General features: G+C 49.9%; 2 protein-coding genes and 1 long non-coding RNA gene across 8 annotated transcripts; all 3 read right to left on the bottom strand.

Moving 5' to 3' along the window:
- Positions 1–68,204: 68,204 nt before the first annotated feature.
- On the bottom strand, positions 68,205–88,000 carry MRPL23 (mitochondrial ribosomal protein L23). Its single transcript, XM_038764867.1, has 5 exons — positions 87,927–88,000; positions 82,090–82,212; positions 79,452–79,534; positions 79,238–79,311; positions 68,205–68,556 (listed from the first exon to the last, which is right to left on the bottom strand). The coding sequence occupies exons 1-5, from the start codon at positions 87,941–87,943 to the stop codon at positions 68,392–68,394; spliced, it is 462 nt and encodes a 153-aa protein (XP_038620795.1). The 5' UTR covers positions 87,944–88,000; the 3' UTR covers positions 68,205–68,391.
- A 4,011-nt stretch (positions 88,001–92,011) lies between these two features.
- On the bottom strand, positions 92,012–124,890 carry TNNT3 (troponin T3, fast skeletal type). 6 transcript variants are annotated; one of them, XM_038764307.1, is made up of 12 exons: positions 124,809–124,890; positions 120,747–120,758; positions 117,306–117,338; positions 111,801–111,819; positions 109,240–109,285; positions 108,222–108,338; positions 107,282–107,359; positions 105,197–105,310; positions 104,898–105,007; positions 101,618–101,708; positions 95,552–95,592; positions 92,012–92,293 (listed from the first exon to the last, which is right to left on the bottom strand). In XM_038764307.1, the coding sequence occupies exons 6-12, from the start codon at positions 108,303–108,305 to the stop codon at positions 92,245–92,247; spliced, it is 567 nt and encodes a 188-aa protein (XP_038620235.1). In that variant the 5' UTR covers positions 108,306–108,338; positions 109,240–109,285; positions 111,801–111,819; positions 117,306–117,338; positions 120,747–120,758; positions 124,809–124,890; the 3' UTR covers positions 92,012–92,244. The 6 variants fall into 6 exon arrangements, with proteins under 6 accessions (XP_038620235.1, XP_038620236.1, XP_038620237.1 ...); XM_038764308.1 differs by having other exon boundaries at positions 117,306–117,335; positions 124,809–124,886; XM_038764309.1 differs by lacking the exon at positions 117,306–117,338 and having other exon boundaries at positions 124,809–124,886.
- A 1,532-nt stretch (positions 124,891–126,422) lies between these two features.
- On the bottom strand, positions 126,423–142,653 carry LOC119943369. The gene is made up of 5 exons (XR_005455668.1): positions 142,640–142,653; positions 134,445–134,480; positions 133,190–133,203; positions 128,876–128,893; positions 126,423–126,437 (listed from the first exon to the last, which is right to left on the bottom strand). It is a non-coding gene; the product is annotated as an uncharacterized LOC119943369 (long non-coding RNA).
- Positions 142,654–143,422: the final 769 nt, after the last annotated feature.

Genomic DNA, 143,422 nt, shown 5'->3' with positions numbered 1-143,422 from the left:
GCCTCAGTCACCTCATCTGTAAAATAGGGATTAAGATTGTGAACCCTGCATGGGACAACCTGATCACCTTGTATCCTCCCCCGCGCTTAGAACAGTGCTTTGCACATAGTAAGTGCTTAATAAATGCCATTATTATTATTATTATTAGACTTTCTCCAAATCCCCTGCCACCTCAACCTCCCCAGCCTGCCAGGCTAGCAAGAAGAACTGGATTCAAGGGAGGTTGACCCACGTCCCCCAGGCAGCCCGGCCTCGTGGCTAGAGCCAGGGCCTGGAAATCAGAAGGACCTGGGTTCTAATCCCAGCTCCTCCGCTTGTCTGCTGTGTGACCTAGGACAAGTCACTTCACTTCTCTGGGCCTCAGTTTCCTCATCTGCAAAATGGGGATTGAGACCATGAGCCCGCGGATTGGGTCCAACCCGATTACCCCAGTGTTTAGAACAATGCCTGGCATATTGTAAGTGCTTGCATGGCTCAGTGGGTAAGAGCCCGGGCTTTGGAGGCAGAGGTCATGGGTTCAAATCCTGGCTCCGCCACTTGTCAGCTGTGTGACTTTGGGCAAGTCACTTCACTTCTCTGGGCCTCAGTTACCTCCTCTGGAAAATGGGGATGAAGACTGTGAGCCCCCCGTGGGACAACCTCATGACCTTGTATCCCCCCAGAGCTTAGAACAGTGCTTTGCACATAGTAAGCGCTTAATAAATGCCATCATTATTATTATTATTAACAATTACCTCAGTGATGATGATGATAGCATTTGTTAATTGATATTTATCTCCCCCAATCTAAACTACTGAGCTCATTGTGGGCAGGGAATGTCAGTCACTCTTTATTGCTGTATTGCAGCGTGGCTCAGAGGAAAGAGCCCGGGCTTTGGAGTCAGAGGTCATGGGTTCAAGCCCCGGCTCTGCCACTTGTCAACTGTGTGACTTTGGACAAGTCACTTAACTTCCCTGTACCTCAGTTCCCTCATCTGTAAAATGGGGATTAAGACTGTGAGCCCCCCGTGGGACAACCTGATCACCTTGTAACCTCCCCAGAGCTTAGAACAGTGCTTTGCACATAGTAATTGCTTAATATATGCCATCATTATTATTATTATTGAATTTTCCCAAGCACTTAGTACAGTGCTCTGCACACAGTAAGCACTCAGTAAATACGACTGACTGAATGAATAATACATGGCTCCCTAGAGGAAGCATATGGGGCTGACAGAGAAAACTATAAAAATAATAATAATGATGGTATTTGTTAAGCACTTCCTCTGTTTCAGGCACTGTACTAAGCACGCGTTGTGGTAGATACAAGCAAATCAGGTTGGACACAGTCTCTGTCCTACGTGGGAAACAGTGTGGCTCAGTGGAAAAGAGCACGGGCTTTGGAGTCAGAGGTCATGGGTTCAAATCCCGGCTCTGCCAATTGTCAGCTGTGTGACTTTGGGCAAGTCACTTAACTTCTCTGTGCCTCAGTTACCTCATCTGTAAAATGGGGATCAAGACTGTGAGCCCCCAGTGGGACAACCAATCACCTTGTAACCTCACCAGCGCTTAGAACAGTGCTTTGCACATAGTAAGTGCTTAATAAATGCCATCATTACTATTACGTGGGGCTCACAGTCTCAATCCCCATTTGACAGATAAGGTAACTGAGGCCCTATTCTCCCTTCTCTGTGAGCTCCTTTTGGGACAGACAGGAGGCTGGGCCAGGACGATTCTCCCCACTGTAAAGCTGGAAAGCGGAGAGGACCAGAGAGGTCCGGCAGCTTTCCTCAGGCCGCACAGCAGAACCAGAGGCGCCCCCTCCTCCCCCAGCCCCTCCTGACTCTGCCTCTGAGTCCCCCAAGCCCCCCATCCCACCCCCGGGACCCTCCTGTGGAAGAGAATCATCCTGAGGTGTCCAGTCCCAGCATCACGTCAGGACCCCCGGCCGGCCGGGGTGGACCACCGCATCAGGACCCCCCGGCTGACCAGGGGTGGCCCACCACGGGCTCTTGGCTGCTGGCCCTGCCCTTCCTGGCAGGGAATCCTGGCAGCCTGGTACACCCCCTTCCTAGGCAGCCCATCCCCGATTTCCAGGCCGGGCCAAACCCCCGCCTTCAAATCCGGGAAGGCCAACGGACACTTCCAAGACAGCCCACCTCCCGGCCTTCCCAGACCACCCAGCCCCCATTTCCAGGGCAGCCCATGCCCGATCTCTCCCAGGTAGCCCAACCCCCACTTCCAGGTGGCCCAGCACCCATCTCCAGGGCAGCCCACCCCCATCTTTCCCAAGTAGCCCAACCCCCAATTCCAGAGTGACCCAGCCCCCATCTCCAGGGTAGCCCACCCCCCATCTTTCCCAGGTAGTCCAACCCCACTTCCAGGGTGGCCCAGCCCCCATCTTTCCCAAGTAGCCCAACCCCCACTTCCAGGGTGGCCACCCCCCCATCTTTCCCAGATAGCCCAACTCCCACTTCCAGGGTGGCCCAGCCCCCATCTCCAGGGCAGCCCACCCCCAAGAAGCAGTGTGGCTCAGTGGAAAGAGCCCGGGCTTTGGAGTCAGGGGTCATGGGTTCAAATCCAAGCTCTGCCGATTGTCAGCTGTGTGACTTTGGGCGAGTCACTTCACTTCTCTGGGCCTCAGTTCCCTCACCTGTAAAATGGTGATGAAGACTGTGAGCCCCCCGTGGGACAACCTGGTCACCTTGTAACCTCCCCACTGCTTGGAACAGTGTTTTGCACATAGTAAGCGCTTAATAAATGCCAATCATTATTATTATTTATTGATCTGCACTGGGGCAGATTAACTTCTCTGTGCCTCAGTTACCTCATCTGTAAAATGGGGATTAAGACTGGGATAGCACAGGCACTGTGTCCAACCTGATTACCTTGTATCTACCCAGCGTGGCTCAGTGGAAAGAGCCCGGGCTTTGGAGTCAGAGGTCAGGGGTTCAAATCCAAGCTCTGCCGATTGTCAACTGTGTGACTTTGGGTGAGTCACTTAACTTCTCTGGGCCTCAGTTCCCTCATCTGGAAAATGGGGATGAAGACTGTGACCCTCCCGTGGGACAGCCTGATCACCTTGTAACCTCCCCAGAGTTTAGAACAGTGCTTTGCACATAGTAAGTGCTTAACAAATGTCATTATCATCTTTCCCAGGTAGCCCAACCCGCACTTCCAGAGTGGCCCAACCCCCATTCATTCATTCATTCAATCGTATTTATTGATCGCTTACTGTGTGCAGAGCACTGTACTAAGCGCTTGGGAAGTACAAGTTGGCAATTTAGGTAGCCCAACCCCCACTTCCAGGACGGCCCAGCCTTCATCTCCAGGGCAGCCCACCCCCCAGAAGCAGCGTGGTTCAGTGGAAAGAGCATGGGCTTTGTAGTCAGAGGTCGTGGGTTCAAATCGCAGCTCTGCTGATTGTCAGTTGTGTGACTTTGGAGGAATCACTTAACTTCTCTGGGCCTCAGTTCCCTCATCTGTAAAATGGGGATGAAAACTGTGAGCCCCCTTTGGAACAGCCTGATCACCTTGCAACCTCCCCAGAGCTTATAACAGTGCTTGGCACATAGTAAGCGCTTAACAAATGTCATCATCATCATCATCTTTCCCAGGTAGCCCAACCTGCACTTCCAGAGTGGCCCAGCCCCCATTCATTCATTCAATCGTATTTATTGCGCACTTACTGTGTGCAGAGCACTGTACTAAGCGCTTGGGAAGTACAAGTTGGCATCATATAGAGACAGACCCTACCCAACAACGGGCTCACAGTCTAAAAGACGGGCTCACAGTCTAGAACTTCTCTGGGCCTCAGTTCCCTCATCTGGAAAATGGAGATGAATTCATTCATTCATTCATTCAATCGTATTTATTGAGCGCTTACTGTGTGCAGAGCACTGTTCTAAGCGCTTGGGAAGTACAAGCTGGCAACATATAGAGACAGACTCTACCCAACAACGGGCTCACAGTCTAAAAGATGGGCTCACTGTCTAGAACTTCTCTGGGCTTCAGTTCCCTCATCTGGAAAATGGGGATGAATTCATTCATTCATTCATTCATTCAATCGTATTTATTGAGCGCTTACTGTGTGCAGAGCACTGTACTAAGCGCTTGGGAAGTACAAGTTGGAAACATATAGAGACGGTCCCTACCCAACAACGGGCTCACAGTCTAGAAGACGGGCTCACAGTCTAGAACTTCTCTGGGCTTCAGTTCCCTCATCTGGAAAATGGGGATGAATTCATTCATTCATTCATTCATTCAATCGTATTTATTGAGCGCTTGCTGTGTGCAGAGCACTGTACTAAGCGCTTGGGAAGTACAAGTTGGCAACATATAGAGACGGTCACTACCCAACAACGGGCTCACAGTCTAGAAGATGGGCTCACAGTCTAGAACTTCTCTGGGCTTCAGTTCCCTCATCTGGAAAATGGGGATGAATTCATTCATTCATTCATTCATTCAATCGTATTTATTGAGCGCTTGCTGTGTGCAGAGCACTTTTCTAAGCGCTTGGGAAGTCCAAGTTGGCAACATATAGAGACGGTCCCTACCCAACAGTGGGCTCACAGTCTAGAAGAAGACTTTAAACACCCCTTGAGACAGCCTGATCACCTTGTAACCCCCCACCCCCAGGAGCTTAGAACAGTGCTTGGCACATAGTAAGCGCTTAACGAATGTCATCATCATCTTTTCCAGGTAGCCTAACCCACACTTCCAGAGTGGCCCAGCGCCCATTTCCAGGGCAGCCCAGCCCCTCATCTGTCCTAGGTAGCCCAACCCCAACTTCCAGGACAGGGCGGAGCAGGGCAGCCCTTCTTTCTTTCCTTTCCTTTCCTTTCTTTTCCCTTCCCTTCCTTTGGCGGGCAGCGTCCTGTGCCCGGCGCCGGGGTCACCGCCTCTGGTCTGACTCACACTTCCAGGCAGGGGTGGGATCAGGAAATCTAACGGGCCCGGAAAGGCCCCCTCCCTTTTCCCCCATTCCCCGGCCTCGGGGCCTCCGGGCCGGTCCTGCTTGAGTAATGGGGGAAGAGGAGGGGTGAAGAGAGTCTAATAATAATAATAATAGCATTTATTAAGCGCTTACTATGTGCAAAACACTGTTCTAAGCGCTGGGGAGGATACAAGGTGATCACGTTGTCCCACGTGGGGCTCACCGTCTTCGTCCCCATTTTAACAGATGAGGTAACTGAGGCCCAGAGAAGTGACTTGCCCAAAGTCACCCAGCTGACAAGCGGCAGGGTCAGGATTAGAACCCATGACCTCTGATTCCCGTGCTCTTTCCACTGAGCCACGCTGCTTCCCATCGTCTATCCTAAATCCCTCCTGCTGCAGTGGAAGTCCCCCCGGAGAACAGACCCTGAAGGCGTGAATGCAGAGTCAGAGTAAAATGGGGATTAAGACTGTAAGCACCATGTGGGACAACCTGATCACCTTGTAACCTCCCCAACGCTTAGAACAGTGCTTTGCACATAGTAAGCGCTTAATAAATGCCATTATTATGATTATTATTATTATTATTATTCAAGCAGTGCTTGGCACATAGTAAGCACTTAACAAATACCATCATTATTAAAAACCAATATTATGATTATTGTTTCAGCAAGAACCGGCTGTCTCTGACGCCCCTTCGGAAACTGTGTGGCCTAGTGGCATAGAGCCCGGGCTTGGGAGTTAGAAGACATGGGTTCTAATCCCTGCTTTCCAACTTGTCTGCTGTATGACCTTGGGCAAGCTACTTAACTTCTCCGCGCCTCAGTTACCTCATCTGTAAAATGGGGATGAAGACTGTGAGCCTCACGTGGGGCAACCTGATGACCTTATATCTACCCCAGTGCTTAGAACAGTGCTTGGCATGTAGTAAGCATTTAACAAATATCATAATTTAGTATAAGCACTTAGTACAGTGCTCTGCACACAGTAAGTGCTCTCCCCCTTGTCCCCCTCTCCATCCCCCCATCTTACCTCCTTCCCTTCCCCACAGCACCTGTATATATGTATATATGTTTGTACAGATTTATTACTCTATTTATTTATTTTACTTGTACATATCTATTCTATTTATTTTATTTTGTTAGTATGTTTGGTTTTGTTCTCTGTCTCCCTCTTTTAGACTGTGAGCCCAATGTTGGGTAGGGACTGTCTCTATATGTTGCCAATTTGTACTTCCCAAGTGCTTAGTACAGTGCTCTGCACATAGTAAGCGCTCAATAAATACGATTGATCATGATGATGAAGTGCTCAATTCATTCATTCATTCATTCAATCGTATTTATTGAGCACTTACTGTGTGCAGAGCACTGTACTAAGCACTTGGGAAGTACAATTTGGCAACATATAGAGACGGTCCCTACCCAACAGTGGGGTCACAGTCTAGAAAATCAAGAATCAATAAATATGATTGAACGAAAGAAAGAGGAGGGAGGGTGGGTGGGAGAGGGATGACCCTTCTCTCCTTCTCCATCCCAGCCCGCATCCTCCGCTCCTCCACCGCCGCTCCCCTCCTCACTGGGCCTCGTTCTCTCCTATCCCGCCGTCGACCCCCGGCCCACGTCCTCCCCCTGGCCTGGAATGCCCTCCCTCCGCACATCATCATCATCATCAATCGTATTTATTGAGCGCTTACTATGTGCAGAGCACTGTACTAAGCGCTTGGGAAGTACAAATAGGCAACATATAGAGACAGTCCCTACCCAACAATGGGCTCACAGTCTAAAAGGGGGAGACAGAGAACAAAACCAAACATACTAGCAAAATAAAATAAATAGATTTATTTTAACACATCCGCCAAACTAGCTCTTTTCCTCCCTTCAAAGCCCTACTGAGAGCTCCCCTCCTCCAGGAGGCCTTCCCAGACTGAGCCCCCCTTTTCCTCTGCTCCTCCTCCCCTCCTCATCTCCCCGACTCCCTCCCTCTGTTGTGCCCCCTTCCCCGCCCCACTTGTGTATATTTGTACATATTTATTATTCTATTTATTTTATTAATGATGTGCATATATCTATAATTCTATTTATCTCCATTGATGCTATTGACACCTGCCTACTTGCTTTGCTTTGTTGTCTGTCTCCCCCCTTCTAGACTGTGAGCCCGTTGTAGGGGTTGTCTCTGTGTGTTGCTGAACTGTACTTTCCAAGGGCTTAGTCCAGTGCTCCGCACACAGTAAGCGCTCAATAAATACGATTGAATGAATGAATGAATGACGACCCCCGAGGAAGTCACACCGGTTGTGTTTCCGTTTATTAATTAGTTGGGCCTCCCAGGGTCATTAAAGGGAATTATCAGATCCGGCCCCCCAGGACTTGCCCAACTCAGCAGGGCTTTGCCGATGATTGACAGCTCCAGGGAAGGGGGGGTGCTATGGGAGGGAGGGGAAGCCCCCTCCTCCAGCCCACCCTGGTGGGCTCCAGGGTGGGGTGGGGGGAGAGGAAACTCTGATCTTCTAGACTATGAGCCCATTGTTGGGTAGGGACCATCTCTATATGTTGCCAACTTCTACTCTCCAAGCGCTTAGAACAGTGCTCTGCACACAGTGAGCGCTCAATAAATATGACTGAATGAATGAATGGCTGGGCATTACTGGATGAAGAGCGCTGCAGTATGGCCTAGTAGATCAGAGCTTAGAACAGTGCTTGGCACGTAGTAAGTGCTTAACAAATACCATTATCATCATCGAGCCCAGGCCTGGGAATCAGCGGGTTATGGATTCTAATCCCATCTATAAAATGGGGATTAAGACTGTGAGCCCCATGTGGGACAATCTGATTACCTTGTATCTATCCCAGTGTTTAGAACAGTGCTGGGCACATAGTAAGTGCTTAGAAATACCATAATTATAATAATAATAACAACGGCATTTATTTAGGCTTACTATGTGCAAAGGCACTGTTCTAAGCGTTGGGGAGGTTACAAGGTGATCAGGTTGTCCCACGTGGTGCTCACAGTCTTAATCCCCATTTTACAGATGAGGTAACTGAGGCACAGAGAAGTTGTGACTTTCATTCATTCATTCAGTGGTATTTATTGAGCCCTTACTGTGTGCAGAGCACTGTACTAAGCGCTTGGGAAGTACAAGCTGGCAACATATAGAGACGGTCCCTACCCAACAGTGGGCACACGGTCTAGAAGGGGGAGGCAGAGAACAAAACAAAACATATTAACAAAATAAAATAAATAGAATAAATATGTACAAGTAAAATAAATAAATAGAGTAATAAATCCGTACAAACATATATTCATATATACAGGTGCTGTGGGGAGGGGAAGGAGGTAAGTTGGGGGGGATGGAGAGGGGGGATAGGGGGAGAGGAAGGAGGGGGCTCAGTGTGGGAAGGCCTCCTGGAGGAGGTGAGCTCTCAGTAAGGCTTGGAAGGGAGGAAGAGAGCTAGCTTGGCGGATGTGCGGTGAGAGGGCATTCCGGGCCAGGAGGACGACGTGGGCCGGGGGTCGATGGCGGGACGGGAGAGAAGGAGGCCCAGTGAGGAGGTGAGCGACGGCAGAGGAGCGGAGGGTGCGGGCTGGGCTGGAGAAGGACAGAAGGGAGGGGAGGTAGGAGGGGGCCAGGGAATGGACAACCTTGAAGCTGAGTTGCCCAAAGTCACCCAGCTGACAAGCAGCAGAGCCGGGATTTGAACCCATGACCTCTGACTCCAAAGCCCGTGCTCTTTCCACTAAGTTATGCTGCTTATTATCCCGGCTCCGCCATGTCTGCGCTGTGACCTTGGGCCAGTCACTTCACTTCTCTGGGCTTCAGTGACCTCATCTGGAAAATGGGGATTGAGACTGTGAGCCCCACACGGGACAACCTGATCACCTTGTATCTTCCCTAGTGCTTGGAACAGTGCTTGGCACACAGTAAGCACTTAACAAGTACCACAATTCATTCATTGATTGATTCTGCTGGGTATCTACTATGTGCAGAATGCTTTGCTGGGTATCTACTGTATGTAAAGCACTGTGCTGGTTATCTACTGTGCCCAGAGCAATGTGCTGGGCATCTACTGTGTGCAGAGTGCTGTGCTGGGCTCCTACTGGGGACAGAGCACTGTGCTGGACGTCCACTTTGTGCAGAGCACTAGCATGGAATAGTGGAACAGCACAGTGCTCTGCACACAGTAAGCGCTCAATAAATACAATTGATTGATTGATTGATTGAATACAGCACAGGCCTGAGAGTCAGAAGTTCATGATTCTAGTCCTATCTCCACCACTTGTCTGCTGTGTGACCTTGGGCAAGTCACTTTACTTCTCTGTGCCTCAGTTACCTCATCTGGAAAATGGGGATGGAGACTGTGGGCCCCACGTGGGATGGGGACTGTGTCCAACCCGACTTGCATGTATCCACCCCAGTGCTTAGTATAGTGTGCTTTAACAAATACCATACTAATAATGGTTTTAATAATAAGAAGAATGATGATGGCATTCGTTAAGCGCTTACTCTATGCCAAGCACTGTTCTAAGCACTGGGGGGGATACAAGGTAATGAGGTTGTCCCACGGGGGGCTCACAGTCTTAATCACCATTTTCCAGATGAGGTAACTGAGGCCCAGAGAAGTTAAGTGACTTGCCCAAAGTCACACAGCAGACAAGTGGCAGAATTGGGATTAGAGCCCATGATCTCTCACTCCAAAGCCCATGCTCTGTCCACTGAGCCATGCTGTATTATTATGGCAATACCATATATGTTATATACCAAATATATATCAAATGCAATAATAATATATTATAATATTAATAATAACAATATATTATAAACCAATCATATTAATTTATTATTATTATTACTTTGCTTTAAAGCCAATAGTGAGGAGTTTTTGTTAGGTGCAGAGGTGGGTGGGCAACCGCTGAAGTTTCTTAAGGAGTGGGGAAACATGTCCTGAATGTTTTTGTAAAAATTGATCTGGGCAGCAGAGTGAAGTATGGACTGGAGTGGGGAGAAATGGGAGGCAGGGAGGTCAGCAAGGAGGCTGACAGAGGAATCAAGGCACAGTAGGATGAGTGATTGTATTAATGTCGTAGCAGTTTGGATGGAGAGGAATGGACAGCGTGGCTCAGGGGACAGGGCCCAGGCTTGGGAGTCGGAGGTCACAGGTTCGAATCCCGCCTCTGCCACTTGTCAGCTGGGGGTCTTTGGGCAAGTCACTTCGCTTCTCTGGGCCTCAATGACCTCATCTGGAAAATGGGAATTAAAAGTGTGAGCCCCATGTGGGACAATCTCATCACCTTGTATCCCCCGGCACTTAGAACAGTGCTTTCCCCTTCCTTCCTCTCCCCCTCGTCCCCCTCTCCATCCCCCCACCTTACCTCCTTCCCTTCCCCACAGCACCTGTATACATGTATACATGTTTGTACATATTTATTACTCTATTTATTTATTTTACTTGTACATATCTATTCTATTTATTTTATTTTGTTAGTATGTTTGGTTTTGTTCTCTGTCTCCCCCTTTTAGACGGTGAGCCCACTGTTGGGTAGGGACTGTCTCTATATGTTGCCAATTTGTACTTCCCAAGCGCTTAGTACAGTGCTCTGCACATAGTAAGCACTCAATAAATATGATTGATGATAATGATGATGACAGATTTTAGCGATGCTTTGAATGTGCAACCCACAGGATCTGGTGATGGACTGGCTATTCAATCATATCTATTGAGCACTTACTGTGTGCAGAACACTGTACTAAGCGCTCGGGAAGTACCAATCGGCAACATCTAGAGATGTTCCCTACCCAACTACACAGTCTAGAATATGTGAGTTGAATGAGAGAGAGGAGTCAAGGTTACGGGTTTGTGAGACATGAAGGAGGGTGGTACCATCTACAGCGATGGGAAAGTCAGTGGGAGGACAAGGTTTGGGTGGGAAACCTTTTAGACTGTGAGCCCACTGTTGGGTAGGGACTGTCTCTATATGTTGCCAATTTGTACTTCCCAAGCTTAGTACAGTGCTCTGCACACAGTAAGAGCTCAATAAATATGATTGATTGATTGATTGATTGATTGATTGGGAATAATAATAATAATAATAATAATGGCATTTATTAAGCGCTTACTATGTGGGAACATAAGGAGTTCTGTTTTGGACATGTTAAGCTGGAGGTGACAGGAGAATAAGAAGTAGAGTTTACAGTCTAGAAGGGGGGACAGACATTAAGCAGCGTGGCTCAGTGGAAAGAGCATGGGCTTTGGAGTCAGAGGTCAGGGGTTCAAATCCCGGCTCCGCCAATTGTCAGCTGTGTGACTTTGGGCAAGTCACTTAACTTTTCTGTGCCTCAGTTACCTCATCTGTAAAATGGGGATTAAGAGTGTGAGCCCCCCGTGGGACAACCTGATCACCTTGTAACCTCCCCAGTGCTTAGAACAGTGCTTTGCACATAGTAAGCACTTAATAAATGCCATCATCATCATCATCATCGTCAAATAAATAACGGATGCGGACATAAGTGATTTGGGGCTGAGGCTGGGGGTGAATAAAGGGAGCAAATCGGAGTAAAGCAGAAGGGAGTGGAAGAAGAGGAATAATAATAATAATGTTGGTATTTGTTAAGCACTTACTATGTGCCAAGTACTGTTCTAAGCACTGGGGTAGATACAAACTAATCATGTTGTCCCATGTGGGGCTTACAGTCTTCATCCCCATTTGACAGATGAGATAGCTGAGGCACAGTGAAGTTAAATGATTTCCCCAAGGTCCCACAGCAGACAAGTGGTGGAGCTGGGATTAGAACCCACAACCTCTGACTCCCAAGGAAATGAGGGCTTAATCAGGGAAGGCCTCTTGGAGGAGATTTGCCTGAAGCAGCATGGCTCAGTGGAAAGAGCCCGGGCTTTGGAGTCAGAGGTATGGGTTCAAATCCCGGCTCTGTCACCTATCAGCTGTGTGACCTTGGGCAAGTCACTTAACTTCTCTGGGCCTCAGTTCCCTCATCTGTAAAATGAGGATGAAGACTGTGAGCCCTACGTGGGACAACCTAATTACCTTGTAAACTCCCCAGCGCTTAGAACAGTGCTTTGCACATAGTAAGCGCTTAATAAATGCCATCATCATCATCATCATCATTAAGGCTTCAAAGATGGAGAGAGTAATTGCCGCCAGTTATGAAGAGGAAGGATGTTCCAAGCCAGAGGCAGGTCATAGGTGAGAGGTCGGAGGTGAGATAGACGAGATGGAGACACAGTGAGAAATTTGGCATTATAGGAGCGAAATGTGGAGGCTGGGTTGTAAACGGAGAGCAGTGAGATGAGGTAGGAGGGACAAAGACGATTGAGGGCTTTAAAGCCAACGGTGAGGAATTTTAGTTTGATGTGGAGGTGGATGGGCCACCACCGGAGTTTCTTGAGGAGTAGGGAGCTGTGTCCTGAACGTTTTTGTAGAAAAATGATCCGGGCAGCTAAGTAAAGTATGGACTAGGGTGGGGAGACAGGAGGCAGGGAGGTCAGCAAGGAGGCTGATACAGTAATCAAGGTGAGATAGGATAAATGCTTCGATCAACACGGTAGCAGTTCGGATAGAGAGGAAAGGGCGGATTTTAAGTTGTTGTGAAGGTTGAAAGGACAGGATTTTGTGATGGACTGAATATGTGGGTTGAACTAGGGAGATGTCAAGGATAATATATATATGTTGCTGATTTGTACTTCCCAAGCGCTCAGTACAGTGCTCTGCACACAGTAAGCGCTCAATAAATACGATTGAATGAATGAATGAATGATAATGCCAAGTTCACAGCTTTGTGAGACAGGGAGGTATCTATCCCTTTGCTCTTCCCCCTTCCCAGCCCCAAAGCACTTATGTACAAATCTGTGATTAATAATAATAAGAAGAATGGCATTTATTAAGTGCTTACTATGTGCAAAGCACTGTTCTAAGCAGTGGGGAGGTTACAAGGTGATCAGGTTGTCCCACGAGTGGATCACAATCTTAATCCCCATTTTACAGATGAGGTAACTGAGGCACAGAGAAGTTAAGTGACTTGCCCAAAGTCACACAGATGACAATTGGCAGAGCTGGAATTCGAGCCCATGAACTCTGAATCTAAAGCCCATGCTCCTTCCACTGAGCCACGCTGTTGTATTGATGTCTGCCTCCCCAGCTCTAGACTGTGAGCTCACTGAGGGCAGGGAATGTCACTGTTTATTGTGCTTTTCCGGAGTGTTTAGTACAGTGCTCTGCACAGAGTAAGCGCTCAAAAAATATGATTGAATAAATGAATACAGTGATGGGAAAGTCGTGGGAGGACACGGACCGAGTGGGAAGATAAGGAGTTCAGTTTTGGACATGTTAAATTTGAGGTGTTGACAGGCCATCCAAGTGAAGATGTCCTGAAAGCTGGAAGAAATACGAGACGGCAGAGGAGAGCGATCAGGGCTGGAGATTTGGGAATCATCTGCATAAAAATGGGAGTTGAAGCTATGGGAGTGAATGAGTTCTCCAAGGGAATAGTTGTAGATGAAGAATAGAAGCGGGGGGCCAGAACTGAGCCTTGAGGGACCCCCTCGGTTAGGGGGTGAGAGGCAGAGGAGGAGCCCATGAAAAAGACTGAGAATGAGGGAGAGCAAAGGGAGCAAGTCAGGGCGACACAGAAGGGAGTGGGAGATGGAGAAAAGTGGGGTTTAGTAAAGTGTCCTGCACACAGAGACACTAAGATCTTTCAAAGTAGGAGCCATGTCTGTTACCTCTCGTTTCTCCCAAGCGCTCAGTACAGTCCTCTGCACACAGGAGACTGTAAGCTCCTTGAGAGCAGAGATCGTGTCTGCGATGTCTATTGTCCTCTCCTAAGTGCTCAGTGCAGTCTTCTACACACGGAAGATTGCCGATCAATCAGTGGTTTGTATTGAGTGCTTATTGTGTGCAGAGCACTGTACTAAGCATTTGGGAGTACTATAGGAGCAGAGTTGGGTGACATGCATGACTGTTGGTGTGGTTTGATATTTTATTTTTTTTCTTCTGGACTGTGAGCCCGCTGTTGGGTAGGGACCGTCTCTATATGTTGCCAACTTGTACTTCCCAAGCGCTTAGTACAGTGCTCTGCACACAGTAAGCGCTCAATAAATACGATTGAATGAATGAATGAATGATTGTAGTTTCCCAAGTGCCCAGTACAGTGCTCTGTACCCAACTGATCGGAAGATTTGACCTTCCCTGACTGCGCCCTCCTTTCCTCTTCTCCCTCTCCCTTCTGCATTGCCCTGACTCGCTTCTTTTATTCATCCCCCCCCATCTCAGCCCCACGCCACTTATGTCCCCATATCTGTCAGCCCCTTCTAGACTGTGAACCCACTGTTGGGTAGGGACCGTCTCTATATGTTGCCAACTTGTACTTCCCAAGCACTTAGTACAGTGCTCTGCACACAGTAAGCGCTCAATAAATACGATTGAATGAATGAATGAATGAGTGGCCAGAGAGATAAGAGGAGAACCAGGAGAGGACAGAGTCAGCGAAGTTGAGGTTGGATAAGGTTTCCAGGAGAAGGGGGTGGTCCACAGTGTTGGAGGCAGCTGAGAGGCGGAGGAGGATGAGGATGGAGTAGAGGCCGTTGGATTTGGCAAGAAGTAGATCATCGGTGACCTTTGAGAGGGCGGTTTCTGTGGAGTGAAGGGGGCGGAAGCCAGATCGGAGGGGGTCAAGGAGAGAATTGGAGGAGAGGAACTTGAGACAGCGGGTGTAGAATAATAATAATAGCATTTATTAAGCGCTTACTATGTGCAAAGCACTGTTCTAAGCGCTGGGGAGGATACAAGGTGATCAGGTTGTCCCACGTGGGGCTCACAATCTTCATCCCCATTTGACAGATGAGGGAACTGAGGCCCAGAGAATCAATCAATCAATCAATCAATCATAATTATTGAGCGCTTACTATGTGCAGAGCACTGTACTAAGCGCTTGGGAAGTACAAATTGGCAACATATAGAGACAGTCCCTACCCAACATTGGGCTCTAAAAGGGGGAGACAGAGAAAAAAAAACAACCAAACATACTAACAAAATAAAATAAATAGAATAGATATGTACAAGTAAAATAAATAAATAAATAGAGTAATAAATATGTACAAACATATATACATATATACAGGTGCTGTGGGGAAGGGAAGGAGGTAAGATGGGGGGATGGAGAGGGGGACGAGGGGGAGAGGAAGGAAGGGGCTCAGAGAAGTGAAGTGACTTGCCCAGAGTCACTAAGCTGACAACTGGTGGAGCTGGGAGCTGAGTGTAGACGACTCGCTCAAGGATTTTGGAGAGGAACGATAGGAGTGAGATGGGGCGATCACTGGAGGAAGCTGTGGGGTCAAGGGAGGGTTTAGCACAGTGCTTTGCACACAGTAAGACCTTAATAAATACCACTGCCATTGTTTCTCTGTTTTTGTGTCTCTCCATGTCTCTGACTCTTTCTGTATATTTCTCCCTACTGTCTCTTGGTCTCTGCCTCAGTGTCTCTGTCCCTGTAATAAAAGTTATGGGAATTGTTAAGTGCTTGCTCTATGCCAAACACTGTACACTGAGGTAAATACAAGATAATCAAATTACGCAAGGGTCTTAGAACAGCGCTCAGCATTTAGAACAGTGCTTGGCACACAGTAAGTGCTTAACAAAAGCCATTATTATTATTATTAAATAGAGAAGCAGCATGGCTCAGTGGAAAGAGCACAGGCTTTGGAGTCAGAGGTCATGGGTTCTAATATCCCTCTACCACTTGTCAGCTGTGTGACTTTGGGCAAGTCACTTAACTTCTCTGGGCCTCAGTTACCTCATCTATAAAATGGGGATTAAAATTGTGAGTCCCATGTGGGACAACCTGATCACCTTGTATCCTCCCTAGCACTTAGAACAGTGCTTTGCACATAGTAAGCACTTAACAAATACCATTATTATTATTATTATCATTACAGCGCTCTGCATACAGTAGGTGACCAGAACAGCTCTCTCCACACAGTATGTGCTCAGTACAGCACTCCACACACAGCCGCACCAATATCAGGCGACCCTATAGTGTGCAGGGTACTGTACTCGATGCCTACTGTGTGGTTAATGGAAATGGTGATTAATGGCTCCCGGCTCCCTCTCCCTTGGGCGGCGTCCATGCACTTGAATCTGTAGTCTTTGGGCATTTGCTATTTGCCCCACCCTCAAACTCGCAGCACTTAAAAATGCATCATTAAATTCTATATTATAAATGTATTTATATTCATGTCTGCTGCCTGGATTATCTCTGTACAGAAACGCTCTGGGCAGTGGAAAGAGCCCGGGTTGTGGAGTCAGTGGTCAGGGGTTCAAATCCCAGATGTGTGACTTTGGGCAAGTCACTTCACTTCTCTGGGCCTCAGTTCCCTCATCTGTAAAATGGGGATTGACTGTGAGCCCCTTGTGGGACAACCTGATCACCTTGTAACCTCCCCAGCGCTTAGAACAGTGCTTTGCACTTAGTAATCGCCTAATAAATGCCATCGTCATCATCATCATCAAAGCATATTTCCCTCACGAACCCAACCGAGGGACCCATCCGAGGTCAAAACTGGCCGCCGTTCCCGCTTCTTCACAAACAGCACCTGTATATATGTATATATGTTTGTATGTATTTATTACTCTATTTTATATGTACATATTTATTCTATTTATTTTATTTTGTTAATATGTTTTGTTCTCTGTCTCCCCCTTCTAGACTGTGAGCCCACTGTTGGGTAGGGACCGGCTCTATATGTTGCCAACTTGTACTTCCCAAGCACTTAGTACAGTGCTCTGCACACAGTAAGCGCTCAATAAATACGATTGAATGAATGAATGAATGTCACTCCCCTCCTCAAAAATCTCCAGTGGTTGCCTATCAACTTTCGAATCAAACAAAAACTCCTCACTATCGGCTTCAAAGCTGTCCATCCCCTTGCCCCCTCCTACCTCACCTCCCTCCTCTCCTTCTCCGGCCCAGCCCGCACCCTCCGCTCCTCTGCCACCGCTCACCTCCTCACTGGGCCTCGTTCTCACCTGTCCCGCCATCAACCCCCCAGCCCACATCCCACCTCAGGCCTGGAATGCCCTCCCTCCACACATCTGCCGAACTAGCTCTCTTCCCTCCTTCAAAGCCCTACTGAAAGCTCCCCTCCTCCAGGAGGCCTTCCCAGACTGAGCCCCCTTTTCCTCTGCTCCCTTTCCCCTCCCCATCACCCCGACTCCCTCCCTTTGCTCTACCCTCCCCCCCACTCCACAGCACTTGTGCATAGCTATAATTCTATTTATTTATATTAATGCCTGTTTACTTGTTTTGATATCTGTCTCCCCGCTTCTAGACTGTAAGCCCATTGTGAGCAGGGATTGTCCCCATTGTTGGGTAGGGACCGTCTCTATATGTTGCCGACTTGTACTTCCCAAGTGTTTATTTAGTACAGTGCTCTGCACACAGTAAGTGCTTAGTAAATACGATTGAATGAATTGAATAATAATAATAATAATTGGCATTTGTTAATCGCTTACTATGTGCAAAGCACTGTTCTAAGCACTGGGGAGGATACAGGCTGATCAGGTTGTCCCACGTGGGGCTCACAGTCTTAATCCCCATTTTACAGATGGGGTAACTGAGGCCCAGAGAAGTTAAGTGACTTGCCCAAGATCATACGGCAGACATGTGGCGGAGCCGGGATTCGAACCCCTGACCTCTAACTCCAAAGCCTGTGCTCTTTCCACTGAGCCATGCTGCTTCTCTAATGAATGAATAATGAATTGTCTTTATTGCTGAATTGTGCTTTCCAACTGCTTAGTACAGTGCTCTGCATACAGTAAGCGCTCAATAAATGCAACTGAATGAATGAATGAATATCTCTCTGTGTCTCCCTGTGTCTGTCTGTCCATCTATGTCTATCTGTCTCTGTTTTCTCCTTGGGTGTCTGTCTCCCTATTGCCCCTCTTTCTGTCTCTGTCTCTCTCCCTGTGTCTCTGCCTCTCTCTGCTTGTCTCTGCCATTCTCCCTGTGTCTCTGCCTTTGTCTCTCTCTGTCTCACTCCATTTCCATTGCTGCCTCTCTGCCTATCTCTCTGTTTCTCTCCCTCTGTCTTTCTCCCTGTGTCTCTGCCTCTCCGCCTCTCTCCCTGTGTCTCTCTCTGCCTCTGCCTCTCTCAGTCTATCTCCCTGTGTCTCTGCCTCTCTGTCTCTCTCTGTCTCTCTCCCTGTGACTCTTCCCCTCTCTCTGCATCTATCATCCTGGAGAAGTAGCGTGCCTTATTCATTCAGTTGTATTTACTGAGCATTTACTGTGTGCAGAGCACTGTACTAAGCGCTTGGCTTAGTAGATAGAGCACGGGCCTAGGAGTCAGAAGGTGATGGGTTCTAATCCTGGCTCTGCCACTTATCTGATGTGTGACCTTGGGCAAGTCACTTCACTTCTCTGTGTCTCATTTGTATCTCTAAAATGGGGATTGAGATTGTGAGCCCCATGTGGGACAGGGACTGTGTCCAACCCGAGTTGCCTGTATCCATCCCAGTGCTTAGTACAGTGCATGACACATAGTAAGCAGCATGGCTCAATGGAAAGAGCACGGGCTTTGGAGTCAGAGGTCAGGGGTTCAAATCCCAGCTCTGCCATTTGTCAGCTGCGTGACTTTGGGCAAGTCACTTAACTTCTCTGGGCCTCAGTTACCTCATCTGTAGAATGGGGATTAAGACTGTGAGCCCCTTGGGACAACATGATCACCTTGTAACCTCCCCAGCACTTAGAACAGTGCTTTGCACATAGTAAGTGCTTAATAAATGCCATTATTATTATTATTAGTATTAAGCGTTAACAAATACCATTATTATTATTATTACTTTACTTCTCTGGGCCTGTTACCTCTTCTGCAAAATGGGGAATAAGAGTGTGAGCCCCACGTGGGACAGTGTCCAATCTGACTAATTTGAATCTACCCTGTGCTTTGAACAGTGCTTGGCACATAGTAAGCACTTAACAAGTACCATACTTATTAAGTAGAGAAGCAGCGTGGCTCAGTGGAAAGAGCACGGGCTTTGGAGTCAGAGGTCATGGGTTCAAACCCCAGCTCCACCAACTGTCAGCTGTGTGATTTTGGGCAAGTCACTTAACTTCTCTGTGCCTGTTACCTCATTCCTTAAATGGGGATTAAGACTGTGAGCCACCAGAGGAACAACTTGATCACCTTATATCCTCCCCAGCACTTAGAACAGTGCTTTGCACATAATAAGCGCTTAATAAATGCCATTATTATTATTATTATTATTATGTACCATGCTTACCTGTCTCTGCTGTTCTCTGTCTTTCTCCCTGTGTCTCTGCCTCTCTCTCCACCTCTCTCTGTCTCCCTCCCTGTGTCTCTACCTCTCTCTCTGCATCTGCCTCTGTCCTCCCTGGGTCAGTCACTTTGTAGCCACAGGAGAGGGGAAGGATGGGGGGGGGTCCCTCCTTCCCATTCCCCCCCCCCCCCCCCCAGACCCTCATCTGGAGGCTATTTTGGGGAAAGGGCTTCAAAGGGTGACCCCAGATTCAAGAGGGCAAGGGTCAAGGGGCACCCTTCTGGCCTCTCTCTAACCTCAGGCCCCTGAAAAAAAAAGAGGAAAAGGGCTGGAGGAGGAAGGTGGGTCTTCCTCTACTTTTGGTTTACGCCTGCACCCCCCAACCCCACATTCCCCCTCTTAGAGAAGCAGCGTGGCTCAGTGAAAAGAGCCTGGGATTAGGAGTCACAGGTCAGAAGCAGCGTGGCTCAGTGGAAAAGAGCACGGGCTTTGGAGTCAGAGGTCATGGGTTCAAATCCTGGCTCCACCAATTGTCAGTTGTGTGACTCTGGGCAAGTCACTTAACTTCTCTGTGCCTCAGTTACCTCATCTGTAAAATGGGAATCAAGACTGTGAGCCCCCTGTGGGACAACCTGATCACCTTGTAACCTCCCCAGCGCTTAGAGCGGTGCTTTGCACATAGTAAGCGCTTTAAAAAAAAAAGAAAAAAAAAATCCCGGCTCCACCACTTGTCAGCTGTGTGACTTTGGGCAAGTCACTTAACTTCTCTGTGCCTCAGTTACCTCATCTGTAAAATGGGGATTAAAACTGTTAGCCCCACGTGTGACAACCTGATCACCTTGTATGCCCCCAACGCTTAGAATAGTGCTTTGCACATAGCAAGCACTTAACAAGTACCATCATTATAACTATTATTTTCTGGCTCAGGGTCCCGGCAACCCCACAGTCTCCTCCCTTCTAAGAAACAAAGGCCCCCTCTTCCTCCCCACGCCCCAAATAAATACATAAATAAAATCTGCACCCCCCCCCACCCGAGTTGAAATGTGAAAAATGTATTCGTTTTTTGGGGGGCAGGGAAGAACTTGGAAAACAAAACGCAGACTGCCCCCCCCCCACACACACACACACATTCTGGGCTTTGTTCCCCTGCGGGTCTGGCCGGAGGGACGGAGCCCCGCCACCCTACCCCAGGCGCTTAGAACAGTGCTTTACACATAGTAAGCACTTAATAAATGCCAATATTATTACTGACAAAACTCGGAGGAAACAGTTTGGACCCCGGGGATCGGGGGAGACAAGGGGTCGGGGAATTGGAGAACTTATTATGGGGGCCCTGGGGGAGGTGGGAGGGGAGAACGGGAAAATGGGAAGGGGGAGAGGGGGACTGGAGGGCAGAGAGGGGAAAGGGGGAGGCTGGCTGGGGGAAGGAGGTTCCAGGGGGTGTGGAGATTTTGTCGGGGGTCCGGTGGGCGAGGCCAGAGGCCAGAGGCGGGGGGGGGGGGTGGGGGGGCGGGAGAGGAGGGGAGGCAGATGAAATTTAAACTGGCCGGCGGCCTAGCCACTGCCTTCAAACAATCCCCGGCCCAGGGGCCAACGGGGAAGGAAAACAGAGGGGCGGAGCGGCAAGGGGCAGCCGGGGACGGGCAGGGGGCCGGGACAGCGGGGGAGGGGGCCGCCAGGGAGGGGCCAGGGGAGTAGGGGGAAGAGGGGAAAGGGACTGGGCCAGGGGAGGGGGAAAGGGGGAGAGAGGAGAGGGAAGGCGGGAGAGGAGAGGGAAGGGGGCGAGAGGAGAGGGAAGGCGGGAGAGGAGAGGGAAGGGGGCGAGGGGAGAGGGAAGGGGGTGAGAGGAGAGGGAAGGGGTGAGGGGAGAGGGAAGGGGTTGAGGGAAGGGAGAGAGAGGAGAGGGAGTGGGGTGAGGGACGAGAGAAGGGCTGAAGGGAGAGGGAAGGGGGAGAAGGGAGAGGGAAGGGGGAGAAGGGAGAGGGAAGGGGGCGAGGAGAGAGGGAAGGGGGTGAGGGGAGAGGGAAGGGGGTGAGGGGAGAGGGAAGGGGGTGAGGGGAGAGGGAAGGGGGTGAGGGAAGAGAGAAGGGCTAAGGGGAGAGGGAAGGGGCGAAGGGAGAGGGAAGGGAGTGAGGGGAGAGGGAAGAGGGAAAGGGAAGGGGGAGAGGGGAGAAGGAAGGTGGAGAGGGGAGAAGGAAGGGGAGAGGGGAGAAGGAAGGGGTTGGGGGAAGGGGGAGAGAGGAGAGGGAAGGGGGTGAGGGGAGAGAGAAGGGGTGAGGGGAGGGGAAGGGGGAGAGGGAAGGGGTGAGGGGAGAGAGAAGGGCTGAGGGGAGAGGGAAGGGGTCGAGGGGAGAGGGAAGGGGGCGAGAGGAGAGGGAAGGGGTGAGGGGAGAGGGAGGGGGGTGTGGGGAGAGGGAAGGGGGTGTGGGGAGAGGGAAGAAGGCGAGGGGAGAGGGAAGGGGTCAGGGGAGAGGGAAGGGGGAGAGGGGAGAGGGAAGGGGAAAGGGGAGAGGGAAGGGGGAGAGAGGAGAGGGAAGGGGTGAGGGGAGAGAGAAGGGGTGAGGGGAGGGGGAGAGGGGAGAGGGAAGGGGTCGAGAGGAGAGGGAAGGGGTGAGGGGAGAGGGAAGGGGGCGAGAGGAGAGGGAAGGGGGTGAAGGAAGAGGGAAGGGGGAGAGGGGAGAAGGAAGGGGTCGAGGGGAGAGGGAAGGGGGCGAGAGGAGAGGGAAGGGGTGAGGGAAGAGAGAAGGACTGAGGGGAGAGGGAGGGGGTGAGAGGAGAGGGAGAAGAGGCATCATTCAAATAAAGCAAAGTGAAGGGAGCATTTCCCAAGAGCGGGGAGTCCTAGCCAGTGTCAGGGCCACCCAAGCAGCGCTCCCCGCTGGCTGTGCGTGTGGTGGGGGGAGAAGATGCCGGGGAAGCTGTGGGGCACGACCCCCACATTTCTGCCCGGGGTGGGGGCTTAGGGAGTTGGGGGCCGAGATCAGGAGAACCGGCGTTTCCCCAGCAGACTGAAGGGGTCGAGTGTCCCCTCTGGGGTTGCCTGTGGAAGGGGAGTTCTGCAGGGGGGTCGCTATCTGGGTAGGGGGCAAAGGAGGTGGGGGCAGGACGCGGGACCCTCCGGGAGCAAGGACTTGGGAGTCAGAGGACCTGGGTTCTAATCCCGGCTCCACCACTTGTCTGCTGCTGTGTGACCTTGGGCAAGACACTTCACTTCTCTGTGCCTCTGTTACCTCATCTGTTAAATGGGGATTAGGATTGCGAGCCCCATATGGGATGAGGATTGTGTCCAACCAGACTAGTATGTATCTACCTCAGTGCTTAGAACAGCGCTTGGTACATAGTAAGCGCTTAATAAATCCCATAATTATTATTCCTGTGGGTGAGGCCAGGCCTTTGCTGGGACAGTGGCCAGGGATCACAACTAGACTGGAAACTCGTCATGGGCAATCTTAATCCCCATTTTACAGATGAGGTCACTGAGGCGCAAAGCACTGAAGTGACTTGCCCAAGGCCACACAGCATATAAGTGGTGAAGCGGGGATTAGAACCCATTACCACTGTTGGGTAGGGACTGTCTCTATATGTTGCCAACTTGTACTTCCCAAGCGCTTAGTACAGTGCTCTGCACACAGTAAGTGCTCAATAAATATGATTGATTGATTGATTGATTGATTACCTCATCTCCTCTCACCCCTGCCCTCTCCCCTTGCTCCTGAAATCTGGAAACTCATCATGGGCAGGGAAATTGTCTGTTTATTGTTGTAGCGTACTCTCCCAAGCGCTTCATATAGTGCTGTACACACAGTAAGCGCTCAATAAATACGATTGAATGAATCGGCGTGGGGGGGGGGGGCACAGCACCCCACCACTGACCAGGTTTAGTCAGGGGCCGAGAGCTGGGGGGGCAACATCTAAGAAACCCCAGAAGGTAGAAACAAACCACAGGGCTGATCTTGGGGGCCCCCCCAGCCTGTCCTTAGTCACCCCTGGCATCCTAACTCCCTAGTCACCATGCAGAAATTCCCTCATTCATTCAGTCAATCATATTTATTGAGTGCTTACTGTGTGCAGAGCACTGTACTAAGCGCTCAATCATTCAATTGATTAATGATATTTATCGAGCACTTACTAAGTGCAGGTAATCGCCACCTCCAGGGTTTGTCACCACTCTCTCTACAAAGATGATTCCCAAATCTCCCTCTCCAGCCCAACTTCTCTCCTCTCCTGGAGTCTCACACCTCCTCCCGCCTCTGTGATATCTCCATTAATAATAATAATAATAACAATGATGGAATTTATTAAGCGCTTACTATGTGCAAAGCACTGTTCTAAGCACTGGGGAGGTTACAAGGTGATCAGGTTGTCCCATGGGAGGCTTGCAATCCTAATCCCCATTTAACGGATGAGGTAACAGAGGCACAGAGAAGTGAAGTGTCTTGCCCAAAGTCGCACAGCTGACAAGTGGTGGAGCCGGCATTTGAACCCATGACCTCTGACTCCAAAGCCCGGGCTCTTTCCACTGAACCACACTGCTTCTCCCATCCATTCAGAAGTCATTCGTCCAAACAGGAGAAGCAGCAGGGTGTTGTGGATAGTGGGAGTCAGAGGTCGTGGGTTCTAATTCCCTCTTAGCCACTTATCTGCTGTGTGGCCTTGGGTAACTCACTTCCCTGCTCTGAACCTCAGTGACCTCATCTGTAAAATGGGGATTAAGACTGTGAGCCCCACGTGGGACACGGCCAGAGGCCTGATTGCCTTGTATCTGCCCCAGGGTTTAGAACAGTGCTTGGCACATAGTAAGTGCTTAATAAATGCCATTATTATTATTATTCATTCACTCATTCAATTGTACTGACTGGGTGCTTACTGTGTGCAGAGCACTGTACTAAACACTTGGGAGAGCACAATGTAACAATAAACAGACACATTCCCTGCCGTGTCCTGCTGACACCTAAAGCTCGTGTCCAAAACAAAACTCCTCATCTTCTCTCCGAAACCCAGCCCTTCTGACAAAGTAGAGAAGCAGTGTAGCATAGTGGCTAGAGCCCGGGTTTGGGAGTCAGAAGGATCTGGGTTCTAATTCTGGCCCCACCACTTGTCCGCCGAGTGGCCTTGGGCAAGTCACTTTATTTCTCTGGGCCTCAGTTACCTCATCTGAAAAGTGGGGATTAAAACGGGGAGCCCCATGTGGGACACGGATTGGGTCCAACCTGTTTATCTCATATTTACCCCAGTGCTTAGTACAGTGCCTGGCACATAGTAAATCATATTTACTGAGCACTTACTGCATGCAGAGCACTGCACTAATTGCTTCGGAGAGTACAATATAGCAATATATATCCAGTTAGATTGTTTCCCTGCTTCCAGATTTTCCCGCCTGTTTTCACTCTCTGGGAGTCATTTGTGCCTGTCTCCCCCCATTCAACTGGAAGCCCTCTGAAGGCAGGAAATATGTGTCTTAATAATAATAATTATTAATATTATTATTATGGTATTTGTTAAGTGCTTACTGTGTGCTAAGCACTGTCCTAAGCACTGGGGTAGATATAAGTTAATCAGGTTAGACACAGTCCCTGTCCCACGTGGGGCTCACAGTCTTAATCCCCATTTTACAGATGAGGGAACATAGGCACAGAGAAGTGAAGTGACTTACCCAAGGTCACACAGCGGACATGTGGAGGAGCTGGGATTAGACACCAGGTCCTTCTGACTCTCAGGCCCGTGCTCTATCCACTAGGCCAGGCTGCTTCTGTCTTGCTTCTGGGTTCCCTGCCCGAGCGCTTAGTACAGTATTCCACATTTAGTAGATGCTCCATCAACTACTACTACTGCGTAAGAGACATTAACCCAATAGCAAAATCTCAGCTCTGTGGAAAGCCAGAAGCTGATTAGAGCTGATTAGTATTATTAATTAGTAGTTAGTAGTATTGTTAATAATTAGTAGCATTATTAAGATACATATTTCCTGCCTTCAAAGGGCTTCCAGTTGAATGGGTGGAGACAGGCACAAAGATTCCCAGAGAGTGAAAACAGCCAGGAAAATCTGGAAGCTGGGAGACAATCTATGAGCCCACTGTTGGGTAGGGATCATCTCTATATGTTGCCAACTTGTACTTCCCAAGCGCTTAGTACAGTGCTCTGCACATAGTAAGCGCTCAACAAATACAATTGAATGAACGAATGAATATATATTGCTTTATTGTACTCTCCGAAGCGCTTAGTACAGTGCTCTGTACACAGTAAGCGCTCAACAAATACGACTGAATGAATATATATTGCTATATTGTACTCTCCGAAGCACTTAGTACAGTGCTCTGCACGCAGAAAGTGCTCAATAAATACAATTTACAATATGCCAGGTATTGTACTAATCAGCTGATTAGAACAGTGCTTGGCACATAGTAAATGCTTAACAAATACCACAATTAGTATTAGATACCATTTAATCATCATCATCATCATTCCGGTGTTTAAGTGCTTATTATGTGCAAAAACAAACAAAAAATTGTTAAGCACTTAGTACAATGCTCTGCACACAGTAAGCGCTCAATAAATATGATCGAATGAATGAAAAACACCGTACTAAGCGCTGAGGTAGATACAAAATAATCAGGTTAGACCCAATCCCTGTCTCACATGGGCCTCACAGTCTCAGTACGAAGGAGACAAGGTATTTAATCCCCATTTTACTGGAGAGGAAACTGAGGCATGGAGGAGTTAAGTGACTGGCCCAGCAGACAAGTAGAGGAGCAGGGATAAGAACCCAGGTCCATTGATTCCCAGGTTACTGGTAAAAAGTGGATTGCAGGATGGAAATGAGATAACCAGAGAAGTAGTGTGGCTCAGTGGAAAGAGCCCGGGCTTTGGAGTCAGAGGTCATGGGTTCAAACCCCAGCTCCGCCAATTGTCAGCTGTGTGACTTTGGGCAAGTCACTTCACTTCTCTGTGCCTCAGTTATTTCATCTGTAAAATGGGGATTAAGACTGCGAGCCCCCCGTGGGACAACCTGATCACCTTGGAACCTCCCCAGCGCAGAGAACAGTGCTTTGCACATAGTAAGCCTTTAATAAATGCCATCATCATTATTATTATTATAGCCCATCAGAAATCTTCCCACATCAAAAATGTTTTTATTTTTGTTTACGGTTGCCGGATTACACTGTGGCGGACAGATCAGTGGAAGCAGATCAAAATGTGAAACCTTACAGGATGTTTTCACCGAATTGACCAACTCGGAGTAAACAGATCACCGCTTAAATGTTGTTTGGAATTTCACTGTTATTGTTCTGTGGGTCTGTTTACCCTCTGGGGGGGTCAGAGACCAGATTTAGTTTGTTTACCTTGCAATTAGACAGTCCTTCGCATAGTGCTTTGCGCAGAGTGAGCACTGAATCTATTCAAATTTTAAAACTGGGGCCAAATAGCTCCCACCTGCTCCTCGAAGCCAAAGAGGGATTCAGGGAGCGGGGGAGGCTGTGTGACTTTTTGTTAGAAATGGCCACTGTCCCCGGGTCCTGGTAGATGGTTAAATTCCAGGCGTGATCCTGGGAATGAATATCCACATTGGGTCACTGGAGAGAGGCAGGGATGGAGAGGGGAGAGCCGGGGGGGGGGGGGGGGGGGGGGGGGGGATGGTCTGTGCTGGGTCACTGGGGGACAGTCAGGGATGGAGAAGGGAGAGTCAGGAATGTGGGATGGTCCGTGCTGAATCACTAGGGAGAGACAGGGATGGAGAGGGAATATAAAAATAATAATAATAATAGCATTTATTAAGCGCTTACTATGTGCAAAGCACTGTTCTAAGCGCTGGGGAGGTTACAAGGAAATCAGGTTGTCCCATGGGGGGCTCGCAGTTGAGGTAACTGAGGGACAGAGAAGTTAAGTGACTAGCCCAAAGTCACACAGCTGGCAATTGGCAGGGCCGGGATTCGAACCCATGACTCCTGACTCCAAAGCCCGTGTTCTTTCACTGAGCCACGCTGCTTCTCAAGAGTCAAGGGGGTGGGAAGGTCCATGCTGGATCACTGGGGGACAGTCAGGGATGGAGAGGAGAGAGGGGAGAGCCAGGGGTGAATGTAGAGACCAGGACTATTCCCCCTCCTCCCCATTCATTCATTCATTCAATCGTATTTATTGAGCGCTTACTGTGTGCAGAGCACTGTACTAAGCGCTTGGGAAGTACAAGTTGGAAACTTATAGAGACAGTCCCTACCCAACAGCGGGCTCACAGGCTAGAAGGGGGAGACAGAGAACAAAACGAAACATATTAACAAAATAAAATAAATAGAATAAATAAATAGAATAAGGACACATTCCCTATCCACAATGAGCTCACAGTCCAGAGGGGGAGACAGACATTAATATACATTAATAAGTAAATTACACATTCATTCATTCACTCAATCGTATTTATTGAGCGCTTACTGTGTGCAGAGCACTGTACTAAGCACCTGGGAAGTCCAAGTTGGCAACATCTAGAGACAGTCAAGTGCTTATTATCATTACCTGGACAGACAAAGCTCCTGGTCAGCAGCAAATGTCTGCCAACTCTGTTACAGTGTACTCTCCCAAGGGCTTATTACAGTGCTCTGTACACATTAAATGTCTAGACTGTAAGCTCATTGTGGGCAGGGAATATAATAATCATAATGATGGCATTTGTTAAGCGCTTACTATGTGTGAAGCACTGTTCTAAGCGCTGGGGGGGATACAAGGCGATCAGGTTGCCCTACGTGGGGCTCACAGTCTTAATCCCCATTTTCCAGATGAGGTCACTGAGGCCCAGAGAAGTTAAGTTCATTCATTCAGTCGTATTTATTGAGCGCTTACTGTGGGCAGAGCACTGTACTAAGCGCTTGGGAAGTACAAGTTGGCGACATATAGAGACGGTCCCTACCCAAGTGACTTGCCCAAAGTCACCCAGCTGACAAGTGGCCGAGCCGGGATTAGAACCCACGACCTCTGACTCCCAAGCCGGGCTCTTTCCACTGAGCCACGCTGCTTCTGTGTTTATTATTGTATTGTCCTCTCCCAAGCGCTCAGTGCTCTGCCCACAGTAAGTGCTCAATAAGTACAATTGAATAATTGAATGAATGAATCCAGCCTCCGGGTCGGAGGATGGATCCGGGGAGGGTCAGGAGGGGTGATCAGAGTCTCCCCTCTACGGAGAGGGGAGAGGGGGAGAGACTGTGAGCTCACTGTTGGGTAGGGACTGTCTCTATATGTTGCCAACTTGTACTTCCCGAGCGCTTAGTACAGTGCTCTGCACACAGTAGGCGCTCAATAAATACGATTGATTGATTGATTGAGAGCCAGGGGTGAATGTAGAGTGGTCATCATCATCATCATCATCATCAATCGTATTTATTGAGCGCTTACTATGTGCAGAGCACTGTACTAAGCGCTTGGGAAGTACAAATTGGCAACATACAGAGACAGTCCCTACCCAACAGTGGGCTCACAGTCTAAAAGGGGGAGACAGAGAACAAAACCAAACATACTAACAAAATAAAATAAATAGAATAGATATGTACAAATAAAATAAATAAATAATCAGATCCCAAGAGGAGGAGAGGGGTCCGTCAGAAGGGAGCCGGGCCATGGCGGGGACTGCCTGCTGGAGGCCGGAGCACGGGTCAGTCAGTCTGTCAGTCAGTCAACTGCATTTATTGAGCACTTACTGTGTGTCGAACACTGTACTAAACGCTTGGGAGAGTACAATACAATCCCTGCCCACAACAACCACCAGCCTCCGGTCAGCTGCCTCCCTCCCAGCAATGGGGTCATTCTCACCTGTCCCGCCGTTGACCCCCGGCCCACATCCTTCCCCTGGCCTGGAATGCCCTCCCTCCACACGTCCACCAAGCTCGCTCTCTTCCTCCCTTCAAAGCCCTCCTGAGAGCTCACCTCCTCCAGGAGGCCTTCCCAGACTGAGCCCCCTTTTTCCTCTCCTCCTCCCCATCCCCCCGCCCTACCTCCTTCCCCTCCCCCCAGCACTTGTATATATCTGTGCAGATTTATTACTCTATTTATTTTACTTGTACAAATTTACTATTCTATTTATTTTGTTAATGATGCGCATATAGCTTTAATTCTATTTGTTCTGACAACTTGACACCTGTCCACCTGTTTTGTTTTGTTGTCTGTCTCCCCCTTCTAGACTGTGAGCCCGTTATTGGGTAGGGACCGGCTCTATATGTTGCCGACTTGGACTTCCCAAGCGCTTAGTACAGTGCTCTGCACACAGTAAGCGCTCAATAAATACGATTGAATGAAGGGGGTCGGCCTCCTTGATGACTTCCTTTCCTCCTGACTCTCCCCACTCAAGTCCAAACTTAATGCTCCTGCCCGGATCATTTTGCTACAGAAACATTCATTCATTCATTCAATCGTATTTATTGAGCGCTTACTGTGTGCAAAGCACTGTACTAAGTGCTTGGGAAATACAAGTCGGCAACATATAGAGACAGTCCCTACCCAACAGTGGGCTCACGGTCTAGAAGGGGGAGACGGACAACAAAACAAAACATGCCAACAGGTGTCAAAACAGTCAGAGCAAATAGAATTATAGCTATAGTCACATCATTAACAAAATTAATAGAATAGTAAATATGTACAAGTAAAATAAATACAGTAATAAATCTGTACAAATATATACAAGTGCTGTGGGGAGGGGAAGTGGGTTCGGTCCCAGTCTCCCCATTCCTCGAGAAACTCCAGTGGTTTCCCACCCATCATCATCAATCGTCATCATCAGTCGCATTCATTGAGCGCTTACTATGTGTAGAGCACTGTACTAAGCGCTTGGGAAGTACAAATTGGCAACATATAGAGACAGTCCCTACCCAACAGTGGGCTCACAGTCTAAAAGGGGGAGACCCACCGCAGAATCAGACAGAAACTCGTCATCATCTGCTTTAAAGCCGTCAATCCCCTCGCCCCTTCCTTCCTCACTGCTCTCGCACTTCAACCCAACCTGCACACTTTGCTCCACTAAAGTCAGTTCACCTACAGTCCCTCGATCTCGTCTCTCTCGCCGCCGACCTCTCGCCCACGTCCTGCCTCTGGCCTGGACTGCCCACCCTCCTCATATCTGGCAATCACTCTGCCCACCTTCAAAGTCCTCCTAAAATCACATTTCCTCCAAGAGGCCTTCCCCAACTAAGCCCTCATCGCCTCTTGATGATGATGGTATTTGTTAAGCGATAACTATGTGCCAGGCATTGTTCTAAGAGCTGGGGTAATAATAATAATAATAATAGTGGCATTTATTAAGCGCTTACTATGTGCAAGGCACTGTTCTAAGCGCTGGGGTAATAATAATAATAATAATAATAATAATGGCATTTATTAAGTGCTTACTATGTGCAAGGCACTGTTCTAAGCGCTGGGGGTATACAAGGTGATCAGTTTGTCCCACAGGGGGCTCACAGTCTTCATCCCCATTTTACAGATGAGGTAACTGAGGCCCAGAGAAGTTAAGCTCCGCCACACGTCTGCTGTGTGACCTTGGGCAAGTCACTTAACTTCTCTGAGCCTCAGTTACCTCATCTGTAAAATGGGAATGAAGACTGTGAGCCCCACGTGGGGACAACCTGATCACTTTGTATCCCCCCAAGCGCTTAGAACAGTGCTTTGCACATAGTAAGCGCTTAATAAATGCCAACATTATTATAAGTGACTTGCCCAAAGTCACACAGCTGACAAGTGGCAAAGCCAGGATTTGAACCCATGACCTCTGACTCCAAAGTCCGTGCTCTTTCCACTGAGCCACGCTGCTTCTGTGTGTAGATACAAGGTCATCAGGTTGTCCCACATGGGGCTCACAGTCTTAATCCCCATTTTACAGATGAGGTAACTGAGGCCCAGAGAAGTGAAGTGACTTGCCCAAAGTCACACGGCAGACAAGTGGCGGAGCCGGGTTTAGAACCCAGGTCCTTCTGACTCCCAGGATGATGGTTTTTGTTAAGCAATAACTTTGTACCAAGCACTAAGCTCTGGGGTAGATACATGGTAATCAGGCTGTCCCACGTGGGGCTCACAGTCTTAATCCTCATTTTGCAGATGAGGGAACCGAGGCCCAGAGAAGTGAAGTGACTTGCCCAAAGTCACATGGCAGACAAGTGGCGGAGCCGGGATTAGAACCCAGGTCCTTCTGACTCCCAGGATGATGGTTTTTGTTAAGCGCTTACTATGTGCCAAGCACTGTTCTAAACGCTGGCGTAGATACAAGTGAATCAGGTTGTCCCACGTGGGGCTCACAGTCGTAATCCCCATTTTACAGATGAGGGAACTGAGGCCCAGAGAAGTGAAGTGACTTGCACGAGGTCACACAGCAGACAAGCGGCGGAGCCAGGATTAGAACCCAGGTCCTTCTGACTCCCAGGGTGATGGTTTTTGTTAAGTGACAACTATGTGCCAAGCACTGTTCTAAGCACTGGCGTAGATACAAGGGAATCAGGTTGTCCCACGTGGGGCTCACAGTCGTAATCCCCATTTTACAGATGAGGCCACTGAGGCCCAGAGAAGTGAAGTGACTTGCACGAGGTCACACAGCAGACAAGCGGCGGAGCCAGGATTAGAACCCAGGTCCTTCTGACTCCCAGGATGATGGTTTTTGTTAAGCGCTTACTATGTGCCAAGCACTGTTCTAAGCACTGGCGTAGATACAAGGGAATCAGGTTGTCCCACGTGGGGCTCACAGTCGTAATCCCCATTTTACAGATGAGGTCACTGAGGCCCAGAGAAGTGAAGTGACTTGCACGAGGTCACACAGCAGACAAGTGGCGGAGCCAGGATTAGAACCCAGGTCCTTCTGACTCCCAGGATGATGGCTTTTGTTAAGCGCTTACTATGTGCCAAGCACTGTTCTAAGCACTGGCGTAGATGCAAGGGAATCAGGTTGTCCCACGTGGGGCTCACAGTTGTCATTCTCATTTTCCAGATGAGACAACTGAGGCCCAGAGATGTGAAGTGACTTGCCCAAAGTCACGGAGAAGACAAGTGGCGGAGCCAGGATTAGAACCCAGGTCCTTCTGACTCCCAGGATGATGGTTTTTGTTAAGCGCTTACTATGTGCCAAGCACTAAGCGCTGGGGTAGATACAAGGTAATCAGGCTGTCCCACGTGGGGTTCACAGTCGTAATCCCCATTTTACAGATGAGGCCACTGAGGCCCAGAGAAGTGAAGTGACAGCAGACAAGTGGCAGAGGTGGGATTAGAACCCAGGTCCCTCTGACTCCTAGGCCTGGGCTGTAGCCACTAGGCCACGCTGCTTCCCCGAGGCCACGGCTGACTCACCGGGCCACGTAACCACCCCGGGACCACCCCCCATCTGGCCCCCAGGACCGGCCCCACCCCCTGCGGTCGTGGTTGACTCCCGCTGGCCATTGGGCCACCCCGTGCCCACCCCCATCCCTGTGCGCCCACTGACTCCCAGCCCCCCACGCTGACTCCGGCCCCACTCGCTGAGCCCAGGACTGACTCACGCTGACCACTGGACCACGTCACCCTCCTGGACCGCCCCCCGCCCGGCCCTGGGGCGGCCCAGCTGGCTGCCAGATGAGCACTCTGGGGCCCAGTGCGGAGTCCAGCTGGAGGGACAGCATGGTCTAGTGGATAGAGCAGCGTGGCTCATTGGAAAGAGCCAGAACCCAGAGGTCATGGGTTCGAATCCCAGCTCCGCCACATGTCTGCTGTGTGACCTTGGACAAGTCCCTTAACTTCTCTGAACCTCAGTTCCCTCATCTGTAAAATGGGGATTAAGACTGTGAGCCCCACGTGGGACAACTTGATCACCTTGTATCCCCCCCAGCGCTTAGAACAGTGCTCTGCACATAGTACACGCTTAACAAATGCCATCATCATTATTATTATTATTATAGAGCCCGGGCCTGGGAATCAGAAGGTCAGGGCTTCTAAACCCGGCTCTGCCCCTTATTATTATTATTATTATGGCATTTGTTAACTGCTTACTATGTTCCAAGCACTGTTCTAAGCGCTGGGGTAGATACAACGTGATCAGGTTGTCCCCCAGGGGGCTCACAGTCTTAACCCCCATTTTACAGATGAGGGAACTGAGGCACAGAGAAGCAGCGTGGCTCAGTGGAAAGAGCCCGGGCTTTGGAGTCAGAGGTCATGGGTTTGAATCCCGGCTCCACCAATTGTCAGCTGTGTGACTTTGGGCAAGTCACTTTGCTTCTCCGTGCCTCAGTGACCTTATCTGTAAAATGGGGATTAAGACCGTGAGCCCCCCGTGGGACAACCTGATCACCTTGTAACCTCCCCAGTGCTTAGAACAGTGGACTTCCCAAGCACTTAGTACAGTGCTCTGCACACAGTAAGCGCTCAATAAATATGATTGAATTAATGAGGACTGTCTCTATATGTTGCCAGCTTGTACTTCCTGAGCGCTTAGTCCAGTGCTCTGCACACAGTAAGCACTCAATAAATACGATTGAATTAATGAGGACCGTCTCTTTGTGTCACCAATTTGTACTTCCCAAGCGCTTAATACAGTGCTCTGCACACAGTAAGCGCTCAATAAATATGATTGATTGATTGATTGATTAAATGAATGAACAGTGCTTTGCACATACTAAGCACTTAATAAATGCCATCATTATTATTAAATGACTTGCCCAAAGTCACACAGCTGACAAGTGGCAGAGCCGGGATTAGAACTCACAATCTCTGGCTATTATTAGTAATAATAATAATGATGGTATTTGTTAAACGCTTACTATGTGCAAAGCACTGTTCTAAGTGCTGTTATTATTATTATTATTATGGTATTTGTTAAGCACTTACTATGTGCCAAGCACTGTTCTAAGTGCTGGGGTAGATACAAGGTAGGTTGTCTCAGATGGTTCACAGTCTTAATCCCCATTTTACAGATGAGGGAACTGACGCACAGAGAAGTTAAGTAACTTGCCCCAGGTCACACAGCAGACAAGTGGTGGAGCTGGGATTAGAACCCACGTCCTCTGACTCCCAAGCCTGGGCATGACTCAGTGGCAAGAGCCCGGGCTTGGGAGTCAGAGGTCATGGGTTCAAATTCCGGCTCCGCCAACTGTCAGCTGTGTGACTTTGGGCAAGTCACTTCACTTCTCTCTGCCTCAGTTACCTCATCTGTAAAATAGGGACTAAAACTGTGAGCCCCACCATGGGACAACCTGATCACCTTGTAACCTCCCCAGAGCTTAGAACAGTGCTTTGCACATAGTAAGCACTTAATAAATGCCATTATTATTATTATGATTAAGCCACGCTGCTTCCCTTGTCTGCTATGTGACCCTGGGCAAGTCACTTCACTTCTCTGGGCCTCAGTTACCTCATCTGGAAAATGGGGATTGAAACTGTGAGCTCCACGTGGGACAGGGACTGTGTCCAACCTCATTTCCTTGTATCCATCCCAGAGCTTAGAACAGTGCCTGGCACATAGTAAGGGTTTAACAAATACCACAGTTCATTCCCTCAATCGCATTTTTTAAGCACTTACTGTGTGCAGAGCACTGTATTAAGCGCTTGGGAAAGTACAATACAATGATAAACAATTATTTTTATTATTATGAGGTCATGGAATCCATCCCCCTGCCTCTTGGCCAGCAAAGCACCAACACACCCACTCTGATAGTACAAATCCAACCATTTCTGAGACTCTCCTGGGGACAGGGGATCAGTCAGGAAGTCAGTCACTAATATTTACTGAGCGCTTACTGTGGGCAGAGCACTGTACTAAGCGCTTGGGAGAGTACACTATAACAATATAACACGCACATTCCCTGCCTACGGTGAATTTACAATCTAGAAGGGGAGACCGACATTAATAAAATAAATAAAATTGCAGACACGTACTTATAGAGAAGCAGCATAACTCAGTGGAAAGAGCACAGGCTTTGGAGTCAGAGGTCATGGGTTCAAATCCCAGCTCCGCCAACTGTCAGCTGTCACTTAAGTGTCACTTGGGCAAGTCACTTAACTTCTCTGGGCCTCAGTTACCTCATCTGGAAAATGGAGATGAAGACTGTGAGCCCCACGTGGGACAAACTGATTGCCTAATAATAATAGTAATAATAATAATAATAATAATAATAATAATAATAGCATTTGCTCAGCACTTACTATGTGCCAAGCACTGTTCTAAGCACTGAGATACATGGTAATCAGGTTGTCCCACGTGGGGCTCACAGTCATCCTCATTTTACAGATGAGGGAACCGAGGCCCAGAGAAGTGAAGTGACTTGCCCAAAGTCACACAGCTAAGTGGCAGAGCCGGCATTAGAACCCACAACCACTGACTCCCGAGCCCGGGCTCTTTCCACTGAGCCACGCTGCTTCTTGTAACCTCCCCAGCGCTTAGAACAGTGCTTTGCACCTAGTAAGCGCTTAATAAATGCCATCATTATTATTATAAGTGCTGCGGGGCTGGGAAGGGGGATGAATAAAGGGAGCAAGTCAGGGTGACGCAGAAGGGAGCGGGAGATGAGGAAAAGTGGGGCTTAGGGAAGGCCTCTTGGAGGAGATGGGCCTTCAGTAAGGCTTTGGAGAGAGGGAGAGTCATTTTTTGTCGGATTTGAGGAGGAAGGGCGTTCCAGGCCAGAGGAGGGATGTGGGCAAGGGGTCTGCAGAGAGATAGACGAGATGGAGGCCCAGTGAGAAGGTTGGCATTAGAGGAGTCAAGTGTGCGGGCTGGTTTGGAGTAGGAGAGCAGTGAGGTGAGGTAGGAGGGGATGAGGGGATTCAGTGCTTTGAAGCCATCCTAACCCCTACCCTGCTCGTTCAAGCTCTCATCCTATCCCGTCTGGACTACTATATCAGCCTTCTCTCTGATCTCCCATCCTCGTGTCTCTCCCCACTTCAATCCATACTCCATGCTGCTGCCCGGATTGTCTTTGTCCAGAAACGCTCTGGGCATGTTACTCCCCTCCTCAAAAATCTCCAGTGGCTACCAATCAATCTGCGCATCAGGCAGAAACTCCTCACCCTCAGCTTCAAGGCTGTCCATCACCTCGCGCCCTCCTACCTCACCTCCCTTCTCTCCTTCTACAGCCCATCCCACACCCTCTGCTCCTCTGCCGCTAATCTCCTCCCCGTGCCTCGTTCTCACCTGTCCCAACATCGACCCCCGGCCCACGTCATCCCCCGGGCCTGGGATGCCCTCCCTCTGCCAATCCGCCAAGCTAGCTCTCTTCCTCCCTTCAAGGCCCTGCTGAGAGCTCACCTCCTCCAGGAGGCCTTCCCAGACTGAGCCCCTTCCTTCCTCTCCCCCCTCGTCCCCCCTCTCCATCCCCCCATCTTACCTCCTTCCCTTCCCCACAGCACCTGTATATATGTATATATGTTTGTACATATTTATTACTCTATTTATTTATTTATTTTACTTGTACATATCTATTCTATTTATTTTATTTTGTTAGTATGTTTGGTTTTGTTCTCTGTCTCTCCCCTTTAGACTGTGAGCCCACAGTTGGGTAGGAACTGTCTCTATATGTTGCCAACTTGGACTTCCCAAGCGCTTAGTACAGTGCTCTGCACACAGTAAGCGCTCAATAAATATGATTGATTGATTGATTGATTGATTGATTGATTGATTGTGAGGAGCTTCTGTTTGAAACTCCTTAAGGGAGGTCACAACCTCTGGTTGACGACCCTCAGGCCCCGTCAGACCTTCAGGTCACGCCTGGGTCAGCCCAGGCCAACCGGCCCCGCACCCTGACCCAAGATTCTTCTGGTCTTGGGGATGGCAGGGTCCGGCGGAGCCCCCGGGACTGAACAGTGCTTGGCACATAGTAAGCGCTTAACAAAAACCATCATTATTATTATTATTATTCTGCCTCCCCTTTCTGAAGGTTACAGCCATGACCCAGTTCCGGGACTGGTCATGGTTCTGGTCCCAGTAACAATCCCGGGCTGGTCCCAGTATAGACAAGGACCCAGTTCTGGGCCTGGTCCAGACACTTCATTCATTCAGTTGTATTAACTGAGCGCTCACTGTGTGCAGAGCACTGGACTAAGAGCTTGGAGAGTACAATTCAGCAACAGATAGAGACAATCCCTACCCAACAACGGGCTCACAGTCTAGAAGGGGGGAGACAGACAACAAAACAAAACAAATAGACAGGCATAAATACCATCAAAATAGATAAATAGAATTGTAGATATATACACATCATTAATAAAATAGAGAAATAAATATGTACAAATATACATAAGTGCTGTGGGGAGGGGAAGGGGGTAGGGCAGAGGGAGTGAGTCAGGGCGATGGGGAGAGGAGGAGGAGCAGAGGAAAAGGGGGGCTCAGTCTGGGAAGGCCTCCTGGAGGGGGTGAGCTCTCAGTAGGGCTCTGAAGGGAGGAAGAGAGCTAGTTTGGCGGATGTGCAGAGGGAGAGCATTCCAGGCCAGGGGGAGGACATGGGCTAGGGGTCAACAGAAATCTACATCTCTGTCCCTGCTCTCTCTCCCTCCCTCCAGGCTCGCATCTCCTCCTGCCTTCAGGACATCTCCTTCTGGATGTCTGCCCGCCATCTAAAACTCAACATGTCCAAGACTGAACTCCTTGTCTTCCTTCCCAAACCCTGCCCTCTCCCTGACTTTCCCATCACTGTAGACGGCACTACCATTCTTCCCGTCTCACAAGCCCGCAACCTTGGTGTCATCCTCGACTCTGCTCTCTCGTTCACCCCTCACATCCGATCTATCACCAAAACCTGCCAGTCTTACCTCCGCAACATTGCCAAGATCCGCCCTTTCCTCTCCATCCAAACCGCTACCCTGCTCATTCAAGCTCTCATCCTATCCCGTCTGGATTACTTCATCAGCCTCCTCTCCGATCTCCCATCCTCCTGTCTCTCCCCACTTCAATCCATACTTCACGCTGCTGCCCGGATCATCTTTGTGCAGAAACGCTCTGGGCATGTTACTCCCCTCCTCAAAAATCTCCAGTGGCTACCAATCAATCTGCGCATCAGGCAGAAACTCCTCACCCTGGGCTTCAAGGCTGTCCATCACCTCGCCCTCTCCTACCTCACCTCCCTTCTCTCCTTCTACTGCCCAGCCCGCAACCTCCGCTCCTCCACCGCTAATCTCCTCACCGTACCTCGTTCTCGCCTGTCCCGCCGTCGACCCCCGGCCCACGTCCTCCCCCTGGCCTGGAATGCCCTCCTTCTGCCCATCCGCCAAGCTAGCTCTCTTCCTCCCTTCGAAGCCCTACTGAGAGCTCACCTCCTCCAGGAGGCCTTCCCACACTGAGCCCCCTCCTTCTTCTCCCCCTTCTCCCCCTCTCCATCCCCCCCTTACCTCCTTCCCCTCCTCACAGCACCTGTATATATGTATATATGTTTGTAAGTATTTACTACTCTATTTATTTATTTATTTTATTCGTACATGTTTATTCTATTTATTTTATTTTGTTAATATGTTTTGTTTTGTTCTCTGTCTCCCCCTTCTAGACTGTGAGACCACTGTTGGGTAGGGACCGTGTCTATATGTTGCCAACTTGTACTTCCCAAGCGCTTAGTACAGTGCTCTGCACACTGTATGCGCTCAATAAATACGATTGAATGAATGAATGAATGACAGAGGGACAAGCGAGAACGAGGTACAGTGAGGAGGTTAGTGGCAGCAGAGAAGCGGAGTGTGCGGGTTGGGCTGGAGAAGAAGGGAAGGGAGGTGAGGTAGGAGGGGGCGAGGGGTTGGATGGCTTGGAAACCAAAAGTAAGGAGATCTATAGTGTATAGATCTATACACATCATTAACTGAAATTAATAGAATAATAAATATGTACACAAGTGCTGTGGGTGGGGGAGGGGATAGAGCAGAGGGAGGGAGTCGGGGCGATGGGGAGGGGAGGAGGAGCAGAGGACAATCCCAGACTGAGCCCCTTCCTTCCTCTCCCCCTCGTCCCCATCTCCATCCCCCCCATCTTACCTCCTTCCCTTCCCCACAGCACCTGTATATATGTTTGAACATATTTATTACTCTATTTAGTTATTTATCTTACTTGTACATATCCATTCTATTTATTTTATTTTGTTAGTATGCTTGGTTTTGTTGTCTGTCTCCCCCTTCTAGACTGTGAGCCCGCTGTTGGGTAGGGAATGTCTCTATATGGGGCCAACTTGTGCTTCCCAAGCGCTTAGTACAGTGCTCTGCACACAGTAAGTGCTCAATAAATTTGATTGATTGATTGATTGATTGACAAGGGGGGCTCAGTCTGGGAAGGCCTCTTGGAGGAGGTGAGCTCTCAGGTCCTGGATGAGGTCCTGATGATCCAGCTGTAGTGTCATCCCAGGTCATTACACAGTCAGATCCTGGTTCCGGCCAAGACCCGGCCTGATCCAAGCCCAGACTATGGCCCAGCGCTGCTGCCAGTCCAGAGCAATAATAATAATAATAATAATAATAATAATAATAATAATAATAACAACAACAACAATGGCATTTGTCAAGCACTTATGATGTACCAGGCACTGTACGAAGCACTGGGTTGGATCCAAGCAAATCGGGTTGGACACGGTCCCTGTCCCACATGGGGCTCACTGTCTCAATCCCCACTTTACAGATGAGGAAACTGAGGTCCAGAGAATAATAATAATAATAATAATGGCATTTATTAAGTGCTTACTATGGCAAAGCACTGTTCTAAGTGCTGGGGAGGTTACAATCAATCAATCGTATTTATTGAGCGCTTACTGTGTGCAGAGCACTGAACTAAGCGGTTAAAAGGCAATCAGGTTGCCCCACAGGGGGTTCACAGTCTTCATCCCCATTTTACAGATGAGGAAACTGAGGCCCCGAGAAGTGAGGTGACTTGCCCAAGGTCACACAGCAGACAAGTGGTGGAGTCGGGATTTGAACCCATGACCTTCTGACTCTGAGGCCCGGGCTCTAGCCACTACGACATTAAGACTGTGAGCCCCATGTGGGGTAGGGACTGAGTCCAAACTTGTGACCTTATACCTACCCCAGTGCTTAGAACTGTGCTTGGTACATAGTAAGCGCTTGACAAATATCACAATTAAGTAATTAGTCTTCTGGGAGTTCTCTAATAATAACAATAATAATAATGGTATTTGTTAAGCGCTTACCTATGCTCCAAGCACCGTTCTAAGCGCTGGGGTAGAGACAAGGCAATCAAGTTGTCCCACGTGGGACTCACAGTCTTCATCCCCATTTTACAGATTCATTCATTCATTCAATCATATTTATTGAGCGCTCACTGTATGCAGAGCACTGTACTAAGCGCTTAGGAAGTACAGATCGGCAACATATAGAGATGGTCCCTAACCAACAACAGGCTCACAGTCTAGAAGAGGGAGACAGACAATAAAACAAAATAAGTAGACAGGTGTCAGTACCATCAGAATAAATAGAATTATAGCTGTATACACATCATTAATAAAATAGACTAATAAATATGTATAAACAAAATAAATATAGTAATAAATATGTACAAATATATATGAGTGCCATGAGGAGGGGAAGGGGGTGGGGCAGAGGGAGGGAGGGGGGCGATGAGGATGGGAGGAGGAGGAGGAGAGGAAAAAGGGGTGGCTCAGTCTGAGAAGGCCTCCTGTAGGAGGTGAGCTCTCAGTAGGGCTTTGAAGGAAGGAAGAGAGCTACAGAGAGCTACAGATGAGGTCACTGAGGCCCGGAGAAGTGAAGTGACTTGCCCAAAGTCACAAAGTGCTTAGTACAGTGCTCTGCACGCAGTAAGCGCTCAATAAATACGACTGAATGAACGAATAGCTGATAAGTGGAGGAGCCGGGAATAGAACCCACGACCTCTGATTCCCAAGCCCAGGCTCTTTCCACTAAGCTACGCTGTTTCTCTTGAGCTTCTCTTGAGCTGCCAGTGGTGTTCCCTGGTGAACACACTTCCCCACACCAGGGTCTGCCCCTATCCAGGAAAAGGGGGGATTGTACCCCATAGGAAAGAGCCGTGGGATTGGTGGGTGGGTGGGGGGAGGGCGAGGGGAGCCCTGGACCCCCATCAACCATGATGGTATTTGTTAAGCGCTTACTATATGCCAAGCGCTGTTCTAAGCACTGGGGGAGATACAAGATTACCAGGTTGTCCCAGGTAGGGCTCACAGTCTTCATCCCCATTTTACAGATGAGGCAACAGTCAGAGGTCATGGGTTCAAATCCCTGCTCCGCCAATTGTCAGCTGTGTGGCTTTGGGCAAGTCACTTCACTTCTCTGGGCCTCAGTTACCTCGTCTGTAAAATGGGGATGAAGACTGTGAGCCCCCCGTGGGACAACCTGATCACCTTGTAACCTCTCCAGCGCTTAGAACAGTGCTTTGCACATAGTAAGCGCTTAATAAATGCCATTATTATTATTATAACTGAGGCCCAGAGAAGTTAAGTGATTTGCCCAAAGTCACCCAGCTGACAAGTGGCGGAGCCGGGATTAGAACCCACGACCTCTGACTCCCAAGCCCGGGCTCTTTCCACTGAGCCAGGTTGCTTCTCTTGAGCGCTTTCTGTGTGCAAAGTATCACGTTAAGCCCTTGGGGAGGACAATGCAATAGAGTTAGCAGAATGTCTTCCCTGCCCACAGAGAGCTTACAATCTAGAGGAGGAGACAGACATTAAAAGAGCGCTTAACAAATACCCCAACTATTAAGTCATTTATAATATAAAATTTAAAGGTATGGACTCTAAGTGCTGTGGGGTGAGGGCTCTACTTTCCCAATCCCTTAGCACAGTGCTGTGTAAACAGTAGGCGCTCAATAAATACCATTTAGTTATTGATTGACTCCCCCTCTAGACTGCAATCCCCCTCTAAACTGTACGCTACTTGCGGGCAGGGAATGTGTCTGTTCTATTGTACTCTCCCAAGCGCTTAGGAGAGGGCTCTGCACACAGTAAGCCCTCAATAAATACATTGATTTACTGATTGATTCCTCCTCTAGACCGCAGTCCCCCTCTAAACTGTAAGCTCTTTGTGGGAAATACATGGATTTATTGATAGATTCCTCTTCTAGACTGCAGTCCCCCTCTAAACAGTAAGCTATTTGCGGGCAGGGAACGTGTCTGTTCTATTGTACTCTCCCAAGTGCTTAGCAGAGTGCTCTGCACCCATTAAGCCCTCAATAAATACACTGATTTACTGATTGATTCCTCCTCTAGACCGCAGTCCCCCTCTAAACTGTAAGCTCTTTGCGGGAAATACATGGATTTATTGATAGATTCCTCTTCTAGACCGCAGTCCCCCTCCAAACTGTAAGCTGTTTGCGGGCAGGGAATGTATCTGTTCTGTTGTACTGTCCCAAGCGCTTAGCAGAGTGCTCTGCACACAGTAAGGCAAGCACTCAATAAATACCATTTATTGATTGATTGACTCCCCGTCTAGACTGCAATCCCCCTCTAAACAGTAAGCTATTTGCGGGCAGGGAACGTGTCTGTTCTGTTGTACTCTCCCAAGCGCTTAGCAGAGTGCTCTGCACACAGTAAGGCAAGCACTCAATAAATACCATTTATTGATTGATTGACTCCCCCTCTAGACCGCAATCCCCTTCTAAACAGACAGCTATTTGCGGGCAGGGAACGTGTCTGTTCTGCTGTACTCTCCCAAGTGCTTAGCAGAGTGCTCTGCACACAGTAAGCCCTCAATAAATACACTGATTTACTGATTGATTCCTCCTCTAGACCGCAGTCCCCCTCTAAACTGTAAGCTCTTTGCGGGAAATACATGGATTTATTGATAGATTCCTCTTCTAGACCACAGTCCCCCTCTAAACTGTAAGCTGTTTGCGGGCAGGGAATGTATCTGTTCTGTTGTACTGTCCCAAGTGCTTAGCAGAGTGCTCTGCACACAGTAAGGCAAGCACTCAATAAATACCATTTATTTGAGAAGCAGCATGGCTCAGTGGAAAGAGCACGGGCTTTGGAGTCAGAAGTCATGGGTTCGAATCCTGGCTCAGTCACATGTCTGCTGTGTGACCTTGGGCAAGTCACTTAACTTCTCGGAGCCTCCGTTACCTCATCTGTAAAATGGGGATGCTGACTGTGAGCCCCACGCGGGACAGCCTGATCACCTTGTATCCCCCCGCAGTGCTTAGAAAAGTGCTTTGCACATAGTAAGTGCTTAACAAATGCTATTATTATTATTATTATTACTATTATTACCCCTCTAGACCGCAATCCCCCTCTAAACAGTAAGCTGTATGCGGGCAGGGAACATGTCTGTTCTGTTGTACTCTCCCAAGCGCTTAGCAGAGGGCTCTGCACACAGTAAGTGCTCAATAAATACTATTGAGTGACAGTAAGCGCTCAATAAATATGATTGAATGAATGAATGAATGTTGGGTAGGGACTGTCTCTATATGTTGCCAACTTGGATTTCCCAAGCGCTTAGTCCAGTGCTCTGCACACAGTAAGCGCTCAATAAATACGATTGATTGATTGATTGATTGATGTGAATATTACTCCATTTATTTATTTTATTGGTACATATTTATTCTATTTCTTTTATTTTGTTCATTTGTTTTGTTCTCCGTCTCCCCCTTCTAGACTGTGAGCCCACTGTTGGGTAGGGGCTGTCTCTCTATGTTGTCGCCTTGTACTTCCTAAGCGCTTAGTCCAGTGCTCTGCACACAGTAAGCGCTCAATAAATACGATTGATTGATTGATTGATTCACACACACACACGCACGCACGCTCACAGGCAGACTGGAGAGACCCAGGCCTTTTCTGTTTACCAGGGGCTTGTTCTCATTAGGGGCGGCCCCGCCCCATCCTGCCCTTCCCCCTCGTCCCCCCCAGCCCAGGACCCCCCCCAATCCTGCCCCCCTCCCCGGCCGCCCCGGCTGCCAATTTCTCCCTAATAAAAACCAAATTCCCGCCTGGAAGCCAGAAACATGTTGTTCCAAGATGGCTAGCCACGCCACCTCCGGGGCGAGGGAGCCCCGCCGCCGCTGCCCAGACGCCCCCCTCCCCTCCTCCTTCATCCCCCCCCCCAGTCACGACCCCCCACGAGGGCAGCGGGCACGGACAGCGGGGCCGAGTCCTGCCCTGGCGGCGGTGGCGGCTACCAGGGAAGGCCCGGCCTCTGGCCTGCCGCGTCTTTGACCAGAAGGCCAAAGTTCCTCAATCAATCAATCAATCGTATCTATTGAGCGCTTACTGTGTGCTCAATAAATACGCTAAGCGCTTGGGAAGCACAGTCTAGAAGTCCTCCCACCCCTGGACCCCCTCCCCAAATCCGGGTCTTCCCCGACATGATGGATTTCGAAGATGGGACGCTCCTCAGTCAGTCAGTAGCATTGATCAATCAATCAATCAATCAATCGTATTTATTGAGCGCTTACTGGGTGCGGAGCACTGTACTAAGCGCTTGGGAAGTCCAAGTTGGCACCACAGAGAGACGGTCCCTACGCAACAGCGGGCTCACAGTCTAGAAGGGGGAGACAGACAACAAAAGATATTAACAAAATAAAATAAACAGAATAGATATGTGCAAGTAAAATAAATAAATAGGGTGATAAATACGTACAAACACATATACATATATACGGGTGCTGTGGGGAAGGGAAGGAGGTAAGGCGGGGGGGATGGAGAGGGAGAGGAAGGAAGGGGCTCAGTGTGGGAAGGCCTCCTGGAGGAGGTGAGCTCTCAGTAGGGCCCCTTGGGCAAGTCACTTAACTTCTCTGTGCCTCAGTTCCCTCAACTGTAAAATGGGGATTAAGACTGTGAGCCCCACGTGGGACAACCTGATCACCTTGTATCCCCCCCAGCGCTTAGAACAGTGCTTTGCACATAGTAAGCGCTTAACAAATGCCATCATTATTATTATTATTATTATTATTGAAGGGAGGAAGAGAGCTAGCTTGGCGGATGTTGGGAGGGAGTACAGCGTTGTGCGCACAGTAAGCGCTCAATAAGTACGATTGAATGAATGAATGGATTCCTAGAAATAAATAAATGAGAGATGTGGCCATAAATGATGTGGGGCTGGGAAGGGGGGATGGATAAAGGGAGTGAGACAGGGCGACGCAGAAGGGAATGGGGGAAGAGGAAAGGAGGGGGCAGTCCGGGAAGGCTTCTTGGAGGAGGTGGGCCTTCAATAAGGTTTTGAAAGGGGGGAGAGTCATTTTCTGTCGGATCTGAGGAGGGAGGGTGATCCAGGCCAGAGGCAGGACATGGGCGAGGGGTCGACGGGGAAATAGAGGAGATCGGGGCCCGGGAGAGGGAGACCGGGGCCGCAAGGACGTCTACCGTTTGCTCCCAAGGTCTCAATCCAGTGTTCTGTGAATAGTTGGTTCCCCACGAAGCATTCTGCACACAGTAGGTGCTCAGTACAGTGATCTGTTCCCAATAGGAGCCCAGCACAGCACTTTGCACAGGGCGCAAACAGTGGAAAGAGCCCGGGCTCTGGAGTCAGAGGTCATGGGTTCGAATCCCAGCTCCGCCAATTGTCGGCTGTGTGACTTTGGGTAAGTCACTTAGCTTCTCTGGGCCTCAGTGACCTCATCTGTAAAATGGGGATGAAGACTGTGAGCCCCCCCGTGGGACAACCTGATCACCTTGTAACCTCCCCAGCACTTAGAACAGTGCTTTGCACATAGTAAGTGCATAATAAATACCATCGTTATTATTATCTATCCCAACACTTAGTTCAGTGCTTGCCACATTGTACATGCTTAACAAATAATAATAATAATGGCACTTGTTAAGCTCTTCCTATGTGCGAAGCACTGTTCTAAGTGCAGTGGAGGTTACAAGGTGATCAGGTTGTCCCACGGGGGGCTCACAGTCTTCATCCCCATTTTATTCATTCATTCATTCAATCAATCATATTTATTGAGCGCTTACTGTGTGCAGAGCACTGTACTAAGCGCTGGGAAGCACAAGTTGGCAACATATAGAGACGGTCCCTACCCAACAGTGGGCTCACAGTCTGGAAGGGGTAGACAGAGAACAAAACAAAACATATTAGCAAAATAATATAAGTAGAATAAATATGTACAAGTAAAATAAATAGAGTAATAAATACGTACAATCATATATACATATATACAGGTGCTGTGGGGAAGGGAAGGAGGTAAGGCGGGGGGATGAAGAGGCAGAGGAGGGGGAGAGGAAGGAGGGGGCTCAGAAGATGAGGTCACTGAGGCACAGAGAAGTGAAGTGACTTGCCCAAAGTCACACAGCTGACGTGAGCCCACTGTTGGGTAGGGACCGTCTCTATATGTTGCCAACTTGTACTTCCCAAGTGCTTAGTACAGTGCTCTGCACACAGTAAGCGCTCAATAAATACAATTGAATGAATGAATGAATATATACAGGTGCTGTGGGGAAGGGAAGGAGGTAAGGCGGGGGGATGAAGAGGCAGAGGAGGGGGAGAGGAAGGAGGGGGCTCAGAAGATGAGGTCACTGAGGCACAGAGAAGTGAAGTGACTTGCCCAAAGTCACACAGCTGACGTGAGCCCACTGTTGGGTAGGGACCGTCTCTATATGTTGCCAACTTGTACTTCCCAAGCGCTTAGTACAGTGCTCTGCACACAGTAAGCGCTCAATAAATACAATTGATTGATTGACAAGTGGCAGAGCCGGGATTAGAACCCATGACCTCTGATTCCCAAGCCCGTGCTCTTTCTACTGAGCCACGCTGCTTCTCTTACCATGATTATTATCATTAGCATCGTAATCAATCACTATCGTCACTAGCAGATGCCCAGAGCAGTGCTCTGCACACAGTAGGAGCATTTTATCTCATTTTATCAGGTTTATCTTAATCATTTCCTCTCCCCCTCATCCCCCTCTCCATCCTCCCCATCTTACCTCCTTCTCTTCCCCACAGCACCTGTATATATGTATATATGTTTGTACATATTTATTACTCTATTTATTTTACTTGTACATATCTATTCTATTTATTTTATTTTGTTAGTATGTTTGATCCTGTTCTCTGTCTCCCCCTTTTAGACTGTGAGCCCGCTGTTGGGTAGGGACTGTCTCTAGATGTTGCCAACTTGTACTTCCCAAGCGCTTAGTACAGTGCTCTGCACACAGTAAGCGCTCAATAAATACGATTGATTGATTGATTGATTATCATTTTACCTCATTTTACAGATGAGGGAACTGAGGCCCAGAGAAGTGAAGCGACTTGTCCGAGTTGACACAGCAGGCAAGTGGCGGAGCAGAATGAGAACCTAGGTCCGTCCAACTCCCAGGCCCGGACTCCATCTACTAAGCTATGCTTTTCACTCTGGGCTTCAAGGCTGTCCATCCATCCCCTCGCCCCCTCCTCCCTCACCTCCCTTCTCTCCTTCTCCAGCCCAGCCCGCACCCTCCGCTCCCCTGCCGCCGCTCACCTCCTCACTGGGCCTCCTTCTCGCCAACTTGTACTTCCCAAGCGCTTAGTACAGTGCTCTGCACACAGTAAGCGCTCAATAAATACGATTGATTGATTGATTGATCCCGCCGTCGACCCCGGGCCTGGAATGCCCTGCCTCCGCACAGCCGCCAAGCTAGCTCTCTTCCTCCCTTCCAAGCCCTACTGAGAGCTCACCTCCCCCAGGAGGCCTTCCCAGACTGAGCCCCCTTTTTCCTCTCCTCCTCTCCATCCCCCCCGCCCTACCTCCTTCCCCTCCCCACAGCACTTGTATATATTTGTACAGATTTATTACTCTATTTATTTTACTTGTACATATTGACTGTTCTATTTATTTTGTTAATGATGTGCATCTAGCTCTATTTCTATTTGTTCTGACGACCTGACACCTGTCCACATGTTTCCTTTTGTTGCCTGTCTCCCCCTTCTCGACTGTGAGCCCGTTGTTTGGGTAGGGACCGTCTCTAGATGTTGCCTACTTGTACTTCCCAAGCGCTTAGTACAGTGCTCTGCTCACAGTAAGCGCTCAATAAATACGATGGAATGAATGAGTGAATGAAATGCTTCTCCTGCAGCACTCTGGACACGGTCCTCCGGGCAATAAATCTGTCTGAGGCAGTGACAGATAAAGGCCAAGCGGAATCTGAGCCTGGCTGCCACCTTGTAAATCTGGCTTTATGGGGTAATTGGATTTTAAGACTCGAGTAGTTTAAGGATTAACTATAAAGAGGCATTTCACGAGCCTTGAGAGACGCCCCTCTAGGCCCTAGCGAGCGCCCTCCGTCCACAGGCCACCCCCTCGGCCAGATGGGCCGGGGTACGCAGGGATAATCATAATAACTGAGAAGCAGTGTGGCTCTGTGGAAAGAGCATGGGCTTTGGCGTCAGAGGTCATGGGTTCAAATCCCAGCTCCGCCAATTGTCATCTGTGTGACTTTGGGCAAGTCACTTCACTTCTCTGTGCCTAGTTACCTCATCTGTAAAATGGGGATGAAGACTGTGAGCCCCCGTGGGACAACCTGATCACCTTGTAACCTCCCCAGCGCTTAGAACAGTGCTTTGCACATAGTAAGCACTTAATAAATGCCATTATAAGTAACTGTGGCATTTGTAAGCACTTACTATGTACCAGGTACTGTACTAAGCGCTGGGGTGAATAATAATAAAAATGGCATTTGTTAAGCGCTTACTATGTGCCAAGCACTGTTCTAAGCGCTGGGGGGGATACCAGGTTGTCCCACGTGGGGCTCACAGTCTTAATCCCCATTTTACAGATGAGGGAACTGAGGCTCAGAGAAGTTAAGTGACTTGCCCAAGGTCACACAGCTGACATGGGGCAGAGCCGGGATTAGAACTCACGACTTCTGACTCCCAAGCCTGGGCTCTTTCCACTGAGCCACACTGCTTCTCTAAGGGTGAATGAGGCAAATCGGGTTGGACACGGTCCCTGTCTCACACGGGGCTCGATCCCCATTTTACAGATGAGGGAACTGAGGCCTGGAGAAGTGAAGTGACTTGCCCAAAGTCACACAGCTGATAAGTGGCAGTGGCGATAAGGGGCGAGGGGATGGACGGCTTTGAAGCCGATAGCGAGGAGTTTTTGTTTGATGCAAAAGTTGGTAGGCAACCACTGGAGATTTTTGAGGAGGGGAGTGACATGCCCAGAGCGTTTCTGTACAGAGATAATCCGGGCAGCAGACATGAATATAAATACATTTATAATATATAATTTAATGATGCATTTTTAAGTGCTGTCAGTTTGAGGGTGGGGCAAATAGCAAATGCCCAGAGATTACAGATTCAAGTGCATGAACATCGCCCAAGGGAGAAGGAGCCAGGAGCCATTAATCACCATTTTCATTAACCACACAATAGGCATCCAGTACAGTACCCTCCCTGCGCACTATAGAGTCACCTGATAGTGGTGTGGCTGTGTGCGGGGTGCTGTACTGAGCACATACTGTGTGGAGAGAGCTGTTCTGGTAACCTACTGTATGCAGAGTGCTGTAATGATAATAATAATAATAATGGTATTTTTTAAGTGCTTACTATGTGCAAAGCACTGTTCTAAGTGCTGGGGGGATACAAGGTGATCAGGTTGTCCCACGTGGGGCTCACAATCTTAATCCCCATTTTACAGATGAGGTAACTAGGCACAGAGAAGTGAAGTGACTTGCCCAAAGTCACACAGCTGACAATAATAGCTAATAGAATTAGCTTTAATACTATTTGTTTATCCTTTCCTGCCTTAACTCTGCCCTCTCCTCTGCCAGACAAAACTATTTCTCCTCCCTTATTGACACCCATGCCCATCATCCCTGTCAGCTCTTCCGTACGTTTAACTCCCTTCTCAGGCCCCCGGTTCCTCCCCCTCCTCCATCCCTCACCCCCAACGATCTGGCCTCCTACTTCATTAGTAAAATTAACACCATCAGGTCTGAGCTCCCCCAAAGTCACTCCTCCCCATTCTCCAACCCCCCCGGCTCTCAACCCTCTCCACTACTCTCCCATCCTTCCCAGAAGTATCCTCAGATGAGATCTCCTCCCTCCTCTCAAGTGCTACTCCAGCCACCTGTGCTTCTGACCCCATTCCCTCTCATCTTATGAAATCTCTTGCTCCATCTCTCCTCCCCTCTTTACCTTCCATCTTCAACCGCTCACTCTCCACTGGTTCCTTCCCCTCTGCCTTCAAACATGCCCACGTCTCCCCCATCCTAAAAAGACCCTCTCTTGATCCCACCTTCCCTTCTAGTTATCGCCCTACCTCCCTCCTACCCTTCCTTTTCAAACTCCTTGAACGAGTTGTCTACACCCGCTGCCTCGACTTCCTCAATGCCAACTCTCTCCTTGACCTTCCTCCAATCTGGCTTCCGTCCCCTACATTCCACCGAAACTGCTCTCTCAAAGGTCACCAATGACCTCCTGCTTGCCAAATCCAACGGCTCCTACTCTATCCTAATCCTCCTCAACCTCTCACCTGCCTTCAACACTGTGGACCACCCCCTTCTCCTAAACATGCTATCCAACCTTGGCTTCACAGACCTCCGTCCTCTCCTGGTTCTCCTCTTATCTCTCTGGCCATTCATTCTCAGTCTCTTTTGCGGGCTCCTCCTCCCCCTCCCATCCCCTTACTGTAGGGGTTCCTCAAGGGTTAGCTCTTGGTCCCCTTCTGTTCTCAATCTACACTCACTCCCTTGGTGAACTCATTCACTCCCACGGCTTTAACTATCATCTCTACGCTGTTGACACCCAAATCTACATCTCTGCCCTGGCGCTCTCTCCTTCCCTTAAGGCTCGTGTCTTCTCCTGCCTTCAAGACATCTCCATCTGGATGTCTGCCTGCCATCTAAAACTCAATACGTCCAAGACTGAACTCCTTATCTTCCCTCCCAAACCCTGCCCTCTCCCTGACTTTCCCATCACTGTTGATGGTACTACCATCCTTCCCGTCTCACAAGCCCGCAACCTTGGTGTCATCCTCGACTCCGCTCTCTCGTTCACCCCTCACATCCAATCCATCACCAAAACCTGCCGGTCTCACCTCTGCTACATCGCCAAGATCCACCCTTTCCTCTCCATCCAAACCGCTACCCTGCTGGTTCAATCTCTCATCCTATCCCGACTGGATTACTGCATCAGCCTCCTTTCGGATCTCCCATCCTCCTGTTTCTCCCCACTTCAGTCTATACTTCACGCTGCTGCCCGGATCATCTTTGTGCAGAAACGCTCTGGGCATGTTATTCCCCTCCTCAAAAATCTCCAGTGGCTGCCTGTAAACCTAGGCATCAAGCAAAAACTCCTCACTCTCGGCTTCAAGGCTGTCCTTCCATCCCCTCGTCCCCTCCTACCTCACCTCCCTTCTCTCCTTCTCCAGCCCATCCCGCACCCTCCGTTCCTCTGCCACCACTCACCTCCTCACTGGACCTCATTCTCACCTGTCCCACCGTCGACCCCCGGCCCACGTCCTCCCCCTGGCTCAGAATGCCCTCCCTCCACACATCCACCAAACTAGCCCTCTTCCTCCCTTCAAAGTCCTAGTGAGAGCTCACCTCCTCCAGGAGGCCTTCCCACACTGAGCCGCCTTCTTCCTTTCGCCCTCCCCATCCCCCCGCCTTACCTCCTTCCCTTCCCCACAGCACCTGTATATATGTATATATGTTTGTACATATTTATTACTCTATTTTACCTGTACGTATTTATTCTATTCATTTTATTTTGTTAACATGTTTTGTTTTGTTGTCTGTCTCCCCCTTCTAGGCTGTGAGCCCGCTGTTGGGTAGGGGCCGTCTCTATATGTTGCCAACTTGTACTTCCCAAGCACTTAGTACGGTGCTCTGCACACAGTAAGTGCTCAATAAATACAATTGAATGAATGAATGAATAAATACGATTGAATGAATGAATGAATGAATTTGTTCTGACGACTTGACACCTGTCTACATGATTTGTTTTGTTGTCTGTCTCCCCCTTCTAGACTGTGAGCTCGTTGTTGGGTAGGGACCGTCTCTATCTGTTGCCAACTTGGACTTCCCAAGCGTTTAGTTCAGTGTTCTGCACACAGTAAGGGCTCAATAAATACGATTAATTGATTGATTGATTGAGTGATCAGACACCAGGGAGAGTGACCAGCAGACAGGCGGATGACCAGACACCAGGGAAATCAATCAATCAATCAATCGTATTTATTGAGCGCTCACTGTGTGCAGAGCACTGTACTAAGCGCTTGGGAAGTACAAGTCGGCAACATATAGAGACAGTACCTACCCAACAGTGGGCTCAGGGATTGGAAGAGGAGCGACTGGACACCGGAGGTGACCAGAAGACAGAGGAGTAATCAGCCATGGGGAGTGGGACCAGAAGACAGGGGTGTGACAACACTGGGGAGGATAATATGTTGCCGACTTGTACTTCCCAAGCATTTAGTACAGTGCTCTGCACACAGTAAGCGCTCAATAAATACAATTGAATAATAATAATGGCATTTGTTAATAATGACAATAATGATGATGGCATTTATTAAGTGCTTACTATGTGCAAAGCACTGTTCTAAGTGCTGGGGAGGTTACAAGGTGATCAATCAATCAGTCAATCAATCGTATTTATTGAGCACTTGCTGTGTGCAGAGCACTGTACTAAGCGCTTGGGAAGTACAAGTTGGCAATATATAGAGACAGTCAATCAATCAATCAATCAATTAATCATATTTATTGAGTGCTTACTGTGTGCAGAGCACTGTACTAAGCACTTGGGAAGTACAAGTTGGCAACATATAGAGACAGTCCCTACCCAACAGTGGGCTCACAGTCTAGAAGGGGGAGACAGAGAACAAAACCAAACATATTAACAAAATAAATAGAATAGATATGTACAAGTAAAATAAATAAACAGAGTAATAAATATGTACAAACATATATACATGTGCTGTGGGGAAGGAAAGGAGGTAAGATGGGGCGGGGGGGATGGAAAGGGGGAGGTGACCAGGTTGTCCCACGTGGGGCTCACAGTCTTCATCCCCATTTTCCAGATGAGGTCACTGAGGCCCAGAGAAGTGAAGTGACTTGCCCAAAGTCACACAGCTGACAAGCAGCGGACCCGGGTTTTGAACCCATGACCTCTGACTCCCAAGCCCGGGCTCTTACCACTGAGCCACGCTGTTTCTCTATAGTTAGAGCCCAGTCCTGGGAGTCATGGGTTCTGATCCCAGCTTCGCCACTTGTCTGCTGTGTGACTTTGGGCAAGTTCTTCACTTCTCTGGGCCTCGGTTACTTCATCTGGAAAATGGGGATGAAGACTGTGGGCCCCATATGGGACAGGGACTTTGTCCAATCCCGGCTCTGCCGCTTGTCTGCTGTGTGAACTTGGGGTAAGTCACTTCACTTCTCTGTGCCTCAGTTACCTCATCTGGAAAATGAGGATTGAGACTGTGAGCCCCACGTGGGGCAGGGGCTGTGTCCAACCCAGCCCCCACTAGACTCTAAGCCAGTGGTGGGCAGGGATTATCTCTCTTTATTGCTGTATTGTATGTTTCAAGCGCTTAGTACAGTGCTCTGCACACAGTAAGCTCTCAATAAATACGATCGAGTGAATGAATGAATGATTTACAGGTAGTCACCTGAGCACTTAATACAGTGCCTGTCATTGTAAACACTTAACGAACATAATAATAATAATAATAACCTGATTAGCTTGTATCTACCCCAGCACTTAGTACAGTGCCTGGCACATAGTAAGCACTTAACAAATACAACAATAATAATAACCTGGTTAGCTTGTATCAACCCCAGCACTTAGTACAGTGCCTGGCACATAGTAGGCTCTTAACAAATACAACAATAATAATAATAACCTGACTAGCTTTTATCTACCCCAGTGCTTAGTTCAGTGCCTGGCACATAGTAAGCGCTTAACAAATACAATAATAATAATAATAATAATAATGGCATATATTAAGCGCTTACTATGTGCAAGCACTGTTCTAAGCGCTGGGGAAGTGATCAGGTTGTCCCATGGGGGGCTCACAGTCTTAATCCCCATTTTACAGATGAGGTAACTGAGGCCCAGAGAAGTTAAGTGGCTTGCCCAAAGTCACACAGATGACAATTGGCGGAGTTAGGATTTGAACCCATGACCTCTGACTCCAAAGCCCAGGTTCCTTCCACTGAGCCACGCAATAATAATGACCTGACTAGCTTGTATGTACCTCAGCGCTGAGAACAGCGCTTGGCACACAGTAAGCACTTAACAAATACAATTATACTACTACTAATAATAAGCGTGGCTCAGTGGAAAGAGCACAGGCTTTGGAGTCAGAGGTCATGGGTTCAAATCCCAGCTCCGCCAACTGTCAGCTGTGTGACTTTGGGCAAGTCACTTCACTTCTCTGTGCCTCAGTTACCTCATCTGTAAAATGGGGATGAAAACTATGAGCCCCCCGTGGGACAACCTGATCACCTTGTAACCTCCCCAGCACATAGAACAGTGCTTTGCACATAGTAAGCGCTTAACAAATGCCATAAAAAAGTGCTTAGTACAGTGCTCTGCACACAGTAAGTGCTCAATACAATTGAATGAATAACATGATTAGCTTGTATCTACTCCAGAGCTTAGTACAGTGCTTCTAGATTGTGAGCCCACTGTTGGGTAGGGACCTTCTCTGTATGTTGCTAACTTGTACTTCCCAAGCGCTTAGTACAGTGCTCTGCACACAGTAAGTGCTCAATAAATACGATTGAATGAATGAATAAATGCTTGGCACATACAAATACAATAATAAAAATAATAACCCAATTAGCTTTTCTCTATCCCAGCAGTAAGTACAGTGCCTGGCACATAGAAAGCACTTAACAAATACAATAATAATAAAACTAATAACCTGACTAGCTTCTATCTACCCCAGTGCTGCGAACAGTGCTCGGCACATAGTAAGAGCTTGACAAATTTCACAGTTATTATTATTTACTATGTGCCAAGCCCTGGACTAAGCGCTGAGCAGTTACCATGCACAGAGGACTTTCATTCAGTCATATTTATTGAGTGCTTACTGGGTGCAGAGCTTAGAACAGTGCTTTGTACATAGTAAGTCCTTAATAAATGCCATCATTATTATTACTAAGCGCTTGGAAAGTGCAATTTGGCATCAATTCAGTTAATTTAAATTAAGCTTCCACTGTCCCGCCCGCCTCCCTACCCCGGGGATTGAGACTGTGGATTTTGAACACAGTAAGTGGTCAAGAAATACAACCAACTTATTGACCGACCGGCTGCTTGGGGTGGTCTAGTTACGGACCAGTGTGGCCTAATGGTTAGAGCCCGGGCCGGGAGTCAGAAGGTCGTGGGTTCTAATCCTGGCTCCTTTGGGAACTTGGGGACCAAGAGGGCCAGGGAGATAAATCTGTTGGAGGAAGAAGATGGAGGAGAGAGCAGGACCCATGGTGGGGGAAATGCGGACAGAGTGGACGCCAGCCTAGAGGCCTTGTTTTCAATTTCCCGGGGCCGGTGGGGAGGAGAGCATGTGTTTCCTTTGATTTTTTTTCTTTTTCTTTTTCCTTTTTTCACCGGCCTGTTTTTGTTTTCAAGTTTGAAGACCCGGACAGGAGCCAGATGGGATCAGTCAGAGGCCCTTCGCTTGGAAAGCCTGGCAAGAGAAGCCAGACTGCTCCCTGACTGAGCCCCTGGCCCTCTGGGGGGTTTGGGTTGGCCGGGTGGGGAGAGAGAGGAGGAGGAGGAGGAGGAGGGGAGAGGGGAAGGAGGAAAATGAGAAGAGGAGGAGGAGGAAGGGGAGAGGGTGGGGAAGGAGAGAGGAGGAGGAGGAGGAGAGGAAGAGGGGAAAGAGAAGGAAGAGGAGGGGAAAGGAGGAGGAGAAAAGGGAGGAGAAAGAGGGGAAGAGGTGGAAGGGGAGAGAGGAGAAGGGGAGGGGGAGAGAAAGGGAAAAGAGGAAAAGGAGGAAGCTGGGAAGAGGAGGAAGGACAGAGTGGGGGAGTGTGGAGGAGGAGGGGAGGGGAGAGGAGGAGGAGGGAAAAGGAGGAGGAAGAGGGAGGAAGCTGGGAAGAGGAGGAGGAAGGGGAGAGGATGGGGAAGAAGAGCGAAAGAGGGGAAAGAGAAGAAAGAGGAGGGGAAAGGAGGAGGGAGGGGAGAAAGTGGGGAAGGAGAGAGAAGGGGAGGGGGAAAGAAAGGGAAAAGAGGAGGAGGAGAAAGCTGGGAAGAGGGGAAGGAGGAGAGGGTGGGGAAGGAGAGAGGGGGAAGGGAGGAGGAGGAAGGGGAGAGGATGGGGAAGGAGACTGAAGGGGAGGGAGAGAGTAAGGGAAAAGAGGAGGAAGCAGGGAAGAGAGGAAGGGGAGAGGGTGGGAAAGGGGAAAGGAGGGGAGGAGAGGAAGAGGGGAAAGAAGGAAGAGGAGGGGAAAGGAGGTGGAGAAAAGGGAGGAGGAAGAGGGGAAGAGTGGGGAAAGAGAAAGAAGAAGGGGAAGGGGAGAGAAAGGGAAAAGAGGAGGAAGCTGGGAAGAGGAGGAAGGAGAATGGGGGAGGAAAGAGGAGGGGAGGGGAGGGGAGAATAGAGCGAAAATAAGAGAAAGGAGGAGGAGGGGAGGGAGGGAGGAACCTGGGAAGAGGAGGAAGAGGAAGGGGAGGAGGTGAGAGGAGGGAGGCGTAAGAGAGAAAAGGAGGAGGAGTGGGGAGGAAGCTGGGAAGGGGGAGGAAGGAGAGAGTGGGGAAGGAGAGAGAGGTGAGCTCCCAGTAGGGCTTTGAAGGGAGGAAGAGAGCTCGTTAGGCGAACAGAGCTAGTTAGGCGGTACTTGGTACTTGTTAAGCGCTTACTATGTGCCAAGCACTGTTCTAAGCGCGGGGGTAGATACAAGCTGTGTGACCTTGGGTAAGTCACTTCATTTCTCTGTGCCTCAGTGACCTCACCTGTAAAACGGGGATGAAGACTGTGAGGCCCCCCTTGGGCAACCTGATCTCCTTGTAACCTCCCCAGCACTTAGAACAGCGCTTTGCACATAGTCAGCGCTTAATAAATGCCACTATTATTATTATTATTATTAAAATGGGGATAAAGACTGTGAGCCCCACTGGGGACAACCTGATCACCTTGTATCTACCCCAGCACTTAGAACAGTGCCCGGCACATAGTAAGTGCTTAATAAATACCATAATTACTATTATAATTAATATATGCTCAGAGTTTGTACCAGGGAACAGCAGTCTTGGAGGGGGGACATGGATGGGGGGGGGGGCATCGGTCAGGAAGCCTGCTGAGTGACCTTGGGCAAGTCGCTTCACTTCTCTGTGCCTCAGTTACCCCAACTGAACAATGGGGATTAAGACTGTGAGCCCCGCGCGGGACAGGGCCTGTGTCACGAGCCCAGGAAATGTGTTGCAATGTCAAGGACCCAGGAATGTCTTGGAATGCCGTGAGCCCAGGAATGCGTTGGAATATCATGAACCCAGAACTGCGTTGGAATGTCGGGACCCCAGGAAATGCGCTGGAATGTTGTGAACCCGGGAAAGCTCCGGAATGTCATGAACCCGGGAAGGAGCCGGAATGTTGGGAACCCAGGAATGTGTTGGAATTGGAATACTGTGAGCCTAGGAATGTGTCGGAATGCCGTGAACCCAGGAACGTCTGGGAACGTCTTGAAGCCTGGAACGCGTTGACAGACGGCAGGGCCAAGGCCTTCTTCCGATGGCAGGGCAGCAGGCTCCCCACCCTCAAGGAGCTTACAATCTAACAAAGATGGGGAGGGGGCATTGGTGGAGGGGGAGACGATCCCCACAAGGAACTCCAGACGGGAACAAAATGGAAAAATGGGAATGGACGTGTGGGTCGGCGCTTACGTGATAAGGCGAGAAGCGCGAGCGCAGGCTTGAGAGTCCGAAGGACCTGGGTTCTAATCCTGCTCCACCACATGTCTCCCCCGGGCCTGGAATGCCCTCCCTCTGCCCATCCGCCAAGCTCGCTCTCTTCCTCCATTCAAGGCCCTGCTGAGAGCTCACCTCCTCCAGGAGGCCTTCCCACACTCAGCCCCTTCCTTCCTCTCCCCCTCGTCCCCCTCTCCGTCCCCCCCCATCTTACCTCCTTCCCTTCCCCACAGCACCTGTATATATGTATATATGTTTGTACATATTTATTACTCTATTTATTTATTTTATTTGTACATATCTAGTCTATTTTATTTTGTTAGTATGTTTGGTTTTGTTCTCTGTCTCCCCCTTTTAGACTGTGAGCCCACTGTTGGGTAGGGACTGTCTCTATATGTTGTCAATTTGTACTTCCCAAGCGCTTAGTACAGTGTTCTGCACATAGTAAGCACTCAATAAATACGATTGATGATGATGATGTCTGCTGTTGCCAACTTGTACTTCCCAAGCGCTTAGTACAGTGCTCTGCACACAGTAAGCGCTCAGTAAATATGATTGAATGAATGAATGCTGTGTGACCTTGGGCAAGGCTCTTCACTTCTCTGGGCCTCAGTCATCTCATCTGCAAATTGGAGATTGAGACTTGAGCCCCACATGGGACAGGGACTGTCCAACTCAATTTGCTTGTATCCACCCCAGCGCTTAGTACAGTGCCTGGCACATGGTGATGATGACGATGATGGCATTTTTTTTAATGGCATTTATTAAGCGCTTACTATGTGCAAAGCACTGTTCTAAGCGCTGGGGAGGTTACAGGGTCATCAGGTTGTCCCACCGGGGGCTCACAGTCTTCATCCCCATTTTTACAGATGAGGTAACTGAGGCCCAGAGAAGCGAAGTGACTTGCCCAAAGTCACACAGCTGACAATTGGCGGAGCCGGGATTTGAACCCATGACCTCTGACTCCAAAGCCCAGGCTCTTTCCACTGAGCCACGCTGCTTCTCTAAGCATAGTAAGCATTTAAACGCTTACTATGTGCCAAGCACTGTTCTAAGCACTGGGGAGGTTATAAGGTGATCAAGTTGTCCCACGGGGGGCTCACAGTCTTAATCCCCATTTTACAGATGAGGGAACTGAGAGAAGTGAAGTGACTTGTGCAAAGTCACACAGCTGACAATTGGTGGAGTCAGGATTTGAACCCATGACATCCGACTCCAAAGCCCGTGCTCTTTCCACTGGGCCACACTGCTTCTCTAGAACATAGTGAGCACTTAACAAATACCATTATTACTATAATAATAATAATAATGTTGGCATTTGTTAAGCGCTTACTATGTGCCAAGCACTGTTCTAAGCCCTGGGGTAGATACAAAGTAATCAGATTGTCCCACGTGGGGCTCACAGTCTTCATCCCCATTTTACAGATGAGGGAACTGGGGCTCAGAGAAGTTAAATGACTTGCCCAAGGTCACACAGCTGATAAGTGGAGGAGCCAGGATTTGAACCCATGACCTCTGACTCCAAAGCCCGGGGCTCTTTCCACTGAGCCACGCTGCTACTATTATTATTATTATTATCTACCCCAGCATTTAGATTAGTGCTTGGCACATAGCAAGTGCTTAACAAGTACCAAAATTACAGTGCCTGGCACATAGTAAGCGCTTAACAAATATCATCCATCACCATTATTATTATTATTATTAAGTTTTAAAACATTTCCCTTCAGCAGAGAAGCAGAAGCAGCGTGGCTCAGTGGAAAGAGCCCGGGCTTTGGCGTCAGAGGTCATGGGTTCAAATCCCAGCTCCGCCAATTGTCTGCTGGGTGACCTTGGGCAAGTCACTTCACTTCTCTGGGCTTCACTTCCCTCATCTGTAAAATGGGGATGGAGACTGTGAGCCCCCCGTGGGACAACCTGATCGCCTTGTAACCTCCCCAGCGCTTAGAACAGTGCTTTGCACATAGTAAGCGTTTAACAAATGCCAACGTTACTATTCAGCCACCTCTAACACGTATGAATGTATTGATCGCCTCCTTGGCACTCATATATTCATGTCCACTCCATCCATTCATTCATTCAATCATATTTATTGGGTGCTTATTGTGCGCGGAGCACTGGCCTAAACACTTGGGAGAGTAAAATACAGAACACTAAACAGAAACATTCCCTACTCACGACAAGCTTACAGTCTAGAGGGGGAGAAGGCCATTACTGTAAATAAATCAATAAATTACAGACGCGAAGATATGTCCAGATATGTATTCATTATGAGAGTGTTGTAAATACATTTCATTCATTCATTCAATCATATTTATTGAGCGCTTTCTGTGTGCAGAGCACTATACTAAGCGCTTGGAAAGTACAATTGGAAAGTAAATACATTGCCATTGCTGTAAATAAATCAATAAATTACAGACACGAAGATATGTCCAGATACGTATTCATTATGAGTGTTGTAAATACATTTCATTCATTCAATCATATTTATTGAGCACTTTCTGTGTGCAGAGCACTGTACTAAGCGCTTGGAAAGTACAATTGGAAAGTAAATACATTGCCATTGCTGTAAATAAATCAATAAATTACAGACACGAAGATATGTCCAGATACGTATTCATTATGAGAGTGTTGTAAATACATTTCATTCCTTCATTCAATCATATTTATTGAGCGCTTTCTGTGTGCAGAGCACTGTACTAAGCGCTTGGAAAGTACAATTGGAAAGTAGATACATTGCCATTGCTGTAAATGAATCAATAAATTACATCATCATCATCATCAATCATATTTATTGAGCGCTTACTATGTGCAGAGCACTGTACTAAGCGCTTGGGAAGTACAAATTGGCAACATATAGAGACAGTCCCTACCCAACAGAGTGTTGTAAATACATTTCATTCATTCATTCAATCATATTTATTGAGCGCTTTCTGTGTGCAGAGCACTGTACTAAGCGCTTGGAAAGTACCATAGAGAAGCAGCGTGGCTCAGTGGAAAAAAGCCCGGGCTTTGGAGTCAGAGGTCATGGGTTCAAATCCCAGCTCTGCCAATTGTCAGCTGGGTGACTTTTGGGCAAGTCACTTCACTTCTTTGGGCCTCAGTTACCTCATCTGTAATACGGGGATGAAGACTGTGAGCCCCACTTGGGACAACCTGATCACCCTGTAACCTCCCCAGCGCTTAGAACAGTGCTTTGCACATAGTAAGCGCTTAATAAATGCCATCATTATTATTATTATTACAATTTGGCATTTACATGTACTCTCATCTACCCCAAGAGAGTTGGAAGCTCCTTGAAAACAGGGAATTTGTCACTTTCCAAAAGCCTAGTTCAGTGCACTGCATCAAACTGAGCCCTAAATGTCTTTCCTTCATTCGTTCATTCACTCAGTTGCATTTCTTGAGCGCTGTGCGCTGAGCACTGTACTGAGCGCTTGGGAGAGTACAATACAATGCTCTGCACACAGTGAGTGCTCAATAAATATGATTGAATGGACAATAAACAGACGCATTCCCTGCCCTCTATATGTTGCCCACTTGTACTTCCCAAGCGCTTAGTACAGTGCTCTGCACACAGTAAGCGCTCAATAAATACGATTGATGATGATAGAGGGGGGTACAGACATGAATAGAAATCAATAAATAAATGACAGATGTGGACATAAGTCGCATGGGGCTGGGAGTGGGGATGAATTAAGCAGCCGTGGCCCAGTGGAAAAAGCCCGGGCTTTGTAGTCAGAGGTCGTGGGTTCAAATCCCAGTTGTCAGCTGTGGGACTCTGGGCAAGTCACTTAACTTCTCCGGATCTCAGTTACCTCATCTGTAAAATGGGGATTAAGACCGTGAGCCCCCCGTGGGACAACCTGATCACCTTGTAACCTCCCCAGAGCTTTGCACAGAGTAAGCGCTTAATAAATGCCATCATTATTATTATTAAATCACTTCACTTCTCTGTGCCTCAGTTACCTCATCTGTAAAATGGGGATTAAGACTGTGAGCCCCACTTGGGACAAGCTGATAAACTTGTATCTCCCCCAGTGCTTAGGACAGTGCTTGGCACATAGTAAGCGCTTAACAAATACCATCATTGTCATAAAGGGAACAAATCAGGGTGATGCACAAGGGAGCGTATTCTGCTCGTGAGTGCTATAAGCTCCTTGAGCATATCGGCTTGTTCTACTGTATTCTTCGAAGGGCTCAGTACAGTGCTCTGAACACAGTGCACTGCACACAGTGTCTGTCTATTGTTATATTGTAATAATAATAATAATGATGATAGTTGTTAAGCGCTTACTACATGCCAGCCAATATACTAAGCACCGGGGTGGATACATGCAAATCAAGTTGGACACAGTCCCTGTCCCATGTGGGGCTCACAGCCTCAATCCCCATTTTGCAGATGAGGTAACTGTCTATTGTTATATCGTAATAATAATAATGATGGTAGTTGTTAAGCGCTTACTATGTGCCAGCCACTGTACTAAGCACCAGGGTGAGTATAAGCAAATCAAGTTGGACACAGTCCCTGTCCCATGTGGGGCTCAAAGCCTCAATCCCCATTTTGCAGATGAGGTAACTGTCTATTGGTATATCGTAATAATAATAATGATGGTAGTTGGTAAGCGCTTACTATGTGCCAGCCACTGTACTAAGCACCAGGGTGGGTATAAGCAAATCAAGTTGGACACAGGCCCCTGTCCCATGTGGGGCTCACAGCCTCAATCCCCATTTTGCAGATGAGGTAACTGTCTATTGGTATATCGTAATAATAATAATGATGGTAGTTGGTAAGCGCTTACTATGTGCCAGCCACTGTACTAAGCACCAGGGTGGGTATAAGCAAATCAAGTTGGACACAGTCCCTGTCCCATGTGGGGCTCACAGTCTCAATCCCCATTTTGCAGATGAGGTAACTGTCTATTGTTATATCATAATAATAATAATGATGGTAGCTGTTAAGCGCTTACTATATGTCAGCCACTGTACTAAGCACCAGGGTGGGTATAAGCAAATCAAGTTGTACACAGTCCCTGTCCCACGTGGGGCTCACAGCCTCAATCCCCACTTTGCAGATGAGGTGACTGTCTATTGTTATATCGTAATAATAATAATGATGGTAGTTGGTAAGTGCTTACTATGTGCCAGCCACTGTACTAAGCACCAGGGTGGATACAAGCAAATCAAGTTGTACACAGTCCCTGTCCCACGTGGGGCTCACCGCCTCAATCCCCATTTTGCAGATGAGGTAACTGTCTATTGTTATATTGTAATAATAATAATGATGGTAGTTGGTAAGCGCTTACTATGTGCCAGCCACTGTACTAAGCACCAGGGTGGGTATAAGCAAATCAAGTTGGACACAGTCCCTGTCCCACGTGGGGCTCACAGCCTCAATCCCCATTTTGCAGATGAGGTAACCGAGGCACGGAGAAGTGAAGTGACTTGCCTAGGGTCACAAAGCAGACAAGTGCCATCATCATTATTATTATTATTATTATTATTAAGTGGCAGAGTCAGGATTAGAACCCAGGACCCACCGCCACTATGCGGTGCTGCTTCTCCTATTGTAATGATGTTGATGATGGCATTTATTAGGCGCTTACTATGTGCCAAGCACTGTTCTAAGCACTGGGGGGAATACAAGGTAATCAGGTTGTCCCCCATGGGGCTCACAGTCTTTATCCCCATTTTCCAGATGCAGAGAAGTTAAGTGACTTGCCCAGCGTCACACAGCTGACAAGTGGCGCGAAGCAGACGGCTTTTGGTGGAAAGAGCCCGGGCTTGGGAGTCAGAGGTTGTGGGTTCTAATCCCGACTTTGCGCTTATCACTTCATTTCTCTGTGCCTCAGTCCCCTCATCTGTAAAATGGGGATGAAGACTGTGAGCCCCAAGTGGGATAACCTAATAACCTTGTATCTGTCCCAGCGCTTAGAACGTAGTAAGCGCTTAACAATACCAACACTATTATTAAGTGGCGGAGCCGGGATTGTACTCTCCCAAGCGCTTAATACAGGGCTCTGCACACAGTAGGCGTGCAATAAATAGTCCTGGTGGGTCGCAAGCTCCCGTGGCAACCAGCCCCGGGATCGCCTAGGAGGCTGGGGTGCTGCCTGGAGGAGCCTGTCAGGCTGGCAATCCCGCCCTTATCTAATAATAATCATAATTTTGGTATTTGTTAAGCGCTTACTATGTGCAAAGCACTGTTCTAAGCGCTGGGGAGGATACAAGGTGATCAGGTGACAACACACAGGGGGCTCACCATCTTCATCCCCATTTTACAGATGAGGTAACTGAGGCCCAGAGAAGTTGAGCGACTTGCCCAAAGTCACACTGCCGACAATTGGCGGGGCTGGGATTTGAACCCATGACCTCCGACTCCAAAGCCCGGGCTCTTTCCGCTGAGCCACGCTGCTCCTCAACACAACGCTGCACCGCGGTTTCTGAGGCGGGGGTGTCTACTCCTGCCTCTGATTCGGCGGCGAACTGGGGACCCCCGGTGTCCCCCCAACACCCTCCCAAACGCCAGGCCCGATGCCCAAAGAGCTGGTGGGCAGGGACTGTCTCTATATGTTGCCAATTTGTACTTCCCAAGCGCTTAGTACAGTGCTCTGCACATAGTAAGCGCTCAATAAATACGATTGATGATGATGATGATGGTGACATCATGGGGCCTCGTCTATCTCATCGCCAGCCCCTCGCCCACCTCCTGCCTCTGGCCTGGAACGCCCTCCCTCCTCTAATCCGACGACAATAACTCTCCCCTCCATTCAAGGCCTTAATAATAATACTGCTAATGATGGCATTTGTTAAGCGCTTACTATGTGCCAGGCACTGTACTAAGCGCTGGGGTGGATACAAGCAAATTGAGTTGGACACAGTCCCCATCCCCATAATGATGCCATTTATTAAGCACTTACGATGTGCAAAGCACTGTTCTAAGCGCTGCGGAGGTTACAAGGTGATCAGGTTGTCCCTCGTGGGGCTCAGTCTTCATCCCCATTTTACAGATGAGGGAACTGAGGGCTAGTGAAGTGACTTGCCCAAAGTCACCCAGCTAAGTGGCGGTGCCGGGATTTGAACCCATGATCCCTGACTCCAAAGCCCGGGCTCTTTCCACTGAGCCATGCTGCTTCCCATTTTCCAGATGGGGTAACTGAGGCCCAGAGAAGTGAAGGCACAAGTCCGAGGTTGCGGGTTCTAATCCTAGCTCCGCCACTTTGCTGCGTGACCTTGGGCAAATCGCTGCTTTGGGTCTCAGTTCCCTCATCTGTAAAATGGGGATTGACTCTGTGAGCCCCACACGAGTCAACCTGATGACCTTGTATTTACCCCAGTTTTTAGAACGGTGCATGGCACATAGTAAACACTTACTAAACACCATAATATTAATAATTATTATTGACAGAGCTAGGATTAGAACCCATAATCTCCTGCCTTCAGGGCTGTGCTCACCCTGCTTCCCAGCAGGCCCATCTCCTCCAAGAGGCCTTCCCTGATTTCAGTCCTCCCTTTCCTCTTCTCCCACTCCCTTCTGCATCACCCTGACTCGCTCCCTTTATTCATCTCCCCTCCCAGCCCCACACCACTCATGTTCCTATCTCTCATTTCTTTCTTTCTATTCATCTCTGTCCCTCCCCTCGGCACATAGTAAACACTTACTAAATACCATAATAATAATTATTAGTAGTAAGTGGCAGAGCTAGGATTAGAACCCATAACCTCCTGACTTCAGGGCTGTGCTCACCCTGCTTCCCAGCAGGCCCATCTCCTCCAAGAGGCCTTCCCTGATTTCAGTCCTCCCTTTCCTCTTCTCCCACTCCCTTCTGCATCACCCTGACTTGCTCCCTTTATTCATCTCCCCTCCCAGCCCCACACCACTTATGTTCCTATCTCTCATTTTTCTTTCTATTCATGTCTGTCCCTCCCCTCGGCACATAGTAAACACTTACTAAATACCATAATAATAATTATTATTAGTAAGTGGCAGAGCTAGGATTAGAACCCATAATCTCCTGCCTTCAGGGCTGTGCTCACCCTGCTTCCCAGCAGGCCCATCTCCTCCAGGAGGCCTTCCCTGATTTCAGTCCTCCCTTTCCTCTTCTCCCACTCCCTTCTGCATCACCCTGACTCGCTCCCTTTATTCATCTCCCCTCCCAGCCCCACACCACTCATGTTCCTATCTCTCATTTCTTTCTTTCTATTCATCTCTGTCCCTCCCCTCGGCACATAGTAAACACTTACTAAATACCATAATAATAATTATTAGTAGTAAGTGGCAGAGCTAGGATTAGAACCCATAATCTCCTGCCTTCAGGGCTGTGCTCACCCTGCTTCCCAGCAGGCCCATCTCCTCCAAGAGGCCTTCCCTGATTTAAACCCTCCCTTTCCTCTTCTCCTACTCCCTTCTGCATCACCCTGACTTGCTCCCTTTATTCATCTCCCCTCCCAGCCCCACACCACTTATGTTCCTATCTCTCATTTCTTTCTTTCTATTCATCTCTGTCCCTCCCCTCGGCACATAGTAAACACTTACTAAATACCATAATAATAATTATTAGTAGTAAGTGGCAGAGCTAGGATTAGAACCCATAATCTCCTGCCTTCAGGGCTGTGCTCACCCTGCTTCCCAGCAGGCCCATCTCCTCCAAGAGGCCTTCCCTGATTTAAACCCTCCCTTTCCTCTTCTCCTACTCCCTTCTGCATCACCCTGACTTGCTCCCTTTATTCATCCCCCCTCCCAGCCCCACACCACTTATGTTCCTCTCTCTCATTTTTCTTTCTTTCTATTCATGTCTGTCCCTCCCCTCATCTAGATCATAAGCTCCTTGTGGGTAGGGAACGTGCCTATTTTTGCATTTTTCTTCCAAGCACTTAGTACTGTGCTCTGCACACAATAAGTGCTCAATAGATAATAATAATAACGGTATTTGTTAAGCGCTTACTACGTAAGCGCCCCCTCTCCATGGAAATGCCATCTCCATCCCATCTTACCTCCTTCCCTTCCCCACAGCACCTGTATATATGTATATGTTTGTACATATTTATTACTCTGTTTACTTATTTATTTTACTTGTACATATCTATTCTATTTATTTTATTTTGTTTTGTTATCATCATCATCATCAATCGTATTTATTGAGCGCTTACTATGTGCAGAGCACTGTACTAAGCGCTTGGGAAGTACAAATTGGCAACATATAGAGACAGTCCCTACCCAACAGTGGGCTCACAGTCTAAAAGGGGGAGACAGAGAACAAAACCAAACATACTAACAAAATAAAATAAATAGAATAGATATGCACAAATAAAATGAATAAATAAATAATTAGACTGTGAGCCCACTGTTGGGTAGGGACTGTCTCTATATGTTGCCAGTTTTTACTTCCCAAGCGTTTAGTACAGTGCTCTGCACATCATCAGTCGTATTTATTGAGCGCTTACTATGTGCAGAGCACTGTAAGCACATACACAGAGCACTGCACATAGTAAGCGCTCAATAAATACGATTGATGATGATGACGACGATGATGTGCCAGGCACTATACTAAGCGGAGGGGTGGGTACAAGCCAATTGGGTTGAACGCAGTCCCTGTCCCCCGTGGGGCTCACAGTCTCCTTCCCCGTTTTCCAGGGGCGGCCCAGAGAATTGAAGTGACCCGTCCAAGGTCACACAGCAGACAAGTGGTGGGGTCGGGATACGGCTGACTGAACTTCTGCGGCCCGACGTCTTCCACGTCCTTTCCCGACAGTGTGTCCCTGTCTGCCTGGTCTCATCATCATCATCAATCGTATTTACTGAGCGCTTACTGTGTGCAGAGCACTGGACCAAGCGCTTGGGAAGTCCAAGTTGGCAGCATATAGAGACGGTCCCCACCCAATAGTGGGCTCACAGTCTAAAAGACAGTCTCGGGGGGGTTTCTCCAGGGTGACCCACCTGCCCTCTGGGGACACGGGCGTCGCGGTGGGCCGTGCCTGCCGAGGGGCCGGCCGATAGGGAGCTGATGGGGGGTCTACCACGGATGATCCTGCACAACCGGCAGAGCTGCTTTGAGGCGGGGAACCCCCAGGATCACCCCAGGGGTCTGTAGGGACCCCCAGATGGCCCCGGGGACCTCCCCCCGGGACCCCCAGAGTTCCCCAAATGTCTGCAGGGCCCCCCAGGACCACGCCGGGTGGCTGTAGGGACCCCCCGGACTCCCCAGATGGCTTCAGGGACAACCCGGGACCCCCAGGCTCACCCTCGGGAGGTAGGGACGCCCCCAGGGTTCCCCAAAAAGCCAAAGGGTCCCCCCCCAAGAAGTCTCCAGGGCCCCCCACCACAGCCCCAGCCTCCCCGCGTGGTAAAGCTCGGTGGTCTTCTCCGGAGACGTTTTTAATGGGTGTTGACGCAAGCCCCCCACCTCCCCGAGGTTCGGGAGGCGGGACCGGGACCCCTCGGTTGGGGGGTGGGGGAAAGGGAGAGGGGTCCCGGGCTCCCCGGGCCCCTGTCCGGTGTTCCTCACAGCCTGAACCAGCGGGGGACCCCGCCCCAGCGGGGGTCGGCCTTCTGCTTCTGCCGCTCTTCGTCCGTGAGCCGGCTCTGGATCTCCGCGAAGGAGCCGGGCTCCGTGTGGGGCTCCTTCTTGGGAAACAGGTCCGGGAAGGCGAAGGTCTGCCCGTGAGCCTGGTGGGGGGACGGGGAGCGAGGACAGAAAAGGTCACGCCCCTGCCCCTCCGCCTGGGACCTTATGTGCTTACTATGTACATAGTAAGCGCTTAATAAATGCCATTATTATTATTACTATTATTATTATTATGTGCCAAGCACTGATCTAAGCACTGGGGAGGTTATAATCAATCAATCAATCATATTTATTGAGCGCTTACTAGGTGCAGAGCACTGTACTAAGCTCTTGGGAAGTACAAGTTGGCGACACATAGAGACAGTCCCTACCCAACAGTGGGCTCACAGTCTAAAAGGAGGAGACAGAGAACAGAACCAAACATACCAACGAAATAAAATAAATAGGAAAGAAATGTACAAGTAAAATAAATAAATAGAGTAATAAATATGTACAACCATATATACATATATACAGGTGCTGTGGGGAAGGGAAGGAGGTAAGACGGGGGGATGGAGAGGGGGACGAGGGGGAGAGGAAGGAAGGGGCTCAGGCGATCAGGTTGTCCCACGGGGGGCTCGCAGTCTTCATCCCCATTTTACAGAGGAGGGAACTGAGGCCCAGAGAAGTGAAGTGACTTGCCCAAAGTCACACAGCTGACAATTGGCGGGGTCAGGATTTGAACCCATGACATCTGACTCCAAAGCCCGGGCTCTTTCCACTGGGCCACGCTGCTTCTCTAGCGCACAGTGAGCGCTTAACAAATACCATTATTACTATTAATATTATTATCTACCCCAGCATTTAGATTAGCGCTTGGCACCTAGCAAGTGCTTAACAAGTACCGAAATTACAGTGACTTGGGGCAGTCCAAGGCAACAAAAATAACAGACACATTCCCTGCCCACGACTTGGGACAGTCCAAGTCAACAAAAATAACAGACGCATTCCCTGCCCACGACGAGCTTGCAGTCTAGAGGTGGAGACAGACGTTATTCATTCATTCATTCACTCCATCGTATTTATTGGGCGCTTATTGCGTGCAGAACACTGTACTAAGGCTGGGAAAGTACAACTCTGCAACAGAGAGAGACAGTCCCTGCCCGGTGTGGGCTTACAGTCTAGAAGGGGGGAGGCAGACATCAGAACAAGTAAACAGGCGCCAACAGCATCAATATCAAGAAATAGAATTAGAGCTATATAGCCATCGTTAATATAAATAAATCGAATTATAGCTATGTACCTGTAGACACAAGTGTTGTGGGGCAGGGAGGGGGATAGAGCAAAGAGAGTGAGTCGGGGCGATGGGGAGGGGGAGCAGAGGAAAAGGGGGGCCTAATGTGGGAAGGCCTGTTATAAACAAACCACCATCATCATCAATCGTATTTATTGAGCGCTTACTGTGTGCAGAGCACTGTACTAAGCGCTTGGGAAGTACAAGTTGGCAACATATAGAGACAGTCCCTACCCAACAGTGGGCTCGCAGTCTAAAGGGCTAAATGAAATTACAGAGATGTATATAAAGTGCTGTGGGGCTGGGAGGGGGGATGAAGAAAGGGAGCGAGTCGGAGTGACGCAGAAGGGAGTGGGAGAAGAGGAAAGGAGGGCGCAGTCAGGGAAGACCTCTTGGAGGAGATGGGCCTTCGATGAGGTTTTGAAGCGGGGACGGTCATTGTCGGGATATGACTGTAGAACGTAAGCTTGTTGTGGGAAGGGAATGTGTCTGTTACATTGATCATCATCATCAATCGTATTTATTGAGCGCTTACTATGTGCAGAGCACTGTACTAAGCACTTGGGAAGTACAAATTGGCAACATAGAGAGACAGTCCCTACCCAACAGTGGGCTCACAGTCTAAAAGGGGGAGATAGAGAACAAAACCAAACATACTAACAAAATAACTAGAATAGAATAGAATAAATAAAATAAATAAATAAATAGAGTAAAAAATATGTGCAAACATATATACATATATACAGGTGCTGTGGGGAAGGGAAGGAGGTAAGATGGGGGGGATGGAGAGGGGGACGAGGGGGAGAGGAAGGAAGGGGCTCAGTCTGGGAAGGCCTCCTGGAGGAGGCGAGCTCTCAGTAGGGCCTTGAAGGGAGGAAGAGAGCTAGCTTGGCGGAGGGGCAGAGGGATTGGGGGCATTCCAGGCCCGGGGGAGGATGTGGGCCGGGGGTCGATGGCGGGACAGGCGAGAGCGAGGTACGGTGAGGAGATCAGCGGCGGAGGAGCGGAGGGTGCGGGCTGGGCTGGAGAAGGAGAGAAGGGAGGTGAGGTAGGAGGGGGCGAGGTGATGGACAGCCTTGAAGCCCAGGGTGAGGAGTTTCTGCCTGATGCGCAGATTGATTGGTAGCCACTGGAGGTTTTTGAGGAGGGGAGTGATATGCCCAGAGCGTTTCAGGACAAAGATAATCCGGGCAGCAGCGTGAAGTACGGATTGAAGTGGAGAGAGACACGAGGATGGGAGATCAGAGAGAAGGCTGGTGCAGTAGTCTAGACGGGATAGGATAAGATGTCTCCAACTTGTACTTCCCAAGCGCTTAGTACACTGTGTGCTTAGTGCACACAGTAAGCGCTCAATAGATACGATTGATTGATTGATTGATTCTCTGGGCCTCAGTTACCTCCTCTGTAAAACGGGGATGAAGACTGTGAGCCCCGCGGGGGGCAACCTGATCATCTTGTAACCCCCCAGCGCTTAGACCAGTGCTTCATTCATTCGTTCATTCATTCCGTTGTATTTATCGAGCGCTTACTGTGTGCAGAGCACTGTACTAAGCGCTTGGGAAGTAGGGAAGCAGCGTGGCTCAGCGGAAAGAGCCTGGGCTTTGAAGTCAGAGGTCATCGGTTCAAATCCTGGCTCTGCCACTGGTCAGCTGGGTGACTTTGGGCAGGCCACTTCATTTCTCTATGCCTCGGTTACCTCCTCTGTAAAATGGGGATTAAGACTGTGAGCCCCACGTGGGACAACCTGATCACCTTGTAAATTCCCCAGCGCTTAGAACAGTGCTTTGCACATAGTAAGCGCTTAATAAATGCCATCATTATTATTATTATTGATACCTGTTTATTTATATTGCTGTCTGTCTCCCCCCACCCCAAGGCTGTGAGCTCGCTGTGGGCAGGTACTGTCTCTCTTTATTCCTGTTTCATACGTTCCCAAACGCTTACTACAGTGCTCAGCACTCAGTAAGCGCTCAATAAATATGACTGAATGAATACTGTACTCTCCCAAGAGCTTAGTACAGTACAGAGAAGCAGCGTGGCTTAGTGGAAAGAGCCCAGGCTTGGGAGTCAGAAGTCGTGGGTTCTAATCCCAGCTTTGCACTTATCAGCTGTGTGACTCTGGGCAAGTCACTTCACTTCTCTGGGCCTCAGTGACCTCATGTGCAAAATGGGGATGAAGACTGTGAGCCCCACAGGGGAACAACCTGAAAGCAGCATGGCTCAGTGGAAAGAGCATGGGCTTTGGAGTCAGAGGTCATGGGTTCGAATCCCAGCTCCGCCACTTGTCAGCTGTGTGACTTTGGGCAAGTCACTTCACTTCTCTGAGCCTCAGTTACCTCATCTGTAAAATGGGGATTAAGACTGTGGGCCCCCCGTGGGACAACCTGATATCCTTGTAACCTCCCCAGCGCTTAGAACAGTGCTTGGCACAGAGTAAGTCCTTAACAAATACCATCATTATTATTACCTTGTATCTACCCCAGCCCTTAGAACAGTGCTTGGCACAGAGTAAGCGCTTAACAAATACCATCATCATCACTGTGGGCCCACTGTTGGGTAGGGATTGTCTCTATATGTTGCCAAGCGCTTAGTACAGTGCTCCGCACACAGTAAGCGCTCAATAAATACGATTGATTGATTGATTACCATTATCACACTGCTCTGCACACAGTAAGCGCTCAATACGATTGATTGATTGATTATCATCATCACACTGCTCTGCACACAGTAAGTGCTCAATGCCCCCTTCTAGACTGTGAACCCGTTGTTGGGTAGGGACCATCTCTCTATGTTGTCAATTTGTACTTCCCAAGCGCTTGGTCCAGTGCTCTGCACACAGTAAGCGCTCAATAAATACGATTGAATGAATGAATGAATAAGTACCAATGATTGATCAATTAAAAAAAAAAATAGTTCCCTGAACTGGGGGGGGGGAAGAGCACTGCTGCCACCTAGTGGCGGCTGGGGGTAACTCAACCTTCGTTCGTTCATTCATTCATTCAATCGTATTTATTGAGCGCTTACTGTGTGCAGAGCACTGTACTAAGCGCTTGGGAAGGACAAATCGGCGACATATAGAGACGGTCCCTACCCAACAGCGGGCTCACAGTCTAGAAGGGGGAGACAGACAACAACACAAAACATGTGGACGGCTGTCAAAAGCGTGGGAACAACTAGAATTGGAGCTATATGCACATTATTAACAAAATAAATAGAATAGTAAATAATAAGCTCTAAGCGCTCGGTTTATTGTTGCATTGACAGGCAGCGTGGCTCAGTCGCAGTCTCCCCCTTCAAGACTGTGAGCCCACTGTTGGGTAGGGACTGTCTCTGTATGTTGCCAATTTGCACTTCCCAAGCGCTTAGTACAGTGCTCTGCACATAGTAAGCGCTCAATAAATACGATTGATGATGATGATGACAGGCAGCGTGGCTCAGTCGCAGTCTCCCCCTTCAAGACTGTGAGCCCACTGTTGGGTAGGGACTGTCTCTGTATGTTGCCAATTTGTACTTCCCAAGCGCTTAGTACAGTGCTCTGCACATAGTAAGCGCTCAATAAATACGATTGATGATGATGATGACAGGCAGCGTGGCTCAGTCGCAGTCTCCCCCTTCAAGACTGTGAGCCCACTGTTGGGTAGGGACTGTCTCTCTATGTTGCTATATGCTATATGCACATTATTAACAAAATAAATAGAATAGTAAATAATAATAATAATATCATCATCAATCGTATTTATCGAGCGCTTACTGTGTGCAGAGCACTGTACTAAGCGCTTGGGAAGTACAAGTTGGCAACATATAGAGACAGTCCCTACCCAACAGTGGGCTTACAGTCTAAAAGACTGTAATAATAATAATAGCATTTATTAAGCACTTACTATGTGCAAAGCACTGTTCTAAGCGCTAGGGAGTTTACAAGGTGATCAGGTTGTCCCGCGTGGGGCTCACAGTCTTCATCCCCATTTTACAGATGAGGTAACGGAGGCATGGAGAAGCGAAGTGACTTGCCCAAAGTCACACAGCTGACAGGTGGCGGAGCCGGGATTTGAACCCATGACCTCTGCCTCCAAAGCCCGGGCTCTTTCCACTGAGCCACGCTGCTTCCCCATATGTACAAGTAGAAGAAATAGAGCACTCTGTATTTATTGAGCGCTTATTGTGTGCAGAGCACTGTACTAAGCGCTTGGAAAGTCCAATTTGGCAACAGATAGAGACAATCCCTACCAAACAACGAGACTGTGAGCCCACTGTTGGGTGGGGACCGTCTCTATATGTTGCCAACTTGGACTTCCCAAGTGCTTAGTACAGTGCTCTGCACACAGTAAGCGCTCAATAAATACGACTGACTGAATGAATGAATGAATGGGCTCACAGTCTAGAAGGGGGAGACAGACAACAAAACAAAGCATGGAGACAGGTGTCAAAATCGTCAGAACAAACAGAATTATAGCTATATGCACATCCTTAACAAAATAAATAGCACAGTAAATATGTACAAGTAAAATAAATAGAGCGCTTTGTATTTATTGAGTGCTTATTGTGTGCAGAGCACTGTACTAAGCGCTTGGAAAGTCCAATTGGCAACAGATAGAGACAATCCCTACCCAACAACAGGCTCACGGTCTACAAGGGGGACACAATGTTATGTTGCCAATTTGTACTTCCCAAGCGTTTAGTCCAGTGCTCTGCACACAGTAAGCGCTCAATAAATACGATTGATTGATTGATTGACTGATTGACAGACAACTGGGGTGGCCCCTGTGGGTGGCCACTGGCCCATGCCCGGGGTCAGCTAGGGCCTGTGAGCCCACTTTTGGGTAGGGACTGTCTCTATATGTTGCCAACTTGGACTTCCCAAGCGCTTAGTACAGTGCTCTGCACACAGTAAGCACTCAATAAATACGATTGATTGATTGATTGATTCTCTGGGCCTGTAGAAAAACGATCCGGGCAGCAGAGTGAAGTACAGACTGGAGTGAGGGGAGACCGGAGGCAGGGGGGTCAGCGAGGAGGCAGCCCCGCAGCACTTGTATATATACGTACACATCTATAATTCTATTTATTTATATTAATGCCTGTTGACTTGTTTTGATAATAATAATAATAATAATAATGATAGCATTTATTCATTCATTCAATCGTATTTATTGAGCGCTTACTGTGTGCAGAGCGCTGTACTAATCAATCAATCGTATTTATTGAGGACTTACTGTGTGCAGAGCACTGTACTAAGCGCTTGGGAAGTCCAAGTTGGCAACATCTAGAGCAGGTCCCTACCCAACAGTGGGCTCCCAGTCTAGGAGGGGCAGACAGAGAACAAAATCAAACGTATTAACAAAATAAAATAAATAGAATAATGTACAAGTAAAATAAATAGAGTAATAAATATGTACAAACATATATACATACTAAGCACTTGGGAAGTCCAAGTTGGCAACATATGGAGATGGTCTCCACCCAACACCAGGCTCACAGTCTAGAGGGGGAATTTATTAAGCGCTTACTATAGGCAAAGCACTGTTCTAAGCGCTGGGAGGGATACAAGGTGATCACGTTGTCCCACACGGAGCTCACAGTCTTCATCCCCATTTTACAGATGTGGGAACTGAGGCCCAGAGAAGTGAAGTGACTTGCCCAAAGTCACACAGCTGACAAGTGGCGAGGCCGGGATTTGAACCCATGACCTCTGACTCCAAAGCCCGGGCTCTTTCCACTGAGCCATGCTGCTTTTATATATATATATATATATATATATATATATATATATAAATATAAATATATATATATAAATAGAATTGTAGACATAAATACATATATATGTATTTATATATACATATACATGTATATATATGTATTTATGTCTACAATTCTATTTATTTATATTACTATTATTATTATTGATGCCTGTTTACTGGTTTTGATGTCTGTCTCCCCCGCCCCCCAGACCGTAAACTCAGTGCGGGCAGGGATTACCAGAGAAGCAGCGTGGCTCAGTGGAAAGAGCCCGGGCTTTGGAGTCAAGAGGTCGTGGGTTCAAATCCCGGCTCCGCCACTTGTCAGCTGTGTGACTTCGGGCAAGTCACTTCACTTCTCTGGGCCTCAGTTCCCTCATCTGGAAAATGGGGATGAAGACTGTGAGCCCCACGTGGGACAACCTGATTACCTTGTATCTACCCCAGCGCTTAGAACAGTGCTTTGCACAAAGTAAGCGCTTAACAAATACCAACATTATTATTATTATTATTATTACGTCTCTTTATAGCTGAGTTGTATTTCCCAAGAGCTTAGTACAGTGCTCTGCACCCAATGAACGCTCAACGTGGCTTAGTGGCAAGAGCCCGGGCTTGGGAGTCAGAGGACGTGGGTTCGAATCCCGGCTCTGCCACTTGTCTGCTGTGTGACCTTGGGCAAGTCACTTAACTTCTCTCTGCCTCAGTTACCTCATCTGTAAAAGGGGGGATTAAGGCTGTGAGCCCCCCGTGGGGCAACCTTTCGACCTTGTATCTCCCCCAGCGCTTAGAAGAGTGCTTGGCACATAGTAAGCGCTTAACAAATACCATTATTATTATTATTATTATTATTATTATTATTATTATTATTATAATAAATACGACTGGATGAATGAATGATCAAGGTGGGATAGGAAAAGTGCTTGGACTAAGTGCTAAGCATCTAGTCCAGACCTCTGAAAATTGTAGGCGCTCAGCACAGCAGCCAGCAATGGGCGCTCAGCACATTAGCTGGCAAAGGGCATGCAGCACGGTGGCTAGGAAGGGGCGCTCAGCACATGGACCATTCATTCATTCATTCATTCAATCGCATTTATTGAGCGCTTACTGTGTGCAGGGCACTGTACTAAGCGCTTGGGAAGTACAAGTCGGCAACGCCTAGAGACGGTCCCTACCCAACAGCGGGCTCACAGTCTAGAAGGGGGAGACAGAGAACAACACAAAACATATTAGCAAAATAAAATGAATAGAATAAATATGTATAAATAAAATAAATACGTACAAACATATATACATTCATTCATTCATTCAATCGTATTTATTGAGCGCTTACTGTGTGCAGAGCACTGGACTAAGCGCTTGGGAAGTACAAGTCAATCAATCGTATTTATTGAGTGTTTACTGTGAGCACAGCACTGTACTAAGCGCTTGGGAAATACAAGTTGGCAACATCTAGAGACGGTCCCTACCCAACAGTGGGCTCACAGTCTAGAAGGGGGAGACAGACAACAACACAAAACATATTAACAAAATAAATAGAATAAATACGTATAAATAAAATATATGTACAAACATATATTCATTCATTCATTCATTCAATCGTATTTATTGAGCGCTTACTGTGTGCAGAGCACTGGACTAAGTGCTTGGGAAGTACAAGTCAATCAATCAATCGTATTTATTGAGTGTTTACTGTGAGCAGAGCACTGTACTAAGCGCTTGGGAAATACAAGTTGGCAACATCTAGAGACGGTCCCTACCCAACAGCGGGCTCACAGTCTAGAAGGGGGAGACATAGAACAACACAAAACATATTAACAAAATAAAATAAATAGAATAAATATGTATAAATAAAATAAAATGCGTACAAACATATATTCATTCATTCATTCAATCGTATTTATTGAGCGCTTACTGTGTGCAGAGCACTGGACTAAGCGCTTGGGAAGTACAAGTCAATCAATCAATCATATTTATTGAGTGTTTATTGTGAGCAGAGCAGGGTGACAGGGTGTGCTTAGCACAGTGGTAAGGAGCGGGCACTCAGCACATCTGCCGGGAGCCCGGGCTTGGGAGTCAGAGGTCGTGGGTTCTAATCCCGGCTCGGCCGCTTACCAGCTGTGAGAATTTGGGCAAGTCACTTCACTTCTCTGGGCCTCAGTTCCCTCATCTGTAGTCTCCTTCTAGACTGTGAGCCCGCTGTTGGGTAGGGACCGTCTCTATATGTTTGCCAACTTGTACTTCCCAAGTGCTTAGTACAGTGCTCTGCACACAGTAAGTGCTCAATAAATACGATGGAATGAATGAATGAATCTGTAAAATGGGGATGAAGACTGCCCTCTCCCCCTCGTCCCCCTCTCCATCCCCCCACCTTACCTCCTTCCCTTCCCCACAGCACCTGTATATATGTATATATGTTTGTACGTATTTATTACTCTATTAATTTATTTTACTTGTACATATTTATTCTATTTATTCTGTTAATATGTTTTGTTTTGTTCTCTGTCTCCCCCTTCTAGACTGTGAGCCCACTGTTGGGTAGGGACCGTCTCTATATGTTGCCAACTTGTACTTCCCAAGCGCTTAGTACAGTGCTCTGCACACAGTAAGCGCTCAATAAATATGATTGAATGAATGAATGCAAGCCCCGACCTTCTACCTATGACTTTGGGCAAGTCACTTCACTTCTCTGGGCCTCAGTTCCCTCATCTGGAAAACGGGGATGAAGACTGCAAGCCCACGGGGGGACAACATGATCACCTTGTATCTACCTCAGTGCTTAAAACAGTGCTTGGCACATAGTAAGCGCTTGACAAATACCATCATTGTTATTATTATCATTTCAATCAATCAATCAATCGTATTTACTGAGCGCTTACTGTGTGCAGTGCCCTGGATTAAGCGCTTGGGAAGTACAAGTTGGCAACATATAGAGACGGTCCCTACCCAACAGTGGGCTCACAGTCTAGAAGGGGGAGAAAGAGAACAAAACCAAACATATTAACAAAATAAAATGAATAGCATAGATATGTACAAGTAAAATAGAGCAATAAATATGTACAAACATGCACGTATATTTATATATACATATGTATACATATATACATATATATCATAATAATAATGATGGCATTTATTAAGCACTTACTATGTGCAAAGCACTGTTCTAAGCGCTGGGGGGATACAAGGTGATCAGGTTGTCCCACGGGGGTCTCACAGTCAACCCCCATTTTACAGATGAGGGAACTGAGAAGCAGCATGGCTCAGTGGAAAGAGCCCGGGCTTTGGAGTCAGAGGTCAAGGGTTCGAATCCCGGCTCCGCCCATTGTCAGCTGAGTGACTTTGGGCAAGTCACTTCACTTCTCTGGGCCTCAGTTACCTCACCTGGAAAAAGGGGATGAAGACTGTGAGCCCCCCGTGGGACAACCTGATCAACTTGTAACCTCCCCAGCGCGTAGAACAGTGCTTCGCACATTGTAAGCGCTTAATAAATGCCGTTATTAAAAAAAAACTGAGGTCCAGGGAAGTTAAGTGACTTGCCCAAGGTCACGCAGCTGACAAGTGGTGGAGCCGGGATTTGAACCCACGGCCACTGACTCCAAAGCCCGGGCTCTTTCCACTGAGCCACGCTGCTTCTCTACACATATACCCATCATTTGGCTGCAGCGGGAGCACAGCAGCCACTGAGGAGCGGCGACTGGCAGTGGGCCATTAGCCCGTTCCCGGTGCCCACGCCCGCCCCGGGCACGGCGGGTACAGACGGTGGTGCCCACTCACCAGCTGGACGTAGGCCACCTTGTAGTCCGGCTGCTTCACCCGTTGGTTCCTGTGATCCCTCTTCTTATTGGAGCCTTGCGCCGGGGAGGGGAAGGGATGGTTACTGACCCCACGGCCCAGCCCGCCCATCGCTGACCCCGGGCCCCGGCCGGAGGGCCACCCCCCGGGATGCCCGTCCTGGGGGCGGCGGGGAAGGGGATGGGGTTGGGCTCACCAAACTGAATCCTGGTCCTCACTGTGGCCACGGGAACCTTGTAGATGGTCTGGAGATAATTCCTCATGTCGATCCGGGTCATCCTAGGGGGGGTTGGGAGGGCAGAAGGAGGGATTTAACACAGGGTCCTGGGGGCAGTGCCCACCATCATCATCATCATCATCATCAATCGTATTTATTGAGCGCTTACTGTGTGCAGAGCACTGTACTAAGTTGGCAACATATAGAGACAGTCCCTACCCAACAGTGGGCTCACAGTCTAAAAGGGGGAGACAAAACTAAACATACTAACAAAAATAGAATAGATACGTACAAGTAAAATAAATAGAGTAATAAATCTGTACAAACATATATACATATATACAGGTGCTGTGAGGAAGGGAAGGAGGTAAGATGGGGGGGATGGAGAGGGGGGCGAGGGGGAGAGGAAGGAAGGGGCTCAGTCTCGGAAGGCCTCCTGGAGGAGGTGAGCTTTCAGTAGGGCCTTGATCCAAGATCCATGGGCGGGGTGGGGGGGGCCAGGGATCACCATGATCCGTGGGAAGGACGGGGGCAGGAATCCCCAGGATCCATGTGGAAGAGGGAGCAGGGATCTCCATGATCCCTGGGAAGGAGGGAGGCGGTGACAACCATAATCCATGGGAAGGAGGAGGGAGGGACCCCTGTGATCCCTGGGGAGGAGGGGGCAGGTATCCCCACGATCTGGGGAGGAGGGGGCAGTGACCACCATAATCCATGGAAAGGAGGGGGGAGGGACCCCTGTGATCCCTGGGGAGGACGGGGCAGGTATCCCCACGATCTGGGGAGGAGGGGGGCAGTGACCACCATAATCCATGGAAAGGAGGGGGGAAGGACCCCTGTGATCCCTGGGAAGGAGGGGGCAGGTATTCCCACGATCTGGGGAGGAGGGGGCAGTGACCACCATAATCCATGGGAAAGGAGGGGGGAAGGACCACTGTGAAACCTGGGGAGGAGAGGGCAGGGATCCCCGTGATTCATGCGGAAGAGGGAGCAGGGATCTTCATGATCCCTGGGGAGGAAGGGAGCAAGGATCACCATGATACTTGAAGGGGAGGGGGACAGGGATCACCACAATCCCTGGAGACAAGGGGGGAAGAGGTCACCAGGATCCCTGGGGAGGAGGAGGCAGGGATCCCCATGATTCATTCATTCATTCAATCATATTTATTGAGCGCTGTGTGCACAGTACTGTACTAAGCGCTTAGGAAGTACAAGTTGGCAACTTATAGAGACTGTCCCCTACCTAACAGTGGGCCATGCGGAAGAGGGAGCAGGGATCACCAAGATCCATGGGGAAGAGGGAGGCAGGGATCCCCAGAATCCATGGGGAGGAGGGGACAGGGACCACCATGATCCATGGGGAGGAGGGAGGCAGGGATCCCCAGAATCCATGTGGAGGAGGGGGCAGGGACCACCATGATCCATGGGGAGGAGGGAGGCAGTGACCACCATAATCCTTGGGAAGGAACAGGGAGGGACCACTGTGATCCCTGGGGAGGAGCGGGCAGGGATCCCCATGATCCACACGGAAGAGGGAGCAGGGATCACCACGGTCCTTGAGGAGGAGGGAGGCAGTGATCACCACAATCCCTGGAGATGAGAGGGGAAGGGATCTCCACGATCCCCGGGGAGGACGGAGGCGGGGATCCCCACGATTCCCGGGGAGGGGGGAGGCAGGGATCCCCACGATCCACGGGGCGGAGGGGAGCAGGGATCATCATCATCAATCGTATTTATTGAGCGCTTACTGTGTGCAGAGTACCTCGCCGTACCTCGCTCCCCTCACCGTACCTCGCTCTCGCCTGTCCCGCCATCGACCCCGGCCCACGTCATCCCCCGGGCCTGGAATGCCCTCCCTCTGCCCATCCGCCCTCTTTTCCTCCCTTCAAGGCCCTGCTGAGAGCTCACCTCCTCCAGGAGGCCTTCCCACACTGAGCCCCTTCCTTCCTCTCCCCCTCGTCCCCCTCTCCATCCCCCCATCTTACCTCCTTCCCTTCCCCACAGCACCTGTATATATGTTTGTACATATTTATTACTCTATTTATTTATTTATTTTACTTGTCCATATCTATTCTATTTATTTTATTTTGTTAGTATGTTTGGTTTTGTTCTCTGTCTCCCCCTTTTAGACTGTGAGCCCACTGCTGGGTAGGGACTGTCTCTCTATGTTGCCAATTTGGACTTCCCAAGCGCTTAGTACAGTGCTCTGCACACAGTAAGCGCTCAATACATACGATTGATGATGATGATGATGCAGAGCACTGTACTAAGCGCTTAAAGATCGTGGATTAACGTGGATCGCCACGACGCGTGAGGAGAACGAGCCGGCACCGCCCGCCGCTGCCCGCTCCATCTCTGCCCCGCGGCCCTCCCCCCCGTGTCCCTCCCAGGAACCCGGGCACGGATGAGCAGGCAGCCGGCTGTGTCCATGCCCCGGGCGGCCCCCCCAACAATCCTCCGCCCATCTAATCCCTTTGTATCCTCTCCAGCGCTTAGAACAGTGCTTTGCACATAGTAAGCGCTTAATAAATGCCATTATTATTATTATTATTATTATTATTATTATTATTATCATTATTATTATTATTATCCCGCGGGCTGGCCAGGCCGGACTCACGTCATGGGGATGCGGAACTGGACGGTGTCCTCCGGCTGCTCCTTCCCAGGCCTCACCAGCTGCACGAAGAAGTTGGTCCGGAAGACCCGCAGCTGGGGGTTCCCTCGCTGGTACAGGGGGTACCTGGACGGGGAGCGGGGGGCACCGAGCACCCCCCATCATCATCATCATCATCATCAATCGTATTTATTGAGCGCTTACTATGTGCAGAGCACTGTACTAAGCGCTTGGGAAGTACAAATTGGCAACATAGAGAGACGGTCCCTACCCAACAGTGGGCTCACAGTCTTAAAGGGGGAGACAGAGAACAAAACCAAACATACTAACAAAATAAAATAAATAGAATAGATATGTACAAATAAAATAAATAAATAAATAAATAAATAGAGTAATAAATATGTACAAACATATATACATATATACAGGTGATACATATAGACAGGTCCCCCCATATATATGTATATATACATATATACCCCCCAGGCCCCCAAGAGCCACCAGGGCAATCCGCTCTAAGCGCTCGGTTTATTGTTGCATTGACAGGCAGCGTGGCTCAGTCGCAGTCTCCCCCTTCAAGACTGTGAGCCCACTGTTGGGTAGGGACTGTCTCTGTATGTTGCCAATTTGCACTTCCCAAGCGCTTAGTACAGTGCTCTGCACATAGTAAGCGCTCAATAAATACGATTGATGATGATGATGACAGGCAGCGTGGCTCAGTCGCAGTCTCCCCCTTCAAGACTGTGAGCCCACTGTTGGGTAGGGACTGTCTCTGTATGTTGCCAATTTGTACTTCCCAAGCGCTTAGTACAGTGCTCTGCACATAGTAAGCGCTCAATAAATACGATTGATGATGATGATGACAGGCAGCGTGGCTCAGTCGCAGTCTCCCCCTTCAAGACTGTGAGCCCACTGTTGGGTAGGGACTGTCTCTCTATGTTGCCAATTTGCACTTCCCAAGCGCTTAGTACAGTGCTCTGCACACAGAAAGCGCTCAATAAATACGATTGATGATGATGATGATGATGATGATGACAGGCAGCGTGGCTCAGTCGCAGTCTCCCCCTTCAAGACTGTGAGCCCACTGTTGGGTAGGGACCGTCTCTATATGTTGCCAACTTTCATCATCATCATCAATCGTATTTATTGAGCGCTTACTATGTGCAGAGCACTGTAGTAAGCGCTTGGGAAGTACAAATTGGCAACATAGAGAGACGGTCCCTACCCAACAGTGGGCTCACAGTCTAAAAGGGGGAGGCAGAGAACAAAACCAAACATACTAACAAAATAAAATAGACTAGATATGTACAGGTAAAATAAATAGAGTAATAAATATGTACAAACATATATACAGGTGCTGTGGGGAAGGGAAGGAGGTAAGATGGGGGGGATGGAGAGGGGGGCGAGGGGGAGAGGAAGGAAGGGGTTCAGTCTGGGAAGGCCTCCTGGAGGAGGTGAACTTTAATAATAATAATAATAATAATAATGTTGGCATTTGTTAAGCGCTTACTATGTGCAAAGCACTGTTCTAAGCGCTTGGGGGGGGATACAAAGTGATCAGGTTGCCCCACGTGGGGCTCACAGTCTTAATCCCCATTTTACAGATGAGGTAACTGAGAGAAGTTAAGTGACTGGCCCAAGGTCACACAGCAGACATGTGGTGGAGCCGGGATTCGGACCCATGACCTCTGACTCCAAAGCCCGGGCTCTTTCCACTGAGCCACGCTGCTTCCCAAGCGCTCTGCACACAGTAAGCGCTCAATAAATACGATTGATTGATTGATTGATTGACTGAAGAGCCCGGGCTTGGAAGTCAGAGGTCATGGGTTCTAATCCCGGCCCCGCCACTTATCAGCTGTGTGACTCTGGGCCTGCCACTTCACTTCTCTGGGCCTCAGTTACCTCATCTGGAAACAGGGGATTAAGACTGTGAGCCCCACGTGGGACCACCTTATTATCGTGTATCCACCCCAGAGTTTAGAACCGTGCTTGGCACATAGTAAGCGTTTAACAAATACCGTCATTTTTATTATTGTACTTCCCAAGCGCTTAGTACAGTGCTCTGGACACAGTAAGCGCTCAATAAATACGATTGATTGATTGATTATTGTTACTTTGCCAAGAGATGACAAGGACGATGATGGTATTTGTTAAGCGCTTACTATGTGCCAAGCATTGTTCTAAGCGCTGGGGGGGATACAAGGTGATGAGGTTGTCCCACTTGGGGCTCACAATCTCAATCCCCATTTTACAGATGAGGTAACTGAGGCCCAGAGAAGCGAAGAGACTTGCCCAAAGTCACACAGCTGATAAGTGGCGGAGGCCTCTGACTCCCAAGCCCAGGCTCTTTCCACTAAGCCACGGTGCGAGTGCTTAGCACAGTGCTCTGCACACGGTAAGCACTTAATAAATACCACTGAATGAATAATAATAATAACAATAATGGCATTTGTTAAGTGCTTACTATGTGCAGAGCACTGTTCTAAGCGCTGGGGGGAATACAAGGTGATCAAGTTGCCCCACGTGGGGCTCACAATCAATCCCCATTTTACAGATGAGGTAACTGAGGTTCAGAGAAGTTAAGTGACTTGCCCAAGGTCACACAGCCGTCATGCGGTGGAGCCGGGATTCGAACCCATGACCTCTGACTCCAAAGCCCGGGCTCTTTTCACTGAGCCACGCTGCTTCTTCAGCAGCGTGAATGACTGAATGGGTCGGCTGAGAACCCCCAGCTCCACTCTCCCTCATTCATTCATACAAATTTATTAAACGCTTGCTGTGGGCAGAGAACTGTACTAAGCGCTTGGGAGAGGACAATTAGAAGAATAGAACAGACACATCAGAGAAGCAGCGCGCTCAATGGAAAGAGCCCGGGCTTGGGAGTGATTGATTGATTGATTGATTGATTGGTTTTCTGACTCCCCCTTCTAGACTGTGAGCCCACTGTTGGGTAGGGACTGTCTCTATATGTTGCCAACTTGGACTTCCCAAGCGCTTAGTACAGTGCTCTGCACATAGTAAGCGCTCAATAAATACGATTGATTGAAAGAGAGGAGCCGAGAGCGCAGGTGGGGAACGGCTGGGACAAGCTGATGGGAGGGGGGAGGAAAAGAGAGGAGCAGCAAATTCATTCAATCGTATTTATTGAGCGCTTACTGTGTGCAGAGCACTGTACTAAGCGCTTGGGAAGTCCAAGTTGGCAACATATAGAAACGGTCCCGACCCAACAGTGGGCTCACAGGCTAGAAAGGGGAGACAGAGAACAAAACAAATTAACAAAATGAAATAGAATAAATATGTACAAATAAAATAAATAGAGTAATAAATTGGTACAAACATATAGACATATATACGGGTGCTGTGGGGAGGGGAAGGAGGTAAGGCGGGGGGATGGGGAGGAGGGGGCGAGGAAGGAGAGGGCCCAGTGGAAAGAGCACGGGCTTGGGAGTCAGAGGTCGTGGGTTCTAATCTTAACTCCGCCACATGTCTGCTGTGTGACCTTGGGCAAGTCACTTCATTTTTCTGAGCCTGTTACCTAATCTGTGAAATGGGGATGAAGACTGTGAGCCCCACGTGGGACAACCCGATCACCTTGAATGCCCCCGAGCGCTTAGAACAGTGCTTTGCACACAGTAAGCGCTTAACAAATGCCATCATTATTATTATTATTCGAGGAGCCGAGGGCGCAGGCGTGCCTCCTCCCCCTCCCCCGGCCTTACCTCCTTCCCCTCCCCACAGCACCTGTATATATGTATATATGTTTGTATATATTTATTACTCTATTTTACTTGTACAGATTTATTCTATTTATTTTATTTGGTTTATATGTTTTGTTTCGTTGTCTGTCTCCCCCTTCTAAACTGTGAGCCCACTGTTGGGTAGGGACCGTCTCTATATGTTGCCAAATTGTACTTTCCAAGCGCTTAGTACAGTGCTCTGCACACAGTAAGCGCGTGGCTCGGTGGAAAGAGCCCGGGCTTTGGAGTCAGAGGTCATGGGTTCAAATCCCGGCTCCGCCAATTGTCAGCTGGGTGACTTTGGGCAAGTCACTTAACTTCTCTGAGCCTCAGTTCCCTCATCTGTAAAATGGGGATGAAGACTGTGAGCCCCCACCATGGGACAACCTGATCACCTTGTAACCTCCCCAGCGCTTAGAACAGTGCTTTGCACAGAGTAAGCGCTTAATAAATATCATTATAATAATAATAAATGAGTGAATGAGCGGCTGCTTGTACTTCCCAAGCGCTTAGTACAGTGCTCTGCACACAGTAAGCGCTCAATAAATACTATTGAATGAGTGAAAAGCTGATGGGAGGGGGGAGAGGAAGAAAGGAGCAAACGGCACAGGCGCAAGAAGGACGGGATGGGGGAAGGAGCCGAGAGCGCAGGCACGCCTCCTCCCCCTCCCCACAGCACCTTTATATATGTTTGCACATATTTATTACTCTATTTATTTTCCCTGTACAGATTTATTCTATTTATTTTATTTGGTTTATATGTTTTGTTTTGTTGTCTGTCTCCCCCCCCTTCTAGACTGTGAGCCCGCTGTTGGGTAGGGACCGTCTCTATATGTTGCCAACTTGGACTTCCCAAGCGCTTAGTCCAGTGTTCTGCACACAGTAAGCGCTCAATAAATACGACTGAATGAATGGAAAGGGGGGAGAGGAAGAAAGGAGCAAACGGCCTCCCCCTCTCCCCCCCTCCATCCATCCCCCCATCTTACCACCTTCCCTTCCCCACAGCACCTGTATATATGTATATATGTTTGTACATATTTATTACCCTATTTATTTATTTATTTTACTTGTACCTATCTATTCTATTTATTTTATTTTGTTAGTATGTTTGGTTTTGTTCTCTGTCTCCCCCTTCTAGACTGTGAGCCCGCTGTTGGGTAGGGACCGTCTCTATATGTTGCCAACTTGTACTTCCCAAGCGCTTAGTACAGTGCTCTGCACACAGTAAGCACTCAATAAATGCGATTGATTGATTGATTGATTGGAGAGGGGGACGAGGGGGAGAGGAAGGAGGGGGCTCAGTCTGGGAAGGCCTCCTGGAGGGGGTGAGCTCTCAGTAGGGCCTTGACATGAATGAATGAACGGCTGGGGCAAGCTACATGTTGCCAACTTGTACTACCCAAGCGCTTAGTACAGTGCTCTGCACACAGGAAGCGCTCAATAAATACGACTGAATGAATGGCCTGGACATGAATGAATGAACGGCTGGGACAATTTATATGTTGCCAACTTGTACTTCCCAAGCGCTTAGTACAGTGCTCTGCACACAGTAAGCGCTCAATACGACTGAATGAATGGCCTTGACATGAATGAATGAACGGCTGGGACAAGCTATATGTTGCCAACTTGTACTTCCCAAGCGCTTAGTACAGTGCTCTGCACGCATTAAGCGCTCAATAAATACGATTGAATGAATGAATGAATGAAAAGCTGATGGGAGGGGGGAGAGGAAGAAAGGAGCAAACGGCGCAGGCGCAAGAAGGACGGAACGGAACGGGGGGGGGGGGGGGGATCCGAGAGCGCATGCGCGGAACGGCTGGGGCAAACTGACAGAACGAGGAAAAAACAGAGGAGCTGAGAGCGCATGCGCAGAATGCCTGGAACAGGATTCATTCATTCATCCGTACTTAATACGGGGGGGGGAGGGGAGGAGCCGAGGGCGCATGCGCAGAGGAGAGGAAGAAAGGAGCAGACAGCGCAGGCGCGGAACTAGGACAGGCCAAGAGAGGCTGAGGTAGCGAGGTACCGGGAGACTAACAGTGTTCGAGGGTAGCGATGGACGCCCTGAAGGTGAATGGAGAAGAGCCAAGGACCGGTACTCACAGGACTCTCTGCGCCATGCCGACCGCCGGCTCCCGATGTCGTCACTTCCGGCGCCAGTCCCGGCGAGACCGGCCGCCGCCGGGCTGCGCGCCCCCGGCCGGCCGGAGGGGGAACTGCGCCGCCGACGCCGACGCCCGGGCATGCGCAGTGCTGCGCTGAGGGCTCTCCACCCTCCACTTCATCATAATAGTAATAGCAAGGATTCATTCATTCAATCGTATTGATTGAGCGCTTACTGTGTGCAGAGCACTGTGCTAAGCGCTTGGGAAGTACAAGTTGGCAACATAGAGAGACAGTCCCTACCCAACAGCGGGCTCACAGGCTAAAAGGGGGAGACAGAGAACAAAACATACTAACAAAATAAAATAAATAGAATAGATATGTACAAGTAAAATCAATCATCATCATCGTATTTATTGAGCACTTACTGTGTGCAGAGCACTGTACTAAGCGCTTGGGAATCAATCAATCAATCGTATTGAGCGCTTACTGTGTGCCGAGCACTGTACTAAGCTCTTGGGAAGTCCAAGTTGGCAACATACAGAGACGGGCCCTACCCAACAGCGGGCTCACAGTCTAGAAGGGGGAGACAGAGACCAAAACATATTAACAAAATAAAATAAATAGGATAAATATGTACAAATACACGGGACTCACAGTCTTAATCCCCATTTTGCAGATGAGGGAACTGAGGCTCAGAGAAGTTAAGTGGACTTGTCCAAGGTCACACAGCAGATAATAATAATAACATTTATTAAGCGCTTATTTTGTGCAAAGCACTGTTCTAAGCGCTGGGGAGGTTACAAGGTGATCAGGTTGTCCCACAGGGGGGGCTCACAGTCTTCATCCCAATTTTAAAGATGAGGTAACTGAGGCACAGAGAAGTCAAGTGACTTGCCCAAAGTCGCGCAGCTGACAATTGGCGGAGCTGGGATTTGAACCCACGACCTCTGACTCCAAAGCCCAGGCTCTTTCCACTGAACCACGCTGCTTCTCTAATAATAATAATAATAAGAAGAAGAAAAATGATGGCTGTGAGCCTGATGTTGGGTAGGGACCGTCTCTGTATGTTGCCAACTTGTATTTCCCAAGCGCTTAATACAGTGCTCTGCACACAGTAAGTGCTCAAAAAATACGATTGAATGAATGAATGAATGGCATTTGTTATATATATATGTTATATATGTACATATTTATTACTCTATTTTATTAATGATGCATTATTATGTAGCTATAATTCTATTTATTCTGATGGTATTGACACCTGTCTACTTGTTTTGTTTTGTTGTCTGTCCCCCCCTTCTAGACTGTGAGCCCGTTGTTGGGGAGGGACCATCTCTATATGTTGATGATTTGTACTTCCCAAGCTCCTAGTACAGTGCTCTACACACAGTAAGTGCTCAATAAATACCATCCTGCACACACACACACACACACACACACACACACACACACACACACACCCCAGCCCCACCCCCAATCCCCACACAATCGCCTCCAGGAAGAGCCAGCCGAAAACCACATGACTAAAGTCATTCATTCACTCATCCATTCAATCGTATTTATTGAGCACTTACTGTGTGCAGAGCACTGTACTAAGCGCTTGGGAAGTACAAGTTGGCAACATATAGAGACAGTCCCTACCCAACAACGGGCTCACATCATCATCAATCATATTTATTGAGCGCTTACTGTGTGCAGAGCACGGTACTAAGCGCTTGGGAAGCACAAGTTGGCAACACACAGAGACAGTCCCTACCCAACAGTGGGCTCACAGTCTAAAAGGGGGAGACAGAGAACAAAACCAAACATATTAACAAAATAAAATAAATAGAATAGATATGTACAAGTAAAATAAATAAATAAATAAATAGAGTAATAAATATGTACAAACATATATACATATATACAGGTGCTGTGGGGAAGGGAAGGAGGTAAGATGGGGGGATGGAGAGGGGGACGAGGGAGAGAGGAAGGAAGGGGCTCAGTCTGGGAAGGCCTCCTGGAGGAGGTGAGCTCTCAATAGGGTCTTGAAGGGAGGAAGAGAGCTAGCTTGGCGGATGGGCAGAGGGAGGCCATTCCAGGCCTGGGGGATGATGTCGATGGCGGGACAGGTGAGAACGAGGCACAGTGAGGAGATTAGCGGCAGAGGAGCAGAGGGTGCGGGCTGGGCTGGAGAAGGAGAGAAGGGAGGTGAGGTAGGAGGGGGCGAGGTGGTGGACAGCCTTGAAGCCCAGGGTGAGAAGTTTCTGCCTGATGAGCAGATTGATTGGTAGCCACTGGAGATTTTTGAGGAGGGGAGTAACATGCCCAGAGCGTTTCTGGACAAAGATAATCCGGGCAGCAGCATGAAGTATGGACTGAAGTGGGGAGAGACACGAGGATGGGAGATCAGAGAGAAGGCTGATGCAGTAGTCCAGGCGGGATAGGATGAGAGCTTGAACGAGCAGGGTAGCGGTTTGGATGGAGAGGAAAGGGCGGATCTTGGCAATGTTGTGGAGCTGAGACCGGCAGGTTTTGGTGACGGCTTGGATGTAAGGGGTGAATGAGAGAGCGGAGTCGAGGATGACACCAAGGTTGCAGGCTTGTGAGATGGGAAGGATGGTAGTGCCGTCAACTGCGATGGGAAAGTCAGGGAGAGGGCAGGGTTTGGGAGCAAAGACAAGGAGTTCAGTCTTGGACATGTTGAGTTTTAGGTGGCGGACAGACATCCAGGTGGAGATGTCCTGAAGGCAGGAGGAGATGCGAGCCTGGAGGGAGGGAGAGAGAGCAGGGGCAGAGATGTAGATCTGGGTGTCATCAGCGTAGAGATGATAGTTGAAGCCGTGGGAGCGAATGAGGTCACTAAAGGAATGAGTGTAGATCGAGGACAGAAGGGGACCGAGAACTGACCCTTGAGGAACCCCTACAGTAAGCGGATGGGAGGGGGAGGAGGAGCCTGCAAAAGAGACTGATAATGAATGACCGGAGAGATAAGAGGGGAACCAGGAGAGGACGGAGTCTGTGAAGCCAAGGTCGGATAGCATGTTGAGGAAAAGGGGGTGGCCCACAGTGTCAAAGGCAGCTGAGAGGTCGAGGAAGATTAGGACAGAGTAGGAGCCGTTGGATTTGGCAAGCAGGAGGTCATTGGTGACCTTTGAGAGAGCATTTTCGGTGGAATGTAGGGGACGGAAGCCAGATTGGAGGGGGGGTCAAGGAGAGAGTTGGTGTTGAGGAAGTCGAGGCAGCGGGTATAGACGACTCGTTCAAGGAGTTTGAAAAGGAAGGGTAGGAGGGAGATGGGGCGATAACTAGATGGTGAGGTGGGGTCAAGAGAGGGTTTTTTAAGATGGGAGAGACATGGGCATGTTTGAAGGCAGAGGGGAAGCGCTTACTATGTAGCAAGCGCTAGTGTGAGTCAGCATTTTTTAATGATATTTATTAAGAGCTTACTATGTGCCAGGCACTGTATTAAGCGCTGGAGTAGATACTAGCTAATCAAGTTGGACACAGTCCGTGTCCCAAATGGGGCTCACAGTATTAATCCCCGTTTTACAGATGAAGCAACTGAGCCCTAGAGAAGTGAAGTGATTTGCCCAAGGTAACGAAGAAGACAAGTGGTGAAACCTGGAATAGAACCCAGGCCCTTCTGATTCCAGGTCTGGGCTCTATGTTCCAGGCACTGTAATAATAATAATAATAATAATAATGGTATTTGTTAAGCGCTTACTATGTGCAAAGCACTGTTCTAAGCGCTGGGGGGATACGAGGCAATCAAGTTGTCTGTAAAATGGGGATGAAGACTGTGAGCCCCCCGTGGGACAACCTGATCACCTTGTAACCTCCCCAGTGCGTAGAATAGTGCTCTGCACATAATAAGCACTTAATAAATGCCATTATTATTATTATTTAATTCTGTCACTGGGTGACAGTCAGATCTTGGGGTGAGTTGCCGACCAGCCTTTTGCAACCCTTCAGATGCCAAGGATGATGTTGTCAGAGCCCCCCAACCCTGGGACCGTCCCCCAGTGGGGGAGTCTGTGTGTCCCCCACCGTCTCCCCCTCCCTCGGCCCCAGTGCAGCCGCAGACCACCAGAGAGGGTCAGACACGCTTTTATTTACAAACACCACGGAGGGGTTCGGGGGCCGAAGCATGGGGGGTCCTGGGGTCCCTAAGCACAGATATTCTGGGTAGGGGTCCCCCGGGGGGCTCGCTTCCGTCTCTCGGCTGGCGAGGGGCTCTGTAGGTGCCCACGGGCAGGGGCTGGCGGGGAGGGGAAGGGGCTGGGGAAGAGGTTTCTGCCCCCGGGAGTCAGCCTGGACGCAGCCATCTGTGCGTTCACTTCCAGCGGCCTCCAACCTTGCCTTTGGCTCCGGCCTTCTTGCTGCTGCAGAATGGAAAGGGGGAGATCCCCCGTCAGTGGAGTGCAGGAGCCGGGGGGCTCTCGACCCCCTCAACCCGGCCACGGGGGCTGCCCGTCCCACCTGAGCCGGGGTGCCGAGGGACTTCTGGATGGGGTTCTTCATGCAGGACCCCTTGGGGTGCCTGGAGACTCCCCCGACCCCCTCTCATCCATCTCCCACCCTGCAAGGCGCCTCGGCTCTCTGGGGTTCGGAGGGGCATGCAGGACTGGATCCCAATGCCAACCAAGCCAAGCAAGCCCCCTGCCCACTTACCTGCCCTAGGCAGCCCCTTGCCCCGAGTAACACCCCCTCCCACCAACCCACTTACCTGCCCTGGCCCACTTACCTGCCTCAGAAATCTGGGTTAGTCTGGGGGGTTAGAGGTCCGATTGGTCCCAAGCCTGCCCCTGCCTCACCTCTTCCCAGCCCGAGGGACCCCGGGCGTTGGGAAGCCCTTAGCCCACCGAAAATGCACCGCCTCAGGCCGAAGGACCCTGGCAGCTGGGTACAGGGATGATTTGATTCTGGGGGCCACTACAGGGCATAGGGGAGGGCAGGGGGCTAGTGAGAGAGCAAGGGAGGCTAGTGCCGGCCCTCGCCTGGTAACTGCCCTTGGGACGGCCCGGGGGAAGTGTTGGGGGGAAACAGGGTCACATCTGCCCCGCTCCCTTTGTGGCATCCCCCAAAACCCCACCAATCCCCCGCCCGGCTCCCCACCCTGACCCAATCCTTACCTGTGGTGAGGTCTGGCCTGAAACCGGCCTAGACAGAGGGGAGACTGGGGGTGCACGATGCTCCCCACCCCGTCCCTGCCCCCCTGCCGGGGGTCTCGGAGGTGCTCAGCAGCTCCCCGGGCTCCTCAGTGCTACTCTACCTCGGGGGGCTCACTCTTTCACCCCCATTCTCTGGGGGGCCCGAGGAGGGACGGGAGGCCTTTGGGGACTTTGAGGCTCAAAATTACAACCCTGCCTTACCTCTAGAAGGTAAGCTCATTGTGGGCAGGGAACGGGTCTGCTTATTGTTGTATTGGACACTCCCACGTGCTTAGCACAGTGTTCTGCACACATGAAGTGCTCAGTAAATACATCCGATGGATTGATCGTAAGCTTCTTGTGGACAGGGAATGTGTTTGGCAATTTATGAACGAACTTGATTATATTGGACTCTTCCAAGTACTGAATACAGTGCCCTGGCCACATTAAGTACTCAATAAATAATAATAATAATAATAATAATAATGGCATTTGTTAAGCGCTTACTACGTGCAGAGCACTGTTCTAAGCGCTGGGGTGGATACACGGTGATCAAGTTGCCCCACGTGGGGCTCACAATCTTAATCCCCATTTTACAGATGAGGTAACTGAGGCTCAGAGAAGTTAAGTGACTTGCCCAAGGTCACACAGCAGTCATGTGGTGGAGCCGGGATTCAAACCCACGACCTCTGACTCCAAAGCCCAGGCTCTTTCCACTGAGCCACGCTGGATGGTAATGATAATGTTGGTATTTGTTAAGCGCTTACTATGTGCCAGGCACTGTTCTAAGTGCTGGGGTAGATACAAGGTGATCAGGTTGTCCCACGTGGGGCTCACAGTCTTAATCCTCATTTTACAGATGAGGTCACTGAGGCCCAGAGAAGTGAAGTGACTTTCCCAAAGTCACACAGCTGACAAGTGGCGGAGCCGGGATTAGAACTCATGACCTCTGACTCCGAAGCCCAGGCTCTTTCCCCTAAGCCACGCTGCTTCTCAATCAGTAAATACTATTGATTGACTGATGATAAGCATCTTTGGGCAGGGAACATGTCCTACCAACTTTGTTATACAGTACTCTCCCAAGCGCTTGGGTCAGTGCTCTGCACACAGTGAGTGCTCAATAAATACCATGGATTGATTGATAATAATAATGATAATAATGACGGTATTTGTTAAGCACTTACTATGTGCAAAGCACTGTTTTAACGCTGGGGAGGTTACAAGGTGATCAGGTTGCCCCACAGGGGGCTCACAGTTTTAATCCCCATTTTACAAATGAGGTAACTGAGGCCCGGAGAAGTGAAGTGACTTGCCCAAAGTCATCATCAATCATATTTATTGAGCACTTACTATGTGCAGAGCACTGTACTAAGAGCTTGGGAAGCACAAATTGGCAACATATGGAGACAGTCCCTACCCAACAGTGGGCTCACAGTCTAAAAGGGGGAGACAGAGAACAAAACCAAACATACTAACAAAATAAAATAAATAGATATGTACAAGTAAAATAAATAAATAAATAGAGTAATAAATATGTACAAACATATATACATATATACAGGTGCTGTGGGGAAGGGAAGGAGGTAAGATGGGGGGGATGGAGAGGGGGACGAAGGGGAGAGGAAGGAAGGGGCTCAGTGTGGGAAGGCCTCCTTCAGTCTGGGAAGTCACACAGCTGACAGTTGGCAGAGCCGGGATTTGAACCCATGACCTCTGACTCCAAAGCCCAGGCTCTTTCCACTGAGCCATGCTTATCCTCTAAGCACTTAGTACAGTGCATTTATTAAGCGCTTAGTACAGTGCTCTGCACACAGTAAGCGCTCAATAAATACGATTGATGATGATGATCCTCCCAGGCCTGGCCCCTGGTGGAATGGAGTAGGGAGGGAGGGGGGAGGAGGGGAATGGTGAAACAGGGGTGTCACCTGTCGCCCCACCCCAAGTCCTGCCCATCTGGTCCCTGGAGTCTTGTAGTCACCGGAGCCCGCAGCGGGGGGAATGGTGGGGGTCCTGTTAGTTTTGTTATTGAGGATCTCAACGGGGAACGAACCAAATCCTGCTCTGGCCGCCCCCACCCTCAAGAGGAGTGGAGGAGAAGCTCTCTCTCCCGCCATTTTGGGCTTCCTCTTTCCCCCCTCCACTCTCTCCATCTTTTCTAAGAGGGAAGCAGGGAGGGGGGAGAGGTCAGAGAGGACCCCCGCCCATCCTATCCGGGCCCTGGTGGTCACTGGGCAGGGGTGGCGGGGCCGGCGGTGTGGACGGTGGTTCCAGGCTGCTGCCCTCAGGGCCTGCCACCCTCTGACCTGGCAGGAAAGGTAACGGTCTCCCGCCAAGCTCTCCAGCGGGAGCCCTAACCGGGCCGGAGAGCGTCCGAGCGGGACGAAAGAGCCCAGGCGTGGTGCGTATGTCCTGCTCCTCCCTGTCCTCAGTTTCCCCAGTGAGGTCCCCGTCCCCCGAAGCCCCTCGGTGGGAGCGGGCGGGGGTACTTACTGCTTCTGGGCCTGGTCGATCCGGTTCCTGAGGGTTGTGATCTGCAAGCAACACAGACGACTAGGATGTCTCGGGGGGCTCGGGAACAAAGGCGGGGCCCCCGTGCCCTCCGTGCCCCGAGGAGGCACACGGGGCCGGTTCGGGATTCAGGGAAGGCCCCGGAGGCCAGGGGGCAACGTCCAGGCAGGAGGCGGTGATTCCCAAGCCTCTCCGCCCTGAAAGCTGGGCACGGGCTGGGCACAGCCTGTGTCCCTGGGGGCAGGGGAGGCAGGATGGGGGTGCTGTCCCCCAAGAGATGCCCAAATGCCCGGCGGGAATGACGCCCCCCCCGGACTCAACCCCGGCCTCCACGATCCTCCTGGGCAACTGGAAGAAGAAGGGCGGTGTTGGCGGCGGGTAGAGGCCCTTTACTTACTGTGACCTGTGACCTCCAGAGCGATCTGAGACCCTGGCACTTACCTTTCCTGCCAGACCAGAGGGTGGCAGGCGCAGAGGGCAGCGGGCACAGGGGGCGGTGGGCACGGGGAAGAAGTTTAGGGGGGCAGTACCAGTGTACCCCCACCCACGCACTTCTCCTTGCCTGCCTCAGTCCGACTCTGTCTTCGTCCTACCTCCCTGGGGAGGAGGTCTTCCCTGCCAGGTGTTGGCCCGGGGCCCACCCAGGACAGCAGGGCACAGCCGACCGCGGCCAGGGCCGGATTGGGACAGTGTCCCCAGGCCGTCCGCCCATTTGCAATCCTGCCAGGACTCTACCCGGCATGAGGGGAGGCTCCTTGCTGAGGCGGAGGGTACCCATGGGGGGAATCCCCTGTGCCCGTGGCCGGGGGGCGGGGGTCTCCCTTGTGCCCACTGCCATCGCGTTCCTTGGGAAACCTGGGATCTCACCATGCGGAAGGCTCATGCATCTGAGACCAGGCCAGAGTGTGCAGCCCCCTCCACCCAATACTCACAACTTAGCCAACATCGCCACCCTCGCCCGCAGGCTTGTGATCTAAGAGAGATGGAGACGATTACCCAGGGGGCAGGGAGGGCAGGGGAGAGGCCGCAGTTGAGGGACGGAGATTTCGCGCTGGAGCCGGGCAGCAAAGGGGAAAATTCCCGGGCCTTGGAAGGCCAGGAGTCCTGGGTCCTAGTTCTGGGTTCGGGGAGCAGCGTGGCTTAGTGGAAAGAGCGCGGACTTGGGGGTCAAATCCCGGCTTCGGGCAAGTCACTTAACTTTTCTGTGCCTCAGTTCCCTCATCTGGAAAATGGGGATTAAGACCGTGAGCCCCATGTGGACAACCTGATTACCTTGTATCTCCCCCAGTGTTTCGAACAGTGCTTGGCACATAATAATAATAATAATGATAATGATGGTATTTGTTAAGCGCTTACTATGTGCAAAGCACTGTTCTAAGCACTGGGGAGATACAAGGTGATCAGGTTGTCCCACAGGGGGCTCACAGTTTTAATCCCCATTTTACAGATGAGGGAACTGAGGCACAGAGAAGTTAAGTGACTTGCCCAAAGTCACTCAGCTGACAAGTGGCGGATCTGGGATTTGAACCCATGACCTCTGACTCCAAAGCCCGTGCTCTTTCCAATGAGCCACGCTGCTTCTCAATATATATATATATAAAATTTGTGAAGTGCTTACTATGTGCCAGACACTGTTCTAAGCGCTGGGGTAAATACAAGGTAATTGGGTTAGACACAGTCCCTGTCCCACACGGGACTCACAGTCTTCATCCCCATTTTCCAAATAAGGGAACTGAGGCACAGAGAAGCTAAGTGACTTGCCCAAAGTCACCCAGCTGACAATTGGCAGAGCCGGGATTTGAACCCATGAGCTCTGACTCCAAAGCCCGGGCTCTTTCCACTGAGTCACGCTGCTTCTCTTCCAAGCAGCGTGGAAGCACTTAGTAAGCACTTAACAAATACCAAAATTATTATTATTATTATTATTCTATCCCCGGCCCTACTGGGGTACCAGGGCAAGTCACTTCTTTTGCACTCTTGCACCTCAGTTACCCCATCTGTAAAATGGGGATTAAGACTGTGAGCCCCATGTGGGACAGGGACCATTCATTTATTCATTCAATCGTAGTTATTGAGCACTTACTGTGTGCAGAGCCCTGTACTAAGCGCTTGGAAAGTGCAGTCCAACTGATTAGCTTTAATCTATCCCAGCATTAAGAAGAGTGTCTGGAACATAGTAAACGCTTAAGAAATGCCACCATTATTTATTATTATTATTATTCTCTGGGCCTCAGTTTCCGATCTGTAAAATGAGGATTCAAAACTGGTTCTCCCTCCTAGGCTGTAAGTCCCATATGGGGATCGTGTCCGACCTACTTATTTTATATTTACCCCAGTGCTAAACACAGTGCTTGACACATAGTAAGTGCTTAGCCAATACCACAATTATTGTTATTTTCATCACCATCATCAATCGTATTTATTGAGCGCTTACTATGTGCAGAGCACTGTACTAAGCACTTGGAAAGTACAAATTGACAACATATAGAGACAGTCCCTACCCAACAGTGGGCTCACAGTCTAAAAGGGGGAGACAGAGAACAAAATCAAACATACTAACAAAATAAAATAAATAGAATAGATATGTACAAGTAAAATAAATAGAGTAATAAATCTGTACAAACATATATACATATATACAGGTGTTGTGGGGAAGGGAAGGAGGTAAGATGGGGGATGGAGAGGGGGACGAGGGGGAGAGGAAGGAAGGGGCTCAGTCTGGGAAGGCCTCCTGGAGGAGGTGAGCTCTCATTTTCATTCTCTATGCCTCAGTTTCCTCATCTGTAAAATGAGGATTCAAGACTTGTTCTCCCCCTCTAGACTGTGAGTCCCACGTGGGGCAGGGACTGTGTCCAACCTGCTTATCTTGTATCTACCCCAGTGCTGAACACAGTGCTTGGCACATAGTAAGTGCTTAACCAATACCACAATGATTATTATCATTCTCTGTGCCTCAGTTTCCTCATCTGTAAAATGAGGATTCAAGACTGGTTCTCCCCACTAGACTGTGAGTCCCACATGGGGCAGGGATTGTGTCCAACCTGCTTATCTTGTACCTACCCCAGTGCTTAATACAGTGCTTGGCGCATAGAATGAGCTTCACAAAAACCACAGTGTGGGCAGGGAGTGTGTCTACCAACCGTATTGTATTGTCTTTTCCCAGTACAGTGCTCTGCACATAGTAAAGCGCTCAGAGAAGCAGCGTGGCTCAGTGGAAAGAGCACGGGCTTTGGAGTCAGAGGTCATGGTTTCAAATAATAATAATAATAATAATAATAATAATGGCATTTGTTAAGCACTTACTATGTGCAAAGCACTGTTCTAAGCGCTGATAAATAAATGTGTTAAGCGCTTACTATGTGCAGAGCACTGTTCTAAGCACTGGGGAGGTTACAAGGTGATCAGGTTGTCCCACGGGGGGCTCACAGTCTTAATCCCCATTTTACAGGTGAGGTAACTGAGGCACGAAGTTACCCAAAGTCACCCAGCTGACAGTTGGCGGAGCCGGGATTTGAACCCATGCCCTCTGACCCCAAAGCCCAGGCTCTTTCCACTGAGCCACGCTGCTTCTCCAAATCCCAGCTCCGCCTCGTGACTAACACAACTGGCGGTGGAGGTGGTTGGGATTTGGTGGGCTTGGGATCCAGCTTGCGGGTTAATCAGTCAATCAGTGGTATTTACTGAGTGCTTACTACTAATAATAATTGCGGTATTTGTTAAGCGCTTACCATGTGCCAAGCACCGTTCTAAGCACTGGGGTAGATGCAAGGCAATCGGGTTGGACACAGTCCCTGTCCCACATGGGGCTCACAGTCTTGATCCGCATTTTAGGGATGAGGTAACTGAGGCCCAGAGAAGTGAAGTGACTTGCCCAGTGTCACACAGCAGACAAGTGGCAGAGCTGGGATTAGAACCCACATCCTCTGACTCCCAAGCCCAGACTCTTTCCACCAGGCCAAGCTGCTTCTCAATATGTGGAGCACCGTACTAAGGACTTGGGAGAGTACAATACAACAGAATTAGAGAAGCAGCGTAGGGTAATAATAATAATAATAATAATAATAATAATAATGGCATTTGTTAAGCGCTTACTATGTGCAAGGCACTGTTCTAAGTGCTGGGGAGGATACAAGGTGATCAGGTTGTCCCACAAGGGGCTCACAATCTTAACTCCCATTTTCCAGATGAGGTAACTGAGGCACAGAGTAGTTAAGTGACTTGCCCAAAGTCACACAGCTGACAAGCGGCAGAGCCGGGAAGTGGATAGAGCACCGGTTTAGGAGTCAGAAGGTCATGGGTTCTAATCCCGACTCCGCCACTTGTCTGCTTTGTGACCTTGGACAAGTCACTTCACTTCTCTGGGCCTCAGTTTGGGGCAAGTCACTTCACTTCTCTGTGCCTCAGTTCCCTCATCTGTAAAATGGGGATTAAGACTGTGAGCCCCACGTGGGACAACCTCATCTCCTTGTATTCCCCCCAGCGCTTAGAACAGTGCTTTGCATATAGTAAGCGCTTAACAAATACCAACATTATTGTTATTATTCTCTGGTCCTCAGTTGCCTCATCTGTAAAATGGAGTTTAATAATAATAATGATGGTATTTGTTAAGTGCTTACTATGTGCAAAGCACTGTTCTAAGCGCTGAGCACTGTGAGCCCCACGTGTGTCTCACTCGATTTACTTGTATCCTCCCCAGTGCTTAATACAGTGCCTGGCACATAATAAGCCCTTAACAAATACCATTATCATCATCATCATCATTATTATTATTAATTAGCAGACACTTTTCCTGCCCATAATGAGCTTACAGTCTAGAAGGGGGGGAGACAGACAGTCATATGAATAAATAATTTATAAGCTATAATTTAAAGATTTGTACATAAGTGCTGGGGGATTGGGGATGGGGGGGGGAATATTAAATCATCATCATCATCATCATCAATCGTATTTATTGAGTGCTTACTATGTGCAGAGCACTGTACTAAGCGCTTGGGAAGTACAAATTGGCAACACATAGAGACAGTCCCTACCCAACAGTGGGCTCACAGCCTAAAAGGTGGGCTCACAGTCTAAAAAATTAAATGTCCAAAGGGGACAGATTGAAGTGCATAGCTCATCCTATCCCGTCTGGACTATTGCACCAGCCTTCTCTCTGATCTCCCATCCTCGTGTCTCTCCCCACTTCAATCCATACTTCATGCTGCTGCCTGGATTATCTTTGTCCAGAAACGCTCTGGGCATATTACTCCCCTCCTCAAAAATCTCCAGTGGCTACCAATCAATCTGCGCATCAGGCAGAAACTCCTCACCCTGGGCTTCAAGGCTGTCCATCCATCACCTCGCCCCCTCCTACCTCCCCTCCCTTCTGTCCTTCTCCAGCCCAGCCCGCACCCTCCGCTCCTCCACCACTAATCTCCTCACTGTACCTCGTTCTCGCCTGTCCCGCCGTCGACCCCCGGCCCACGTCATCCCCCGGGCCTGGAATGCCCTCCCTCTGCCCCTCCGCCAAGCTAGCTCTCTTCCTCCCTTCAAGGCCCTGCTGAGAGCTCACCTCCTCCAGGAGGCCTTCCCAGACTGAGCCCCTTCCTTCCTCTCCCCCTCGTCCCCCTCTCCATCCCCCCACCTTACCTCCTTCCCTTCCCCACAGCACCTGTATATATGTATATATGGTTGTACAGATTTATTACCCTATTTGTTTATTTATTTATTTATTTTACTTGTACATTTCTATCCTATTTATTTTATTTTGTTGGTATGTTTGGTTCTGTTCTCTGTCTCCCCCTTTTAGACTGTGAGCCCACTGTTGGGTAGGGACTGTCTCTATGTGTTGCCAATTTGTACTTCCCAAGCGCTTAGTACAGTGCTCTGCACATAGTAAGCACTCAATAAATACGATTGATTGATTGATTGATTGATTGATAGAGAAGGGAGAGAGAGATGGGGAAAAGAGGGCTTATTTGAGGAACACCTCTTGGAGGAGATGTGACCTTCAATAAAGCTTTGAAGGGGGAAGAGATTGGTAGACACCCCCCTCCCCACACCGCTCACCTCGTATTTCTGCCTCTTCAGCTTCTCCCCAAACTCGAACTTGTCAGTCTCCAGCTGGTGCAGGGATTCCCACAGCTCCCTAGCCTTATCTCTGCGGGTGGAAAAAAGCGAGGGATGAGCCTCCCAGACTGAGCCCCTTCCTTCCTCTCCCCCTCGTCCCCCCCTCCATCCCCCCATCTTACCTCCCTCCCTTCCCCACAGCACCTGTATATATGTATATATGTTTGTACAGATTTATTACTCTATTTATTTATTTATTTATTTTACTTGTACATATCTATTCCGTTTATTTTATTTTGTTAGTACGTTTGGTTTTGTTCTCTGTCTCCCCCTTTTAGACTGTGAGCCCACTGTTGGGTAGGGACTGTCTCTATATGTTGCCAATTGGTACTTCCCAAGCGCTTAGTACAGTGCTCTGCACATAGTAAGCGCTCAATAAATATGATTGATTGATTGATTGAGGGGTGCCAGTTTAATTAATAAAGAATTAAGAAAATAATGATGGTACTTGTTCAGTGCTATGTGCCAAGCACTGTTCTAACTCCTCCCCCTTCTAGACTGTGAGCCCATTGTTGGGTCGGGACCCTCTCTATATGTTGCCGATTTGTACTTCCCAAGCGCTTAGTACAGTGCTCTGCACATAGTAAGCGCTCAGTAAATACGATTGAATGAATGAATGAATGAACGAATGCTGGGGTAGATGCAATCTAATCGGGTTGGACACAGTCCCTGTCAATCAATCAATCAATCAATCGTATTTATTGAGCGCTTACTGTGTGCAGAGCACTGTACTAATCAATCCATCAATCAATCGTATTTATTGAGCGCTTACTGTGTGCATAGCACTGTACTAATCAATCAATCATCGTATTTATTGAGCGCTTACTGTGTGCAGAGCACTGTACTAAGCACTTGGGAAGTCCGAGTTGGCAACATATAGAGACAGTCCCTACCCAACAGGGGGCTTACAGTCTAGAAGGGCGAGACAGAGAACAAAACCAAACATATTAATAAAATAAAATAAATAAAATAAATAGATATGTACAAGTAAGATAAATAAATAGAGTAATAAATATGTACAAACATGCTGTCTTCTGGGCTGTCTGATCTCTCCACTCCTCATTCTGTCTCCCAGGCTGTCTTATCTTCCCTCTCCTCGTTGTCTCTTCTGGTCTGTCCAGATCTCCCCTTACCTCCTTCCCTTCCCCACAGCACCTGTATATATGTATATATGTTTGTTCATATTTATTACTCTATTTATTTTACTTGTACATATCTATTCTATTTATTTTATTTTGTTAGTATGTTTGGTTTTGTTCTCTGTCTCCCCCTTTTAGACTGTGAGTCCACTGTTGGGTAGGGACCGTCTCTATATGTTGCCAACTTGTACTTCCCAAGCGCTTAGTACAGTGCTCTGCACACAGTAAGCGCTCAATAAATACGATTGATGATGATGATGATGATGATATATACATATATACAGAATAAGTCATTTAACTTCTCCATGTCCCAGTTCGCTCATCTGCAAAGTGGGATTCCATGCCTGTTCTCCCTTCTACTTAGACTATGAGCCCCATATGGGAGCTGATTATCCTGCATCTACCCCCAGCGCTTAGTATAGTGTCCCACATGGAGCGCCCAGGTGCAGTGCGGCTCAGTGGATAGAGCCCAGGCCTGGGGGTCAGAAGGATCTGGCTTCTATTCCCGGCTCTGGCACATGTCTGCTGTGTGACCTTGGGCAAGTGACTTAACTCCTCTGGGCCTCAGTTACCTCACCTGTAAAATCATCATCATAATAAAGGTATTTGTTAAGCGCTATGTGCAAAGCACTGTTCTAAGCGCTAGGGAGGTTACAAGGTAATCAGGTTGTCCCACGGGGGGCTCACAGTTTTAATCCCCATTTTGCAGATGAGGTAACTGAGGCACAGAGAAGTGAATAATAATAATAATAATAATAATAATAATGGTATTTGTTAAGCGCTTACTATGTGCAAAGCACTGTTCTAAGCGCTGGGGAAGTTACAAGGTGATCAGTTTGACCCACGTGGGGCTCACAGTCTTAATCCCCATTTTACAGATGAGGTAACTGGGGCACAGAGAAGTGAAGTGACTTGCCCAAAGTCACACAGCTGACAGTTGGCGGAGCCAGGATTTGAACCCATGACCTCTGACTCCAAAGCCCGTGAGCCCCATGTGGGACAGGGACTGGGTCCTACCTGATTTGCTTATAGCCACCCCAGCGCTTAGTCCAGTGCCTGACACACAGTGAGCAATTAACAAATACCATAATTACTACCAGTCCCACCACTATTAATAATTCCACCATTATTACTGGTGGTATTACTACTACTAGAGAAAACAGAATGGCTTAGTGTCAAGAGCCCGGGCTTGGGACTCAGAGGTCATGGGTTCTAATCCTGGCTCCACCACTTGTCAGCTGTGTGACTTCGGGCAAGTCACTTCACTTCTCTGTGCCTCAGTTGCCTCAACTGGAAAATGCGGATTAAGACTGTGAGCACAGTGTGGGACAACCTGATTACCTTGTATCTACCCAGTGCTTAGAACAGTGCTTGGCACATCCTAAGCACTTAAAAAATACCAAAATTATTAGAGAAGCAGTGTGGCTCAATGGAAAGAGCATGGGCTTGGGAGTCAGAGGTCATGGGTTCTAATCCCGGCTCCACCACTTGTCAGATGTGTGATTTTGGGCAAGTCACTTAAATGTCTCTGTGCCTCAGCTCCCTCATCTGTAAAATGGGGATTAAGACTGTGAGTCCCACGTGGGACAACCTGATGACTAGCACTTAGAACAATGCTCTGCACACAGTAAGCGCGTAATAAATGCCATCATTATTATTATTATTATTATTGTATTCCCTCTCAGTGCTTAGAACAGTGCTTGGCACATAGTAAACACTTAAATACCAACATTATTACTATTATTATTATTATTTTTACCCCAGCACTTAGAACACTGCTTGGCACAGAGTAAGCACTTAACAAATACCAACATTATTACTATTATTATTATTATTTTTACCCCAGCACTTAGAACAGTGCTTGGCACAGAGTAGGCACTTAACAAATATCATCATCATTATTATTATTATAAATCCCACGACTAGTCCCAGTTCCCCCACTGCTGCCAGCTTGTTGCCAACTTGTACTTCCCAAGAGCTTAGTCCAGTGCTCTGCACACAGTAAGCGCTCAATAAATACGATTGAATGAATGAATGAATGAATGCAGGAGGTCCTGCCCCCTCCCACCATGGCTGGTTACCTCAGTTTGTCGTCGCCGAGATGATCGATGTTGAGGGGCTTCCTCCTCTCCGCCAGCACCTTCTTCTTCATCTCGCGGGCTGTCTGCTTCTTCCCTCTCTTCTGGTCGGCCTGGGGAGGGGGTGGCATTCAGATGCCCACCCACCCACCCCCTCGATCCTTCTCCTACCCCGGGCCAGGGAAGGCGGGCCATATGTAGGGATTGGACACCAGGATTCCCACGATGAGTCTCTGGTTGAACCCCCAGAATGAAACCCCTGTGAGCACCCAGGTGGACGCCCAGGTGAGTGCCCTTCCTACCTTGGCCAGGTAACTGCTGTAGGAAGCGCCCATGGAGGACAGAGCCTTCTTCTTCTTCAGGTCATCCTCAGCTCTCCGCTTGGCATCCTCTTCCTCACGCCGGGCTTTCTCCTCCTGTCAATCAATCAGTCGTATTTATTGTGCGCCTACTGTGCGCCGAGCACTGGACTAAGCGCTTGGGGGGGTGAGCGTGATATAACAGAGTTGGTAGAAATGTTCCCTTGCCCACAAAGAGCTTCCAGTCTAGTGTGGGAGACAGACCTTAATATGTTATTGATACCTGTTTTCTTGTTTTGATGTCTGTCTCCCCGCTTCTAGACTGTGAGACCGTTGTTGGGCAGGGATTTGCTGAATTGTACTTTCTAAGCGCTTAGTGCAGTGCTCTTCACACAGCGCTCAATAAATGCAATTGAATGAATAATGAGAGAAGCAGCGTGGCTCAGTGGAAAGAGCCCGGGCTTTGGAGTCAGAGGTCATGGGTTCAAATCCCGGCTCTGCCAACTGTCAGCTGTGTGACTTTGGGCAAGTCACTTCACTACTCCGGGCCTCAGTTACCTCATCTGTAAAATGGGGGTTGACTGTGAGCCCCCCGTGGGACAACCTGATCACCTTGTATCCCCCCAGCACTTAGAACAGTGCTTTGCACATAGTAAGCGCTTAATGAATGTCATTATTATCATTATTATTCTCCGGGCCTCAGTTACCTCATTTGTAAAATGGGGATTAAAACTGTGAGCCCCCTGTGGGACAACCTGATCACCTTGTAACCTCCCCAGTGCTTAGAACAGTTTTTTGCACATAGTAAGTGCTTAATAAATGCTATTATTATTACTATTATTATAAATAATGAATAAATAAATGTTGGATATGGACATAAAAACTGTAGGGCTGAGGGAGGGGTGAATAAAGCTGTAAATCTAAGTGCAAGGGTGAGGCAAAGAGGAGAGGGAAAAAAGTAAATGAGGGCTTAGTCGGGAAGGCCTCTTGGAGAAAACAGGTTTTTAGGAGGGATTTGAAGGTGGCGAGAGAGGTGGTCTGTCAGATAAGAAAAGGGAGGGTGTTCCAGGCCAGAGGCAGGATGTGGGCAAGGGGTCAGCGGCCAGATGGATGAGATGGATGCCCAGTGAGAAGGTTGGCAATAGAGGAGCAAAGTTTGCGAGCTGGGTTGGAGTAGGAGAGCAGCGAGATGAGATAGGAGGGGGCAAGGTGATGGACGGCTTCAAAGCCAAAGGTGAGGAGTTTTTGTTTGATGCAGAGGTGGGTGGGCAACCACTGGAGGTTCTTGAGGAGGGGGGAAACCTGGTCCAGACGATTTTGTAGAAAAATGATCTGGGCAGCAGCGTGAAGGATGGACTGGGGTGGGGAGAGAGAGAAGGCAGGGAGGTCAGCAAGGAGGCTGAGACAGTCTTCAAGGAGGGAGAGGAGAAGTGATTGGATTGGATTGGATTCACCCTGTAACCTTCCCAGAGCTTAGAACAGTGCTTTGCACATAGTAAGCGCTAAAGAAATACCACCATTATTATTACTATTAAGGTGGAGCAGTCTGGATGGAGAGGAAAGGGCGGATTATAGTGATGTTGTGAAGGTGGAACTGACAGGATTTAGTGACTGATTGAATATGGGGGTTGAAGGAGAGACAGGAGTCGAGGATAATGCCAAGGCTTTGGGCCTATGAGATAGAAAGGATGGTAGAAGGCACTTTCCCATCACCGTAGAAGGCACTATCATCCTTCCTATCTCATAGGCCCAGTGTCTTCTACGGTGATGGGAAAGTCAGGGGGAGGTTAAGGTTGGATGGGGAAGATGAGGAGTTCTGTTAAGTTTGAGGTGTCTGCAGTATATACGAGTAGAGATGTCCTAAAGGTAGGAGGAAATGCGAGGGGAGAGGTAGAAAATGGAGATTTGAGAATCATCCACGTAGATAATTCAATCTATCAATCCTGTGTTGTCATCCACCCCCATTGAGAGTGAGTCAGGTTGGGGGGTGAGAGGGGATCTGGCCGGGTGTCCCTCGGGGGATCCCAGCCAGAGGATGGGCCGGGAGGTGGGGGGGCCTCTGGGAGCCGGGATCGCGGGGGTCCTCACCGCCAGCCTGTTCTGGCGTTCCTTCTCCTTCTCCGCCCGGATTCTCTGCTGGTCAGCCCTCTCGGCTCTGCGCTTCTCCTGGGGGTCAGAGGGCACAGCTCAGCCCCCGCCCAGGCCCTGGACCCAAACTGCTAGAAGCCAGGCAGCGGGGGGTTGGGGATGGGGGCTCCTCCCCACCCTCAGGACACAGTCCATTAGAAGCCAGGCAGTGGGGGAACGGGGATGGGGGCTCATCCCCCCACCCCTGGGCACACAGCCCATTAGAAACCAGGCAGTGGAGGGATGGGGTTAGGGGCTCCCCCCACCCCCACCCCCATCCGAGCACACAGTCTATTAGAATTGTCAGCTGTGTGACTTTGGACAAGTCACTTAACTTCTCTGGGCCTCATTTACCTCATCTGCAAAATGGGGATTAAGACTGTGAGCCCCCCGTGGGACAACCTGATCACCTTGTAACCTCCCCAGCGCTTAGAACAGTGCTTTGCACATAGTAAGCACTTAATAAATGCCATCATTATTACCATTATTAGAAGCCAGACGGTGGGGGGAATGGGAGCGTGGGCTCCTTCCCACCCCTGGGTCATAGTCCATTAGAAGCCAGATGGCAGAGGGATGGTGATGAGGGCTCCTCCCCACCCCTGGTATGCAGTCCATTAGAAACCAGGCGTCGGGGGGATGGGGATGGGAGTTGCTCCCCACCCCTGGGTCACAGTCCATTAGAAGCCAGGCGTCGTCGGGGGGGGGATGGGAACTGGGGCTCTTCCCCACCCCTGGGACACAGTCCATTAGAAGCCAGGAGGCAGGACGATGGGGCAGGGGCCACCTTAGGCCTCCGATGCTAGAACGGGAAAGACCCTTGGAGGAGCAATCAGGGGAGGGGATGCCCGGGCCCACCCCCACCCCACCCTGGCCACCAATTTCCAGATCCTCGGGCACGCACAATTCTCTCCTTGAGGGCGATCAGCTCCTCCTCCTCCTTCTTCCTGCCTTCGAAGTGGTTGTCGATGAGGGCCTGGAGCTCCATCAGATCCTTGTTCTGCCTTTTCTTCTGGATGTCCTGCAAGGGGCAGATCCAAAGAGAGGGTCAGGATCCCCGTGCCCCCCAAATCCCAACCCCTTCCCACCGGCCCTCTCCAGGCCTCTCCCAGCCCAGCTCCACCCAAAGGGCAGGGGTGTTTAGCCAACATCGGGGCTTCTGGCTGGAGAAGGGGGAGAAGAGGTGGGCAAGGGGGAGAAGAGGTGGGCAGGAGGATGGGGGTCGCTCCCCTTGTCCTGAAATAACACCCTCAGGCCCCCAAGGATTTATAAAAGCAGTGTTGTCTAGTGGATAGAGCGTGGCCCTGGGAGTCAGAAGGATGTGGGTTCTAATCCCGGCTCCGCCACTTGTCTGCTGTGTGACCTTGGTCAAGTCACTTCACTTCTCTGGGTCTCAGTTCCCTCATCTATAAAATGGGGATTAAGACTGTGAGCCCCAAGTGGGACAGGGACTCTGCCCAACCTGATTAACTTGTATCCACCCCAGCACTTACAACAGTGCTGGAAACATAGTAAGTGTTTAACAAATACCATCATTACTACTATTATTGTTCTTATTCATCGTCATCATCATCACCATCATCCCGGCTCCATCACATGTCTACTGTGTGACCTTGGGCAAATCACTTCACTTTTCTGGGCCTCAGTTCCCTCATCTGTAAAATGCGGATTAAGACTGTGTGAGCCCTATGTGGGTCAGGGGACTGTGTCCAACCTGATTAACTTGTATCTACCCCAGTGCTTAGAACAGTGCTTGGCCCATAGTAAGTGCTTAAAAAGTGCTATTATCATTTTTATTATTATTATGTGGAGATGGGACTTAGGCCTGGGGGAGCGTGGGTGGGTGGGGGGCTTTTCTCCCCCTCGGAGTTCTCAGGGAACGTGAGACCGGTGAGAGGTGACTGACAGGAGAAAATACTTACATCGAAATCCACCTTCTCCCCTTCCGGGATCTTCGGAGCTGTTAACCTGTCGAGGTGAGAAAGAGGAGAAATCAAACTGTGACCTCACTTTCACGGGTCCATCAGAGGGGCAGGGGGGCTTCTTCAGATTCACCCCTCCCAACCCCAGACCACCAGAAGGTCAATCGCTCAGTCTGCGGTATTTATTGAGCACTTACTGTGGGCAGAACACAGTACTGAGCACTCGGGAGGGGACAATACATCAGAGCTGGCCGGCCCACTCCCTGCCCAGAAACAATTTATAGTCTTCCATCAACCAATGGTATTTATTGAGTGTTTACAGTGGGCAAAGCACTGCCCACTTAAGAGTGAATGCTTAAGAGACTACAATATAACAGAGTTGGTAAATGCAGTCCCTGCCCACAAGAAGCAGAAGAGCAGTGTGGCGTAGTGAATCGAGCCCGGGCCTGGGACTCAGAGGTCATGGGCTCTAATCCAGGCTCCGCCACTTGTCTGCTGTGTGACCTTGGGCAAGTCACTTAACTTCTCCGGTCCTCAGTTACCTTATCTGTAAAAAATGGGGATTAAGAGTGAGCCCTCTGTGGAACAGGGACTGTGTTCAAACTGATTAATTTGTAACTGCCCTAGCACTTAGAACAGTGTTTGGCACATTGTAAGCACTTAACAAGTACTATTATTATTAGTAGTTTTATTTTTATGGAGCTTACAGTTGTTAAAATAAATTACCGATAAGAGAAATAGTGGAGTAGAAGGATGTGGACGTTAAGTGCTGTGGGGCTGGAGGGAGAATCATATTATTTAAGGGGTCCACATCTACTCCTCTGGAGAACTTGTTCGCTCCCATGGCTTCAACCACCACCTCTATGTGGATGATTCCCAAATCTCCGTCTCCAGCCCTGATCTCTCTCCCTCTCTGCAGTCTCGCATCTCCTGCTGCCTTCAAGGCATCTCTACTTGGATGTCCTCCCGTCACCTCAAGCTTAACATGTTCAAAACAGAACTCCTTATCTTCCCACCCAAGCCCCGTCCTCCTCCTGACTTTCCCATCACGGTAGACGTCACCACCACCTTTCCTCTCTCAGAAGCCCATAATCTTGGCATTATCTTTGACTCCTCTCCCTCATTCAACCCAAATATCCAATCCATCACTAAATCCTGTTGGCACCACCTTCACAACATCACTAAAATCTGCCCTTTCCTCTCCATCCAAACTGCTTCCACATTAATCCGATCACTTCTCCTATCCCTCCTTAATGACTGTAACATTCATTCAATCGTATTTGTTGAGTGCTTACTGTGTGCAGAGCACTGTACTAAGCGCTTGGGAAGTACAAGTTCGCAATATATAGAGACGGTCCCTACCCAACAATGGTCTAGAAGGGGGAGACAGACAACAAAACGAAACATGTGGACAGGTGTCAAGTCATCAGAATAAATAGAGATAAAGCTAGATGCACATCATTAACAAAATAAATAGGATAGTATCAGCCTCCTTGCTGACCTCCCTGCCTCCTGCCTCTCCCCACTCCAGTCCATACTTTGCTGCCATGATCAGTTTTCTACAAAATCATTCATGACATGTTTTGCTACTCCTCAAGAAGCTCCAGTGGTTGCCCACCCACCTCCAAATAAAACAAAAATTCCTCACCATTGCTTTAAAGTCCTCAATCTCCTTGGCCCCTCCTACCTCACCTTGTTGCTCTCCGACTTCAACCCAGGCCAATCTTCTCACTTCCCACCCCTTGCCCACATCCTTTCTCTGGCCTGGCACCCTCCCACAGACTATTACTCTCCCCTCTTCAAAGCCTCACTTAAGGCCCACCTCCTCCAAGAGGCCTTCCCCGACTAAGCCCTCCTTTTCTCTTCTCCCACCCCCTTCTGCATCGCCCTGACTTGTTTCCTTTACTTCATCCCCCCTCCCAGCCCCACAGCACTTATGTCCATATCTGTCATTTATCAATTTCTATTCATGTCTGCCTCCTCCTCTAGACTGCAAACTCAGTAGGCAGAGAATGTGTCTGTTATATCACTAATCATCATCATCACCATCATCATCATCATCATACTTGTTAAGCGCTTAGTATGTGCCAAGCACTGTTCTAAGCACTGAGGCAGATGCAAGTAAATTAGGTTGGACACAGTCCCTGTCCCCCATGAGGCTTACATTCTTAATCCCCATTTTACAGATGAGATAACTGAGGCCCAGGGAAGTAAAGTGACTTGCCCATGGTCACACAGCAGACACATGGTGGAGCCGGGATTAGAACCCATGATCTTCCGACTCCCAGGCTCTATCCACTAAGCCAAGCTGCTTTTCCAATATGGTTATACTGTTCTCTCCCAAGTGCTTAGTACAGTGCTCTGCACAAATAGGCGCTCAACAAATACGATCGATTGATTCCCGCCTCAGCGGAATCAGGTAGGGACAAACTGGAGGTCAGCAATGCAAAACTATCACAAAAGGACCGGGCCGCATCAGGTTTGATCAATCGATCGATTAGCTGATTGATCTAAGGATTGCCTTCTTCCGAAAAGTGTCCTGCGCAGAGTCCCCCACTTACTTTGGCCTTGGCTTTTCCTCTGATTTTCAGGAGCAGGTTCAGTGGGAGAAGGGCAGTCAGAGGAGGAGGAGAGACAGAAAAATAGTGAGACCAGAGAGTGGCAGAGGGGGTGGGGGTGGGGAGGAAGAATAATTAAAGGAAAATCCAGGTTGGGGGAGACCAGTTGGGAGGCCTGGTTAGGAGTGAGGCTGTTGAAAAGGGAAATTGCTGGCATCATCATCATCATCAGTACTTCTCTGGTGCCCGCTATGTGCACAGCGCTGTACTGGTCGTCTCCTCTGTGCAGAGCCCTGTAGTGGACGCCTGCTGTGCGCAGAGTGCTCTGTGTAGAGCATTGTACTGGGCCTCTGCTGTGGGCAGAGCCCTGAACTGACTATTTTGACACCTGTCTACTTGTTTTGTTTTGTTCTCTGTCTCCCCCTTCTAGACTGTGAGCCCGTTGTTGGGTAGGGACCGTCTCTATATGTTGCCGACTTGTACTTCCCAAGCACTCAGTACAGTGCTCTGCACACCATAAGTGCTCAATAAATACGATTGAATGAATGAATGAAGGTACTAGATGACTGCTGGGCTGGACACCTGCTGTGTGTAGAGTGCTGTACTGGACACCTGCTATGTGCAGAGTGCTGTACTGAGTACCTTCTGCGAGTGCAGAGCTTTGTACGGGGTCTCTGTGGGACTTTGGGTAAGTCACTTAACTTCTCTGGGCCTGTTACCTCATCTGTAAAATGAGGATTAATCAATCAATCAATCAATCGTATTTATTGAGCGCTTACTATGTGCAGAGCACTGTACTAAGTGCTTGGGAAGTACAAATTGGCAACACATGACTAAGATTAAGATTAAGACTGTGAGCCCCATGTGGGACAACTTGATTACCTTGTATCCCCCTCAACGCTTAGAACAGTGCTTGGCACATACTAAGCGCTTAACAAATGTCATCAAAATTATTATTTTATGGTTCCCTAGTGGTCTAGTGGTTAGGATTTGTTGCTTTCACTGGGTTCGATTCCTGGTCAGGGAAAGTTGCTTTTGAAGCAGCGTGGCTCAGTGGAAAGAGCCAGGGCTTGGAAGTCAGAGGTCATGTGTTCAAATCCCAGCTCTACCACTTGTCAGCTGTATGACTTTGGGCAAGCCACTTCACTTCTCCGTGCCTCAGTTCCCTCACCTGTAAAATGGGGGTGAAGATGGTGCGCCCCCTGTGGGACAACCTGATCACCTTGTATCCTCCCCAGTGCTTAGAACAGTGCTTTGCACATAGTAAGTGCTTAACAAATGCAATTATTATTATTAGAGAGCACTGTACTGGATGCCTCCTGGGTGCAGATTGCTCTACTGGACCTCTACTGCATGCTGAATGCTGTACTGGGCACCTGCTGCATGTGGAGCTCTGTACTGACTACCCACATCTTTTCTCTTTCTCTGTCAGTCCTCTAAATCCCCTGAACTGTGGCCTGCACACAGCAGGCATCCAGTACAGAATTCTGCCCAGAGCAGGGGCTCAGTACAGCAGGCCGCCAGTCAGTACTGGTGATGGTGTGTGTTGGAAGAGGGGAGGGAGGGGTGAAGGAAGGATAAAGGGAGGGAGAGAAGGAAGGGGCAGTGGAGGGGTAAGAAGGAGGAGGGTGGGGGACAGGGGAGGGGGAAGCAGTAGGTTGTTCTCCTCTGCTCCCCCCGGGGTGATGGGGAAATGTCCGGCTATTTACTGACCACCCTGCAGCGGTCTGCAGGTCTTGGGGGTGAGGGGAGATGGGGAACAGGAGAGGCAGCTCAGACCCCCTCTCTCTCCTCCCTGGTGGGCTCGGAGACTTTATCTGCTAGCCCGCGATTATTATTTTATTTTTTCTTTAGCCTATCTGTCCCAGTTGCACTCTTAACATTTCATCGCTCCAGATGTGTCTGTCTCTGGTATCTTGTCCCCACTTAGATTGGGACCCTCCCCCTCCAACAAAGGACAGGGAGTCCACATGGGCATTCTCTCCTAGCGTTTTGCACAGTGCTGTGCACACAGAAAGGGCTACTCTGTTGTCTGAAGCTGCCAACTCAGAGCTGGGGGCTTTGAGACCAAGAGGTCACCCCTCCCTGACCCCTGAGTCTCCTCTGTGACACCAGATTTCTTCCTGAGGATCCTTCCCGGCCTCCCACCCCCACCGCCTGCATGCACGGTCCCTTCTGACGTCTCTCCCGCACCTCTCAGCAGGAGGAGGCGGAGGGCAGAGCTTGCTCACAGTGCTTAGCGCCAGCCTGCGCAGCAGCACAAAGAAGCAGCAGCAGCTCAGGAGAGAAAGGCCTGGGAGACCCCCCCACCCCCTCCCCTCGGAGGTCCAGAGATGGGAGACAGAGACCGGAGAGACAGAGAGAGAGACAGAAAGGAAGGGGGTGGAGGGAGAAAGAGAAAATGGAGGGAGAGAGAGAAACAGAGACAGTGAGACAGAAAGACAGCAGGGACATGGAATGAATGGAGGTGGAGAAGAAGGGAGAGAAAAACAGACAGAAATTCAGACAGAAGGAGAAGAAAAACAGAGTGTAAGGGTGTGGAAAGAGAAACAGAGAGGAAAACAGACAAAGAGAGGGAGAGATAGGAAGGGGGCGGAGGGAGAAAGAGAGATGGAGGTAGAGAGAGAGAAAGAGAGACAGTGAGACAGAAAGACAGCAGGACAGTGTGTATGGAGGGGGAGAAGGGAGAGAGAAACAGACAGAAATTCATACAGAAGGAGTTAAAACAGACAGAGAGTGTAAAGGTGAGGAAAGAGAAACAGAGAGGAGAGATAAAGAGACAGAGAAAAGAAGGGGGAGGAAAGAGAATGTGTGAAAGGAAGTGGAAAGAGACAGGCAGAGACAAGGATAGACCAGAAGAGACAAAGAGACACAGAGTGTAAGGAAGTGGAGAGGGAGACAGAGATAGAGACAATGAGAGAGACAGAGACAAAGAAAGATATTGTGTAAAAGGTGGTGGAGAGAGAGACAGATATAGAGACATAGAGAGACACACAAAGAGATAGTGTAAGAAAGTGGAAAGATTCATTCATTCATTCATTCAATCATATTTATTGAGTGCTTACTGTGTGCAGAGCACTGGACTAAGCACTTGGGAAGTACAAGTAGGCGACATATAGAGACGGTCCCTACCCAATAACAGGCTCACAGGCTAGAAGGGGGAGACAGATGACAAAACAAAACATGTGGATAGGTGTCAAGTCATCAGAATAAATAGAATTAAAGCTAAATGCACATCATTAACAAAATAAATAGAATAGTAAGTATGTTCAAATAAAACAGAGTAATAAATCTGTACAAACATATATACAGGTGCTGTGGGGAGGGGAAGGAGGTAGGGCGGAGTGGATGGGGAGGAGGAGAGGAAAAAGGGGGCTCAGTCTGGGATGAAAGATGGAGACAGAGAGAGAAACAGAAGCAAAGAGAGACAGAGAGTGGAAAGGGAGGAAGAGATAGTTACAAAGGGAGAAAGTGGGACAGAGAATGAGAGAGACCGAGAGTGTAAAGAGGTGGAGAGGAAGACGGGGGCGGGGGGGGGGGGGGGACAATGCATAAGGAGGATACATACTTATAATTCTATTAATTTATATTAATAATGTGTATATATCTATAACTATTTATATTGATGCTATTGATGCCTGTTTACTTGTTCTGATGCCTGTCTCCCCCCTTCTAGACTGTGAACCCGTTGTGGGCAGGGATTGTCTCTATTTGCTGCTGAATTGCACTTTCCAAGCGCTTAGAACAGTGCTCTGCACACAGAAAGCACTCAGTAAATACGATTGAATGAATGAATGAAAGGAGAAGACTGAGCTACACACAGAGTGAAACAGAGATAAAGAGAGGTGGAGTGGGAGACAGAGAGAGACAGACAGATAGACAGATAGACAGAAACAAAGAGAGATGAAGCTTGGCGGGAGATAGAGAGGGAAACCGAGATTGGAGACAGAGCGAGAGAAAGTAACAGAGACCAGGAAAGACTGAGAGTGTAAGGAGGAGGAGAGAGAGACAGACAGAGAATAATAATAATAATAATAATAATAATAGTTTTGGTATTTGTTAAGCGCTTACTATGTGCTAAGCACTGTTCTTGGTGCAGAGAAACAGCATGGCTCAGTGGAAAGAACTTGGGCTTGGGAGTCAGAGGTCATGGGTTCAAATCTTGCTCCACCAATTGTCAGCTGTGTGACTTTGGGCAAGTCACTTAACTTCTCTGTGCCTCAGATCCCTCATCTGTAAAATGGGGATTAAGACTGTGAGCCCCATGTGGGACAACCTGAACACCTTGTATCCCCCCCAGTGCTTCGAACAGTGCTTTGCACATAGTAAGCGCTTAACGAATACCATCATTATTATTATTATACAAGGTAATTGGGTTGTCCTATATGGGGCTCACAGTCTTAATCCCCATTTTACAGATGAGGGAACTGAGGCACAGAGAAGTTAAGTGACTTTCCCAAAGTCATACAGCTGACAAGTGGTGGAGCTGGGATTAGAACCCATGACCTCTGACTCCCAAGCCCAAGTTCTGTCCACTGAGCCACGCTGCTTCTCTGCATGACAGAGACAAAGAGAGATTGAGAGTATAAGGAGGTAGGGAAGGAGACAGACAGAGTGACAAAGACGATGAGAAATCTCGAGAGTAAGGAGGTGGAGAGGAAGACAGGAAGGCAGAGCCAAAGAGACTGAGAGTGTAAGGAATTGGAGAAGGAGACAGAGAGAAATTGACAGAGACAAAGATCGAGAGTGTAAGGAGATGGAGAGGCAGACAGAGAGACAAAGAGAGATTGAGGGTGTAAGGAGGAAGAGAAGACGATAGAGACAGAGATGAAGAGAGACTGAGCATGTGAGGAGATGGAGAGGGAGACAGGAAGACAGAGAGACAGAGAGAGTGTGACGGAGACTAAGATTGAGAGTGTAAGAAGGTAGAGAGGGAGACAGAGAGACAGAGACAGAGAGACAGAGACAGAGAGACAGTGAGTGACAGAGACTAAAATGCATTCATTCATTCAATCGTATTTATTGAGTGCTTACTGTGTGCAGAGCACTGTACTAAGCACTTGGGAAGTACAAGTTGGCAACATATAGAGACGGTCCCTACCCAACAATGGGCTCACAGTCTAGAAGGGGTAAGGAGAGGGAGGGGGAGACAGAGATTGAGAGATTGAGTGTTGTAAGAGATGGAGAAGGAAACAGAGAGAAAGAGACAGAGAGATTGAGCATGCAAGAGGTGGAGAGGGAGACAGAGAAAGACAGAGAGAGCGTAAAGAGATGGAGAGGCCAGCAGAGAGACAGAGAGAGACAAAGAGAGAATGAGAGTGTAAGGAGGGGGAGAGGAAGACAGAGAGACTGCAAGTAAGGAGATGGAGAAGGAAGCAGAGATGGAGACAAAGGGAGAGTGACTGAGAGAGACAATGTCTAAGAAAGTGGAGAGGAAGACAGAGATACAGAGAGAGACAGCAGAGACAAAGAGAGATGGCAGGGACAAGGGGACAGAAAACCGCTCACCTTCATACTCATCTTGGTAATCGTCTTCGGCTTCTTGGCGGGCCCAAGCACGTGCAGGAGAAAAGCGGGCGGGAAGCACACAGGGAGCATTAAGGGGGTCCCCGTGGGACCCTGGGGGGAGGGAGGAGACTCGGAGGCACCAGACCAGCAAGGCCTGGCCGTGGGAGGGGTGAGGGGACAGAGGGGCAGGTGTGTGACCCCGTCCCTCCTCTGGGGAACGGTCTTTTCAATTCCGGTCTCTGGAACGGCCCCCACAAAACCAACGGTCCCCCAATTCTCAGGGGCGTACTCTCTCTGTCTCCGTGTGTCTCTGACTCTCTCCAGCTCCCTGTCTCTGTTCTCAAGAATGCTTTGAGGATGAAATAGGCCCCTCTCCCACCTCCCTCAATCCACAGGCATAGGTGCCATCCAGCCCGGAGACGGGGAATGGACTAGATGACCTCTTAAAGGACGATGGGAATAACAGGTTTGCCTGTGAGCCCAGGGAAGCCCAAGATAGGGGCAGGGAAGCCCAAAACCAGCTGGCCCACCCAGATCCCAGTCCTGGCCCCAGCTCTGCCCCCAGATCTCTGCTGGGTAACCTCAGGAGAGTCACTGAACCTCTCTGGGCCTCAGCTGCCTGGTCTGTAAAATGGGGCGATTCATCCCTTGACTGATTATACTAAAGTCCGTCTTCCCCCCAGACTGTCAGCTCACTGTGGGCAGGGAATGTGTCCATTTATTGTTATACTGCCCTCTCCCAAGCGCTTAGTACGGTGCCCTGCATACAGTAAGCGCTCAATAAATATGATTGAATGAATGAATGAAATGAATAATTAATCTCTAATCTCTCCTGTTTGTATCCCAACTGCTACTGCAGTTCACCTGGATTGTTCTCCAGACTGTAAGCTCGTTGTCGGCAGGGAATATATTTACCAATTCTGTTAGAATGTAATAATAATAATAATTGTATTAAGCACTTACTATGTGCCAAGCACTGTATCAAGTGCTGGGGTGGATATAAGTCAAATGGGTGTACTCTCCCAAACGCTTAGTACAGTGCTCTGCACACACTAAGGGCTCAACAAATACCACTGGTTGATTGATTTCCCAGAATAGACAGGGAATGTGTCTACCAACTCTGTTATAACATAATACTACTAATAATGGTATTCGTTAAGTGCTTACTATGTGCCAAGCATTGTACTAAATGCTGGGGTGGATGCAAGCAAACCGGGTATACTCTCCCAAGTACTTAGTCCAGTGCTCAATAAATACCACAGATTGACTGCTCGCAATAGCTTGTAAGCTCCTTATATATTATAAATTACTTATTTAATCATATTAATGTCTGTCTCCCCCTCTAGACTGTAAGCTCATTGTGGGCTGGGAACATGTCTGATAATTTTGTTGCATTGTGCTCTCCCAAACACCTAGTACAGTGCTCTGCACATAGTAAGCGTTCAATAAATATGATTGATTAATTGACTGAAGGCAGGGAAGGCATCTTTTAACACTACTGTCTTCTCCCAAGCGTTCAGTACAGCACTCTGCACTCAGTAGGTGCTCACTACATAGCACGGGTGGGCTGAGCCCCGCTTTTTCTCAGCTCCCCCTCTCCTCTGCATCGCCCTTACGCCCCCACCGCGCACAGTACTTGTGTATATATCTGTAATTCTACTTATTTATATTGATGCCTGTTTACTTGTTTTGATGTGCATACATATATCTATAATTCTATTTATTTATATTGATTCCTGTTCACTTGTTTTGATGTGTATATATCTATAATTCTATTTATTTCCATTGATGCCTGTTTACTTGTTTTGATGTGTATAAATCTATTTATTTATATTAATGCCTGTTTTACCTGTTCTGGTGTGCATATATATCTCTAATTCTATTTATTTATATTGATACTACTGATGCCTGTTTACTTGTTTTGATGTCTATCTCCCCGTTCTAGACTGTGAGCCCACTGCGGACAGGGATGGTCTCTCTTTATTGCTGAATTGTACTTTCCAAGCGCTTAGTCCAGCACTCTGCACACAGTAAGCGCTCAATAAATACGATGGAATGAATGAATGAATGGTTCCCCTGGAGCTGGGGGCGGAGCAGGGCGGAGCAGGGGCAGCCGGGGCCGAGGTTCTGCGTTCTAATCCAGCGTCCTGCTAAGAGGCGTCCACCGCCCATGCAACCGAAGCGCGTCCCAGCCAGCTGCCGATTGCCATGCGCTCCCGCACTGGCTCTCCACCTTCCCCCTCCCCGCCCAAGGTGGGCCGCCCTCCCCGCCCCGTCTCCCAAATCCCCCGCTTCTCCCCGTGGCCCCGGTAGCCCCGATGCCTGGGGTTTTGGCCAACAGACTCTTTCCTCAGTTTCCCCACCCCCACACTCCTAAACAACCTACAACCTCTCCAAGCTCTCTCCTTCCTCCTTCTCTTCTCCCCCTTCACCTTTCTCCTCACCTTTCCCTCTTCCTCCTCTCCATCTCCCTCCTCTTTCTCCTTTTCTTTTCTCCTCTTCCCCCTCCCTCCTTCCCTCTTCATCCTCTCCCTTTCCCCTCCTCCTCTCCCCTTCCCCTTTCCTCTTCTTCCCTTTCTCCTCTTCTCTCCTCTTCCCTCCTCCCTCCTTCCCTCTTCATCTTCTCCCCCTTTCCCCTCCTCCTCTCCCCTTTCCTTTCCTCCTCTCCCTTTCCCCTCTCCTCTTCCCCCCTTTCTCCTTCTCTTTTCTCTTTTTCCCTGCTCCCTTCTTCCCTCCTCATCTTCTTCCCATTCCCCATGCCTCTTCCCCCTTCCCTCCTCCCTCATCCTCCTTTCTCCTTTTCCCTCCTCCATCCTTCCCTCTTCCTCCTCTCCCCTTCCCCTCTTCCCTCTTCCTCTCCTCCCTCATCTTTCTCCTTCTCTTTTCTCCTCTTCCCTCCTCCATCCTTCCCTCTTCCTCCTCTCCCCTTCCCCTTTTCCCTCTTCCTCTCCTCCCTCATCTTTCTCCTTCTCTTTTCTCCTCTTCCCTCCTCCATCCTTCCCTCTTCCTCCTCTCCCCTTCCCCTCTTCCCTCTTCCTTTCCTCCCTCATCTTTCTCCTTCTTTTCTCCTCTTCCCTCCTCCATCCTTCCCTCTTCCTCCTCTCCCCTTCCCTATTTCTCTTTCCCCCTTCCCCCTTCCTCTCCTCCCTAGTCTTTCTCCTTCTCTTTTCTCCTCTTCCCTCCTCCATCCTTCCCTCTTCCCTCCTCCATCCTTTCCTCTTCCTCCTCTCCCCTTCCCCTTCCTCCTCCCCCTTCCCCTTCTTCCTCCCCTTCCCCTCCCTCCTCCCCCTTCCCCTTCCTCCTCTCCCCTTTTCCCTTTCTCCTTTCCCCCTTTCCCTCTTCATCCTCTCCCCCTTTCCCCTCTCTCCCTCCTCTTTCTCCCTCCCCCTCCAGACGTCTTGTCAGAGGAAGGACTTGGTGGGGAGGGGTGCTCACACCTACCTTCTTGGACTTCTGTGGGACCATGTGCGGGGTGACGGGATGAGCCAGCGAGGGCCGAGGAAGCGGGGAGAAAGAGAGAGAGAGAAGCAGGGCCATGAGGGGGTTAGCCCAGGACAGGGGTCAGGGGTCAGGGGTCAGGTGGCATGGAAGGGATGGGGGTGGCAGGGAGAGGGAGAAGCAGGGTGGTGAAGAGGTTCGCTTTGGGGAGGGGGTGGGAAGGGGTACAGGAGGTAGGGGTGACATTGGAGTGGCCCCATTGGGTAATAATTATGGTATTTGTTAAGCGCTTACTATGTGCCAGGCACTGTACTAAGCGCTGGGGTGGATCCAAGCAAATCGGGTTGGACACAGTCCCTGTTCCATGGGGTTCACAGGCTCAATCCCCATTTTACAGATGAGGTTACTGAGGCCCAGAGAAGTGAAGAGGCTTACCCAAAGTCAGGGAGGTTAGGGAGGACAGACAGGGAAGAAGTTAGGTCGTGTCCCTTCCCTGCAGTCACCCTAAGATTCCCGCAACACTTGGGCACACACACAAATATCCCCAACGTGGGCAAGCACGTGGGGGATGGGAATCTTAGCCCGGCTCAGCTCAGGATGCCTGGGCTTTTGCTGGGTGAGCGAGGGTCGGGATCACAGGCACACAGGGGGCTTGGTGGGGGGTCCCCAAGACCACCTCACCTGAGCCCCTGGGGAACCCAGGAGAGGGCAGGGACCCCAATCCACTCTTCCTTAGGTGAGTAGCTAATCACCACTGGTAGAGACACCTCTCCTGCCCTACGTGGGGAGGATCAGGGTTGATGGGACAGGTGGGCTGGTAAAGTTTAATGGTTATTTGCAAGTCTGGGTTAGTATTTTTAACGGCTTGAGTTTCCCTCAAGGGAAGTCGGGGGGATGGTCCATCTCACCATGTTGGGCATGTGCCGGGGGAGAAACCCGGGCCTGGATGGTGGGTGAAGGGGTGGTAGGGTTGGGCGGGGAGGGGGTTGGATCCCATTCCTTCCCTCGGCCCTGGATTTCCGGTCGAGACGAGGAGGAGACTCAACTGGGAAGTCACGTACCTGGCTGGGGAGCTTCCCAGGCGGACAAGGGTCAAAAAACGGGTGGCAAAGTCGGGAATCACACACACACACGCACAGAGAGAGAGAGAGTCCGGGGCCGTGGCCACGCCGGATCCCGGAGGCGGGAGCGGGGACACAAGGCAGAGAGAAGGTTAATTAGGAACGAGGTGAGATGGGGTGAAAATCCGGAAAGTCAGGCCCGAGGGCCATTTTGGCCTAGAGAGTCATGCAGTGAGTTTCTCCGTTAGACTGTATTCTCCCAAGCACCTAACACAGAGCCCTGCATACAGTGGTTGCCCAGTACATCTCCCTGCACACAGTGGTCACCCAGCACAGTACCCTGCACACAGCAGATAATAATAATAAATAATAATAATGACATTTATTAAGTGCTTACTATGTGCAAAGCACTGTTCTAAGCACTGGGGAGGTTACAAGGTGATCAGGTTGTCCCACATGGGACTCATAGTCTTAATCCCCATTTTATAGATGAGGTAACTGAGGCCCAGAGAAGTTAAGTGACTTGCCCAAAGTCACACAGCTGACAATTGGCAGAGCCGGGATTTGAACCCATGACCTCTGACTCCAAAGCCCGGGCTCTTTCCAGATGTCCAACATAGCGGGCGCCCAGCACAGCGCCCTATACATAGACAATGTCCAACACAGAGGATGTCCAGCACAGTACCCTGCACATGATGGGCATCCAGTACGGCATCCTGCACACAGCAGGTGCCCAACAGAGCATGCTGCACACAGAGGACGCCCAGCACAGAGCCACCGAGGCCGAGATTTTCCTAACCACCCCCGAACCCCAACTGGAAACTGAGGGCAGGAGCTGAGGCCCAGCACAATGGAAAACAGCTCAAAGTCATTCCTACTGCAGCAGCCAGAAGCAGGGAAGCATCAGGGACAGAGAGGGGAGAGGCAAGGGGGTGGGATGGTCTGTGTTGGTATCATTGCGGGGGAGTCAGGGATGGAGAGAGGAGAGTCTAGAGTGTGGGATGGTCCATGCTGAGTAAAACTAATAATAATAATAATAATAATAATGGCATTTATTAAGTGCTTACTATGTGCAAAGCACTGTTCTAAGCGCTGGGGGAGATGCAAGGTGATCGGATTGTCCCGTGGGAGGCTCACAGTCTTCATCCCCATTTTCCAGATGAGGGAACTGAGGCCCAGAGAAGTGAAGTGACTTGCCTAAAGCCACACAGCTGACAAGTGGCGGAGCCGGGATTTGAACCCATGACCTCTGACTCCAAAGCCCGGGCTCTTTCCACTGAACCGCACTGCTTCTCTAATAATAATAATGATACTTGTTAAGTGCCTACTATGTGGGAGGCACTGTACTAAACGCTGGGGTAGGTACAAGCAAATCGGGTTGGACACAGTCCCTGTCCCACCTGGGGTTTACAGTCTCAATTCCCATTTTACAGATGAGGCCACTGAGGCACAGGGAAGTAAAATGACTTGTCCAAGGTCACACAGCCGATAAGTGGTGGAGCTGGGATGAGAACCCAGGTCCTTCTGACTCCAAGGCCTGGGCTCCTGACAGTAGGCCATGGTGCTTTGCTCAATGTGGGAGTGTGTGGGATGGAGAGGGGAGAAGCAGGGGGTGGAATGGTCCATGCTGGGTCATTAGGGAAGAGGCAGGGATGGACGGGGAAGAGTCAGGAGTGCTGGTTGGTCTGTGCTGGGTCACTGGGGAGGAGTCAGGGATGGAGAGGGGAGAGTCAGGAATGATAATGATAATAACAACAATAATAATAATAATGATATTTGTTAAGCACTTACTATGTGCCAAGTACTGTTCAAAGCACTGTAGGGTAATCAGGTTGTCCCACGTGGGGCTCACACTTTTAATCCCCATTTTGCAGGTGAGATAACTGAGGCACAGAGAAGTTGATGATGATGATAGCATTTGTTAAGCACTTACTATGCGCACAGCACTGTTCTAAGCGCTGGGGGGATACAAGGTGATCAGGTTGTCCCACATGGGGCTCACAGTCTTAATCCCCATTTTACAGATGAGGGAACTGAGACACAGAGAAGTTGATGATGATGATGGTATTTGTTAAGCACTTATTATGTGCACAGCACTATTCTAAGCGCTGGGGGGATACAAGGTGATCAGGTTGTCCCACATGGGACTCACAGTCTTAATCCCCATTTTACAGATGAGGGAACCGAGGCACAGAGAAGTTAAATGACTTGCCCAAAGTCACACATCTGACAATTGGCGGTGTGGGGATTTGAACCCATAACCTCTGACTCCAAAGCCTGGGCTCTTTCCACTGAGCCACGCTGCTTCTCTGTTAAGTGACAGACAAGTGGCAGAGCCAGGATTAGAACCCACATCCTCTGACTCCCAAACCTGTGCTCTAGGGATCATCGAAAAGGAAGAGACAGGGACTGAGAAGGGAGGGTCAAGGATGGGTAGAGGAGAGTTAGGGATGGGGAGGGAAGAATTGGGGATGGGAGGGGAGAGTTAGGGATGGGAGGGAAGAGTCAGGGATGGAAAAGGGACAGGCAGGGATGGGGAGAGCAGAGTTAGGGATGGAGTGAGGAGAGTCGGGGATGGAGAGGGGAGACTCGGGGATGGAGAGGAGAGTCAGGAATTCATTCAATCGTATTTATTGAGTGCTTACTGAGGGCAGATCAATGTACTGAGCTCTTGGGAATGGGAGGGGAGAGTCAAGGATGAAGAGGGGAGAGTCGGGGATGGAGAGGGGAGAATCAGGGCTGGAGAGGGGAGAAACAGGGATGGAGAGGAGAGTCAGGGATGGGAGGGAATAGTCAGGGATGGAGAGGGAAGAGTCAGGGATGAGGAGAGGAGCCGGCAGCAGGGAACGTGCTGAGCGCTAAGGCCAGGAGCTGTGACCCCACGCGGAATTTTCCTTGTCCGCAGGCTCCTGTTCCGCCCCCTTCGACCACCTCGGAATGAATTCCCAGCCGCGCCCCCCGCCGCGGCCACCAGCCCGGGAATTCGGAAGCCACGTGTCTTTACCTTCCTCGGCGACTTCTGCAGGTGGGGCAAGCAAGCAAACCGGAGCCACAGGGGAAAAACGGGTTAAGGAGAGAGACGAGAGACACGTTAAAGGCCTTGGGCCGTGAGGCGGGAGAGGAAGACAGGGCCCTGGGTCCGGGGAGGGAAGGGGAGAAGGGAGGAAGAGGAGGAGGGAGTGGGGAGGGAAGAAAAAGGGAGGAGAGGAAAGAAGAGAGGGAAGGAAGAAGAGGGACGGGGCAAGGGAGGAGGGGGAGGAGGGAGAGGAGGAAGAAGGAGGAGGGAAGGGAGGCCAAGGAAGGGAGAAGGAAAAGAGGAGGGGAGGGAGAGGGGGAGAGGAAGGAGAAGGAGGAGAAGAGGGAAGGGCGAAGAAGGAGGAGAGGAGAGGAGGGAGAAAGGGGAGGAAGAGGAGAGGAAGGAAGAGATGGAAATGAAGAAAGGGTAGAGGAGTGGGAGAAGAAGAAGGGGAGGGAGGAGCGGGAAGGGAGAAGGAAGAGGAGAGGAAGGGAGGGAGAAGAGGGAGGAAGAGGAGAGGAGGGAAGAGATGGAGTAGGAGAAGAAGAAGGGGTAGAGGAGAGAGAGAAGGGGAGGGAGGGGTGGAAAAGGAGGAGGGGAGGAGAGGAAGGGAAGGAAGGTGGAGGAAGAGGAGAGGAGGGAAGAGATGGAGTAGGAGGACAAGAAGAAGGGGTAGAGGAGAGAGAGGACAAAGGGCGGAGGAGAGACAGAAAAAAGGAGAGGGAGAAGGAGGGAGGGAGAGAAGGAAGAGAGGGAGAGGATAAGGGGGAGAATGAGGAGGGGAGGGAGAGAAGAAGGAGAAAGGGAGAGAGGAGGAGAGGGAAGAAGAGGAAGAGGGGAGGGAGAAGGGGGAGGAAGAGGAGAGGAGCAAAGAGATGGATAAGGAGAAGAAGGAGGAGAAGGGGTAGAGGAGAGAGAAGAAGAAGGGGAGGAAGGAGAAGGAAGGAAGAAGGAGGAGAGGAGGGGCGGGAGAAGAGGGAAGGGGGAGGTGGAGACGAGGGAAGTGATGGAGTAGGAGAAGGAGAAGAAGAAGGAATAGAGGAGACGGGGAGGAAGGAGCGGGAAGGAAGAAAGAAGAGAGGAGGGAGATGGGGAGGAAGAGGAGAGGTGGGAAGAGATGGAGTAGAAGAAGAAGAAGAAGCAGGGATAGAGGAGAAGAAGGACAAAGGGAGGAGGAGAGGGAGAAAAAAGAGGAGAGGGAGAAGGAGGGGAGGGAGAGGAGGAGGAAGAGAGGGAGAATGAGGAGGGGAGGGAGAGCAGAAGGAGAGGGGGAGAGGGGCGGGGAGGGAAGAGAAGGAGGAGGGGAGAGGAGGAAGAGGAGAGGCCGGGATAGGTGATAGCAGCGTCTCAGAGAGGCGGAATCGGGGGGAGGGGGTCCCTAGAAGATGCCGGAGCGGGGGGCTGGGGCCCCCCGACCCCAGGAACTATCTGGTTGTCGCCGTTCCCCCTCCCACCCTGGTCACCCGGGCCTAGGGGGTCCAGTCCTGGGGGTAACGACCCCCGTCTCCTCCCCCTCTTTTAGGGTTTCCGAGACCCGGGAGAGGCGAGGGGAGGGGGCTGCTCTGCGGGGTCCGTCGGGGTCCCTCGGCGCCGGCTTCTTACCTTCCTCCTGGGCTTCTGGGGTCCGCGGGGGTCCGAGGCGGCGGGAACGGGGAGGGGAAACCCGGGGACGGCCGGGACACCGGCCGCCGGGGACGGGAAGCCACGGAGAGAGGGGGGCAGGGGCTGCCGTTAGAAGGGGGGCGGGGACCGGACACAGCGAGCAGCACACCACACACACGCACACCTTTATTTATAATCAGAAGAATAGTTCATCCATTCAGTCATTCAATCGTATTGATTGAGCGCTTACTGTGTGCACAGCACTGGACTAAGCGCTTGGGAAGTCCAAATCAGCAACCTATAGAGACGGTCCCTACCCAACAACGGGCTCACAGTCTAGTTGTTAAGAATAATAATAATAATAATAATGGTATTTGTTAAGCGCTTACTATGTGCCAAGCACATAGCTTAGAACAGTGCTTTGCACATAGTAAGCGCTTAATAAATGCCATTAAAAAAAGCACTGTTCTAAGCGCTGGGGGAGATACAAGGCAATAAGGCCACGTGGGGCTCCCAGTCTTCATCCCCATTTTACAGATGAGAAAACTGAGGCACAGAGAAATTAAGTGACTTGCCCAAAGTCACACGGCTGATGATAAGGGGCGGAGTCGGGATTAGAACCCACGACCTCTGACTCCCAAACTCGTGTTCTTCCCAGTAAACCACGCCTATGTGTCAGGCACGGTACTGAGCGCTGGGGTGGATAGAAACAAATCGGGTTGGACACAGACCCTGTCCCACGTGGGGCTCACGGTCTCAATCCCCATTTTACAGATGAGGGAACGGGGGCACAGAGGAGTGAAGTGACTTTCCCAAGGTCACACAGAAGACAACTGGCAGAGCCGGGTTTGGAACCCATGACCTTCCGACTTCCAGGCCCTGGGCTCTAGCTGTTTTTCGTCCCCAATCCCAGCTCCACAGCATTTATATCCATATCTCTCTTTTCTTTCTTTCTTTCTATTCATGTCTGTCACCCCCTTCTACACTGAAAGCTCGTTGAGGTCAGGGAATGTCTCATATTGTTCTATTGTGCTCTCCCAAGTGTTTAGCACAGTGCTCTGCATACGGTAAGCGGCTCAGTAAATCCAACTGAATGAATGAATACCTACAACTCCCCCCCCCCCCCCACACACACACCCCAAGATAGGTCAATAGAGGGGTAGGAGGACACAATCAGTAGAGACAGGAGGCCCAAGGTGGTGGAGGGGTGAGGGGGAGCTGGTTAATTCCAGAATTCAACTTTCAAGATCCAAGAGGAAAGGAGGGGAGCCACCACACCCCACACCAGTGTCCTGTAGGGAAGTCCAATGTCCCCCATCTCCCGTTTAGCCCCCACCCCCACCCCCCGCACCAGGGTCGAGTTGGTCTGCCCTTCCCTGTAGCACGTTGGGTGGGAGGGATGGGAAGGGGAGGCCCGAACCTTCTTCCCACTTCCTTAGGAATCTCCTCACCCTCCAGTTGCTCTCAGCCTCCTGGGAGGCTTAGAGAAACCTCTTGGGCCCCCCAGGACTCCGGGCAAAAAAGGATGTGGCAGGGCATGAATGCCACTGTGTCACCTCTCTCCTACAACCTGACTCATTTTCCCCAAATCACGACTTCAGTAACTTCCCAGCAGCAACAGGGGTGGCTCCTAGGGGTCCCAGGTGCCCAGAGGGGGACCCTGTCTCCCCTTCACCTCCATAACACTGGCTTCCCAAAGGGAGGATCCGCCCCCCAACCCACCACCTTTAGAATCCAACCTTCCTAGGCAAAAATCCCTTGTGGAAAAAGAAGCATTTTCATTTGGGCTGTTAAAACAGCCACCTAAGCCCTTTCAAAACATTTCACCCATTGCTTTTCAGGGACGGAGGAACCACCTCTATCTCTGGGTGGATAGGATTGAAAATCTTGGCGAAAACGTGCCCAGCTCGGAAGGGGAGGCTAAAGGTTTCGGAAGCATCCATCCGCTCCAAAAGGCTTGTGCCGTGAAGACGCCCAGGAGCGGTGGTTCTTAATAATAATGGTACCTGTTAAGCGCTTACTATGTGCCAAGGCACTATTCTGAGCGCTGAGGTAGATACAATTAACCAGGTTGGACACAGTCCCTGTTCCAGTTGGGGCTCACGGTCTCAATTCCCATTTTACAGTTCTTCCTAAATGTTTGCCCTTCCCTCCTGCTCTTTCCCACCCCTCGCCCTCGCAAATCCAGTGGAGGGATGGCATTTAGAAAGGAATTTTTCCAGGTTGGGGAAAAAAACCAAACACCCAATGGGGTGGGGGTGGGGGTTAGGAGATGAGGGGGTGTCTAGTCCATGCACCCCCGTCCCTAGGCATTTAATCAGTATTAGATGAAGATGAAGATTAAGAAGGTGAGGATGATAATGATGAAGAGGAAGAAGAAGATGCAGGCGTGGGGGATGAAATGATTAAGTGGGGGCAGGAGAGAGATAGGATGGGGGGGCTTCAAAAAGTACCTTCTTCTTCGTACTCCTCTGTGCATTGGGATGAGAAAAAAGACAGTGGTCACGTCATGCCCAGCCCGTGTCGCTCATCTCCCCAAATGGGGTGACCGAGGGTGGACACAAGTAAGCTCCCCTGGCCAGTACTTTGGCGGTCAGTGGGAGCCAGTATGGGGTGGGGGGATCCTCTGAGCCCTAGCTGGTGTTAGTCATCCCTATAGATGGGATCACCAAGCATTGGACACAGGCTAAGCTCCCCTGGCCAACACTCCAGGGGCTAGTAAAGGCCGATAGGAAGTCCTATGAGCCCTGTCCCGGAAAGTCTGGGTGCCCTGGGGGTGAGGGACAAGGGGCGGGGAGAAATGGGAATAGGTTGTCTGGGGAAGTCTACTGGCCGCCGACCTCTCGCCCATGTCCTTCCTCTGGCCTGGAACATCCTCCCTCTTCATATAATAATTGTGGTATTTGTTAAGCGTTTATTACGTGCCAGGCACTGTATTAAGTGCTGGGATGGATACAGGCAAATCGAGTGGGATACGGTCTCTGTTCCATGTGGGGCTCACAGTCTTCATCCCCATTTTACAGATGAGGGAAGTGAGGCCTAGAGAAGTGAAGTGACTTGCCCAAGATCACACAGCAGGCAAGTTTGAGGAGGTGAGATTAGAACCCAGCTCCTTCTGATTACCAGGCCCTGGTTCTATCCACTAGGCCATGCAGCTTCCCCATGTCCAACAGACATTCTCCCCACCTTCAAAGCTTTACTGAAGGCACACCTCCTCTGAGAGGCCTTCCCTGACTAAGCCCTCCTTTCCTCTTCTCCCACTACCTTCTGCGTCACCCTGACTTGCTCCCTTTATTCCTCTCGGCCCCAAAGCGCATACCTGTAATTTATTCATTTCTATTAATGTTTGTCTCCCCCTCCAGACTGTAAGCTTATTGTGGGCAGAGAGTGTGTCTGTTAATTGTTATATTGTACTCTCCTAAAGGCTTAGTACAGTGCTCTGTACCCAGTAAGCACTAAATAATAATAATAATTATGGTATTTGTTAAGCGCCGACTAGGTGCCAGGCCCTGTACTAAATGCTGGGGTGGATACAAGCAACTCGGGTTGGACACAGTCCCTGTCTCATGTGGGGCTCACAGTCTCAATCCCTAATCAATCAATCGTATTTATTGAGCACTTACTGTGTGCAGAGCACTGTACTAAGTGCTTGGGAAGTACAAGTTGGCAACATATAGAGACAGTCCCTACTCAACAGTGGGCTCACAGAACTAATTTACAGATGAGGTCACTGAGGCCCAGAGAAGTGAAGTAACTTGCCCAAGGTCACATAGCAGACAAGTGGCGGAGCTGCGATTAGAACCCAAGTCCTACCACCTCCCAGGCCGGTGCTCTATCCATTATGCCATGCTACTTCTCCGCATAAATATGATTGATTGATTTACTGAAAGTTGAGGGGGCGGGGGGGCGTCCAGGAAGGACAGGGACCACGTCCTGAGCCGGTAATTACGGCTCTGGCCTCCTGTGCTCTCCCTGTCCCTTCTACATGTGTGGAGCACTTTGATTTTTATCCCAGAGCACTTTCTCACCAATGAACTTAGTACTACTAATAATAATGATGGTATTTGTTAAGCGCTTACTATGTGCAAAGCACTGTTCTAAGCGCTGGGTGGACAAGCTCAGTACAGGGCACCACACCCAAGGGGTGGTCAATAAATAGAACCATAACAACTACACCATTTTAGTCCCCCACTTCTCTTTAAGGCAGGGATTATTCGTTCCGTTTTCCAGATGAGGACACTAAGGATCAGAGAGGCTAAGCGACTTGCCCAAGGTTAAAGAGCAGGCAAGGGCAGAGCTAGGACTGCGTTATTCTTCTCATTTGACAAATGAGAATGTGGAGGCCCAGAGAGGTTAAGCCACTTGCCCAAAGTCACACGGTGGTAGAGGCAGAAATGGGACTGTATTATTCTCACTTCTGAGGGAGAATGCAGAGGCCTAGAAAAGTTAAGCGACCTGGCAGGGACAGACCTGAGACTGTATATTATTCTCCTCATTTTACAGATGAGATGGTGGAGGCCCAGAGAGGTTAAGCGAACTTCCCTAGGTCACACAGCAGGCAGGGGCAGAGCTGGGATCAGATTTCTTTTCTCCTGGCTCCCCAGGATTGGGATCTTTCCACTGGACTGTACTCCCTCCTACCCTACCCAAGGAAATGAGTCAGGGGCTATGCCCCCTCCCCACCCCTACAAAAGAGAGTACTTGGTTTGGGAAGAGAGCATGATTTAATCTAGACTGTGAGTCAATCAATCAATCAATCGCATTTATTGAGCACTTACTGTGTGCAGAGCACTGTACTAAGCGCTTGGGAAGTACAAGTTGGCAACATATAGAGACGGTCCCTACCCAACAGTGGGCTCACAGTCTAAAACCATTGTTGGGTAGGGACCGTCTCTATATGTTGTCGACTTGTACTTCCCAAGCCCTTAGTACAGTGTTCTGCACACAGCAAGTGCTCAATACATGATTTAATTAATTAATTAATTAATTAAATAGATAGCCTACTGGATGGAGCTCGGGCCTGGGAGTAAGAAGGACCTGGGTTCTGATCCTGGCTCAGCCACTTCTCTGCTGTGTGACCTTGGGCAAGTCACTTTGCTTCTCTGGGCCTCAGTTACCTCATCTATAAAATTCGGATTAGGACTGTGAGCCCCCCGCGGGACAGAGACTGCATCCAACCTGATTAGCTTGTGTCTACCCCAGTGCTTGGTACAGTAGCTGGCTCATAGTAAGTGCTTAACAAATACCATGAGAGAGAGAGTGAGAGAGAGAGAGAGTAAGAGGGAGGGAGGGAGAAAGAGAGAGGGAAAGTGAGAGAGAGGGAGAAAGAGGGAAAGTGAGAGAGAGGAAGAGAAGGAAAGAGAGAGAGAGAGAAAGATAGAGAGGGAGAGGGAAAGAGAGAGAGAGGAAAAGAGAGAGAAAGATAGGGAAAGAGGGAGAGAGAAAGACAGAGGGAATGAGTGAGAAGGAGAGAGAAAGAAAGAGAGGGAAAGAGAGATAGAGGGGAAAAGAGAGAGAAAGACAGGGAAGGAGGGAGAGAGAAAGACAGAGGGCAAGAGTGAGAAGGAGAGAGAAAGAGAGAGGTAAAGAGAGAGGGGAGAGAGAGGGAAAGAGGGTGAGAGAAAGAGAGAGGGAGAGGGAGGGAGGGAGAAAGAGAGAGGGAAAGTGAGAAAGAGAGAGAGGGAAAGAAAGGGAAAGAGGGAGAGAGAGAAAGAGAAGGAAAGAGAGAAAGTGAGGGAAAGAGAGAGAGGAAAAGAGAGAGAAAGACATAGGGAAAGAGGGAGAGAAAGAGAGGGAAAGAATGAGAAGGAGAGAGAGAGGTTAAGAGAGGGGGAGAGAGAGGGAAAGAGGGTGAGAGAAAGAGAGAATGAGGGAGAGAGAGCAAAGGAGAGAGGGAAAGAGGGAGGGAGAGCAAGAGAGAGAGGGAAAGAGAGAGGAAAAGAGAGGGAAAGAGGGAGAGAAAGAGAGAAAGAGAGAGGGAAAGAGTGAGAAGGAGAGAGAGAGGTTAAGAGAGGGGGAGAGAGAGGGAAAGAGGGTGAGAGAAAGAGAGAGTGAGGGAGAAAGAGCAAAGGAGAGGGAAAGAGGGAGGGAGAGCAAGAGAGAGGGAAAGAGAGAGGGGAAAAGAGAGGGAAAGAGGGAGAGAAAGAGGGGGAAAGAGAGAGAGGTAAAGAGGGAGGGGGAGAGGGGGGGAAAGGGGGAAAAAGAGAAAGAGCAAGGGAGAGAGAAAGAGAGCAAGGGAGACAGGAAGGGAGAGGGAGGGAAAGAGAAAGAGAGAGGGAGAGAGAGAGAGAGGGAAAGAGGGTGAGAGAAAGAATGAAAGAGGGTGAGAGAAAAAGAGAGGGAGGGAGGGAGAAAGAGAGAAGTAAAGAGAGAGGTAGAGAGAGGGAGAGGGGTGGAGAGAGAGAAAGAGTGAAAGGGTGAGAGGGAAAAAGGGAGAGAGGGAGGGAGAAAGAAAGAGAGAGGTAGAGAGGGAGAGAAAGAGAGAGAAAAAGAGAGAGGGAGAGAGAGGGAAAGAGAGATGGCAAGATGATGGGGCAGTCTTGGTGGGCCAAGAAGTCAGGTGAGGGCAGGAGAGTTGAGAAGAGGTTCCCACAAGGAAAGCTGAGGACAGGGGTGGGCACAGACGGTTTTCCAAGCCTCCCGTATGGAAAGCTGAGAGGAACTTCCGGGACGGGGGGGGCGACCACCCCCGGGACAAGCCCCCCACCCCAATCACCCCCAGCCCAACCACCTCCACCAGCGCAGAAAAGTCAACGAAGAAGACTTACCCTCGCCCTGTTCCCTGCCAGGGAGGAAAGAAACAGACGCGTCAGTCAGCTGGGCAACCTCTTCAACCGCTACTCTGAAAGCTTGTTGTGGGCCGGAAACCCGCCTGCTTCTTGTTCTATTGGACTCTCCCAAGCGCTTAGTACACAGTTCGCACACAGTTTGCGCTCAATAAATACGATTGAATGAATGAATGAGCCTCCAAGGCCAAGCCGTGTGAGGCTTGGAGGCTGTTGGTTCGGGGGTGGGGGGCTCCCACTAGGTGCTAATGGTTTAGACCCTGTCTGTCTTCCCCTGTCCCCCCTCTATTGGGATGGAAGCTCCTAAAGGGCAGGGAATATGGGCTGGGCTTCTGGTGTAGTCTTCCAAACATTTACTACAGCGCTCTGCGCAGAGGAGGTGCCTAGTACAGTGTCCTGCATATAGGAGGCATCCAGTACAGCACTCTGCTCAGAGAAGACATTCAGAAAAGCGCTCTTCATACAGTAAGCACCCAGTACAGCGCCCTGCACACAGCAGGTGCCCAGGCTAGGTATCCAGTACAGCACTCTGCTCGCAATAGGTGTCCAATACTGTGCTTTTCACACGGGAGAAATCCAATACAGTGCTTTTCTTACAGTAAGCACCCAGTGCAGAGCACTGCACACAGAGTAGGTACCCAATACAGCACTCTGTATACAATAAGTGCCCAATCAATCAATCAATCAATCGTATTTATTGAGCACTTACTGTGTGCAGAGCACTGTACTAAGTGCTCTGTTCCTTGCACATGGGAGGTATCCAGTACGGCACTCTGCTCAGGGAAGGCATCCAGAACAGCGTTCTTCATACAGTAGACATCCAGTACAGCACCCAATACAGCTGGTGCCCAACGTTCTGGACATAGTAGGAAAAGTGTTGTGCACATAGCAGGTGCTCAGTACAGGGCTGGGCTCTGTCCACAGCAGCTGCTCAGTACAGTGCTCTGAACATAATAGCTAACTAGTAAATGCCACCCAGGGATCAATGGATTGAAACGACTTCTGGGTCTTCAGCGTAACGTCTTGTAAACTCCCCCTAGACTGTAAGCTCTTTGTGGGCAGGGAAAGTGTCTGCTTATTGTTGCATTGTCCTCTCCCCAGCGCTTAGTACAGCGCTCTGCACATAGTAAGCGTGCAATAAATACGACTGACTGACATTTGCAGGTGAAATTAAATTCTAAATGGAAAAGAATAAATCGCTGAATCTTGGAGGGGGGAGATATAGGCGTCTACTCACACTTCTTCGTCAGACATGGTGGCGGGGTTTTAGTTCCTAGAGGAAGTGAGAGAAGGTGGGAGAGACAGAGACAGAGACAGAGAGAGAAAGATCTATTAGTCCGGCAAGAGTCTCGCCTTTGTCATGAATACAGTATCATCATCATCAATCGTATTTATTGAGCGCTTACTCTGTGCAGAGCACTGTACTAAGCGCTTGGGAAGTCCAAGTTGGCAACATATAGAGACAGTCCCTACCCAACAGTGGGCTCACAGTCTAAAAGGGGGAGACAGAGAACAAAACCAAACACACTAACAAAATAAAATAAATAGAATAGATATGTACAAGTAAAATAAATAGAGTAACAAATATGTACAAACATATATACATATATACAGGTGCTGTGGGGAAGGAAAGGAGGTATGGCCTACTGGCAACAGCTCGGGTTTGGGAGTCAGAGGTCATGGGTTCTAATCTCCACTTCTCCATTTGTCTGCTGTGTGACCTTGGGCAAATCACTTCACTTCTCTGTGCCTCAGTTCCCTCATCTGGAAAATGGGGATTAAGATTGTGAGCCCCACGGGGGACAACCTGATTACCTTGTAGTTACCCAAGCACTTAGTACAGCGCTTGGCATATAGTAAGTGCTTAACAAATAGCATTATCATTAGTATCATTATTACGGTAAGCACTCGATAAATACGATTGATAGATTGATTGAATAACAGCTCAGTCATGGTCACTGAACTATCCCGCGTGTTTAGTACAGAGAAGCAGCGTGGCTCAGTGCAAAGAGCCTGGGCTTTGGAGTCAGAGGTCATGGGTTCAAATTCCGGCTCCGCCGCTTGTCAGCTGGGTGACTTTGGGCAAGTCACTTAAGTTCTCTGGGCCTCAGTTCTCTCATCTGTAAAATGGGGATGAAGACTGTGAGCCCCCAGTGGGACAACCTCATCACCTTGTAACCTCCCCAGCGCTTAGAACAGTGCTTTACACATAGTAAGCGCTTAATAAATGCTATCATCATTATTATTGTTATTACAGTGTTTAGTGTTTAGTACAGTGCAGACAGTATTTGCTCAGGAAATACTATTAATTGATGGGTCCTGTAACCATCCAATCAGAGGGCATATCTCAGAAGAAGAAGAAGATGCCAATCCTCACTCTCACCCAGCACCCCACTTCTGAACTTGGGGGTCCCAGGGTTCTGGGTCGGACCCACACTCTAACCTGTCTGGAGGTTTGCGAACCCCAAAATCTGGGGTCCCCACATTGTTCCCAAATAACTGCCACTACTACTAAGGGAAGTGGCACGGCCTAGGGTCCCAGCACTTAGAACAGTGCTCAGCGCTTAGAACAGTGCTTTGCATATAGTAAGCGCTTAATAAATGCCATTATTATTATTATTATTATTAAGAATGAGGGCTTGGAAGTCAGAGGTCATCATCAGTCGTATTTATTGAGCGCTTACTGTGTGCAGAGCACTGTACTAAGCGCTTAAGGTCATGGGTTCTAATCCCGCCTCTGTGCGACCTTGGGCAAGTTGCTTCACTTCCCTGTGCCTCAGTTCCCTTATCTGTACAATGGGGATTGAGACTGTGAGCCCCTTTTAGACTGTAAGCCCAATGTTGGGTAGGGACTGTCTCTATATGTTGCCAATTTGTACTTCCCAAGCGCTTAGTACAGTGCTCTGCACATAGTAAGCGCTCAATAAATATGATTGATTGATCGATTGATTGATTGACAGGGACTGTGTCCAACCTGATCGCCTTGTAGCTAATCTACCCCAGTGTTTAGAACAGTGCTTGGCACATAGTGAGCACTTAACAAATACCATTATTAGTATAACAAAGGAAGGTCAGTGCACCTCAGTTTCCCCTCAGAGGCTGCGGAGGCCCCGTTGCTGGGGACGGGGCCGGAATGTCCAAGGGCAGGGCTGGGATGAAAGTCGTGGGTGGGAGGAGGGGTGTCCAGTAAAGGCAACAGCTGGGCGGTGGACGTGACCGCCCTGGCTGTCTTGGGCCCCCCAGCCCCTCCCCCAGGCAGCCTTCCTTTGAACCTAAGGAAGATCCTTAAATTAGAAGAGCCCCCCCCCCAGGCTTCCCCCCTCCCGAAACTCAAGACCCCGAGGAGACTTTCCTTACAGGGCCATGGAGGAGCAGAGTTGATTAATGGCTCCAGTCCTTGCCCTCTGCCTCTCTCTCCCTCCTGCTCCTCCTGAGCAGGCCCTATAAGGCCTGCAGACACCCCTCAGCTGCCCCCCGCCACCCCCTCCTCCCTCATCCCTCCCCATCCCAACCCTGGATCCATGTCCACAAGGAATGTGGGGGCAGGGGAGGGAAACCAAGCCCACCCAGAGAAAGCCAATCTCCCCCACCACCACCACCCTGGCTTAAGAGCTCTGCGGCTGGAAGGGGTCCTCAGAAGGTTATCATCATCAATCATCATCATCAATCGCATTTATTGAGCGCTTACTGTGTGCAGAGCACTGGACTAAGCGCTTGGAAAGTCCAAGTTGGCAACATATAGAGACAGTCCCTACCCAACAGTGGGCTCACAGTCTAAAAGGGGGAGATAGACAACAAAACCAAACATACTAACAAAACAAAATAAATAGAACAGATATGTACAAGTAAAACAAATAGAGTAATCAATATGTACAAACATATATACATATATACAGGTGCTGTGGGGAAGGGAAGGAGGTAAGATGGGGGGATGGAGAGGGGGACGAGGGGGAGAGGAAGGAAGGGGCTCAGTCTGGGAAGGCCTCCTGGAGGAGGTGAGCTCTCAGTAGGGCCTTGAGTAGGTTATCGAGTCCAGCCCCCTGCCTTCGGGCAGGACTATGTTCCTAGTGGCATCTCAGCCACCCCCAAGGGAGGGACTACGGATGGGACTCCTGAAGTCTAACCCAACTCCTTCCTGCTGCAGTTTCCCTGTTTCCTCTGATCCTTCTCTCCCCATCCCACTGGGTGGAACCGCTGGGAAGAGTGAGGTTGCCGGGTGTGGGGGACATCTGGGGAGAGAAGAGGCGGTTTTGACGCCAATATGAAGGCGGCGTGGCCACCCAGGAGATGGGGTGGCCACCAAGGAGGTGGGAATAATAATAATAATAATAATAATAATGGCATTTGTTAAGCGCTTACTATGTGCAAAGCACTGTCCTAAGCGCTGGAAGATGACTCGCCACTAGGGGGCACGTATTAATATTAATAATAATAATAATGATGGCATTTATTAAGCGCTTACTATGTGCAAAGCACTGTTCTAAGCGCTGAGGAGGTTACAAGGTGATCAGGTTGTCCCACGCGGGGCTCACAGTCTTAATCCCCATTTTATAGATGAGGTAACTGAGGCACAGAGAAGTGAAGTGACTTGCCCAAAGTCACACAGCTGACAATTGGCGGAACCAGGATTTGAACCCATGACCTCTGACTCCAAAGCCCGTGCTCTTTCCACTGAGCCACACTGCTTCTCATAATGATGATGATGATGATGATGATGATGATGATATTTGTTAAAAACTTATTATGCCAAGCACTGGGGCAGATACGAGATCATCGGGTAGGAGGGAGAACAGGAATGGAATCCCCATTTTGCAGATGAGGGAACGGAGGCACAGAGAAGTTAAGTGACTTGTCCAAGGTCACACCTAAGGTAAGTGCTCAATACAGTAAGCGCTCAATAAATACGATTGAATGAATGAAGTGGCAGAGGGAGGATTAGAACGGATGGCTCAGTGGTCAGAGCTCGGGCCTGGAAGTCAGAATGTCACGGGTTCCAATCCTGACCTCGCCACTTATCTGCTGTGTGACCTTGGGCAAGTCACTTCACTTCTCCATGCCTCAGTTCCCTCATCTGTAAAATGGGGATTGAGACTATGAGCCCAACGTGGGACAGGGACTGTGTCCACCCCGATTTGCTTGTATCCACCCCAGCGCTTAGAACAGTGCCTGGCATTCATTCGTTCATTCATTCATTCACTCATCCAATCGTATTTATTGAGCGCTTACTGTATGCAGAGCACGGTACTAATAATAATGATGGAATTTATTAAGCGCTTACTATGTGCAAAGCACTGTTCTTAGCGCTGGGGAGGTTACAAGGTGATCAGGTTGTCCCACAGAGGGCTCAGAGTCTTCATCCCCATTTTACAGATGAGGTCACTGGGGCCCAGAGAAGTGAAGTGACTTGCCCAAAGTCACACTTGGGAACTACAAATCGGCAACATATAGAGACGGTCCCTACCCATCAACGGGCTCCCAGTCTAGAAGGCACATAATAAGCGTTTAACAAATGCCATAATTATTAATTATTATTATTTAGGCAGATCATCTGATTTTCAGGCCCCAGGTCCCTTAGAAAGCGACGCCGTTTCTGTACTTGACGTGGACTCTGGGGCTGGTGAAATGCTCACCCCGAGGGACCCCCTCCCCAGCCTGGGGTGTCCAAATCCCTGCCCTGGAACACGACCGATTGATTGATTAATTGATTGCTGGACTCTCTGGACAAACCACCCCTGCCTTAGCTCCTCCCACAACCTGTAAGGCAGGGAAGGGGCCGAGCCCAGGGGGAAACTGAGGCTCAGGCAAGCCTCAGCAGGAGGGGCGTGGGGGTTACCCCGGCTGGCCCCCCCTCCCCGGGGCTGCCCCCTCCTCCCTCAAATGCCCATCTGAGGGTCCGTGGGTGGCCTGCAGCCACCTGCTCCTGGAGGGCCCTGGGCCGGGCCGGGCCGGGCCCGGCCGGGGGGCGCGGGGAGGGTCAGCGCGGACAGCTGGGCGGCAGCTGAGGGACAGCTGAGGGGGCCTCTCCAGAAGATTCCTGGACCCCTCCCCCTCCTCTCCTCCTCCTCATCTCCCCCCCTTCCCTTTTCTTTCTCCCCCTCTCCTCCCTCCCTTCACTCCTCTCCCTTTCTCCTTCCCACTCCCTTCATCCTCCCTGCCCTCCCTTGCCCTCCTCCTCCTCATCCTCCCCTTCCACCTCCTCCCCCCTCCTTCCCTTTTCCTTCTCCCCCTCTCCTCCCTTCCTTCACTCCCCTCCCTTTCTCCTTCCCATGTCCTCCCTGACCTCCTTCTCCTCTTCCTCCTTCTCCTCCTCTCCCCCCTCCTTCCCTCTTCCTTATTCCCCTCTCCTCTCTCTCTTCACTCCCCTCCCTTTCTCCTTCCCACTCCCTTCATCCTCCCTGCCCTCCGTTGCCCTCCTCCTCTTCATCCTCCCCTTCCTCCTCCTCCTCCCCCCTTCCCTTTTCCTTCTCCACCTCTCCTCCCTTCCTTCACTCCCCTCCCTTTCTCCTTCCCATGTCCTCCCTGACCTCCTTCTCCTCTTCCTCCTTCTCCTCCTCTCCCCCTCCTTCCCTCTTCCTTATTCCCCTCTCCTCTCTCTCTTCACTCCTCTCCCTTTCTCCTTCCCACTCCCTTCATCCTCCCTGCCCTCCCTTGCCCTCCTCCTCTTCATCTTCCCCTTCCTCCTCCTCCCCCTTCCCTTTTCCTTCTCCCCCCTCCTGCCTTCCTTCACTCCCCTCCCTTTCTCCTTCCCATGTCCTCCCTGCCCTCCTTCTCCTCCTCTCCCCCCTCCTTCCCTCTTCCTTATTCCCCTCTCCTCCCTCTCTTCACTCCTCTCCCTTTCTCCTTCCCACTCCCTTCATCCTCCCTGCACTCCCTTGCCCTCCTCCTCCTCCTCCTCCTCCTCCCCTTCCTCCTCCTCCTCCCCCCTCCTTCCCTTTTCCTTCTCCCCCTCTCCTCCCTTCCTTCACTCCCCTCCCTTTCTCCTTCCCATGTCCTCCCTGCCCTCCCTTGCCCTCCTCCTCCTCTTCATCCTCCTCTTCTTCTTCCTCCTCTTCTTCTTCCTCTTTCTCCCACCTCCTCTCCTCCTCCTCCTCCTCCCCCTTCCCTTTTCCTCCTCCCCCCTCCTCCCCTCCTTCACTCCCTTTCTCCTTCCCATGTCCTCCCTGCCCTCCCTTGCCCTCCTCCTCCTCTTTCTCCTCCTCCTCTCCCTCCTCCTCCTCCTCCTCTCCCCGCTCCCCCTCTCCCGTCCTCGGGGCGTTGGGGGGGGGGGGAGCGAGTGCCGGACCCGAGCACGTGGTCGGCGTCTCCCCTCCACCCCTCGACCCCCCCCCCGGACAGCGCCCCCTCCTGGCCCGATCCCCCCCGATAGCGCCCCCTCCTGGCCTGATCCCCCCTTATTCCCGCCCCCTCCCCACCGGACAGCGCCCCCTCCTGGCCCGATCCCCCACCTTATTCCCTCCCCCCCCCCCATTGCGCCCCCTCCTGGCCCGATCCTCCCTAATTCCCGCCCCCCCCCGACAGCGCCCCCTCATGGCCGTTCCTGGGGTTTCCGCGGCACACCCGCCCCTTTTCGGGCAGCCGGTTGTTGGGTAGAGACCGTCTCTATCTGTTGCCAACTTGGACTTCCCAAGCGCCTAGTACAGTGCTCTGCACACAGTAAGCGCTCAATAAATACGATTGAATGAACGAATGAATCTCCGCCCCGATCGGTGACAGTTGACGAGGGGAGATGGGATGGGATCGAGGCTGCAGGGGAGGACCCCCCTAAGCCCCTCAGTGGCTTAGTGGGAAGAGCCTGAGCTTGGGAGCCAGAGGTCGTGGGTTCTAATACCGCTCTGCCACTTGTCAGCTGGGTGACTCTGGGTAAGTCACTTCACTTCTCTGGGCCTCAGTTCCCTCATCTGTAAAACGGGTATGAAGACTGTGAGCCCCACGAGGGACAACCTAATGACCTTATATCTCCCCCAGCGCTTAGAACAGTGCTTGGCACATAGTAAGCGCTTAACAAATACCAAGATTATTACTATTATTATTATTCTTTGCCCCCGACTTGGGCCCTGAGGCTAGGGGTCCGGCGCCTCTCTCTAGGGAGGGGTGGGGAGGGGGCTGCCTGAGACCTCTCTGCCTCAAGCGCTTAGTACAGTGCTCTGCACACAGTAAGCGCTCAATAAATACGATTGATTGATTGCCTCACCCCCCCCCCCGCCCCCGGCCCCTCAAGGCCGCTCCAGAGAGATGCCCCCGCCTCCGCCGGCCCTCCTCGATGCGAGGTGTCAGAGGGGGCGGTTTTATCCCGGGGAGAGGGGACGCCCCCCCCCCCCCCGCCCCGCCGAGGCTCCCCTCCGCCACATCCTCCTCTCCCTTGCCTCCCCCAGGCCCCTTCTTCTCTCCCCTGCCTCTCGGCACCCCGCTCTCCCCGCCCTCATCCCGCTCTCCCCCATCCTCACCCCGCACCCTGCTCTCCCCATCCTCATCCCGCTCTCCCCCGCACCCCGCTCTCCCCATCCTCCTCCCGCTCTCCCCGTCCTCCTCCCGCTCTCTCCGTCCTCCTCCCGCTCTCTCCGTCCTCCTCCCGCTCTCCCTATCCTCACCCTGCCCTGCCCGCCCTCATCCCGCTCTCCCCATCCTCACCCCGCTGTCCCCCGCACCCTGCTCTCCCCCGCACCCTGCTCTCCCCATCCTCCTCCCGCTCTCTCCGTCCTCATCCCGCTCTCCCCGTCCTCATCCCGTTCTCCCTATCCTCACCCTGCTCTGCCCGCCCTCTTCCCGCTCTCCCACATCCTCACCCCGCTCTCCCCCGCACCCTGCTCTCCCCATCCTCATCCCGCTCTCCCCCGCACCCCGCTCTCCCCATCCTCATCCCGCTCTCTCCGTCCTCCTCCCGCTCTCTCCGTCCTCATCCCGCTCTCCCCGTCCTCATCCCGCTCTCCCCATCCTCACACTGCCCTGCCCGCCCTCTTCCCGCTCTCCCCCATCCTCATCCCGCTCTCCCCCGCACCCTGCTCTCCCCATCCTCACCCCGCTCTCCCCCGCACCCCGCTCTCCCCATCCTCCTCCCGCTCTCCCCGTCCTCATCCCGCTCTCCCCATCCTCACCCTGCCCTGCCCGCCGTCATCCCGCTCTCCCCCATCCTCCCCCCGCTGTCCCCGCACTCCGCTCTCCCCATCCTCCTCCCGCTCTCCCTTCATCCCGCTCTCCCTTCATCCCGCTCTCTTTTCATCCCGCTCTCCCCCACACCCCGCTCTCCCCGTCCTCATCCCGCTCTCCCCGTCCTCATCCCGCTCTCCCCGCATCCTACTCTCCCCAGCCCCCCGCCCTGCTCTCCCCGCTGTCCCCCATCCTCCCCCCTCTGTCCCCGCACCCCCCGCACCCCCCGCACTCCTCCCCCCGCAGTCCCCTCCGTCTCCCGGCCGTCCGGTCCCGCCGTCCTCTCACCTGGGAGCGGAGAGGTTTGGGAAGGAAGGACGCTGTGCGGGGCGGAGGGGCCCGGGGCTGCTGCGGGGCCCGGGGGACCCTCCCCGCCTTTTACACGGAAATTCGAGCTCCTCCCGCAGCTGATGGGCGGGGGGGGGGATGGAGAGGAGGGGGGGGAGGGGGTGAAAGAGGAGGAGGAGGAGGGGAGGGGGCGAGGAGGAGGGGAGAGGAGGGCGTGAAAGGGGAGGAGGAGGAGGAGAAGAGGAGGAGGGGGGTGAAGGAGGAGGAAGAGGAAAAGGGAGAGGAGGGGTGAAAGGGGAGAAGGGGTGATGGAGGAGAGGGGGTGAAAGGGGAGAAGGAGGAAGAGGAGGAGGAGGAGAGGGGGTGAAGGAGGAGGAGGAAGGGAGAGGAGGGCGTGAAAGGGGAGGAGGAGGAGGAGAAGAGGAGGAGGGGTGAAGGAGGAGGAAGAGGAAAAGGGAGAGGAGGGGGTGAAAGGGGAGAAGGGGTGATGGAGGAGAGGGGGTGAAAGGGGAGGAGGAGGGAGAGGAGGAGGAGGAGGAAGAAGAGGAGAAGGAGAGGGGGTGAAGGAGGAGGAGGAATGGAGAGGAGGGGCTGATAATGATAATAATGACATTTATTAAGCGTTTACTATGTGCAAAGCACTGTTCGAAGCGCTGGGGAGGTTCCAAGGTGATCAGGTTGTCCCACGGGGGGCTCACAGTCTTAGTCCCCATTTTACAGACGAGGGAACTGAGGCCCGGAGAAGTGAAGTGACTTGCCCAGAGTCACCCAGCTGACAGGTGG

This window comes from Tachyglossus aculeatus, chromosome 22, assembly GCF_015852505.1.
Source record: "Tachyglossus aculeatus isolate mTacAcu1 chromosome 22, mTacAcu1.pri, whole genome shotgun sequence".
NCBI lineage: Eukaryota > Metazoa > Chordata > Mammalia > Monotremata > Tachyglossidae > Tachyglossus > Tachyglossus aculeatus.
This window is presented reverse-complemented; position numbering and strand designations above follow the sequence as displayed.

Bases quoted from the DNA above. Each gene is read 5' to 3' on its own strand.
- TNNT3 (XM_038764307.1), bottom strand. From the start codon at position 108,305: ATGGAGCTCCAGGCCCTCATCGACAACCACTTCGAAGGCAGGAAGAAG. The intron at 107,360-108,221 runs GTGCGTGCCCGA...TCTGACCCCCAG, and splicing joins TCGCCCTCAAGGAGAGAATT to GAGAAGCGCAGAGCCGAGAG. The intron at 105,311-107,281 runs GTGAGGACCCCC...ATTGATTGACAG, and splicing joins AACGCCAGAACAGGCTGGCG to GAGGAGAAAGCCCGGCGTGA.
- MRPL23 (XM_038764867.1), bottom strand. The intron at 79,312-79,451 runs GTGAGCCCAACC...CCCCGGCGCAAG, and splicing joins GAGGACCAGGATTCAGTTTG to GCTCCAATAAGAAGAGGGAT. The intron at 68,557-79,237 runs GTGAGTGGGCAC...TCCCCCCACCAG, and splicing joins AGGTGGCCTACGTCCAGCTG to GCTCACGGGCAGACCTTCGC.